Source organism: Lampetra fluviatilis, chromosome 28 (assembly GCF_964198595.1).
Source record: "Lampetra fluviatilis chromosome 28, kcLamFluv1.1, whole genome shotgun sequence".
Lineage (NCBI taxonomy): Eukaryota > Metazoa > Chordata > Hyperoartia > Petromyzontiformes > Petromyzontidae > Lampetra > Lampetra fluviatilis.
In genome coordinates this window covers 46,519-190,697 of record NC_136302.1, presented here as the reverse complement: position 1 = coordinate 190,697, position 144,179 = coordinate 46,519, and the positions used below count along the sequence as shown (strand labels likewise).

The 144,179-nt window shown below is 51.4% G+C and overlaps 1 protein-coding gene across 1 annotated transcript; it reads right to left on the bottom strand.

Annotated features, from left to right (window-relative positions):
* Positions 1-28,442: 28,442 nt before the first annotated feature.
* LOC144942834 (dual specificity tyrosine-phosphorylation-regulated kinase 4-like) lies at positions 28,443-97,265 on the bottom strand (the record flags this gene model as incomplete). The annotated part of the gene is made up of 12 exons (XM_078869838.1): positions 97,157-97,265; positions 96,698-96,752; positions 95,947-96,046; positions 86,420-86,577; positions 82,899-83,035; positions 68,192-68,338; positions 66,641-66,779; positions 48,750-48,831; positions 31,799-31,971; positions 30,788-30,848; positions 29,175-29,292; positions 28,443-28,680 (listed from the first exon to the last, which is right to left on the bottom strand). Coding segments are annotated over exons 2-12 (1,356 nt in total), but the record flags the coding sequence as incomplete, so codon positions are not given.
* Between the last annotated feature and the right edge of the window lie 46,914 nt (positions 97,266-144,179).

The window sequence follows — 144,179 nt, the reverse complement described above, 5'->3', positions numbered from 1 at the left end:
GGAGGTGTGCGACCTTTTGGGTACTAAGAAGGTGCGTACCTTCCCGTACCACCCACAGACGGACGGGATGGTGGAGCGACTCCACAGGACTTTGACTTCTATGCTGTGCCAGCAGGTGTGCGAGGCACATGTTGACTGGGACCTGCAGGTCCCGGGGGTCCTCGCCGCGTATAGAATGGCCCCCCATGCAGCAACGGGATTTTCCCCATTTTATCTGATGTATGGTCGGGAGGCCGACCCGCCCATGGAAACTCAGCTGGGTCTTTCCGCGCCACGAACGAATTCAAAATTGGCCGAACATATTAAATTTAACATTGCTAAGCTGACCGAGGCGCGGGAGGCCGCACGGCTTAATTCGAGGTCTCGCCAAATCGCCAACGAGCGCTTGCGTGCACGGAAGGTGTCCGTGCACGTCTGGAAACCGGGCGATAGGGCCTGGCTGCACTGCCCTCAGGCACCTTTGGCTACGTCGCCTAAATTGTTGAGGCCATGGCGGGGACCCGTGGAGGTCGTGCGGGTTGCACGCCCCCAGTGTGTTCAGATAAAATGGGGAAAGCGCCGTTGGTACGTCCACCCCTCCCGGCTGAAACCGTTCTCGCCTCCGTATGGCCTCCCTTTGTGTCATGAGGACCGAGCATGTGACGTGACCGACGACCCGAGGGGGGAAATGTCTCCACCTGATCCTCACATGTCTCCGCCTGATCCACTCCCAGGTGGCTCGGAACAGACAGCTGCCGACCACCGGCGGCCGGATCCCCGCGACACGGCCGGTCCTTCCAGGCCCAATCCGTGCCTCCCGGGGCTGCCGGAGCCACCAGATGGTCGTCAGCGTCCCGTCCCGTACGATGGACCGGCCAGGCGGACTCGCGCTAAGTCGCGCAACTTTTCCTGACCAACTGAATGAGGGGCCGATGCGGCCGGAGCGTCTCGTCACTGCGTTCCCCATCTGCTCGACTGCTCTATCACCCCGGTTGAGGAGCGAGCGGAGGGGGGGGATCGATAGTTACAGAGACACTGGACACATTTTTTTCTTGGAATTACTTTTATTGTGTTGTTCGTCGGTTTGTACATAGCTTGTTGTCTGGTGTTGTATGTTGTTGTTGACTTTTTGTTGTGTTGTTCGTCGGTTTGTACATAGGTTGTTGTCTGGTGTTGTGTCGTTGCATTGTTGTTGTTGTGTTACGGGGCACACTGGGGGGTGGGGATTTTGTTGTTGTTGTTTAGCAGTCGGGCCGGCTGCGAGCTATGTGGGAGGGGGTGATGTAGTGGTGATACGCGCTGGGGTAAGGATCGTGTGCCAGCGCGTAGTGATTGGCTGTGTGTGTTGGTGACGCGCGCTGACGGTGAAGGATCATGGGTCAGCGCGGGGTCATGGGTTTATGAGGCGGTGATTGGCTGGGTATCGGTGACGCGCGCTGACAGCGAGGGGATCGTGTGGCAGCGCGTGGGGATTGGTCAACTAAGGGGGTGCTAACGTCGCGGTCCGCATACGCTCTGTCTCCCGGGAGCGGAGGCTATATAAGGTGGTGCGCACAGGCGCACGGCGAGTTGGTGACCAGTGAAGACAGAAGACGGAGGAGGAAGAGATAAGGCCCTGAGGCACCTAGTCCCGCTGTCCTTGTGGGGACCGGGGGCCCTGTGTGACTCAGAGGCGGGACCTTGGGACCCGGGGCCGAACGTCCGTGTGAGGGCCGGCCCGCGGGACCCAGAGGTCGTGACCCACGCCCAAGCCGGGGTGGGTCTGTAGGCTCCACGGATGCTACGGGGCTGGAGTGCCCGTGAGCGTGCACCGTGAGCGAGTAGCGTGAGCGTGCAGCGTGAGCCGTAGTCACCACACGTGTCAAGTGGAGTGTGTAGTGTGAGAAATAGTAACCACGCGTGTCAAGTGGAATGTGCAGCGTGAGTTGTAGTGACCACACGTGTCAAGTGGAGTGTGTGGTGTGAGAAATAGTGACCACACGTGTTATTGTGGAAAGACAAGATTTAATAAAGTGTGCTACCCGTCAAGTGGTTTCCCGCCGTCATTCCGAATACTACACTTACTACAATGATGAGGGAATTCTTTTGTGCCGGGTGGTGGTGGGAATCAGGTTTCAGATAGGAATCTGTGTGGGTGGCTTTCCTGTAGACAGAGTGTCCCAACGAGGCTTCAGGCCTCTTCTCAAACAAAACCTCCAGGAATGGTAGCTTACAATCCTTCTCCACTTCCATGGTGAATTTGTTAGATGGGTGTATGGAATTAATGTGGTTGAGAAATTGGTTCAATGCTGGCAGGCCATGTGGCCAATTGACGAAAGTGTCATCTACACAAGGAAGGACGTAGGGTGGATGTCTGGATGGCATCTGTTTAAAATTTCTCCATGAAAACATTCACTATCACTGGTGATAATGGGGAACCCAAGGGGGTACCTTTATTTTGTTTGTATAAAGTACCATTCCAGGTGAAGTAAGTGTTGGTAAGGTAGTGCCTAACCAGAGTAGGAATATCAGGATTCAGTCCATGTTGGACTAAATCTTCAATTATTGCTAAGGTGTCAGGCACAGGAACCTTGATGAACAGAAACTACATCAAAACTGACAAGAAAATAATCTGGGGACAGCGAAATGCCCTTGATTAGAGAGACCAAGTGAGCTGAGTTACGTACTGCTGAGGTAGTCTTTCCAGTGAATGGAAGCAAGGTATCCGACAGAAAACGGTCCAGTTTGTAGGTAGGTGAGTTGAGTGTAAACGATAGGCCGGAGTGGAGTACCTTTATTGATTTTAGGAAGACCATAGAATCTGGGTGGTCTAGTAGCAGACGTTTTTAGGGAGAGCCGTTTGAATTGTTCGATTAGAGAAGTCGAACTGGTAATGATATTGTTGGTTTATGTCGCCAGGCTGTTCGTCGGATCTTTGTTGATTTTGGTATAACTTCCATCATTAAGAAGGTCCTGGATTTTTCTGTTGTACGTGGTTTTATCCATGATGACAGTAGCATTATGTTGTATTCTAGCCTTCTTCCATCATTGAGATATAATGAATGAAAACACACCAAGAAGCAGCAGGCTGCAAAACACCAGGTGTTGTTGAGTAATGAACTGAAGGAGGGCTAGGATGGCAGAATTTGCAACCTTGCTTCAAGGAAAGATAAGGCCTGATAAACGACACCTGTCACCCGTGCTGGGCAGAGACAGTGGGAGAGTCAGCCAGACAGAGTTAAGGCAAAAAGCCCAACCATCTATGACCTCCGCACATGGGCGAATAATGGGGCAGTGTCGACTCGAAGGCAATGGAAGGAAGCAGAGGCGCCTTTGTCTGGATCACGGCCACAGAAGGCCGGGGGGTCATCACTGATTGTGTGTTTAGGGATTTCGAGCTAATTGGAACACGTGCACACAGGGAGGAGAAATACGCCTTGTTGTCCTGCAGCTGAGGGAGCCAAGATAAACCCAGCTCAAGGTTGTGTACACAGGGGAGGGAGCTGATTAACAACCCTGCACGTCTGAACGTGAGGGGGCTTTTGTCCTGAAATTAATAACACTCCCAGAGCAGAAGGTTGGATGACCACAGTGAAGGGTGTTGTGCATCTCTCAAGGCTGCAGGCTCAGCTGAACAGCGAGGCTGCGGGGGTCACCAGAAGTTCGTGTTCGCCTAGTTAAGTCAAAAAGCTCAATTATTCTGTATTGCTATTAAAGTCACGTTAAAGTCGGAATTTAACAACAGGGTAGGCTAAAGTTGTTGATGTGAAATGTCATTTCCATACCTTAATACTTTATATACAACTCGACCCGAAGCATAACGGGATGAATCACCACCAGGTCGAATATAAAATACATAATAAAAGAGCGATGTTAAACCCAGGGTCGGAGAGAAAGGGAGATCCCGGCCGTCTTTGTATCCCCGCAGCGCGGGATATGAGTGTGTATACGCTCGGGGAAACACCTCCACTTGAGTCAAGCACCACGATGGGAAATGACAGACCTTAGGTTACATACAGAATCATAACTGTGAAATGGTAAGGGACAAATGTTAAAACTTTTTTAATCATTTCTTTGTGCGTCAGTGAGGGTCGGAGGGAGTGTGCCCCTCCCTCCAGGTGGTGCAACACGGACAAAGGTGCCTATGAGACGATTTGTAACGTCTGTGTTTTGGTTCATGAAGAAGGCCAAACAAGAGATAATATCGCACCCAGACAGAGAGACGACCTCGAGGCAATTTGTAACACTTGACTGTTTGCTCGTGGATTTTATGGAGGGAATATGACAACGGAATATACCGTGGGTGAGGCACACAAGGACATACGGACGTACGGACACACACATGAACACACCTACCTACGGACAGATCCTGACACAGTAAATCAAAAGAAAACCCCGCCTTGTGGGCAGGGTCTAAAGGGATTTTTCGGCATAAAAGAAAGGACTCTGAGCATTGGAAACCAGTTCGACCAGGAGGGTCAACTCATCAGCCGAGTTCGACCAACAGGGTCGGCTCAGGAGTTCGACCAGCGGGTCGGCTCAGGAGTTCGACCAGCGGGTCGGCTCAGGAGTTCGACCGGGAGGGTCGACTCAGGAGCGAGCTGCGACCAGCGGGTCGGCTCGGCTCATAACCAGCTCGACCGAGAGGGTCGACTCAGGAGCGAGCTGCGACCAACGGGTCGGCTCGACTCTTCAGCTCGTCTGGGACTCAGCCGAGTTCGATCGGCTCTCGGGGCTCGACTCAAGCGGCTCCCCATCTCCTCTGCAGGCGGGCAAGACCCGCTTGACAGCTCAACTCGGCCTGCGTGGGTCAACCTCTGCCGAGTCGGAGGTCTCTGCTGCCGCGAGAATCGCGGTTTGGCGACGAGGCTTCGTGCTCACCCTGGCGACGACCCAACACTGCACGCTGCGAGCGAGCTGTGGGCGCCACCTACCGACCGGGTTCCGAACTACGACAGCGTATCAACAGGCATCCAACCAATTCACCACGGCGACAGGGGAGCGACTGATACGTATGACGCGCACCGCCCCCTCACCACACGACCACCAGGCGTCTGTTTGACATAAAGAACCGACTCCGAACACTGACTATTCAAGACAACTCTTACCACTCAAAAACACTCGAGACCGAGTGATGGCCATCCGTCGTTTATAAGAGTATTCGTAATTTTTATCTTTAATATTTAGTGGGCTGTACTCTTAATCGCATAAATTCCCAACAGATCCATCAATACGAATTGATTCTTGGTACCTCCTTCCGCCGAGCCACGCTCACGTGGGGAGTGGTGGCCCACCAGATCCTTATCAGGTGATCTGGTCCCCAATTAGTAAACTTGATAAGATAACGATCTTCGGAAAAGGAGCACCGTCGCAGGCCCTTACTCCGAGCCATTCTGTTGTCAGATAACCTGCCGATGTATCTGTTGAGATTGGTGCCTTTAAGAATAATAACTGTTTTTGATTGTGTCCTTTTTTTATCGCCGTATAATCTTTCAAGTATCTTTCAGTCATAATCGCCGCGCGTACTCGCATCCTATCAATAAGGAGTATGGTACTGCGTGAACAATATTGAGTAATCATTCATTAACGTTAAGGTTTTTCTTAGCATAGTATTTGCATGTTTTAACGACTCTCTCTCACTAACAACCATCGCGTTATGCGGGATACATGTGCCGTTGTCAAAGTGAAATCAGACAATCATTGATGATACTGTATTGATGCCGTGTTGACGTTCCGGGATTGAGAGTTCGCATACTATATCATAGTTGAGGTTGAATCAGTAATAAATTGATTAATACAGAAGTGGTTGTGTGATTCTTTCCTGAAATCTATGCATAAGATTTGCTTCTGCGTTGAGATCTGAACTTGGTGACCTTAATAAACACACTAATACACTCAGTAAATGTTAAAGCGATAACGGGGTGAACCGGGGACCAAAAAAAAAATAAGCGAGAATGAGACGAACCTAGACAACGATGCCGAGTTAATCTAAGTTAATCTTGCATACTTACACCACACCTGCATAACTGCATACGATTAATTGCCTTATTCCGATCGATAACCCACCCTCGTCACCGAGGCGGGGTCTGGTTATCATAACGACTGGCATTATCATAATTACACCCACTCGCATAATTACTACGATTACCTCTCGAATTGGCATAATTAAATGTGCATAATTACATAAATTAACATATTTCCGGATAATTACACATTTGGCCAAATTTCATTTGATTATTATTATTTTCACTGAATATTCATAACCCACATATACAACATAATAATTTCACCCACGCACGCATACAACACATCAAAATTTTGATACCCAACATATACAACATAATGGGGGCGTCGCCCGGGATTTCTCGCAGACAGTTTATGCATGAATTCAGGAACGAATCACTGTTGTGTTAATCAAAGTGTTGTGAACTAACGTTGCCTTGTGATTGTAAACGGGCGTAAAACAAAACAAAACGCGCTCTGAAGGGAAATACCAGAGTAGCAGAGTATAACAAAGACAGCTGGGCTGAGATTATTTGCTCGAGTTGAACTGACGCATCCTGTGATACAATTGTTTATATGTGCTCTGAAGGGGAATTCTAGAGTAACTCACGCCGCACATGAGATGTTAGAATTAAGATACACTCTTAAGTCTATTAACCACACTACGTAATAGAGATGGCGCAGGATTCACACCATTCTGAGTTTGACACACCAACGCATAACACTGATACAGAGTGGACCTCTGAGGAGGAGATGGAATCTATGGAAAAACAATATCGGGAATTTGTGTTAAAACGTACTGGACGGACTGCTAGCCAGCAGACGGAGCAGAGAGATATATGAAAGGGGTGCCATACAGAAGATGTTAAGGCTCATAGAAGGAAACTACTTAAGGACGTGATGAAATGTGGCAAAGCCTAACGTGACGTAAAAATTGCAGAAATAGCGAGGGTAGACTCGTATCTCCTCGCACAGACAGACAGAGAAAGATTATGGAATGAGGAAAAATTTGAAAGGGAAAGACAAGAGAAACTGTCCTTAATGGAGCAGGTAAAGAGTCTGCACGCCCTCGTGAGAGAGAAAGAATCCGCACTAAATGCACCAGTGAAACACCCAGACGCTGATACACAGAACACATACGGGAGTAACAATTTACCACACTCCGAGCCACGTGGACGTAGCCCAGGGCCAGATCCCACAATGAGTATGGCTACTGTGCAAAGCAATTTTGATAAAGTAACACCCTCGCAAGTCGAGGAGAGAGAAGAGGAAATAATAATACAAACGGGAAAACATGAGGCCGACCACCCCAACGTTAGAGAGAGACAAATAATTAACCCTAAGTCATCAGGATACACTGTAATGATAGGGCGGAAAAGGGCGGAGCTGGTGCAAGACGGGAAACATGACATAAACAGCACACCAGGCAGACGTACGCTACGCAAGTATGACCGACATGATGCAGATGACAGAGACAGCTCACCAGAGAAACGCACCTCGCACAAACACGACCAACACGACACGGGTAACAGGAGCTCACCAGAGAGACGCACATCACACAAGCATGAGCCATGGGATAAGCAGAAATCACCGAGCCAAGTTGACCCACGTTACAGGTGCAAAAGGCACTACAAAAGTTATGTTAAGCAGAGCCACCGTGATGGTGACGGCTCATCTGACACTGACTCCTCTGACGATGACCAACACGACACGGGTAACAGAGAGAGCTCACCAGAGGAACACACCTCACGCAAACATGACCAACACGACACGGATAACAGACACAGCTCACCAGAGAGACGCACCTCACGTAAACATTATCAACGCGACATGGGTAACAGAGAGAGCTCACCAGAGGGACGCATGACCCGTAAAAATCACCCACGCAAAACCACCCGCACCACAGATGACAGAGACAGGAATCCCGATAACCATGAAGCACGAGACAAACATAAATACAACACCTCACCTAGCAGGCACCACACACGTAGTAGGCAGCATGAAGGTCAAGGACAAAAACACTCACCACATAGACACCGCTCAAGGAGACCACGCACACCAACCCACAAGCACGAATCACAAGACCCACGTAAGGAAAACAAGAGACACAAGCAACGGGACAGATACGAATCCTCGGACAGAGGGAGATCACGACACAGACACGGGAAACATGACAACAGTGATAGTAGAGACAAGGGTAGCTCAAGTGAGCACTCCTCAGGAACCGACACCACTGATGACGAACAACACACTTTTAACAGTAAGACACTAAAACTAATGGACAAAGCACTCGTGAGAATTCCCTATTTCGATCCACATAACAAGAACAGGGACATACACACTCACATAGCTACTGTAGAACAGGAGGCTAAGATCCGGGGTCTGGGTAAATCAGCAGAAAAGGCATGTTTATTATCAAGGAGCCTACATGAACCCGCCAGACCATGGGTAGCCTCCCTGCCAAATAGGGTGAAGAGTGACTTTAAACAATTGAGCCGAGCAGTAGTTAAGAGATTTGGGGAATACTCCACACTATCCGAAGGATTGAACGCGGCAAAGTTGATGACCCAGCGTGTAGACGAAGACCCACGAGATTATCTCCTACGCCTTAAGAAAGCATATTACGCAGGGGACGTGGACAATGCCCAGGGAGATAAGACAGTTTTAAAAGTGATGTTTTTTCAATCATTGAGACCTGAAATAGTGAGAATAGTAGGAATGATGTTGGACCCCGAGACTGCCTCCCTACGCCAGATTGAAAGCAAGGCCCACACGGCCTGGGTGAACGGACGGAAAACCACTAGCATAGCCAAAACCCACATCGTCACCAGAGATAAAGAATGCCTCGATCTGGAGGGAAGCGAATCTCCAAGGAATAATATTAGCGCCACACGGGGTGGACATGAATTCCCCCAGGAGAGGGCGCCTAACCCAATAGAATCAACACCCGTCCACAACACGCTGAATAACGTTCCACGTGGGGGGAGGAACGAGACCAGAGGAACCTGGCACCCACAGCCGCCACCACCATGGAATGCAGAAGAGGGCGGAGGCTGGAATTATGGAGGAGGAAAAGCGAGTGACGGGCCATACCTACCCCGCGGAGGCCGACGCCCACCAAACCAGTCACCATATCGTCCCCCACTGCCGCCTCCACTAACAATAGAGCATAGACCACCGTTAGCTAACAGGAATCGATATGCTCACCACATTAGGATGGAAAAAGAGCTCCTAGGGAGTATGAAGACTCCCATGCAAATAGCGAAGAGAAGAATACCAAATATACCCACACAGGAGGAGGACACACCCAGCGCAAAGGTAGCCCAAGTGAACGTAGGGAAGACAAGAAGCCCCGAAGCAATCACCGAAGTGGTACCAGAGGGAAAAGGGTACCATCTGGGGGAATTGATTCCCGTAGGACCAGTCGGACGAGTCCACGTGGAAGTAATACTGCAAGACACCCTGACCAGCCAGGGCCTTTGTGATACTGGAGCAGAAATATCCATGATATCCAGAGAATTATTTGACGAACTCCAGACTGCCCTCCAGAGGAAGAATGAAACCCTACAGATGATGCCAAGTAAACTTACCTACTCAGGATGTGAAGGGACCCACATGCGACCATTGGGCAAAGTTATGACGAAGTTGACGTTCAACAAAATCAACATGAACCATCCCCTATATGTCGTACGGAACCCCGGAAAAGAGCTGATCATTGGGATAGAACTACTGAATCGCCTGAAACCCATTATGAACCTTGAATCCCGACAAATTTGGGCACAGTCAATGCCGGAGCAACAAAGGGACTCAGAAGATGAAGACGTTATGAGAGACTCCACGGGAATCCAAGTGATAACACAAGAGCTCAACGACCTATCAACGACAATCAGGAACGAAGACGAGCTCCCAGCAGGAATTCGAATCACTCAGCTAATGACTAACAGACTGAGAGAAGACCGAAAGGAAGCCGACTTAGAGTCAGTATCACCAAATGACCGTCCCCTCATGGAGTATATACCGCCCCCTGGAGGCCAAACCGACGAACTGCAAACCAATGAAGGAGAACACAAGGGCAAGAGCGTATTACCCTCGGATGAAGCCAAGGCAACTCAACCGATAGTAACGCAAAAGGAACTTTCAACCGAGCTGCCCGAAACCCAAAAGGCCTTGGACCCAGACCCAGGACAAGGAGTCTCCATAATAGAAGAACAAATCGAACAACAAATTGAAGCAGCAGACGCCCTCGAGAACGACACTCAACGAAATGAGCTTCGTCAACTGCTCCACAAATACCACTTCCTGTTCTCAGAAGACCCCTATGATTGCGGCAAAACCGACCTACACGTGGTATCTATTCCCACACTGGAAGGAGCGCCAGCGGTATATGTGAAACAATACAAGATTCCACTGGCTGCCTACGAATCAATCCAAGAAACCTTGGAGAACCTACTCAAGAAGAATATAATTCGAGAATGCAACTCAACCTACAACTCACCGATTTGGCCTGTATTGAAACCCACAGGCAAGTGGCGACTCACCATCGACTATAGGCGACTCAACAAAACGGTTCCCCTATCTCGATGGCCAATGGCAGAGATCGATCAGAATCTCAACCAAATAAAAGGCGCAAAAATTCTCACCACCATGGATCTATCAAATGGCTTCTGGACCATGCCCGTGAAAGAAGCGGATCAATACAAGTTGGCATTTACATTCAATGGAATACAGTATACTTGGAACCGATGTCCATTTGGATACTCAAATTCACCTGCGGACTTTAACATATTCCTACACAAGGCAATGGACGACGCAAAAGAGCGAGGTACCATCGTCTATGTCGACGATATACTGGTCAAGGACTCCTCATGGGAAGAACACCTCGAGAGCCTCCAGCATACCCTCGAGCAGTTAAAGGAAGCAGGCGCAAAGATTTCAATACAAAAAGGACAGTGGGAACGCAAAAGGGTGGACTACCTCGGGCTCCAGGTCGGCACTGAGGGAATGTTACCCCAAACCAAAAGACTTGGAGCCCTCCTCGCACTCAAATCGCCCACCACAGTCACGACCCTTCGGAGCTTCTTAGGGATTTGCAACTACCTTCGACAGTTCGTGGACGACTACGCAGGAATCGTTCGACCCTTAGTCAAACTACTGCAAAAAGACGAACCATGGGAGTGGGGACAGGAACAGGAAGCCGCAGAAAAAGAATTAAAACGACAGATCACAGAGGCATCCTGCCTAGCATACCCAGAGAAAGGGAAAGAATACTACCTGGAGACCGCATACTCAGATCATAGTATCAGCTCGGTACTGTACCAGAGACAGGAAGCAGAGAAACGAGTTATTGCCTATGCCAGCAAAGCCCTCCGGGGAGTGGAGATGAAGTTCTCCGAGTGTGAGAAGGCGATATTTGGAAACATCTGGGCCATACAACATTTTCGGAACTTGTTGAACGGAGAGAAGATCATCCTGGAAACGAATCATGAATCCTTGGCATACCTCAACAGTAAGAAGATTCGAGAGGGCCGCGTAACCAGCAGCCGAATAGCCAGCTGGGCACTGACACTCCAAGGCCTACCAATCACAGTGAAATACGCAAAAAACAAGAAAAGTCCAATGGCCCAAGGTCTTGCCGATTTACATGATTGTACCTTTGACAGCGTAGAAGCAGAGGACGAAAAGATACCTCCGGAGGACAACAGGTACCTGCCCTTCAGGAAGGAGACATGTGCCGACCTACCAGTGGTATACATCGATGGATGCTCCCAGATGAGGGAGAACAAGCTTCACGCTGGGTCAGGAGTCATTTGGGAAACTGGCCCACTCACAGGGATTCAAGAGGGATTTCAGCTGGGACCAAAGTCAAACCAGTATGCAGAGTTGGTCGGGGTACACATCGCTGTCCAAATGGCATCCGATAATCAAATACGGACCATGGTGGTGTGCACTGATTCCAACTACGTACAGCACAGCTTCCTGCACCACCTACCCATATGGAAAAAAAACGAGATGAAGAACCATAGGAATAAACCAATTCACCATCGAGAACTATTCGAGGCCATAGATAAGATGGTTCAGAACAAGGATATGAAGATATTTTGGAAGAAAGTAAAAGGGCACTCCAAGATACCTGGTCAAGAGAAAACTGGGAACGACCAAGCAGATGCCATAGCAAAAGTGGGAAGCCTGGAAGGCACCCCGTGGAAGCTAGAAGACCAAACCGACAGAGACGGACAACAATAGTCGACGAACCAAGACATCGCCGTGATAAGACTGGTCACAAGAAGTGGGAAGAACCCGGCAGAAGCTGGAACCAGAGCCCAATTGAACAGTGCCCAGCCTTCCGAAGACCTGATCAGAATGCAACAAGAGGACGAAACACTAAAGACACTCGCCGATCATATCCAAGATCCAGCAGGAAAACCGATCACTACTGACAACTTGAATGACAACAAAGAGCTCGAGATCATGCATAGCCAAATCAAAAGGTTCTCAATGCGGAAAAGGCTACTGGTATACACAAACGAAAAAGACGGTCGACCTAGATGGGTAGTCCCCTCTCAATATCGGGAAATAATGTTACAACACGCCCACAATGAACCGTGCAGCGGCCACCGATGCGAGGTGAATACGGGACAGATGCTGCGACAGGTGGCCTACTGGCCAAAAATGGGGGAAGACATACACAAACATGTGTCCAACTGTCTCGTGTGTTGTAAGTACCAGCCAACGACCTCACAGCATAGGGCACCCCTACAGAGGAGGGGAACAGATTATCCTTGGTCCAACCTACAAATCGACTGGATAGGACCTGGCAACCGATCAACCAAAGGGAACAAGTACATGCTAACTGTGACCTGTGCATTCTCTAAATGGACAGAGTGTTTACCAGCACCCAACAACACCGCGGAAACGACCGCTATCCTACTGATCAACCAAATATTCAGTAGATGGGGCCTACCGTCAACGATCGATTCAGACAAAGGAAGCCACTTCACAGCCTAGGTTATCACAGAAGTGTGGAAGATGTTGGGAGTAAAAAGACAATTACATGTCGCATACCATCCACAATCCTCAGGACAGGTGGAAAGAGCCAACAGGACCATCGTGAGCCTCCTAAAGAAATATGTGTCTACCACGGGCCGCGACTGGGATACGAAACTACCCCTAGTCTTGATGGCCATGCGAGCCACACCCAACCGAGCTACAGGCAGGACACCCTTCGAGATCATGACAGGGAGGCTAATGACCCTCCCAGTACACCTGTTATATGTCCCAGCAGAGGACGAGACCCCAACGGCAATGATGCCAACTGAATACCTGACGGGACTCAATAGTCACCTACAGAGCACATTCGCTATGGTCAGGGACCAGTTGCAAGTAGAGGCTCAGGGGAGCAAAGCATACTATGACCAAAAAGCCAGCCACGCAAAATACCAGCTAGGAGACCAGGTGTGGTACCTCAATTACGAGAAAAGAAAACAAAAGTGCAGGAAATTCCTGCCTTCCTGGACAGGACCACACGAGGTTGTTGACAAAATGTCTCCAGTAGTATATCAGCAAAAAATCACAAAGACAGGAAGAGAGCAGCAATACAAGTGGGTGCACATCAACCAAATCAAACCGTACCCTGTGCTGGTGGAGCAAGATAAGGAATAAAGGTGGAAAAAGGGGGGGGGGACTAAACTAATGGGCATATCACACTACAATAATGTGTAACATGTTTTCCAGGAAATGGCAGCCCTCCTGCTCACGCTCCTGCTAACGTACCTTGCCAAGCTAGAAGGGAGCCAAGGCCTGATGATGCCACCCAAGAATAACCGTAGAAACTATCTTTTTAACGATATCTCCTATAACACGTAGTCAATAGAATAATTTCTCCCTCCCTTATCGTTTTACCTTCCTTTAGAATATTTTTTTTTTCCTCTCTCTTGTCACATATAACCATGTTAAGTTGTAACACGTACGCGCGCGTTGTAAGGAAATAGCAGCAAAACTTGAGGACAATCGATGGTTCATGATGGAAGAAGGGTATACATATTTTTTTAAAAATAACCCGTGGCCATTTGACCACTGGTCATTTTTAAAAGGGCGGAATGTTGTATTCTAGCCTTCTTCCATCATTGAGATATAATGAATGAAAACACACCAAGAAGCAGCAGGCTGCAAAACACCAGGTGTTGTTGAGTAATGAACTGAAGGAGGGCTAGGATGGCAGAATTTGCAACCTTGCTTCAAGGAAAGATAAGGCCTGATAAACGACACCTGTCACCCGTGCTGGGCAGAGACAGTGGGAGAGTCAGCCAGACAGAGTTAAGGCAAAAAGCCCAACCATCTATGACCTCCGCACATGGGCGAATAATGGGGCAGTGTCGACTCGAAGGCAATGGAATTTCGAGCTAATTGGAACACGTGCACACAGGGAGGAGAAATACGCCTTGTTGTCCTGCAGCTGAGGGAGCCAAGATAAACCCAGCTCAAGGTTGTGTACACAGGGGAGGGAGCTGATTAACAACCCTGCACGTCTGAACGTGAGGGGGCTTTTGTCCTGAAATTAATAACACTCCCAGAGCAGAAGGTTGGATGACCACAGTGAAGGGTGTTGTGCATCTCTCAAGGCTGCAGGCTCAGCTGAACAGCGAGGCTGCGGGGGTCACCAGAAGTTCGTGTTCGCCTAGTTAAGTCAAAAAGCTCAATTATTCTGTATTGCTATTAAAGTCACGTTAAAGTCGGAATTTAACAACAGGGTAGGCTAAAGTTGTTGATGTGAAATGTCATTTCCATACCTTAATACTTTATATACAACTCGACCCGAAGCATAACGGGATGAATCACCACCAGGTCGAATATAAAATACATAATAAAAGAGCGATGTTAAACCCAGGGTCGGAGAGAAAGGGAGATCCCGGCCGTCTTTGTATCCCCGCAGCGCGGGATATGAGTGTGTATACGCTCGGGGAAACACCTCCACTTGAGTCAAGCACCACGATGGGAAATGACAGACCTTAGGTTACATACAGAATCATAACTGTGAAATGGTAAGGGACAAATGTTAAAACTTTTTTAATCATTTCTTTGTGCGTCAGTGAGGGTCGGAGGGAGTGTGCCCCTCCCTCCAGGTGGTGCAACACGGACAAAGGTGCCTATGAGACGATTTGTAACGTCTGTGTTTTGGTTCATGAAGAAGGCCAAACAAGAGATAATATCGCACCCAGACAGAGAGACGACCTCGAGGCAATTTGTAACACTTGACTGTTTGCTCGTGGATTTTATGGAGGGAATATGACAACGGAATATACCGTGGGTGAGGCACACAAGGACATACGGACGTACGGACACACACATGAACACACCTACCTACGGACAGATCCTGACACAGTAAATCAAAAGAAAACCCCGCCTTGTGGGCAGGGTCTAAAGGGATTTTTCGGCATAAAAGAAAGGACTCTGAGCATTGGAAACCAGTTCGACCAGGAGGGTCAACTCATCAGCCGAGTTCGACCAACAGGGTCGGCTCAGGAGTTCGACCAGCGGGTCGGCTCAGGAGTTCGACCAGCGGGTCGGCTCAGGAGTTCGACCGGGAGGGTCGACTCAGGAGCGAGCTGCGACCAGCGGGTCGGCTCGGCTCATAACCAGCTCGACCGAGAGGGTCGACTCAGGAGCGAGCTGCGACCAACGGGTCGGCTCGACTCTTCAGCTCGTCTGGGACTCAGCCGAGTTCGATCGGCTCTCGGGGCTCGACTCAAGCGGCTCCCCATCTCCTCTGCAGGCGGGCAAGACCCGCTTGACAGCTCAACTCGGCCTGCGTGGGTCAACCTCTGCCGAGTCGGAGGTCTCTGCTGCCGCGAGAATCGCGGTTTGGCGACGAGGCTTCGTGCTCACCCTGGCGACGACCCAACACTGCACGCTGCGAGCGAGCTGTGGGCGCCACCTACCGACCGGGTTCCGAACTACGACAGCGTATCAACAGGCATCCAACCAATTCACCACGGCGACAGGGGAGCGACTGATACGTATGACGCGCACCGCCCCCTCACCACACGACCACCAGGCGTCTGTTTGACATAAAGAACCGACTCCGAACACTGACTATTCAAGACAACTCTTACCACTCAAAAACACTCGAGACCGAGTGATGGCCATCCGTCGTTTATAAGAGTATTCGTAATTTTTATCTTTAATATTTAGTGGGCTGTACTCTTAATCGCATAAATTCCCAACAGATCCATCAATACGAATTGATTCTTGGTACCTCCTTCCGCCGAGCCACGCTCACGTGGGGAGTGGTGGCCCACCAGATCCTTATCAGGTGATCTGGTCCCCAATTAGTAAACTTGATAAGATAACGATCTTCGGAAAAGGAGCACCGTCGCAGGCCCTTACTCCGAGCCATTCTGTTGTCAGATAACCTGCCGATGTATCTGTTGAGATTGGTGCCTTTAAGAATAATAACTGTTTTTGATTGTGTCCTTTTTTTTTATCGCCGTATAATCTTTCAAGTATCTTTCAGTCATAATCGCCGCGCGTACTCGCATCCTATCAATAAGGAGTACGGTACTGCGTGAACAATATTGAGTAATCATTCATTAACGTTAAGGTTTTTCTTAGCATAGTATTTGCATGTTTTAACGACTCTCTCTCACTAACAACCATCGCGTTATGCGGGATACATGTGCCGTTGTCAAAGTGAAATCAGACAATCATTGATGATACTGTATTGATGCCGTGTTGACGTTCCGGGATTGAGAGTTCGCATACTATATCATAGTTGAGGTTGAATTAGTAATAAATTGATAAATACAGAAGTGGTTGTGTGATTCTTTCCTGAAATCTATGCATAAGATCTGCTTCTGCGTTGAGATCTGAACTTGGTGACCTTAATAAACACACTAATACACTCAGTAAATGTTAAAGCGATAACGGGGTGAACCGGGGACCAAAAAAAAAATAAGCGAGAATGAGACGAACCTAGACAACGATGCCGAGTTAATCTAAGTTAATCTTGCATACTTACACCACACCTGCATAACTGCATACGATTAATTGCCTTATTCCGATCGATAACCCACCCTCGTCACCGAGGCGGGGTCTGGTTATCATAACGACTGGCATTATCATAATTACACCCACTCGCATAATTACTACGATTACCTCTCAAATTGGCATAATTAAATGTGCATAATTACATAAATTAACATATTTCCGGATAATTACACATTTGGCCAAATTTCATTTGATTATTATTATTTTCACTGAATATTCATAACCCACATATACAACATAATAATTTCACCCACGCACGCATACAACACATCAAAATTTTGATACCCAACATATACAACAATTACCCTTGTTGGCCGAGAGGATGACTAAGTCATCTCTCTTTTTAAATTTTGCGAGTTCAGAGTGCTCTGCTGTAGCTTTCGTATAATTTCCAGTTGTGATTGAGTTTGTGGCGGCCTATTGACGTTCGAAGATGGTGTACGCGACCATCTTTTTCCAGTATAAAGATGATGACAGAGAATAGTCTTTGGTTTAACATGTAGGCTTTCACGACCAATATCCTTAATATAGTTTTTTTTGGGGTTAATATTTACGCGATTTAACCCAAAACATCCTTTACCGAACAGCATCTGAAACCCGAGCCCTATTCTTGCCGGCAAGGCTATGGCCTGGCCATCATTCTGACAGGATGGTGAATGGCAGCACCAGAGTGCGTGCGGGGGAAGCGAAGTCGCCAGCAGTGACCCCAAACGTGAGTCACCGACTCCAGCCGCTGGCTTGTGGGCACCGCGGGGTGCCCACGTCTACAGCAAAGTTGCACTTTCTCTTTCTGGAGCCAAGGGCAGTGGTGAGTGTCTCCCCCCCCCACCCTGCCTGTGGCGTGTAACTTGCTGTGAGTCAACGAGACCTCTTTCTAGACGAAGTTTATTTTTGTCGGTCTGTTTTTTGAAACAAATTTTTTTTGCTTCCTGAGTGCGGCCGAGCGGGTTTCTCGGTGTACGAGCAGTGCATCGGCCTTGCCTAGTCTCGTCCCCGGCTTAGCGCGGGGTAACCAGCGCGGTCGGGAACAAGCTGCTCGAATATTAAAGCGGTAAACGAATACTCTTTGGTTTTTTCGGTAAAGTCACGTAGGTAAAAAATATAATGAATGAAAACAACTAAAATAAATCACGACGTTTCTGGCGCAACAAAAGCGTCCTTCAGGTGGGGAGAACGTAGCGAAAGCACAACCGCTTAAGTGTGTACAAGAGATGACTGACGAGGAATTATATAGTCGCGGGGGATGGAGGGAGGGGGGCATGGTGAGTGTGTGGGCGGGCTGTGGACTGGGAGCCAACGATGTGAGGAACGGGGAGGGCGCTGGGTGCCAAACGCATGGAGCTCAAACTGAAGCCTTGTGACGCAGGGGACGGAAGTAGATAAGAAAGCTAAGATTAAGCAGCCTTTGTTATGCTGCGGGGGATGGGGGGTATATTAGAAATGCGCAAGATGAAAAAACAACGTGGTAATGGTGATGGTAGTGTGTGAAGCTGGGGGTAACAGACTGGGAATATGGATATGATTATGAAAATAAATCTAAACTGCCTGTTTCGCAGTAAACTGAACGGCAGCTAAAGTTTAACTTGGTTAATTACATCCTTCCAATGATTGCTCAATTTGAATCCATCATCTCGGTTGAAGTTATGTCTATGTTTGTATATCTGGAAAATTTGAAAGGAAAGTATATTTATCATATGTGTGTATATATGTATATGTAGCATATGAGCACCTATTTCATAGACTGTAGTAGACTGCATCTTCAATACTGGTGTGTGACATAAATTGCTCTGGTCTGACGGTAGGCCTCGGCAAGGTAAGGTAATTTGCCCTTTTTACCGGGTAAAAGGGTAAAGGTAAAGGGTAAAGATGTCGACATGCCAAGGGGTAAGGTAAAGGGTAGGGTAAAGGTAGCCCGGAAGAATTACCCGGTAGGGTAAAGATAGCGCAAAGTATTACCCGGTAAATACGGTACCTTGTTTACCGCTAAAAGCTCCGTCGCGCAGTCCGTGGCCTACATTTAATGAGCAATATTAAAACAAACGTTATTAAAAACACGCTTTTATGAAATGTACGAGTAATGGCAGAACTGCACGACCCCAGGAAGTGGCCCCGAAGCTTGCCAGAACGTAAGGGACCGTGGTGATTTACAGCCAACGTTAGTTGAGCGTGGACAATTAGACCCAAACCGAAACATAACATATAACAAAGATTGTTTAAAAAGATATCGATTTTTTATGGTAGAATATAGTATTGTCATCAGTATTACCTAAGTATACCAAGTTTGCAGTCGATACCACATTAGGAAGTGGGTAAAATTTGAGTTTCAAGATTTGAGGATACAACAACAATAACGACAACAACGACAACCAGAGTGAGTTAAAAGAAAGCGTGTAAAATTGGAATAATCGAGAGTATTCTATATGATTAATGCGCTCTACCTAGCCTTTACCGTTATAAACCTTGTTCATGTGTAGTAGTTGCCTAGTAATTACCCTGTAATCGGGTAATTTGTATGGGGTAAGGGTAAAAGGTAGGGTAAAGGTAAGCTCGTTGCTTTTTACCTTTTACCTTACCTGCTAAAGCAGGGGTCCTCAAACTTTTTAAACAGGGGGCCAGTTCACTGTCCCTCAGACCGTTGGAGGGCCAGACTATAGTTAATAAAAAACTATGAACAAATTCCTATGCACACTGCATATATCTTATTTTGAAGTGAAGAAACAAAACGGGAACAAATACAATATTTAAAATGAAGAACAAGTAAAGTTAAATCAACAAACTTGCCAGTATTTCAATGGGAACTATGGGCCTGGTTTTGGCTAATGAGATGGTCAATGTCCGGTTCCATATTTGTCACTGCTAGTCGTAACAAGTGATGCAAGTGTGCATCCATTAGTCTAGATCTGGTTGGAGATTTCAAATGTTTCATTCTGGAAAAAGTCTGTTCACAGACATAAGTGTTGCCAAAGATGGTGGCCATTTTGAGTGCATGGTTCCTGAGATGAGGAAATGTCTCAGAGGGGAGAGATGCATAGAAATTATGAAGGCTGCTTGACTTGAATGCGTCTTTCAGAGAGTCACAATTCTGCAGTTCAGCCAGTTCCATTTGGTAAATTGTATCCACATTTTCAATGTCAATAGAAAATGGGTTACGGAAAAGCTGTATGTCCTGTTCATGGAGATGAAGCTCTTTAAATCTAAATTGGAACTCCTTTTGCAATTTTTCCAGTGAATCCACACATGTTTTGTTTGGGAATGCAACCAATGGTTTTTCCGCTAACAGATTTTGAGTTGTGGGGACATGGCAGAAGTTTTCCTCCTTCACTTGTTTGATGAGGAGGCCTAATTTTACTTCAAATGCTTTGACATGTGATTGCATATCACAGATGAGCTTCCCCTTTCCTTGAAGTTGCACATTGAAACTGTTGAGTAGCTCTGTTACATCTGTCAGAAAGGCAAGGTGCCATTTCCATTCTGCATCATTGAGCTCTGGTACTTCTTTGTTTTTTGAAAGTAGAAAAGCTGTAATCTGTGGAAGTAAGTCATAGAAACGTTTCAAAACTCTCCATCGACTCAGCCAACGGACTTCTGTGTGGTACAGAACATCTTCATAGTCAACATTTAGCTCAGACAGAAATTCCTGAAATTGTCTGTGGTTTAGTGCATGAGCTCTAATGAAGTTAACACAAGATACCACAATTTTCACAACAGAGTCCCACTTCAGTGATTTACTACACAGCGCTTGTTGGTGGATGAGGCAGTGTATGGCTATTGGATGAGGATGGTTATGTTTGTCCATCTCTTGGTTAATGCGAGCAATTACTCCTTTCTTAGACCCCACCATGCTAGGAGCACCATCAGTTGTCACACTGGCTAGTTTAGCCCAGTTCAGCTCCAAACCGTTCACAGTTTGGCAAACCTTTTCATAGATATCCTCTCCTGTAGTTGTTCCTTTGATGCTTTGCAGTGCAGCAAGCTCTTCTGTGACTTCGAAATAGTCATTCGTCCCACGAATAAAAATTAGAAGTTGTGCAGAATCACGAACATCATTGCTTTCGTCGAGTGCCAAGGAATAGGAAAGTTTTTTTGTGGAGTTTTGCAAATGCTGATGCAAATTGTCTCCCATTTCTTCAATCCTCCGTGTAATTGTAGGTCCTGAAAGACTCACTGTACTAAATAAATCGGCCTTCTCTGGACACATCTCTTTGGCAACAGAAAGAAGGCATTCTTTAACAAATTCTCCCTCCACGAATGGTCTGCCAGTGCACGCTATTAGCTTGGCAACTTGAAAACTTGCTCGCAGTGATGAAATATTTAGTTGCTTCTGCTTCACGAAAGTATGTTGCTGATTGTTAATGTATTTTTCAGTTTTAATATTTAATCTTTTCTCACTTCTCCGACCAAACAATCATATTTATCTTAATGTTGAGTTTCATAGTGTCGACGTAAATTGTATTCTTTGAACACAGACACCATATTCTGGCATATCAGACACACAGCTCTTTCCTTGTACTGCATGAAAAAGTAATCATAAGTCCACTGTTCTTTGAATATCCTACACTCCGAGTCAATTTTTCTCTTTCTTGACATCATTGTTTCCTAGGGAGTCAAAATTGCTATTAGTAAAATACCAATATATATATACAGCGCTACAAAAATATACCAGCAATAACTTTGCCCACACAGAGACATACAGACTGCACTGCCCATCAATGCAGTCTGATTGGGGAAACTCCGCTTTTACCCCAGGCTCACACTGGTGCGGGTGCCATTAAAAAGTTAATTACACCTGCAGTTTTGTTCACAGATCGCAGTGCGATCTGCGAACTCGCATTGGAATCTGATCGCATGGGGGAGAAGACCCATGCGATCCGATTCCACTGCAGGAAAAAAGAAGGCACATGTGCCTTTTTTCTTTCGAATCTAATGCAAGTTCAGCCATACAAGCATATGACTGAACTCGCACTGCTCAGAGATCGCAACAGTATGAACCGGGGCTTACACAACATACAACATATAACCTCATACAACTGAATAGCAATCAGAATATAAATGCACTTACTGTCATTTAAATTGGGTTTCCTACTCCTCGGCTGTCTGTCACTGACCAGCACGGGAAAACAGCAGGCAGCCCCTCCAGACATCAGAGATCACTCTGTTATTACCCCTCTATCATTTACTCAGCGGAATATCACTGGGAGTGGAGCCGAGGGGCAAGTGAGGGAGCTGAGGGAGGGAGAGCCAGTCAAGCGCAGCCAGGGGAGGGCTGGCAGCCTTAGGCCTGGGGGGCAAGTCCAGTCAATTGGCCCATTGAACCATTCACCAGTGCAGCCCAGAGGCGTAGCTAGGGGGGGGCAGGGGGGTACATATGTCCCCGGGCGCCAAGGTAAAGGGGCGCCAAAATGAGGCTTACAACTTTACATTATAACTTATTGCGGCGGGCGCGGCAGCCTGAAACTACTGCACAAATCTACACCTCAACCTAAAAGTTTATATATCCCGCCACACACAGCCTACATGTCATGTAATTACATTTTGGTACGCGGAAAATTTGAATACGGATGAGGATAAAAATGTTGGAAACTTTCTCGCGCTGATCAAACTCGTTGCTCAGTGTGACCCATTGTTAGCAAAACACGTATACCACGCAGGAGAAAATCCGGGATCAGTTTCTTATTTGTCACCGGAAATCCAGAATGAATGTATCCACATACTTGCGTCGACTGTAAAGAACCAATTGTTGAGTGATATCAGGAAAAACAAGTACTACGGTATCTAACTTGACAACTCCTGATCTAGGCCATCGGGAACAGCTTTCTCAGGTCGTAAGATTTGTGGATGTGGATTTTCAAACTAAAAAAGTAACTATCAAAGAATATTTTTTAGGTTATATCGAGATACATGCAAAAGATGCAGCAAGCCTAGAAAGAGTCATCGTCGAGAGACTGAAATCTGACAACATACCTCTAGCCGACTGTCGGGCACAATGTTATGACAATGCTGCTGTGATGACTGGGCATGTATCCGGCCTTCAACAACGAATATGTGACAAAAATCGCAGAGCATTGTTTGTCAACTGTGACAACCACAGCTTAAACTTAGCAGGAGTACACTCAGCTTAACAGGATCCACTTGTCGTCACATTTTTTGGAACAGTTGAAAGTATATATTTGTTTTTCTCTCGTTCAACAATTCGTTGGGAAGAGTTAAAACAAGCTGTGCCCATCACAGTAAAGCGGGAATCTGAAACACGCTGGAGTGCACGATCAGAAGCTGGTAAAGCTATCTATGAAGGACTGGATGAACTAGTAGGGCTGCTAGACAAACTATCGGAGGACGTAACTATGACGCCTGAAACCAGAAGTGATGCAGAACAGTTACAGGTGTAACTCACTACACAAGCATGCGTATTAAATTTTAACTTCATAGTTTTATTACATTTCTGGAATGTCATTCTTGGAAAAATTGATCGTGTTCAGAAGCACTTACAGGAACCTACTATGAATTTCAAGGAAGCAGCAACTGATCTTAAATCTTTGGAGCATGAATTTGTCAAGCTTCGTGATGATTTGAGCCAAGTTGCTGTAGAAAACGCCAAAACAAGATGCACAGCCTGGGGGATCGCTGTGGACAGAAGAATTAGGCGACGTCGGAAGATGCCAGGAGAACTGGCAAGAGATGCAGGACTTTCAGCAGAAGAAGAAATTGTGCGCGTTATGAAGTGTATTTTATCGACTTCAACAGGAGATGTCAACACGGTTTTTACGACTAAAAGACCTGAACACAAAATTTGGATTTCTGCTGGACGTCAAAACTCTTCTATCCGACACAGATATCGATGCAATTCGTCGAAATTGCACAGATTTTGGAAATTTCTATGACACCGACATCAATGGCCACAAACTTTTCACAGAAATTGGAGATTGCAAAATGCTGCTCAGTAACCAGAATGAAGTTCTACCAGAAACTCCTTTGGATCTTCTTGGTTTTATTGTGTTTTATGGAGACGACATATTTCTGAATTTGCGAATTTCACTGCAAATTTTATTAACAATAGCAGTTTCAATTGCAAGCTGTGAGCGGTCGTTCAGCAAATTGAAACTTATTTTGTCGTATTTGCGTGCTTCAATGGGACAAGATCGTCTCAGTGATCTTGCTCTTCTTAGCGTTGAAAGAGAAACATTGGAAAAAACAGATTTTGATTACGTGATTGACCAGTTTGCGACAGTGAAATCAAGAAAAATGTATCTTTTGTAGATCATGTCAACCAGTCTACGACAGTGACTGAGTGAGCCATGTAATATAATTTCTATAAATTTGCTCCTTTAAATACAATGTTTCATTAAAATTGTTATTCCTTATTCGATGTAATAGGAAAATGTGATTAAACGGGGGGGGGGGGGGGGGGGCGCCAATTTTATAGTTCGTCCCCGGGCGCAAAATATTCTAGCTACGCCTCTGCCAGTCCATGTCTGGCGGCCGCTCTTCAGTCGTCTTCCACAGCTGGTCCCCACGATAGTGAGTGTGGTAAGTGGGTGTGTGTGTGGGGTGAGTGAGTGTGTGTGTGGGGTGAGCGTGGGGTGAGTGTGTGTGTGTGGCTGGGTGGGTGGTGCGGTGCTGCTGCCCGTGGTCGTGGTGGTTGGCACCGACTCCACCACCACCACACCGCTACTCTGCCGTGGGCCGTCCACCACACAGCAGCAGGTGGAAGATCGAGGAGAGTGAGCGGAGCGCCCTGCCCATTTGGGCCAGGCCCCCTCGCTTCTTTTTCTTCTTCTCCTGCTGCTGTTGCACTTCCTCCTCTTCCATCTGCTCCTCCTCTTCTGTCTTCTCCTCCACTTGCATCTTCTCCTCTTCCTCAGTCTCATCCTCCTCCTCTTCCTCCGTCTCAGTCTGATCCTCTTCCTCCTCCTCAGTCTGATCCTCCTCCACCTCCTCCTCCTCCTCCTCCTCCACCTCCTCCTCCACCTCCTCCTCCACCTCCTCCTCCACCTCCTCCTCCACCTCCTTCTCCACCTCCTCCACCTTTTCCTTATCCTCCACCTTCACTGTCTCATCCTCCTCCAGTGATGATGATGATGGGGGCTTCTTCTCCGACTCAGCTCTGTGGAGAGAGAGGCAGCAGCACCACAGCGGCGCATCATCATCATCACGCTGCTACTATAACCAGAGGTCGCAGTCGGTCGCAGTCGGTCCCCACGGCCAGAAGTGGACCTGGCCATCACAAATTAAAGCAGCTCAACCAAGTGGCCGATATCATCATCATCATCGTCACGTGGGGATTCATAGCGGCAGCCAAAATACTCTAAATGCATACAGATGCATAGAGACCCGTACTCATAGAGACCCATAGATATCCAGAGACTTGTGTAGAACCACATAGACCTACAGAGACCCATACTCATAGAGACCCATACAGACCCACAGAGACCCATACTCAGAGACCCTGCACTGAGCATACAGAGGGCGTCTCACCGTGGATCAGTAGCTCCAAAGGCCTCGCTGGTGGTGGGGGTGGCCTCGATGGTGGTGGGGGTGGCCTCGTTGGTGGTGGTTGTGGCCTCGCTGGTGATGGGGGTGGCCTCGCTGGGGGTGGGGGTGGCCTCGCTGGTGGTGGCCTCGATGGTGATGGGGGTGGCCTCGCTGGTGGTGGGGGTGGCCTCGATGGTGGTGGGGGTGGCCTCGCTGGTGGTGGGGGTGGCTTCGCTGGTGGTGGGGGTGGCCTCGCTGGTGGTGGGGGTGGCCTCGATGGTGATGGGGGTAGCCTCGCTGGTGGTGGGGGTGGCCTCGCTGGTGGTGGGGGTGGCCTCAATGCTGATGGGGGTGGCCTCGCTGATGGTGGGGGTGGCCTCGCTGGTGATGGCCTCGATGGTGATGGTGATGGGGGCGGCCTCGATGGTGGTGGGGGTGGCCTCGCTGGTGGTGGGGGTGGCCTCGCTGGTGGTGGGGGTGGCCTCGATGGTGATGGGGGTGGCCTCGCTGGTGGTGGGGGTGGCCTCGATGGTGATGGGGGTGGCCTCGCTGGTGGTGGCCTCGATGGTGATGGGAGTGGCCTCGATGGTCGTGGGGATAGATACGATGGTGGTGGGGGTGGCCTCGATGGTGGTGGCATCGATGGTGGTTGGGGTGGCCTCGATGATGGTGGGGGTGGCCTGGATAGTGGTGGGGGTGGCCTCGATGGTGGTGGGGGTGGCCTCGATGATGGTGGGGGTGGCCTGGATAGTGGTGGGGGTGGCCTCGATGGTGGTGGGGGTGGCCTCGATGGTGATGGGGGTGGCCTCGCTGATGGTGGGGGTGGCCTCGCTGGTGGTGGCCTCGATGGTGATGGGAGTGGCCTCGATGGTCATGGGGATAGATACGATGGTGGTGGGGGTGGCCTCGATGGTGGTGGCCTCGCTGGTGGTGGGGGTGGCCTCGCTGGTGCTGGGGGTGGCCTCGCTGGTGGTGGGGGTGGCCTCGATGGTGATGGGGGTGGCCTCGCTGGTGGTGGGGGTGGCCTCGATGGTGATGGGGGTGGCCTCGCTGGTGGTGGCCTTGATGGTGATGGGAGTGGCGTCGATGGTCGTGGGGATAGATACGATGGTGGTGGGGGTGGCCTCGATGGTGGTGGCATCGATGGTGGTTGGGGTGGCCTCGATGATGGTGGGGGTGGCCTGGATAGTGGTGGGGGTGGCCTCGATGGTGGTGGGGGTGGCCTCGATGGTGATGGGGGTGGCCTCGCTGATGGTGGGGGTGGCCTCGCTGGTGGTGGCCTCGATGGTGATGGGAGTGGCCTCGATGGTCATGGGGATAGATACGATGGTGGTGGGGGTGGCCTCGATGGTGGTGGCCTCGCTGGTGGTGGGGGTGGCCTCAATAGTGATGGGGGTGGCCTCGCTGGTGGTGGGGGTGGCCTCGCTGGTGGTGGGGGTGGCCTCGCTGGTGGTGGGGGTGGCCTCGCTGGTGGTGGGGGTGGCCTCGCAGGTGGTGGGGGTGGCCTCGCTGGTGGTGGGGGTGGCCTCGCTGGTGGTGGGGGTGGCCTCGCCGGTGGTGGGGGTGGCCTCGCCGGTGGTGGGGGTGGCCTCGATGCTGATGGGGGTGGCCTCGCTGATGGTGGGGGTGGCCTCGCTGGTGGTGGGGAAAGACTCGATGGTGGTGGGGGTGGCCTCGATGGTGGTTGGGGTGGCCTCGATGGTGGTGGGGGTGGCCTGGATGGTGGTGGGAGTGGCCTGGATGGTGGTGGGGGTGGCCTGGATGGTGGTGGGGGTGGCCTCGCTGGTGGTGGGGGTGGCCTCGCTGGTGGTGGGGGTGGCCTCGCTGATGGTGGCCTCGATGGTGATGGGGGTGGCCTCGCTGGTGGTGGGGGTGACCTCGCTGGTGGTGGGGGTGGCCTCGCTGGTGGTGGTGGTGGGGGTGGCCTCGCTGGTGGTGGGGGTGGCCTCGCTGATGGTGGCCTCGATGGTGGTGGGGGTGGCCTCGCTGGTGGTGGGGGTGGCCTCGCTGGTGGTGGGGGTGGCCTCGCTGGTGGTGGGGGTGGCCTCGCTGATGGTGGCCTGGATGGTGGTGGGGGTGGCCTCGCTGGTGGTGGGGGTGGCCTCGCCGGTGGTGGCCTCGCCGATGGTGGGGGTGGCCTCGCCGGTGGTGGGGGTGGCCTCGATGCTGATGGGGGTGGCCTCGCTGATGGTGGGGGTGGCCTCGCTGGTGGTGGGGAAAGACTCGATGGTGGTGGGGGTGGCCTCGATGGTGGTTGGGGTGGCCTCGATGGTGGTGGGGGTGGCCTGGATGGTGGTGGGAGTGGCCTGGATGGTGGTGGGGGTGGCCTCGCTGGTGGTAGGGGTGGCCTCGCTGGTGGTGGGGGTGGCCTCGCTGGTGGTGGGGGTGGCCTCGCTGATGGTGGCCTCGATGGTGATGGGGGTGGCCTCGCTGGTGGTGGGGGTGACCTCGCTGGTGGTGGGGGTGGCCTCGCTGGTGGTGGGGGTGGCCTCGCTGGTGGTGGGGGTGGCCTCGCTGATGGTGGCCTCGATGGTGGTGGGGGTGGCCTCGCTGGTGGTGGGGGTGGCCTCGCTGGTGGTGGGGGTGGCCTCGCTGGTGGTGGGGGTGGCCTCGCTGATGGTGGCCTGGATGGTGGTGGGGGTGGCCTCGCTGGTGGTGGGGGTGGCCTCGATGCTGATGGGGGTGGCCTCGCTGATGGTGGGGGTGGCCTTGCTGGTGGTGGCCTCGATGGTGATGGGGTTGGCCTCGATGGTGGTGGGGGTGGTCTCGATGGTGGTTGGGGTGGCCTCGATGGTGGTGGGGGTGGCCTCGATGGTGGTGGGAGTGGCCTGGATGGTGGTGGGGGTGGCTTCCATGGTGGTTGGGGTGGCCTCGATGGTGGTTGGGGCGGCCTCGATGGTGGTGGGGGTGGCCTGGATGGTGGTCGGGGTGGCCTGGATGGTGGTGGAGGTGGCCTGGATGGTGGTGGGGGTGTCCTGGATGGTGGTGGGGGTGGCCTCGATGGTGGTGGGGGTGGCCTCAATGGTGGTGGGGGTGGCCTCGATGGTGGTGGGTATGGCCTCGATGGTGGTGGGGGTGGCCTCGATTGTGGTGGGGGTGGTCTGGATGGTGGTGGGGGTGGCCACGATGGTGGTGGGGGTGGCCTCGTTCTGGAGCCAGCTGTGACTCAGTGCCTGCTCCGGTGTCATGCGGAGTTCTGGATCCCACCTGGGGGGGCGGGGGGATGGTGAAAGGGGAGGTGAGGATTTGATGTTCCCATCTGTACATGTGTGTACGTGTGTGTGTGTGTGTAATGGAGAGCGGTGGTGCTATGAACCCGGCAGAAACCCGAGTTAGATTCCTGCTCACGGCCAACACCATTGACAGCGATTCTATTATTTGAAACGGTCCTGGGCCTCCCCTAGGTCGACTCAGCCTCAAATGAGCACCTGGTTTAGCGGTCTGTAAACATCGCCACTGGCGAGACAAAGGTGGCCGGGCGTGGTGGTACTGGCCACCCACCTCCTCTGTGTGTGCCACAGTGCCAGTAGCCTTCATAGGCGGTGCTGCTACTTGCTACTGATAACATCACTTGCCCCTACAGCCTGGTAGAGGCAACACGGGGATCTTTGTGTATAGGTGCTGCTACTCGCTACTACTAACAGCACTTGCCCCTACAGTCTGCTTGAGGCTACATGGGGGGTATTTGTCTAGGTTCTTACTGCAGGCAGCTGCTAATGAAGGCCACTAGCTGAGCTCCACATCCCCGCAGCACCAAATGCAGGGGGACACTTGCCGGGAGTCGTTTCCTGGCCGGGCAGTGAGGCTGGCCGGCCTCGTCTGTAGGACAGAGACAGAGAGAGATATACATACACACAGAGAGAGAAAGAGACAGAGAGATAAACAAAGATATAGAGAAAGAGCAAGAGAGACAGAGAGAGAGACACATACACACAGAGACAGAGAGATGGAAATAGAGACAGAGAGACGGAAAGAGAGACACACAGAGAGAGCCACGCACAGTGTCACCAACCACCACATCACCCACCCACCCACTCACCCACCCACATACCCACCCACATACCCACCAACTCACTCACCCACCTACCCACTCACCCACCCACATGCCCACCCACATACCCACCAACTCACTCACCCACCTACCCACTCACCCACCTACCCACCCACTCACCCCCCTACCCACCTACCCATCCACTCACCCACCCACCTATCCACCTACTCACCCACCTACCCACCCACCCACTCACCCACCTACCCACCCACTCACCAACCTACCCACCCACCCACACACTCACCCACCTACCCACCTACCCATCCACTCACCCACCTATCCACCGACCCTCTGACCCACATACCCACCTACCCACCCACTTACCCACCTACCCACCCACTCACCAACCTACCAACAACCTACCCACCCATGCACACACTTACCCACCTACCCATCTACCCATCTACCCACCCACGTGACGGTTCTTAATTGACCCACCCAGGTCGTTACTGAGTGGGCCCAAACCCCCAGCTCTTCCCTCTCCCTCCCCCCAGGCCCCCCCACCCCATTACCAGCACCATCGCCACCACCAACACCTCACCACCATTACCTCACCACCACCCCACCACCAGTACCACCACCTCACCACCACACCGCTACCCCTACAACACCACCACCTCACCACTACCACCTCTATGCCACCACCAAACCACGACCACCACCTCACCACCACCACACCACCACCACCTCACCACCACCCCGCTAGCCCTACACCACCACCACCTCACCACCACACCGCTAGCCCTACACCACCACCACCTCACCACCACTTCGCCACCACCATTGTCACCTCTACACCACCACTACCACCATACCACCACACTGCTACCCCTGCAACACCACCACATCACCACCACCACTACACCACCACCTCACCACCACCACTGCCACCTCTACACCACCACCAGGACCATCACAATACCACCATCGCCACCTCACCCCCACTACCTCTCCACCACCTCACCACCGCACCGCTACCCCTACAACACCACCTCACCACCACCACCACACTACCACCACACCATCACCACCTCACCACCACACCGCTACCCCTACAACACCACCACCTCACCACCACACCACCACCTCACCACCACCACACCACCACCACCATCGCCACCACCAACACCTCTCCACCACGACCTCACCACTACCTCACCACCACCACACCACCACCTCACCACTGCCATCTCTACACCACCACAACTACCACACCACCTCTACACCATCACAACACCACCATCACACCACCCTTCAACTCACCAAAGTAGGCCGCTCTTTTGCGAGCTTTCTCCACCATTTCTTTTGGAGGCATGCCCAGGATCTGTGCAACCGTTTCAAGACAGAGACACAGAGAGACACACGCATGTTACATGGATGTTACACGCGTGTTACACACGGGGACCTATAGAGAGATCCATAGAGATCCAGAGACTTATATAGAACCATTGGGACTCATAGAGACCCATACAGATTCACAGAGACCCATACAGAGACCTATACGGACACACAGAGACCCATACATAGACCCATAGAGGTCCAGAGACTCATATATAATCATTGGAATCCACAGAGACCCACACTAAAACTGAATTATTTTTATTTCACCAGGTAAGGTCCCACTGAGCTACGTTTTTCATCGGCCGTACGACGGAAGACCTGAACGTGACATTATCGTTGTTGCTCAGCGCATCTAGCATCATGGGTGAGTAGGTGGGTGGGGGGGTGAGTGGGTGGGTGGGTATGGGGGGGTGGGTGAATGGGTGCGTAGGTGGGTGGGTAAGTGAGTGGGTGGGTGAGTGGGTGGGTGAGTGGGTGGGTGAGTGGATGGGTGAGTGGGTGGGTAGGTGGGTGAGTGAGTGGGTGGGTAGGTCGGTGGGTGTGTAGGTGGGTGGGTGACTAGGTGGGTAGGTGGGTGGGTCAATGAGTAGGTGGGTGGGTGGGTGAGGGGGTGGGCGAGTGGGTGGGTAGGTGGATGAATGAGTGGGTGGGTAGGTAGGTGGGTGAGTGGGTGGTTACGTGGGTGTGTAGGTGGGTGGGTGGCTGGGTAAGTAGGTGGGTGAGTGGGAGGGTAAGTAGGTAGATGGGTGGGTGGGTGGGTAGGTGTGTGGGTGAGTGAGTGGATGGGTAGGTAGGTGGGTGGGTAGGTGAGTGGGAGGGTGGCTGGTTGGGTGACTGGCTGACAGGGTGGGGTGACTGAGTGACTAGCTGGGTGACTGGCTGGCTGTGGGCCAGGTCGTCGCTCGAGGCCCCCCAGGGAGGCTCTCCAGTCACCTCGATACAGCATGCCAGGTGGTCGTCGCGGCTGAACGAGAGGAAGAGGTCCCTGTCGGTGGCCAGCTTGGCTACGGTGCATCCCAGCGACCATGTGTCCACAGCACAGGTCGCCGGGTAGCCGAGAAGCACCTCAGGGGCCACGTATGCGAGGGTTGCTCCCACGTGTGAGGCTGTGCAGACGACAACAACAGCAGCGGTGATGATGATGATGAATGTAGACTGGGTACGTGTGTGTAGGTGGGTAAGTGTGTGTAGGTGGGTGGGTGGGTTGGGTGGCTGGGGCGGTGGCTGGGTGGGTGGGTGGATGGCTGGGTGGGTGGGTGGATGGTTGGGTGGGGGTGAGTGGGTGGGTGAGTGGGTGGGTAGATGGCTGGCTGGGTGGATGGGTGGGTGGATGGCTGGATGGGCAGGTCAGTGGGTGAGTGAGTGGGTGGCTGGATGGGTCGGTGGGTGGATGGGTGGGTGGGTGCATAGATGGATGGGTGGGTGGGTGTATGGCTGGGTGGAAGAGTGGGTGGATGCCTGGATGGGTGGGTGGATGGCTGGGTGAGTGGGTAGCTGGATGGCTGAGTGGGTGGATGGATGGATGGATGGGTAGGTGCGTGGGTGGATGGCTGGGTGGGTGGGTGGATGGATGGCTGGGTGGGTGGATGGATGGCTGGGTAGGTGGATGGATAGATGGATGGGTGAGTGGGTGTATGGGTGGATGGGTGTGTGGGTGGGTGGCTGGATGTGGGGGTCGGTGGGTGGATGGGTGGGTGGGTGGGTGGATGGATGGATGGATGGCTGGCTGGCTGGGTGGGTGGGTGAGTGGGTGGGTGAGTGGGTGGCTGGATGGCTGGGTGGGTGGGTGGATGGCTGGGTGGGTGGGTGGATGGCTGGGTGGGTGGATAGGTGGGTGGATGAATGGGTGGATGAGTGGGTGGGTGGGTGGATGGATGGATAGATGGATAGATGGATAGATGGATGGGTGGGTGGGTGAGTGGGTTGCTGGGTCAGTGGCTGGGTGGGTGGGTGGATGGGTGGGTGGGTGGTGGATGGATGGATGGGTGGGTGGATGGATGTATGGGTGGGTGGGTGGATGGATGGGTGGGTGGATGGATAGATGGGTGAGTGGGTGGGTGAGTGGGTGTGTGAGTGGATGGGTGTGTGGGTGGGTGGCTGGATGGGTGGGTGGATGGGTGGGTGGATGGGTGGGTGGATGGGTGGGTGGGTGGGTGGATGGGTGGGTGGATGGATGGGTGGATGGATGGATGGGTGGATGGATGGGTGGGTGGATGGGTGGATGCATGGATGGATAGATGGATGGATAGATGGATGGGTGAGTGGGTCAGTGGATGGGTAAGTGGCTGGGTCGGTGGATGGCTGGGTTGGTGGGTGCATGTGTAGTGGTGATACGCGCTGGGTGTATATGTCGTGTGCCAGCGCGTATGTACGGGTGTGTGTGTGGTGACGCGCGCTGACGGGGAGGAGCAGGCGTCAGTGCGCGGGTGGGGGTAGTGCTGCTGATTGGCTGTGTGCCGGTGACGCGCCCAGAGGGAGTGATCGGGTAGCAGCGCGGTGTGATTGGTCGGGGAGTGGAAACACGCGCTGAGCGGAACCGGATCGTAGGGATAGCGCGTGGGGATTGGGTAACTGAGGAGCGGTGCCGACGTTGAGGTCCGCATCCGCTCCGTCTCCCGGGAAGAAGGGGTATATAAGGTGATGCACAGAGGAGCAGGGGCAGAAGTGGAACCATCTAAGAATGAAGACGAAGGTGCAGAGATAGAGCCCGGAGAGGAGAGTAATGGAGAGTAATGGAGAGTAGAGGAGAGTAAGGTATAAGTGTGTAGCCAGCGAGAGAGAACGGTCTACACGAGCTGAGTAATGTATAGTGTGTAGCCAGCGAGAGAGAACGGTCTACACGAGCTGAGTAATGTATAGTGTGTAGCCAGCGAGAGAGAACGGTCTACACGAGCTGAGTAATGTATAGTGTGTAGCCAGCGAGAGAGAACGGTCTACACGAGCTGAGTAATGTATAGTGTGTAGCCAGCGAGAGAGAACGGTCTACACGAGCTGAGTAATGTATAGTGTGTAGCCAGCGAGAGAGAACGGTCTACACGAGCCGAGTATGCATACGGTGTAGCCAGAGAGAGAGGAAGGTCTACACGAGCCGAGTATGCATACGGTGTAGCCAGAGAGAGAGATGCAAGGTCTACACGAGGCGAGTGGAGAGTGTAGCAGAGGCGCAGAGTCTACACGAGGCGAGAGAGGAGTGTAGCCGAGGCGCGGAGTCTACACGAGGCACAGAGAGCCGGCAGCACAGAATCCAGAGTCAAGAGAAGCGCATTGTGAAGAAGAGAGGCCACGCGTTGTATTGTTACAAGTCAAGATTTAATAAAAGAAGTGTGTTCCCGTCAAGGAGTTTCCTGCCGTCATTTTCCAATACTTCATCTGGCGTCAGAAGTGAAACGGGCTTCCAAGTATGGAGACGAGGAAGACCCGTAGGACCCACGGGATTGACCGCGAGGAAGACCTGGACGACTCGGGGCCGCTGGTGGCGGGGGGTGAGGAAGAGGACTTGCCCACGCTGCAGGGTCCGTCGACGGCGCCGGCCGAGCGACCGGGGACAGACGCCGGGCTTCGTGAGGCGCACTCCCGACTGGCGGAGCTGCTGCTCGCCGCCGCGTCCATCTTGGCGGAGATCAGCTCGTCGGGAGGAGCGGGGACGGTGGGGGACATTTTACAAGGTCGCCCCGCAGATTCCCGCCAAAACGAATGGGGGATTCCCGCCATTGCGCCTGGGCCTACTTTTGGCGGGAACGGCGAGCGCCACGTGGTGGTGGGTTCCCAAGCGCGCGCATCGACGTCATCAGCGCGCGAGGGGGTCCGCCATCTTACGTCTGCTGCTGGAGCCGCCATCTTAGACACCGACGGACAGGCGGAGAGGAACCACGAGGCGGATGACTTCATTTTTCAGCAGCGCCTGCCCACGTTGTCAGCCTTCAAGGCGGAAGGCGGAGACTGGGGCCAATTTCAGCGAAGGTTTTTGGCGCATCAAGAGATGTCAGCGTGGTCCGATGCTACGGCGCTGCGGGCATTGCCCGCCATGCTGGACGACGATGCGCTCGCGGCCTTCAGGGCTGCACGGAAGTCGGACCGCTCCACGCTGAAGGATGCGCTGGGTTTGTTGGCCAGGGTCTACGGGCCTCCCTCTACGTGCCGCCATCAGTTCTACGCAAGACGGAAAGCGGCCACGGAGACCGCGCTGGCCTATCGCACGGCGTTGCTGGCTCTTGCTGATGCTGCGTTCCCTCGGATGGACGAGGAGGGCCAAGACGCGATGGTTTTGGAGCAGCTGCTCAAGTTGGCGCAGGACCTGGGGGTCCCTATCAACACAGCTGACGAGATTGATATTTCTTCTTTGAGAGTCGCCACGAGTATTCAAGCGCACGAGGCCCTACAACGGAAGCAAGGCGTTGGTTGCAACGCTGCTGTCGTCGCAGCCCCGGGTTTGGTGGTCGCCGAACCCCAAGTCGTCAGCCCACGAGAGGAGGCGTTCGCCACGGGACGACCAGGGGACTGGAGGCCGGGGGCCCGGTCGCCTCTGCGATCGGGCCGAAAGTCGGAGCAACCAAGATCTACTCCGACCCTCGTCACGTGCTATAACTGCGGCCTCCGGGGCCACGTGGCGTCCGGGTGCCGCGCTCCGCGGCAGCGCGCCATGGGAGCTCGGCTGGACGACGACCGAGAGCCCAAGTCATCTCTACAATCCCCGGCAAGTCGCGGCACCTCACACGCTCGGCCTGTTTATTCGGCACACATGGGACGCCGCGTTGCGGCGGAGGAGGGCCGGTTAAGGTTCGGGGATTCGGTTCGGCGAGGGGGGTTCGGCCGGGACCAGGGAGACATTGAATGGGCGGAATTGGGGCATAGAATTGTGGCTGCTTCGGCGGGTTCGTCCGTTGTTACGGGATCTATTGATGGGGTTGAGATTAGGGTGTTAGTGGACACGGGGGCATCGGCAACTATTATATCGGACCTCATTTATAATATTCTTCCGGTCCAATGTCGTCCGCTGCTTCCAGTGGATGTGCCATTTTACGCCGCTAATGGGGGATCGTTGGGCATTATCGGTCAGGTTAGGGCGTCCATTTGCATTGGAGATATCAAATTGTCGGGACCCGTTTTCGTTTCGTCTTCTTTGGCAGTTCCGTGTCTTTTGGGCACTGACTTTTTGGCTAAAATGCCCATTAAAATTCTTATCGATCAACGATGCATTGAACTGCCATCGGGTCGCCGGATTTCATTTTTGACGGGCCCTACTGACATTCGGACGGCGTGCGCTACGATACAAGCGGTGGCGACGCAGACAGTGCAAGTGCCCCCGGGTTCACAGATGTTGATTCCCCTCCGGTTGCGGAAACCATGGGTGAGGGAGGCTTCGGGACAGAGTATGCTTTTGGGTCCTTCTAACAAGGCTGTCGGGGGTCTTGATTTATCGGTGGCTCACACTTTGGTGCGGGCTGACAGGGATCCGTTTGTGATGGTTTTGAACGCGGGGTCGCGACCAGCTGTCATTCCGCAGGGCACCGTGCTGGCTCACGCGGCGCAGGTCCCTGGGGATGATGGGTTGGTTGCGCAGGTGGGCTCGAGCCCCGCGCGGAACGTTGAGCCAAGGGAAGACCTTGAGTGGGTCCATTCGTTATGTGCCGCCTCGGACGATTTGTCGGCGGCGCAGTTGGGTGCGCTGCGCGAGTTGCTCATTGAATTCTCTGATGTATTCAGTAAACATAAGTATGACATTGGGTGCACGGATTTGTTGCACCATCACATTGAAACGGGCGATGCGGCGCCGGTCAGGCTAAATCCCTTCCGACTGAGTCCCGTGGAGAAGGAACATGTTCAGTCGGCTGTTAACGATATGCTAGAAGCCGATATTATTTCGCCCTCCTCTAGCCCGTGGGGAGCGCCTATTGTGCTGGTTAAGAAGCAGGACGGGTCCCTGCGATTCTGCGTTGATTTCCGTCGCCTGAATAAGATCTCTGTGGCTGACGCGTATCCGCTCCCCAGGATGGATGAGTCCCTCGATGCATTGTCTGGTGCGCGATATTTTTCGACTCTTGATTTGTTATCGGGGTTTTGGCAGTTGCCGCTCGACGAAGAGTCGAAACCTAAGACAGCATTTCGGACTCCAGGGGGGCTGTTCCAGTTTAACCGGTTACCCATGGGACTTCACTCCTCTCCAGCGACGTTTCAGCGACTTATGGAGCTGGTTTTGTCGGGCTTGCAGTGGGATACATGCTTGATTTATATGGACGATGTCATTGTTTTCAGTAAAACATTTGAGGAACACCTCCGGCGATTGAGAGGGGTGTTCTTGCGAATGCGATCGGCTAAGTTGAAATTTAAACCGGCCAAATGTCACCTCCTTCGTAGGTCCGTTAGATACTTGGGTCACATTGTCGATTCTTCGGGGATCTCCACCGATCCCGCGAAGACGGATTGTGTCGGTTCGTGGCCGACACCTACGTCCGTTTCCGACGTGCGTAGTTTCATCGGGTTTGCTTCTTATTATCGGCGGTTCGTTGAGCACTTCGCCACTATTGCAAAACCCTTGCACGCTCTAACGGCGAAGGGAGTGAAGTTCAAATGGGGACCGGAGGAGGAGGCCGCGTTTCGCTCCCTCCGGGACGCCTTGGTGGGTGCCCCACCCTTGTGTTATCCCGATTTTGCCAGTCCCTTTTTGCTGGACACGGATGCTAGCAACACGGGCATTGGGGGGGTGCTATCCCAAGTCGTTGGGGGTGTCGAAAGAGTTGTCGCCTACGGTAGTAGGGTGTTGTCTCCGGCGGAGCAGCGCTACTGTGTCACCCGTCGCGAGCTGCTTGCCATTGTTTTTTTTGTGCAGCAGTTTAGGCCATATCTTTATGGTCGTCACTTTACAGTCCGAACGGACCACGCGGCGCTACAGTATTCATTGAGGGTCGCCCAGCCCTCGGGCCAGTTGTCGCGTTGGTTGGAAGTCCTCCAGGACTATCAGTTTACGACTACGTACCGTAAGGGGTTGCGACACACGAATGCCGATTGCTTGTCGCGGTTGTTGCCTTGTGATGAATGCGCGTGTTTGTCGGGATCGGCGCGCTGTAAACCGACGCTTGCGGGGGAGATGGGGGCACTGGCTGCGACAGCGGGCGCACCGATCGGGGATGATTCCACTGCCTCTCAGGGTCGGGACTCGCTGCTCTCGCTGTCGCTCAGCGAATGGGGCCGCCTCCAGATGGCGGACAGCTCGCTGCTAGCATTGCGCCGCAAGGTTGGGGGTCCCGAGGGGGACCAGGAGCGTACCGGCTCCTATGTACTTGAGCGGGGCGTGTTATTGAAATGGGACAGTTTGTCCCGGCGGAACGCACTCGTGGTGCCTTCCGCTGTGAGGGGGAGGGTTGTCTTGGCGGCACACGAACGCCTCTTGCACTTGGGAGTTAACAAGACGCTTGCCCTGCTTCAGCGTGACTATTACTGGCCGGGAATGGGAAGTGATGTGGTGCATATTCTGAAGGGGTGCGTTGAGTGCGCCAGGCGTAAACCACCGGCCGTGGCAGCTAATCCACCGCTGCAATCTATTCAGGTCTCGCGTACCAACGAGCTCGTTGCACTCGATATTTTGGGGCCCTTCCCAGTCACGCCGAGAGGGAATAAATATTTGTTAGTGGGGGTCGAATACTTTACCCGATGGCCTATGGCGTGGCCTCTCGCTAACCAGTCGGCAGCGGCTGTGACGGATGCCTTCGTCCAGGGCTATGTCCTGGACAAGGGGGCTCCCGAACGCCTGCTGACCGACCAAGGTAAAAATTTTTCGAGTAAATTGTTGCAAGAGGTGTGCGATCTGTTGGGTACCAAGAAGGTGCGTACCTCCCCGTACCACCCGCAGACTGACGGGATGGTGGAGAGACTCCACAAAACCTTGACTTCCATGCTGTGCCAGCAGGTGTGCGGGGCACATGTAGATTGGGACCTGCAGGTCCCGGGAGTCCTTGCCGCGTATAGAATGGCCCCCCATGCAGCTATGGGGTTTTCCCCATTCTATTTGATGTACGGTCGGGAAGCTGACCCGCCAATAGAAACGCAACTTGGCCTGTCCGCTCCACGAACTAATTCTAATTTGGCAGAACATATTAAGTTTAATATTCACAAGCTGACAGAGGCGAGGGAGGCCGCGCGGCTTAATTCGCGGGCTCGCCAAATTGCTAATGAACGGTTGCGGGCACGGAAGGTGTCCATGCACGAATGGAAACCAGGTGACAGGGCCTGGCTGCATTGCCCTCAGGCACCCTTGGCTACGTCGCCTAAATTGTTGAGACCGTGGAGGGGACCCGTGGAGGTCGTGCGCGTTGCACGGCCCCAGTGCGTTCAGATAAAGTGGGGAAAGCGCCGGTGGTACGTTCACCCCTCCCGACTGAAACCGTTCTCGCCTCCATATGGCCTCCCCTTGTGTCGTGATGGCCGGGCGTGTGACGTGACCGGCGACCCAGAGGGGGAAATGTCTCTGCCTGATCCACACGTATTTTCGCCTGATCTGCTCCCAGGTGTCTAGGAACTGACAGCTGCCGATCACCGGCGGCCGGATCTCCGCGGCGGGGCCGGCCCTTTCAGGCCCGTTCCGCGCCGTCTGGAGCAGCCGGAACCGCCGGACGGTCGTCAGTGTCCCGCCCCATACGATGGACCAGCCAGACGGACTCGCGCCAGGTCGTGCTACTTTGCATGACCTGCCTCGTGAGGAGTCGGGGCAGTTGGAGCGCCTCGTCAATGCGTGTAGTCGCAGGGACGTGGGGCGCGTTCGTTTCGAATTTGCTCGTATCGTGTTATTGTTGACTTTTCGGGTTCATTGTCAATCTGTACATAGTTATTCTTGTTGTTGTTGTTGTTGTGTTATGTTACGGGGCACACTCGGGAGGTTACGGGGTTTTTTTTTGTTGGTTGTCGTTTTATCGTCGCGGTTGGTTGTTGTTAGCAGCCGGGCCGGCTGCGAGCTATGTGGGAGGGGGTGATGTAGTGGTGATACGCGCTGGGTGTATATGTCGTGTGCCAGCGCGTATGTACGGGTGTGTGTGTGGTGACGCGCGCTGACGGGGAGGAGCAGGCGTCAGTGCGCGGGTGGGGGTAGTGCTGCTGATTGGCTGTGTGCCGGTGACGCGCCCAGAGGGAGTGATCGGGTAGCAGCGCGGTGTGATTGGTCGGGGAGTGGAAACACGCGCTGAGCGGAACCGGATCGTAGGGATAGCGCGTGGGGATTGGGTAACTGAGGAGCGGTGCCGACGTTGAGGTCCGCATCCGCTCCGTCTCCCGGGAAGAAGGGGTATATAAGGTGATGCACAGAGGAGCAGGGGCAGAAGTGGAACCATCTAAGAATGAAGACGAAGGTGCAGAGATAGAGCCCGGAGAGGAGAGTAATGGAGAGTAATGGAGAGTAGAGGAGAGTAAGGTATAAGTGTGTAGCCAGCGAGAGAGAACGGTCTACACGAGCTGAGTAATGTATAGTGTGTAGCCAGCGAGAGAGAACGGTCTACACGAGCTGAGTAATGTATAGTGTGTAGCCAGCGAGAGAGAACGGTCTACACGAGCTGAGTAATGTATAGTGTGTAGCCAGCGAGAGAGAACGGTCTACACGAGCTGAGTAATGTATAGTGTGTAGCCAGCGAGAGAGAACGGTCTACACGAGCTGAGTAATGTATAGTGTGTAGCCAGCGAGAGAGAACGGTCTACACGAGCCGAGTATGCATACGGTGTAGCCAGAGAGAGAGGAAGGTCTACACGAGCCGAGTATGCATACGGTGTAGCCAGAGAGAGAGATGCAAGGTCTACACGAGGCGAGTGGAGAGTGTAGCAGAGGCGCAGAGTCTACACGAGGCGAGAGAGGAGTGTAGCCGAGGCGCGGAGTCTACACGAGGCACAGAGAGCCGGCAGCACAGAATCCAGAGTCAAGAGAAGCGCATTGTGAAGAAGAGAGGCCACGCGTTGTATTGTTACAAGTCAAGATTTAATAAAAGAAGTGTGTTCCCGTCAAGGAGTTTCCTGCCGTCATTTTCCAATACTTCACATGTGTAGTGGTGGTGTTGACGCGCGCCGACTGTGACAGTGATGGATCACGGGGCGGCACAGGGTGCGGGGTTGGGCACGCGTTGTGGGCGTGGTATGGACGCGCGCGCCGGGAGTGACGGATGACGGGGCGGCGCGGCGTGGGTGGTGAGGCACGCTGAGATGTGGGAAAACAGGATCGTAGCGAGTGCCCAGTGATTGGTCAAATAGGATGGGTGCTCTCAGCGACGTCCGCAGGTGGGGTATAAAGGGGGACGTGCGAGAGCACTCGGGGTTGTTAACCAGTTGAAGATCGAAGACGGAGTTGAAGAGATAGTGCCCCGAGACCCCTAGTCCCGCTGTCCTTGTAGGGACCGGGGCCCTGTGTGGCTCGGAGGCGAGACTGTGGGACCCGTGGTTCGACGCCCACGTGGGTCGGGACTGGGGGACCCACAGTCGAGACGGACACCCCGGCAGGGTGTGTCCCGAGTAGCTCAGTGGGTGTTTGTCACCCGAGTAGCTCAGTGGGCGTTAGTCGCCAGAGTAGCTCAGTGGGCGTTAGTCGCCAGAGTAGCTCAGTGGGCGTTAGTCGCCAGAGTAGCTAAGTGGGCGTTAGTCGCCAGAGTAGCTAAGTGGGTGTTAGTCACCCGAGTAACCACGTGGGTGTTAGTCACCCGAGTAGCTAAGTGGGTTATAGTCACCCGGGTAACCAAGTGGGTGTTAGTCACCCGAGTAGCTAAGTGGGTGTTAGTCACCCGAGTAACCACGTGGGTGTTAGTCACCCGAGTAGCTAAGTGGGTGTTAGTCACCCGGGTAACCAAGTGGGTGTTAGTCACCCGAGTAACCAAGTGGGTGTTAGTCACCCGAGATACTACAGTGGGTGTTAGTCGCCTGTGAACCGAAGTTGGTGAAATAAAGAGTGTGCTACCCGTGAAGTCGTCTCCCGCCGAGTTACTACATTACAACTGGCGTCAGAAGTAAACCTGTCTTCAAGAAGAATGGATACTAGGAAGACTACCCGTACCCACGAGCGAGATCGGGAAGACGACGGCATACCGGAGACACCAACCTCGGGAGGAGAGGACGAGGAGTTGCCGCCGATGCAGCACTTCGCGGCGATGGCCGACGCTCAGCTCGCCTCCGACACCAGCCTACAGGACGCGCACTCCCGCCTGGCGGAGTTGCTGCTCGCCGCCGCTGCAGTTTTGGCGGAGATCTCCGTTCCAGCCGGCGGAGGGACGGCTGCGGGTTTGGAGGAGGCGGCGCGGCTCGAGGGTTCCCGCCAGAAGGCGCTTCGCGCCAAAAGTTTTGAGGTTGGCGCCGTTTTTGAGGCACCGCCATTGTTTGGCGGGAAACGGGGACACCACGTGGCCTGAGATCTCCACTCAGCGCGGCCCGCGTCATCGGCGCGCGCCGGAGCTCTCCAGGGTGCGACTGCTGACAGAGCCGACATTTTGTACAACCACAGTGGCGCGGGGGAAAATCGTTCCGACGACGACGACGACCGAGTCCTCCAGCAACGATTGCCCGCGCTGTCGGCGTTCAAGGCAGACGGAGGCGACTGGGGAGCCTTCCACCGAAGGTTCCTCGCACATCAAGAAATGTCGGGGTGGTCCGACACCACTGCCCTGCGCGCTCTGCCAGCGATGCTCGACGACGACGCGCTTGCAGCCTTCACATCGGCCCCAAGGTCGTCTCGCTCAACGCTACAGGCCGCGCTACACCTGATGGCTAGGGTGTTCGGCCCGCCCTCGACCTGCCGCCACCAATTCTACGATCGGCGGAAGGTGGCTGGGGAAACAACGCTCGCCTATCGCACGGCGCTGCTCGCCTTGGCGGACGCAGCTTTTCCCCGCATGGACAAGGAGGGGAAGGACGCCATGGTGACGGAGCAGCTGCTGGCGTTGGCCCACGAGTTGGGAGTCCCCATCAATGTGGCAGACGAAATGGATATCTGCTCCCTGGCGATCGCCACGAGTATTCACGCGTACGAGGTCCTCAAGCGCAAGCCGACGGTCGTCTGCAAATTGGCGGAGAACGCGGCACTGGCCGCCACGATCGCCGAGCCTCAGCCAGCTGCGGATCGGGAGCAGGCCTTCGCTGTATCGCGTCCGGGGGAGTGGAGAACGGGAGGTCGTTCACCCACACGTTCATCCCGCAAGCTGGAGCAACCGAAACCTACGACGTCCCTCGTCGTCTGCTACAACTGCGGCCTTCGGGGTCACGTCGCAGCCGGGTGCCGGGCCCCGCGTCTGCGCGCCACGGGACCACGTCGGGACGACGACCAGGCCCACAAGTCATCCCAACTAAACCCGGCTAGTCGCGGCACCTCACACGCCCGGTCCACATACGCGGCACGTTCGGGTCGCCGCTTGGCGGTGGGGGGTCAGCGGCTGGGTGCCGGGGGTTCACTTCGGCGGGGGGGGTCCGTACATGGCCCGCAAGCAGTCGAATGGTCCGAATTGGCCCACAGGATAGTGGCTGCGTCGGCCGGGTCGTCCGTGGTAACCGGGATTATTGACGGGGTTGAGGTCCGGGTGCTTGTGGACACGGGTGCGTCGGCCACTATCATTTCGGACCTTATTTATAACATTCTTCCCGTCCAAAGTCGACCCCTTCTGCCTGTGGACGTGCCATTTTATGCGGCGAATGGGGGATCCCTGGGGATCATCGGCCAGATTCGGGCGACTATTTGCATTGGTGACATCAAATTGGCGGGCCCTATTTTTGTATCATCATCGCTGGCCGTTCCTTGTTTGCTAGGTACGGACTTTTTGTCCAAAATGCCCATCAAAATTCTCATAGATCAGGCCTGCATTGAGCTTCCGTCGGGACGGCGGGTTGCGTTCTTGACAAGCCCTACCAAAATACGCACGGTTTGTGCGATGGTGCAGGCGCTGGCAACTCAGACTGTACGGGTGCCCCCGGGATCGCAAATGTTGGTACCCCTTCGGTTGAGGAAACCGCTCGGGGTGGGTGCGGGGGCACAGGGAGTACTGTTGGGGCCGTCTAACAGGGCCAAAAGGGGCCTCGACTTGGCGGTAGCTCAAACCATGGTGAGAGGGGACAGTGAGCCGTTCGTAATGGTCCTGAATACGGGGTCGCGGCCGGCCATAATTACGCAGGGAACGGTGCTGGCTCACGCCGCACCGCTACCCATTGAGGAACAGCTCGTTGCTCACGCCGATTTCAGTGTCGAGTCGCATCCTCCAAGTGATGAGGGGACAGAGTGGTTGGACTCGTTGTGTGCCGGGTCTGCTAACTTGTCCAAGGTGCAATTGGGAGCATTGAGGGGTTTGCTACTCGAGTTTGCTGATGTGTTCAGCAGACATAAGTACGATATCGGCTGCACAGACCTGTTGCGCCACCACATAGCTACGGGGGACGCGGCCCCTATTCGACAGAATCCCTTCCGGCTCAGGCCAGCCGAGAAGGAGCATGTGCAGTCGGCGGTTAATGATATGTTGGCGGCCGACATTATTTCGCCCTCTTCCAGTCCGTGGGGTGCTCCTATTGTCCTAGTTAAAAAACAGGACGGGTCTTTGCGGTTCTGTGTCGATTTCCGCCGTTTAAATAAAATCTCGATGGCGGATGCGTATCCGCTCCCCAGAATGGATGAGTCGCTGGATGCCTTGGCGGGAGCACAGTTTTTTTCCACACTCGATCTGCTTTCCGGATTTTGGCAATTGCCCCTCGATAACGAATCTAAACCTAAAACCGCTTTCTGGACACCTGGTGGCCTATTTGAATTCAACCGTTTGCCCATGGGCTTACATTCCGCTCCCGCCACGTTCCAGAGGCTCATGGAATTGGTTTTGTCGGGCCTCCAATGGGACACCTGTTTGATTTATCTCGACGATATCATCGTTTTCAGCCGGACTTTTGAGGAGCACCTCCAGCGACTGAGAGCGGTGTTCCTCAGGATGCGTTTCGCTAAGCTTAAATTTAAGCCGTCTAAATGTTTTCTGCTTCGGGAATCGGTCAGGTATTTGGGCCATATCGTGAGTCGTTCAGGGATCTCGACAGACCCTGCTAAGACGCACTGCGTCAGCTCATGGCCAACGCCACCCTCGGTCACGGAGGTTCGCAGCTTTATTGGATTCGCCTCCTATTACCGTCGTTTTGTCAAGCAGTTTGCCACCATAGCCAGGCCCCTGCACGCTTTGACGGCTAAGGGTGTGCGGTTTCACTGGGGGGCGGAAGAGGAGGCTGCGTTCTGCTCCCTTCGTGACGCCTTGGTGCAGGCTCCCCCCTTGTGTTACCCCGATTTCACACAACCGTTTTTGCTTGACACGGATGCCAGCAACACGGGTATCGGGGGAGTGCTCTCACAGGTGGTCGGGGGGGTCGAACGGGTGGTCGCCTACGGTAGTAGAGTTCTTTCCCCCGCCGAACAATGCTATTGCGTGACTCGCCGTGAATTGTTAGCGATTGTGTTTTTTACACAGCAATTCAGGCCGTATCTTTACGGCCGTCATTTTACGGTTCGTACGGACCATGCGGCTCTCCAATACGCTTTGCGGGTGGCGCAGCCATCGAGCCAATTGTCCCGATGGTTGGAGGTCCTTCAGGACTACCAATTCACGACGATTTACCGCAAGGGATTACGGCACTCAAATGCGGACGCCTTGTCGCGGTTGCCACCGCGCACGGACTGCGCATGTTTGCTGGGATCGGCGCGGTGTAAACCCCCGGTCGCCGACACCGCGGGAGTTGGCGCTCGCCGCCACTGACACCCCGGGTGTCGACGCTCCCACGGGGAGGGACTCGCTGTTATCGTTGCCCCTCATTGAGTGGGGCCGTCTCCAAATGTCCGACAGCTCCCTGCTTACGCTACGTCGGAAAGTTGACGCTCCCGAGTTAGGGGATGCGCGGGTCGGTTCCTGGGTGTGCAGACAGGGCCTCTTGATGAAGTGGGACAACATGTCCCGGCGTCACGTGCTTGTTGTGCCTTTTGCTATGCGGGGTAGGGTCGTTCTGGCTGCTCATGAACGACTCATGCATCTGGGTTTTCACAAAACGCTCGCCCTAATCCAGCGAGACTATTATTCGCCGGGGATGGGTAACGACGTGGCGAACATTCTTAAGGGATGCGTAGGGTGCGCCCGAAGAAAACCCCCACCATTGGCAGCTAATCCACCGCTGCAATCCATTCAAGTTTCGCGCACAAACGAATTGGTTGCGTTAGACATCTTGGGGCCCTTTCCTGCTACGCCGAGGGGAAATAGGTTCCTGCTGGTTGGCGTAGAGTACTTCACCCGATGGCCCATGGCATGGCCACTCGCCAACCAGTCGGCTGCAGCGGTTGCGGACGCCTTCGTCCAGGGTTATGTTTTGGACAAGGGCGCCCCCGAACGCTTGCTGACGGATCAAGGAAATAATTTTTCGAGCGTTTTGTTGCGCGAGGTGTGCGACCTGTTGGGTACAAAGAAAGTGCGGACTTCCCCGTACCATCCGCAGACTGACGGGATGGTTGAGCGTCTAAACAGGATGATTACGTCTATGCTGTGCCAACAGGTCTGCGACGATCAGGTTGATTGGGACTTACAGGTGCCGGGGGTACTCGCGGCCTATCGAATGGCCCCTCATGCGGCGACGGGGTTTTCCCCATTTTTTCTTATGTATGGGCGGGAGGCCGATCCGGCCATGGACGTCCAACTGGGGATTTCCCAGCCACGTGCAAAATCAAAATTGGCAGACCACATCAAATTTAATATCGCCAAATTGGCTGAAGCGCGGTAGGCGGCGAGATTGAATTCGCGGTCTCGGCAAATCGCGAACGAGAGATTGCATGGACGGAGGGTGCATACGCACGATTGGAAACCAGGCGATAAGGCCTGGCTGCATTGTCCACATGCACCGTTGGCTATGTCCCCCAAATTGTTGAGACCTTGGAGGGGACCGGTGGAAATTGTGCGGGTTGCACGACCCCAGAGTATACAGATTAAATGGGGAAAACGCCGTTGGTACGTGCACCCCTCCCGACTGAAGCCCTATGCGGCACCGTGTGACCCCGTTCTGTGCCGTAACGACCGGGCGTGTGATGTGACCGTCGACTCGGGGAGGGATGTGTCGCAGGCTGATCCTCACGTGTCTCCACCTGACCCTCCCCCAGGTGTCTCGGGCCTGACGGCTGCTGACCGTCGGGAACCGGAACCCCGCGGCACGCGCGGGTCCCCGATGCCTGGCCCGTGCCTTCCTGAACTGCCGGCACCGCCGGACGGTCAACCGCGTCTGGTGCCGTACGACGGACCGGCAAGGCGGACTCGGGCTAGGGCACAACACTTTTCATGAAGACATTTTTCAACACCGAGCTCGCCCGGTGTTCCCCCTCTGCCGGGGTCATGTCCCGTTCTAGGGACGCTCGGAAAGAATGGGACGCTGCACGAGTCGGGAGAAGAATTTTTTTTTTTTTTTTTTTCTGCATACACATTTGGTATTGTCACTCGCCGGATTGTATATATTGTTCTGTTGTTGTGTAGTGGCATTGGTTGATGGTTGCGGATCGCAGTGTTCGCGTTGTGTTGTGTTGTTACGTTGGTTGTTGTTCTTCTTGTTGTGTTACGGGGCACACTGGGGGGAGGGGGTGTTGTATATTTTTATAGCAGCCGGGTCGGCTGCGAGCTATGTGGTAGGGGGTGATGTAGTGGTGGTGTTGACGCGCGCCGACTGTGACAGTGATGGATCACGGGGCGGCACGGGGTGCGGGGTTGGGCACGCGTTGTGGGCGTGGTATGGACGCGCGCGCCGGGAGTGACGGATGACGGGGCGGCGCGGCGTGGGTGGTGAGGCACGCTGAGATGTGGGAAAACAGGATCGTAGCGAGTGCCCAGTGATTGGTCAAATAGGATGGGTGCTCTCAGCGACGTCCGCAGGTGGGGTATAAAGGGGGACGCGCGAGAGCACTCGGGGTTGTTAACCAGTTGAAGATCGAAGACGGAGTTGAAGAGATAGTGCCCCGAGACCCCTAGTCCCGCTGTCCTTGTAGGGACCGGGGCCCTGTGTGGCTCGGAGGCGAGACTGTGGGACCCGTGGTTCGACGCCCACGTGGGTCGGGACTGGGGGACCCACAGTCGAGACGGACACCCCGGCAGGGTGTGTCCCGAGTAGCTCAGTGGGTGTTTGTCACCCGAGTAGCTCAGTGGGCGTTAGTCGCCAGAGTAGCTCAGTGGGCGTTAGTCGCCAGAGTAGCTCAGTGGGCGTTAGTCGCCAGAGTAGCTAAGTGGGCGTTAGTCGCCAGAGTAGCTAAGTGGGTGTTAGTCACCCGAGTAACCACGTGGGTGTTAGTCACCCGAGTAGCTAAGTGGGTGTTAGTCACCCGGGTAACCAAGTGGGTGTTAGTCACCCGAGTAGCTAAGTGGGTGTTAGTCACCCGAGTAACCACGTGGGTGTTAGTCACCCGAGTAGCTAAGTGGGTGTTAGTCACCCGGGTAACCAAGTGGGTGTTAGTCACCCGAGTAACCAAGTGGGTGTTAGTCACCCGAGATACTACAGTGGGTGTTAGTCGCCTGTGAACCGAAGTTGGTGAAATAAAGAGTGTGCTACCCGTGAAGTCGTCTCCCGCCGAGTTACTACATTACACATGGATGGATAGATGGGTTGATGGGCAAATGGATGTGTAGGTGGGTGGATGGGTGGGTGGGTAAGCAGGTGGGTGGATGGGCCAGTGGGTGGGTGGATGGGTGGGTGGATTAGTGGGTGGATGTGCTGGGTGGATGGGTGGGTGGATGGGTGGGTGTGTGGGGGTATCAGTGGGTGGATGAGTAGGTGGGGGTATCAGTGGGTGGATGAGTAGGTGGGTGGGTGGGTGAGTGAGTGGGTGGGTGTGTGTGGGTGTCTCCACCAAACCACACCCACTCACACATGTTTGTGCGTGTGGGGGGTGTCCACTCACTTTTGCCGTTCACAAAGAAGCTTGAGGCGAAGTTCCTGACCCTGACGATGCCGTCCGCGATGTTCGTCAACAGAACGTTGCTCTGGACGGGGAGCGAGCGGCAGGGAGGGGATTCACACCCAGAATGGTCAAGACGGTGAGTGTCGTCTACGACCGAGCATCTGTGCAGAGAGACTGCCTCCGCTCACAGACGTTGGACTTACGAACGTTTCAGAGATATGTGCAAAAAAAACAGTGACATCTACATCTGCAGAACGTGAAGAACCTGTGGCATCTACATCAACAGAAAACGGAGAACCTGTGGCACCTCTAGAACGGGAAGAACCAGTGGCATCTACATCTACAGAACGTGAAGAACCAGTGGCATCTACATCTGCTGAACGTGAAGAACCAGTGGCATCTACATCTACAGGACGTGAAGACATAGTGGCATCTACATCTACAGAACGTGAAGAACCAGTGGCATCTACATCTACAGAACGTGACGGACCAGTGGCATCTACATCAACAGAACAGGAAAAACCTGTGGCACCTACAGAACGGGAAGAACCAGTGGCATCTACATCTACAAAACATGAAAAACCAGTGGCATCTACATCTACGGAACGTGAAAAACCAGTGGCATCTACATCTGCAGAATGTGAACAACCAGTGGCATCTACATCTACAGAACGTGATGGACCAGTGGCATCTACATCTACAGAACATGAAGAACCAGTGGCATCTACATCAACAGAACATGAAGAACCTATGGCACCTCCAGAACGTGAAGAACCAGTGGTATCTACATCAACAAAACAGGAAAAACCTGTGGCACCTACAGAACGGGAAGAACCAGTGGCATCTACATCTACAGAACATGAAAAACCAGTGGAATCGACATCTACGGAACGTGAAAAACCAGTGGCATCTACATCTGCAGAACGTGAACAACCAGTGGCATCTACATCTACAGAACGTGATGGACCAGTGGCATCTACATCTACAGAACATGAAGAACCAATGGCATCTACATCAACAGAACATGAAGAACCTATGGCACCTCCAGAACGTGAAGAACCAGTGGTATCTACATCAACAAAACAGGAAAAACCTGTGGCACCTACAGAACGGGAAGAACCAGTGGCATCTACATCTACAGAACATGAAAAACCAGTGGAATCGACATCAACAGAACGTGAAGAACCAGTGGCATCTACATCTACAGAATGTACATCTACAGAACGTGAAGAACCAGTGGCATCTACATCTACAGAACGTGACGGACCAGTGGCATCTACATCAACAGAACAGGAAAAAACCTGTGGCACCTACAGAACGGGAAGAACCAGTGGCATCTACATCTACAAAACATGAAAAACCAGTGGCATCTACATCTACAGAACATGAAAAACCAGTGGCATCTACATCTGCAGAACGTGAACAACCAGTGGCATCTACATCTACAGAACGTGGCGGACCAGTGGCATCTACATCTACAGAACATGAAGAACTAGTGGCATCTACATCAACAGAACATGAAGAACCTATGGCACCTCCAGAACGTGAAGAACCAGTGGTATCTACAGCAACAAAACAGGAAAAACCTGTGGCACCTACAGAACGGGAAGAACCAGTGGCATCTACATCTACAGAACATGAAAAACCAGTGGAATCGACATCAACAGAACGTGAAGAACCAGTGGCATCTACATCTACAGAACGTGAAGACATAGTGGCATCTACATCTACAGAACGTGAAGAACCAGTGGCATCTACATCTACAGAACGTGATGGACCAGTGGCATCTACATCAACAGAACAGGAAAAACCTATGGCACCTACAGAACGGGAAGAACCAGTGGCATCTACATCTACAAAACATGAAAAACCAGTGGCATCTACATCTGCAGAACGTGAAAAACCAGTGGCATCTACATCTGCAGAACGTGAACAACCAGTGGCATCTACATCTACAGAACGTGGCGGACCAGTGTCATCTACATCTACAGAACATGAAGAATCAGTGGCATCTTCATCAACAGAACATGAAGAACCTATGGCACCTCCAGAACGTGAAGAACCAGTGGTATCTACATCAACAAAACAGGAAAAACCTGTGGCACCTACAGTACGGGAAGAACCAGTGACATCTACATCTACAGAACGTGATGGACCAGTGGCATCTACATCAACAGAACAGGAAAAACCTGTGGCACCTACAGAACTGGAAGAACCAGTGGCATCTACATCTACAAAACATGAAAAACCAATGGCATCTACATCTACAGAACGTGAAAAACCAGTAGCATCTACATCTGCAGAACGTGAACAACCAGTGGCATCTACATCTACAGAACGTGACGGACCAGTGGCATCTACATCTACAGAACGTGAAGAACCAGTGGCATCTATATCTACAGAACGTGAAAAACCAGTGACATCTACATCTGCAGAACGTGAAGAACCTGTGGCATCTACATCAACAGAACAGGAAAAACCTGTGGCACCTACAGAACGGGAAGAACCAGTGGCATCTACATCTACAAAACATGAAAAACCAGTGGCATCTACATCTACAGAACGTGAAGAACCAGTGGTATCTACATCTGCAGAACATGAAGAATCAGTGGCATCTTCATCAACAGAACATGAAGAACCTATGGCACCTCCAGAACGTGAAGAACCAGTGGTATCTACATCAACAAAACAAGAAAAACCTGTGGCACCTACAGAACGGGAAGAACCAGTGACATCTACATCTACAGAATGTGACGGACCAGTGGCATCTACATCAACAGAACAGGAAAAACCTGTGGCACCTACAGAACGGGAAGAACCAGTGGCATCTACATCTACAAAACATGAAAAACCAGTGGCATCTACATCTACAGAACATGAAAAACCAGTGGCATCTACATCTGCAGAACGTGAACAACCAGTGGCATCTACATCTACAGAACGTGGCGGACCAGTGGCATCTACATCTACAGAACATGAAGAACTAGTGGCATCTACATCAACAGAACATGAAGAACCTATGGCACCTCCAGAACGTGAAGAACCAGTGGTATCTACAGCAACAAAACAGGAAAAACCTGTGGCACCTACAGAACGGGAAGAACCAGTGGCATCTACATCTACAGAACATGAAAAACCAGTGGAATCGACATCAACAGAACGTGAAGAACCAGTGGCATCTACATCTACAGAACGTGAAGACATAGTGGCATCTACATCTACAGAACGTGAAGAACCAGTGGCATCTACATCTACAGAACGTGATGGACCAGTGGCATCTACATCAACAGAACAGGAAAAACCTATGGCACCTACAGAACGGGAAGAACCAGTGGCATCTACATCTACAAAACATGAAAAACCAGTGGCATCTACATCTGCAGAACGTGAAAAACCAGTGGCATCTACATCTGCAGAACGTGAACAACCAGTGGCATCTACATCTACAGAACGTGGCGGACCAGTGTCATCTACATCTACAGAACATGAAGAATCAGTGGTATCTTCATCAACAGAACATGAAGAACCTATGGCACCTCCAGAACGTGAAGAACCAGTGGTATCTACATCAACAAAACAGGAAAAACCTGTGGCACCTACAGTACGGGAAGAACCAGTGACATCTACATCTACAGAACGTGATGGACCAGTGGCATCTACATCAACAGAACAGGAAAAACCTGTGGCACCTACAGAACTGGAAGAACCAGTGGCATCTACATCTACAAAACATGAAAAACCAATGGCATCTACATCTACAGAACGTGAAAAACCAGTAGCATCTACATCTGCAGAACGTGAACAACCAGTGGCATCTACATCTACAGAACGTGACGGACCAGTGGCATCTACATCTACAGAACGTGAAGAACCAGTGGCATCTATATCTACAGAACGTGAAAAACCAGTGACATCTACATCTGCAGAACGTGAAGAACCTGTGGCATCTACATCAACAGAACAGGAAAAACCTGTGGCACCTACAGAACGGGAAGAACCAGTGGCATCTACATCTACAAAACATGAAAAACCAGTGGCATCTACATCTACAGAACGTGAAGAACCAGTGGTATCTACATCTGCAGAACATGAAGAATCAGTGGCATCTTCATCAACAGAACATGAAGAACCTATGGCACCTCCAGAACGTGAAGAACCAGTGGTATCTACATCAACAAAACAAGAAAAACCTGTGGCACCTACAGAACGGGAAGAACCAGTGACATCTACATCTACAGAATGTGACGGACCAGTGGCATCTACATCAACAGAACAGGAAAAACCTGTGGCACCTACAGAACGGGAAGAACCAGTGGCATCTACATCTACAAAACATGAAAAACCAATGGCATCTACATCTACAGAACGTGAAAAACCAGTAGCATCTACATCTGCAGAACGTGAACAACCAGTGGCATCTACATCTACAGAACGTGACGGACCAGTGGCATCTACATCTACAGAACGTGAAGAACCAGTGGCATCTATATCTACAGAACGTGAAAAACCAGTGACATCTACATCTGCAGAACGTGAAGAACCAGTGGTATCTACATCAACAGAACAGGAAAAACCTGTGGCACCTACAGAATGGGAAGAACCAGTGGCATCTACATCTACAAAACATGAAAAACCAGTGGCATCTACATCTACAGAACGTGAAGAACCAGTGGTATCTACATCTGCAGAACATGAAGAACCAGTGACATCTACATCTGCAGAACATGAAGAATGAGTGGCATCTATATCTACAGAACATGAAGAACCAGTGGCATCTACATCTACAGAATGTGAAGAACCAGTGGCATCTACATCTGCAGAACGTGAAGGACCAGTGACATATACATCTGCAGAATGTGAAGAACCAGTGGAATCTACATCTGCAGAACGTGAAGAACCAGTGACATCTACATCTGCAGAATATGAAGAAGCAGTGGCATCTACATCTGCAGAACATGAAGAACCAGTGGCATCTACATCTGCAGAACACGAAGAACCAGTGGCATCTACATCTGCAGAACGTGAAGAACCTGTGGCATCTACATCTGCAGAAAATGTAGAACCATTTGCATCTACATCTGCAGAACATGAAGAACGAATGGCATCTACATCTACAGAACATGAAGAACCAGTGGCATCTACATCTACAGAACGTGACAGACCAGTGGCATCTACATCTACAGGACGTGAAGACATAGTGGCATCTACATCAACAGAACGTGAAGAACCAGTGGCATCTACATGTACAGAACGTGAAGAACCAGTGGCATCTATATCTACAGAACGTGAAAAACCAGTGACATCTACATCTGCAGAACGTGAAGAACCTGTGGCATCTACATCAACAGAACAGGAAAAACCTGTGGCACCTACAGAACGGGAAGAACCAGTGGCATCTACATCTACAAAACATGAAATACCAGTGGCATCTACATCTACAGAACGTGAAGAACCAGTGGTATCTACATCTGCAGAACATGAAGAATCAGTGGCATCTACATCTGCAGAACATGAAGAACAATTTGCATATACATCTGCAGAACATGAAGAATGAGTGGCATCTATATCTACAGAACATGAAGAACCAGTGACATATTCATCTGCAGAATGTGAAGAACCAGTGGCATCTACATCTACAGAACGTGAAGAACCAGTGGCATCTACAAAACGTGAAAAACCACTGGCATCTACATCTGCAGAACATGAAGAACCAGTGGCATCTACAGAACGTGAAGAACCAGTGGCCTCTACAGAACGTGAAGAACCATTGGCATCTACATCCAAAGAACATGAAAAACCAGTGGCATCTACATCTGTAGAATGTGAAGAACCAGTGGTGTCTACATCTACATAGCGTGAAGAACCAGTGGCATCTACATATACAGAACGTGAAGAAAGAGTGGCATCTACAAAACGTGAAGAACCAGTGGCATTTACATCTAAAGAAAGTGACGGACCAGTGGCATGTACATCTACAGAACGTGAAGAACCAGTGGCATCTACATGTACAGAACGTGAAGAATGAGTGGCATCTACAGAACGTGAAGGACCAGTGGCATCTACATCTAAAGAAAGTGACGGACCAGTGGCATCTACATCTACAGAACGTGAAGAACCAGTGGCATCTACATCTACAAAACGTGAAGAACCAGTGGCATCTACATCTACAAAACGTGAAGACCCAGTGGTATCTACATCTACAGAACATGAAGAACCAGTGACAGCAACATCCGCAGAACATGAAGAACCAGTGGCATCTACATTTGCAGAACGTGAAAAACCAGTGGAAACTACATCTGCAGAACATTAAGAACCAGTGGCATCTACATCTGCAGAACGTAACAAACCAGTGGTATCTATACTCTTTGTTTTTTTCGGTAAAGTCACGTAGGTGTAAAATAAAATAAATGAAATCACGACGTTTCCATTGCAACACAAGCAATCATCATCAGCTGGGAAAACCACTGCAAGAAAATGTTTTGCTGAAGTGGGAGAGAGAGTTGCTGTAGTAAGAGGTTTTACTGGTAGGAACGAAGTGGACCAGCCTACAACAGATTATATCGTCCGTCCGTCCGTCCGTGTAGCAACATCGCCCCCTACTGCAAACACTTGGCATGACCCTACAAAAACCTTTAGACTCAGTGACGCTTTCCTTGCTAAACAAGTGTAACATCTAACCTATAAACGTCACTTTTTGTCTGTCCGTCTGTCCGTCTGTCCGTCTGTCCGTCTGTCCGTCTGTCCGTCTGTCCGTCTGTCCGTCTGTCCCTCTGCGTACGCTCGCTTTGGAGGGATTTGGCGCTCGGGCCGTGGGGTTTAGGAAGAACAAATTTTGCAGGTGGGCACACCCCCGGCCCCGTGGTGAACGTAGGCATTTACGATTTTTCGTCCGTCGCCTTTAAATCGGTCCGATTATCGATTTCGTGCGATTTCGCGTTATATATTTATTTCCTATTATTTATTTATTTACTATTGTTGACCGGCGCGGACCACGGCGGTTGCCCCTGACAACGGCCAGCGACGCCTTCGCTGCGGGGTGGACGCCATTTTTAATTCCCGTTACAAATATGCACACGCATTAACACGCGACGCTGAGGTAAATACATCAAAGTTTCACGTCCTCTTCACTCCCCCCCACTCCAGTGTGCGCAATTACTATTATAGGGTCTGCAGATAATAAAAATATAGCGATTAGACACTATTATTCTAGCGCGGGGGGGGGGGGGGGGAGGCGACCCCAATACCCAGCCTCGGCCGGCTGGGCAATCTCGGCGAGGCCGGAGGCTCTGCACGGTACTAGGCCTCGTCACCCCACACGTGTCAGGTGAGCACTTTGCGCTATAAACTCGATATACCCAGCGTTGCCCGGGTGAAAAATACATTTAAAAACTTCTTAAAAATATAAAACATAACATACCAATGAAAATACAACTGTGTAATTACTTTTAAACCCGACGCGCCAGGAATCGATTCTCTGAATCGCACAAAGGAATCGATGGTTGTTGATTCATTTAGAATCGCCGTTCCCGTTTAAAATAAGTTGATTATAGAGTCGATATAAACTGCTACGAATGGAAAATATCCGGCGTTGACCGGGGCAAATTTATTCTTAAAAACTGAAAACTTTCAAACATAACATACCAATGCAAATAAAACTCTGTAATTAAAAATGTAGCCCAAGCGCGAAAAGAAGCGAATCTTTGCAATCGTTGCGAAGGAATCAAGGGTTGTAGATTACTTTAGAATCGCACTATTCTCTTTTTAACAAACTGCGTGTCGCAGACACACACATTCACACATTTTGCTTTTACATTTAACATACAAAACGTCAGCATGTACTGCTGTCATCATAGGCAAAAATATATACACCCTCACCACTCTCCCTCACTCACCCTCACCACTCACCACTTACTATCACTCACCACTCACACTCACCACTCACCATCACTCACCCTCACCACTCACCCTCACCACTCACTCACCCTCACTACTCACCCTCACCACCACTACTCACCCTCACCACTCTCCCTCACCACTCTCTCACCACTCACCCTCACCACTCACCCTTCTCCCTCAACACTCACGCTCACCCTCACCAATCATCCTCGCCCTCACCACCACCACTCATCCTCACCACTCACCCTCGCCACCACCACACGCCCTCAACACTCACCCTCACCTCTCACTCACCCTCACCTCTCACTCACCCTCACCACTCACCACTCACCTCTCACCACTCACCCTCACCACTCACCCTCACCACTCACCCTCACCACTCACCCTCACCACTCACCCTCACCACTCACCTCTCACCACTCACCTCTCACCACTCACCACTCACCCTCACCACTCACTTTCACCACTCACCCTCACCACTCACCCTCACCACTCATGCTCACCCCTCTCCCTCACCACTCACGCTCACCACTCACCCTCACCACTCTTCCTCACCACTCTTCCTCACCACTCACGCTCACCACTCACCCTCACCACTCACTAATCACCCTCACCACTCACCCTCATCACTCACTACTCACCCTCACCACCACTACTCACCCTCACCACTCTCCCTCACCACTCACCCTCACCATTCACCCCTTTCCCTTACCACTCACGCTCACCACTCACCATCACCAACCATCCTCACCCTTACCACCACCACTCTCCCTCACCACTCTCCCTCACCACTCACCCTCACCTTAACCACTCACCCTCTCCACTCACCCTCAGCACTCACAACTCACCCTCACCTTCACCACTCACCCTCACCACTCACCACTCTCACAACTCACCCTCACCACTCACCCTCACCATTCACCACTCACCCTCACTACTCACCCTGACCACTCACCCTCACCACTCACCATACACCCTCACCACTCACCGCTCTCCCTCACCACTCACCCTCACCGCTCACCACTCACCCTCACCACTCACCATCACTGTGGTGGTGGTACCTGCTATCATGACAGTAGTACAAGCTGACGTTTTGTATGTGTAATGTCAACATCTAAATTAGTGAATGTGTGTGTCTGTAAGAAATGTTAAGCATACTTGGCGACACGTAAGCAAGTTTTTTTAAAACGGGAATAGGGTGAGTGCTGGTGGTGAGGGTGAGTGGTTAGGGTGAGTGGTGAAGGTGAGGGTGAGTGGTGATTGGTGATTGGTGAGGGTGTGATTGATGAGGATGAGTGGTGAGTGGTCAGGGTGAGGGTGAGTGGTGAGCGATGAGGTGAGTGAGGGTGAGTGGTGAGTGGGCAGGGTGAGTAGTGAGGGTGAGTGGTGAGCGTAAGTGGTGAGCGTGACTGGTGAGTGGTGAGGGTGAGTGGTGAGGGAGAGTGGTGAGGGAGAGTGGTGAGGGTGAGTGGTGAGGGTGAATGGTGAAGGTGAGTAGTGAGTGGTGAGGGTGAGTGGTAAGTGGTGAGGGTCAGTGGTGATTGTTGAGGGTGTGATTGGTGAGGATGAGTGGTGAGTAGTGAGGGTGAGTGGTGAGGGTGAGTGGTGAGGGTGAGTGGCAGTTGTGAGTGGTGATTAGTGAGGGGTGAGGGTGAGCGTGAGTGGTGAGTGGTGAGGGTGAGCAGTGAGGGTGAGTGGTGATTGGTGAGGGTGTGATTGGTGAGGATGAGTGGTGAGGGTGAGTGTGAGTGGTGAGCGGTGAGGGTGAGTGGTTGTTGTGAGGGTGAGTGGTGATGGTGAATGGTGAGGGTGAGTGGCAGTTGTGAGTGGTGATAGGTGAGCGGTGAGGGGTGAGTGGTGAGTGGTGAGCGTGAGTGGTGAGGGTGAGTGGTGAAGGTGAGTGGTGAGGGTGAGTGCTGAGTGGTGAGGGTGAGAGAGTGGTTAGTTTTAAGGGTGAGTGTTGAGGGTGAGTGGTGAGGTTGAGTGGTAAGGGTTAGTGGAGAGTGGTGAGTGGTGATTGGTCAGGATGAATGGTGAGTAGTGAGGGTGAGGTTGAGTGGTGAAGTTGAGTGGTGAGGGTGAGTGGTGAGGGTGAGTGGTGGTTGTGACGGTGAGTGGTGAGTCGTGAGGGTGAGTGGTGAGGCTGAATGGTGAGCGTGAATGGTGAGAGTGAGTGGTGAGTGGTGAGGGTGAGGGGTGAGTGGTGAGGGTGAGTGGTGACGAAGAGTGGTGAGGTTGAGTGGTGAGTAGTAAAGGTGAGTGGTGATGGTGAGGGTTAGTGGTGAGGGTGAGTGGTGAGTGGTCAGTGGTGAGGGGTCAGGGTTAGTGGTGAGGGTGAGTGGTGAGGGGTGAGGGTGAGTGGTGAGTGGTGACGGTGAGTGGTGAGGGAGAGTGGTGAGGGTGAGTGGTGAGGTTGAGTGGTGAGGTTAAGTGGTGAGGGTGTGTGGTGAGGGTGAGTGGGGAGGGTGAGTGCTGAGGGTGTGGTCAGAGTGAGTGGTGAGGTTGAGTGGTGAGGGTGAGTGGTTAGGATTTGTGATGATGGTGAGTGGTGAGGGTGAGTGTTGATGTTGAGGGTGAGTGGTGAGGGTGTGTGGTGAATAGTAAGGGTGAGTGGTGAGAGTGAGTGGTGAGGGTAAGGGTGAGTGGTCAGTGGTGAGGTTGAGTGGTGAGTAGGAAGGGTGAGTGGTGAGGGTGAGTGGTGGGTGGTGAGGGTGAGTGGTGAGGTTGAGTGGTGAGTAGGAAGGGTGAGTGGGGAGGGTGAGTGGTCAGGGGTGAGGGTTAGTGGTGAGGTTGAGTGGTGAGTAGGAAGGGTGAGTGGGGAGGGTGAGTGGTCAGTGGTGAGGGGTCAGGGTTAGTGGTGAGGGTGAGTGGTGGTGGTGAGGGTGAGTGGTGAGGGTGAGTGGTGAGGGTGAGTGGTGAGCGTGAGTGGTGAGGGTGAGTGGTGATGGTGAGTGGTGATGGTGAGTAGTGAGGGTGAGTGGTGATGGTGAGGGGTGAGTGGTGAGGGTGAGTGGTGACGAAGAGTGGTGACGTTGAGTGGTGAGTTGTAAGGGTGAGTGGTGAGTGGTGAGGGTTAGTGGTGAGGGTAAGTGGTTAGGGTTTATGGTGATGGTGAGTGGTGAGGATGAGTGGTGAGGGTGAGTGGTGAGGGTGAGTGGTGAATGGTGAGTGGTGAGGGTAAGTGGTGATGGTGAGTAGTGAGGGTGAGTGGTTAGGGGTGAGTGGTGGGGATGAGTGGTGAGGGTGAGTGGTGAGGGTCAGTGGTGAAAGTGAGTGGTGAAGGTGAGTAGTAAGTAGTGAGGATGAGTGGTGAGTGGTGAGGGTTATTAGTGAGTAGTGAGGGTGAGTGGTGAGGGTGAGGGTGATTAGTGAGTAGTGAGGGTGAGTGGTGGTGAGGGTGAGTGGTGAGTGGTGAGAGGTGAGTGGTGAGAGGTGAGTGGTGAGGGTGAGAAGTGAGTGGTGAGAGGTGAGTGGTGAGGTTGAGTGGTGAGGGTTAGTGGAGAGTGGTGAGTGGTGATTGGTCAGTGGTGATTAGTCAGGATGAATGGTGAGTAGTGAGGGTGAGGTTGAGTGGTGAGGTTGAGTGGTGAGGGTGAGTGGTGAGGGTGAGTGGTGAGGGTGAGTGGTGGTTGTGACGGTGAGTGGTGAGGGTGAGTGGTGAGGCTGAATGGTGAGGGTGAATGGTGAGAGTGAGTGGTGAATGGTGAGGGAGAGTGGTGAGGGTGAGTGGTGATGGTGAGGGGTGAGTGGTGAGGGTGAGTGGTGAGGGGTGAGTGGTGAGGGGTGAGTGGTGAGGGTGAGTGATGACGAAGAGTGGTGAGGTTGAGTGGTGAGTAGTAAGGGTGAGTGGTGATGGTGAGGATTAGTGGTGAGGGTGAGTGGTGAGTGGTCAGTGGTGAGGGGTCAGGGTTAGTGGTGAGGGTGAGTGGTGATGGTGAGGGGTGAGTGGTGAGGGTGAGTGGTGAGTGGTGACGGTGAGTGGTGAGGGAGTGTGGTGAGGGTGAGTGGTGAGGTTGAGTGGTGAGGTTAAGTGGTGAGGGTGTGTGGTGAGGGTGAGTGGGGAAGGTGAGTGCTGAGGGTGTGGTGAGAGTGAGTGGTGAGGGTGAGTGGTTAGGATTTGTGATGATGGTGAGTGGTGAGGGTGAGTGTTGATGTTGAGGATGAGTGGTGAGGGTGTGTGGTGAATAGTAAGGGTGAGTGGTGAGAGTGAGTGGTGAGGGTAAGGGTGAGTGGTGAGTGGTCAGTGGTGAGGTTGAGTGGTGAGTAGGAAGGGTGAGTGGTGAGGGTGAGTGGTGGGTGGTGAGGGTGAGTGGTGAGGTTGAGTGGTGAGTAGGAAGGGTGAGTGGGGAGGGTGAGTGGTCAGGGGTGAGGGTTAGTGGTGAGGTTGAGTGGTGAGTAGGAAGGGTGAGTGGGGAGGGTGAGTGGTCAGTGGTGAGGGGTCAGGGTTAGTGGTGAGGGTGAGTGGTGAGGGTGAGTGGTGAGGGTGAGTGGTGAGGGTGAGTGGTGAGCGTGAGTGGTGAGGGTTAGTGGTGAGGGTGAGTGGTTAGGGTTTATGGTGATGGTGAGTGGTGAGGATGAGTGGTGAGGGTGAGTGGTGAGGGTGAGTGGTGAATGGTGAGTGGTGAATGGTGAGTGGTGAATGGTGAGTGGTGAGGGTAAGTGGTGATGGTGAGTAGTGAGGGTGAGTGGTTAGGGGTGAGTGGTGGGGATGAGTGGTGAGGGTGAGTGGTGAGGGTCAGTGGTGAAGGTGAGTGGTGAAGGTGAGTAGTAAGTAGTGAGGATGAGTGGTGAGTGGTGAGGGTGATTAGTGAGTAGTGAGGGTGAGTGGTGAGGGTGAGGGTGATTAGTGAGTAGTGAGGGTGAGTGGAGAGGGAGAGAGTGAGTGGTGAGCGTGAGTGGTGAGGGTGAGTGGTGGTGGTGAGGGTGAGTGGTAAGCGTGAGTGGTGAGGGAGAGGGTGAGTGGTGGTGAGTGGTGAGTGGTGAGGCTGAATGGTCAGGGTGAATGGTGAGAGTGAGTGGTGAGTGGTGAGGCTGAATGGTCAGGGTGAATGGTGAGGGTGAGTAGTGAGTGGGAGTGGTGAGGATGAGTGGTGAGGGTGAGTTGTGAGTGGTGAGTGGTGAAAGGTATTGTCAAAGCCCACCGGGCTTTGACAATACCTTAGTATCTGTGTATATATGTAAGGTTATTTTTAAAAAATTTCACCCGGGCAACGCCGGGTACTTCTGCTAGTTCCCTTATAATTCCCTCAGATAGCTTTTAATTAAGACATTTAAATTAACGAGGCTTTCCTGGCTAAACAAGTGTAACATTCCCTTATAATTCCCTGAGATAGCTTTTAATTAAAACTTTTAAATTAAAATTTAACTCACAGCACCCTAAAGCCTACAGCTAGGCCTAAAGCCTCGAACTATGCCTCAAACTCTCCCTTCGTATCGTACCCCCGCGTGTGTGCAAGGGAGTTAATGTTTAACAATGTTACATTCCCTGATGTTTTTAAATAGAAACATTTAAATTTAAAGCTTTTAGATAAATAATTAAAACATTTAAATTAAAAATTAACTCACAGCGGCCTAACGCCTACAGCTAGGCCTGAAGCCTAGAACTAGGCCTAACACTCTCCCTTCGTATCGTCCGATTCGGTGTAGCAACATCGCCCCCTACTGCAAACACTTGGCAGGACCCTACAAAAACCTTTAGACTCAGTGGGGCTTTCCTGGCTAAACAAGTGTAATAATACATTATGTTTATATTCTTTGGTTATTCGTTCCTACCAGCCCACCCCGCAGGGTCCTGTTCCAAGCAAGAAAGGGGGAGGAGCAAGGGAGGAGAGGGAGGTGTGGGCATGTGGGGTAGGGGGAGGGGAAGCACTGCGTGGACGCCAGGAAAGGGACGCGAGGCAGGGGGGGGGGAAGTGGGCGGGGCTGGGAGTGGGAGGCCGAGAGAGCTGGGGATGCGGAGGGGAAGAAAACAGAGTCGTAGTATTAATCTTAATTTTGGAGCTTTCGTGACTGCAGGAATTATTCTTTGGTTCTTTCGGTAAAGTCACGTATAAAGATAAAATAATAAATTAAATAATAGCATAATACGACGTTTCGATTGCAACACAAGCAATCATCATCAGGTATAAAAGAAATAGCAACAAAAATCTAACCAGAAAACTATAGACAGACATATAAGCAGACAGATATCACAAAGATACACAGAGAGAGAACACGTATCGGCACAAAGAGGGAGGTCGTCTCTATGACGAGGCCTTAAATATAGAGAGGGGGCGGGGGCGGAGAGAGGGAGGGGGCAGAGAAAAAATTAGAATGTCAATGAGTGGACAACGACGTGGTAGCAATCTTTGAAATACGTAATCTACCAGGCTATGTGTTAATTGTGTGTTGACCGACTCTCTGTGTTGCATTACATTACATTTCGATATTTTGCTAGGTTATTTAATTTTAGTGTGTCTTTCTCTTAATTTTAAGCTTATCTTTTTTCTCTCTCTCCGGTTGTTTGTTTTCTCTCTCTGCCTGTGTCCTCTCTTTGGAATTTTCACACTTAAATTCTAACTTAGCAATCTTTGAAATACGTAATCAACCAGGCTATGCGTTAATTGTGTGTTGATCGACTCTCTGTGTTGCATTACATTACATTTCGATATTTTGCTGGGTTATTTAATTTTAGTGTGTCTTTCTCCTAATTTTCAGGCTTGCGTACCGTACCACGTCGTTGTCCACTCATTGACATGCTCATTTTTTCTCTGCCCCCTCCCTCTCTCCGCCCCCGCCCCCTCTCTATATTTAAGGCCTCGTCATAGAGACGACCTCTCTCTTTGTGCCGATACGTGTTCTCTCTCTCTGTGTATCTTTGTGATATCTGTCTGCTTATATGTCTTTCTATAGTTTTCTGGTTAGATTTTTGTTTCTATTTCTTTTATACCTGATGATGATTGCTTGTGTTGCAATCGAAACGTTGTATTATGCTATTATTTAATTTATTAATTTATTTTTATACGTGACTTTACCGAAAGAACCAAAGAAGAGTAGTAGTACCCGGCAGATATGATAGACGACAACCACTACAGAGCAGTTAGGGTTTTACGTAGTTAATAATATCCTTCCAATGATTGCTCAATTTGTATCCATCTTCTCGGTTGAAGTTATGTCTATGTTTATATATCTGGATGGCTTCATGAACAAACCTTTGATAGTAGCCCGAAGGTTTGTATAGTACCTTGGTCTCGGAAAAAAACAATATCACAAGAGCCCACAGCGTTATAACAGTGGTCAGCTACGGCAGAGATATTAGTTCTGCCGTGTTTCAGATCTGCCTTGTGTTCGCGAACACGGTCCGAGATGTGTCGTTTCGTTTCCCCAATGTAACAGCCATACACCCATCCATCTAATTCACCATGGAAGTGGAGAAGGATGTTAAGCTACCATTTCTGGGTGTTTTGTTTGAGAAGAGGCCTGACGGCTCGTTGGGACAGTCTACAGGAAAGCCACCCACACAGATTCGTATCTGAAACCTGATTCCCACCCCCACCTGGCACAGACTAATTCCCTCGTCAAAACACTACACTATAGGGCCCACTGCATTTCTGACCAACACCACATAGCCAGTGAACTGGAACACGGACACCAGGCCCTCAAGATGAATGGGTACTCGGACCACATTATTCGAAAAGCTGTTTCTCCAACCATGGAGAAACAACCCCCTGAGATGCCAATCAAAACCATCAAGTTACCATACATAGCAGGTGTTACCAAAAAGATTTCCAAAATCTTAAACAAACACAAGATCCAGGTCCGATTCAATACAGTACACAAAATTTGTTATCTAATCCCATCTGTGAAGGATGTCATTGCTGACATGCAATATCCTGGAGTCTACAAATTAAGTTGCACCTGTGGTGGGTGTTACATTGGGGAAACGAAACGACATATCTCGGACCGTGTTCGCGAACACAATGCAGATCTGAAACCCGGCAGAACCAATACCTCTGCCGTAGCTGACCATTGTTATAACGCTGTGGGCTCACATAATATTGTTTTTTTCAGAGACCAAGGTACTCTGCAAACCTTCGGGCTACTATCAAAGGTTTGTTCATGAAGCCATCCAGATATATAAACATAGACATAACTTCAACCGAGAAGATGGATACAAATTGAGCAATTATTGGAAGGATGTTATTAACCAGGTAAAACCATAACTGCTTTGTAGTGGTTATCGTCTATCATATCTGTCGGGCACTACTACTCTATTTTGTTCCCCTCCGCGTCCCCAGCTCTCACGGCCTCCCACTCCCAGCCCCGCCCACTTCCCTCCCCCCCAGCCTCGCATCCCTCTCCTGGTGTCCACGCAGAGCTTCCCCTCCCCCTACCCCAAACCCCCACCCCTCCCTCTCCCCCCTTGCTCCTCCCCCAATCTTGCCTGTGTAGTAGGTTCAAAGAGACTTGGATGACGTAGTCGGAGGCTCACTTATTCATTAACCGTTCCACTCTATACAGGCCAAGGTATACAACACTCGAAGGGGTATCGGCCCCTTCACCCGTCTAACAGGGAGATCCCACAATCTATCCCGGCTAGCCTACTCCCAGGTCCTCCACTACAGAGCTAGGGAAGGCTAGCTGACCCAGCTCTGGCCAAGCTGGGATTACGGCACCCTGAGTCCCCAGACCGACTCTTACAAGAACATCGGCTCTGGGCTCTCGGAGCCACGCCACTGGCTTGCTCTGGTTGGTCCTTAGAAGGACGGCGATCTAGGGGAGTCCCAGGGCCTATCTAGCCAGTCTTCCTTCTTCACTGGTTTAAGCTAAACACTGAACCCCAAGCCCACCGGCTCACCGCCTTATATAGCAACTCCCCCACCGAGGGGTGGGGCCGTGGGGGATCACAGTGCCGTTTCAGCCCCCCAGGCTAAACGATGCGGACGTGGATGTAAGCATCCTTCCGCGTGCGGGCATAACCACCCCTGGTGTGTTTGTTCGCCCTCCCGTAACACCTCTACACCTGTATAACCTCTTACCATGGCAACTCTCTCTCCCACTTTAGCAAAAAAAATTATTGCTGTAGTTTTCCCACCTGATGATTGATTGTGTTGCAATCGAAACGTCATGATTTAATTGATTTTATTTTATATCTACGTGACTTTACCAAAAGAACTAAAGAGTATGGATCCCTGCAGTCACAAAACTTCAAATCTAGATCAGTGGGTGGTATCTACATCTACAGAACGTGAAAAACCAGTGACATCTACATCTGCAGAACGTGAAGAACCATCTCACATTGACATGCTAATCTCTAATCTCGAGCAAAACAATGGCTTCTTCAGCACCGTAACCGTGGGGTTACATTAACAGATTGACATGCTAATCTCTAGCAATGCAATGGCCGAGGTTTACCTAGCTCTGCGATCTTACATTTATTTGCAAATTCCATCTCTAGCCCCACCCACTTACCCTTGGGTAGTACCCATCTCAAACCTTTATAACCTATGGCTGCAATAGCTCTCTCGCTATATTTCTTCCTGCTTCACAGGTCCGCCGGCTGTATTTTTTCATCTGAAGACGATTGCTTGTGTTGCGATCGAAGCGTCGTGATTTTTTAATATTTGATTTTTTCTATCTACGTGACTTTACCGAAAGACCCAAATAGTATGAAAAACCAGTGGCATTTACATCTGCAGAACATGAAGAACCAGTGACATCTACATCTGCAGAACTTGAATAATCAGTGGCATTTACATTGGCAGAACATTAAGAACCAGTGGAATCTACATCTGCAGAACGTGAAGAACCAGTGGCATTTAAATCTGCAAGAGCGAGCATCAGCGCCCCAGCGTGTACTCACCCACACACACAGACACCCACATACACACACTCACACACAGACACCCACACACAGACACCCACACACAGACACCCACACACATAGACACCCATACACACAGACACCCATACACCCATACACACAGACACCCATACACAGCGTACACTCCACTCACGGGCTTGATGTCCCCGTGTACGATGCCCCGGGACTTGGTGTGGGCCAAGAAGTGGAGGATGGACCTAGTGTACGACCTCACCGCGTCCTCGTAACTTTGCCACAGCGTCATCTCTCTGAGCACGCAATGGAGTTTCGCCCTGCCATGCGGAGAGACAGCGACCACGTCAGTGACGTCAGCGACGACGTCAGCGACGACATCAGTGACAGCATCGGTTAGCGTCCTGCGCTGCAAAACTGGTGAACCGGGCTCGATTCCCGCTCATGGCCAACACCCAGTGATGATTATCTGAACCGGTCCTGGGCCTACCCTAGGTCGACTCAGCCTCAAATGAGTACCTGGTGCGATGTGTAAACATCGCCACTGCGGAGACAAAGGCGGCCGCGCGTGGTGTTGACCACCCACCTCCTCGTGTGCCGTTCCGGCCTTTATAGGTGCTCGCTAACAGCACTTGCCGCTACAGTCTGTTAAGGCTATATGGGGGATCTTTGATCTTTGTGTGCGTATGTTGAAATTCATTCACACCGTACGTAGCCAAGCGTGCTAATGTGTGGGTCTCTATGGGTGTCTGTGTGGGTGTCTCTGTGGGTCTCTATGGGTCTCTGTGGGTCTGGGTGTCTGTGTGTCTCTGTGTGTGTGCATATGTTGAACTTCTGTCGCACCATATGTAGCCAACCGTGCTAATGTGTGGGTCTCTATTGGTGTCTGGGTAGGTGTCTATGTGGGTCTCTATGGGTCTCTGTGGGTCTGGGTGTCTGTGTGTCTCTGTGTGTGTGCATATGTTGAACTTCTGTCGCACCATATGTAGCCAACCGTGCTAATGTGTGGGTCTCTATTGGTGTCTGGGTGGGTGTCTATGTGGGTCTCAATGGGTCTCTGTGTCTAGTTGTCTGTGGATCTCTGTGTGTAAACGTATGCAGAACTTATTTTGCACCATACGTAGCCAACCGTACTAATGTATGGGTCTCTATGGGTGTCTCTGTGGTTTTATGGGTCTCTGTTAGTGTCTGTGGGTCTCTGGGTCTGGGTGTCTGTGGGTCTCTATGTTCGAATTTTGAACTTCTTTTGCACCATTTGTAGCTAACTGTGCTAATGTATGGGTATGGGTGTCTATGGGTCTGTATGGGTGGTGGTGGTGTTGTGGTGGTGGTGGTGGTGTTGTGGTGGTGGTGTTTGGTGGTGGGTGGTGGTGGATGGGGGGTGGGTGTGGATGTGGTGATGGTGGGTGGTTAGGTGGGTAGTGTGGTGGGTGGGTGGTGGAGGGTGAGTGGGTTGATGGGTGAGTGGTGGTGGTGAGTGAGTCAGTGAGTGGTGGTGAGTGGCGGTGAGTGGTGGTGAGTGAGTGGGTGAGTGGTGGTGAGTGGTGGCGAGTGAGTGGGTGAGTGGTGGTGAGTGAGTGAGTGGGTGGAGGTGGTGATGGTGAGTAAGTCGGTGGTGGTGAATGAGTGGGTGATGATGAGTGAGTGAATTAGTGAGTGGGAGAGTGAGTGAGTGTTGGTGGCGAGTGAATGAGTGAGTGAGTGGTAGTAGCGGTACTGGTGGTGTGCGTACTTCAATAGCTCCATGACAAGGCAATTGTGTCCTCGAAAGTAGAAAGTCTCGAGGACCCTGGCTACGTTATAGTCCACGTTGCTACGGTCGCTCTGGAGCTCCATGGACATCTGCAGCTCCGTTCTCTGGTGCTTTTCTTCCCTGGAGCTGCGAGCGAGTGAGCGAGTGCACAGAACGAGAGAGAGACAGAGACAGATAGAGAGAAAGAGCGACAGAGAAAGAGACAGAGACATAAAGAAACAGAGATCAAGACAGAGAGACAGAGAAAGACACAGGGAGAGAGAGAGAGACAGACAGAGAGTTTAGACTTTAATATACAAATGGCCACAATTATGCGGGCAGTGGGTCTGTGTGTGAAACACTGAGCAGTAGTAGTGGGTCTGTGTGCGTAACACTGAATAGTAGTAGTGGGTATGTGTGTGTAACACTGAGTAGTAGTAGTGGGTCTGTGTGTGTAACACTGAGTAGTAGTAGTGGGTTTGTGTGTGTAACACTGAGTAGTAATAGTGGGTCTGTGTGTGTAACACTGAGTAGTAGTAGTGGGTATGTGTGTGTAACACTGAGTAGTAGTAGTGGGTCTGTGTGTGTAACACTGAGTAGTAGTAGTGGGTTTGTGTGTGTAACACTGAGTAGTAATAGTGGGTCTGTGTGTGTAACACTGAGTAGTAGTAGTAGTGGGTCTGTGTGTGTAACACTGCGTAGTAGAAGTAGTGGGTCTGTGTGTGTAACACTGCGTAGTAGAAGTAGTGGGTCTGTGTGTGTAACACTGAGTAGTAGTAATGGGCCTGTGTGTGAAACACTGAGCAGTAGTCGTGGGTCTGTGTGTGAAACACTGAGTAGTAGTAGTGGGTCTGTGTGTGTAACACTGAGTAGTAGTAGTGGGTCTGTGTGTGTAACACTGCGTAGTAGAAGTAGTGGGTCTGTGTGTGAAACACTGAGTAGTAGTAGTGGGTCTGTGTGTGTAACACTGAGTAGTAGTAGTGGGTCTGTGTGTGTAACACTGAGTAGTAGTAGTGGGTCTGTGTGTGTAACACTGAGTAGTAGTAGTGGGTCTGTGTATGTAACACTGCGTAGTAGTAGTGGGTCTGAGTGTGTAACACTGAGCAGTAGTAGTGGGTCTGTGTGTGTAACACTGAGGAGTAGTAGTGGGTCTGTGTGTGTAACACTGAGGAGTAGTAGTGGGTCTGTGTGTGTAACACTGAGTAGTAGTAGTGGGTCTGAGTGTGTAACACTGAGTAGTAGTAGTGGGTCTGTGTGTGTAACACTGAGGAGTAGTAGTGGGTCTGTGTGTGTAACACTGAGTAGTAGTCATGGGTCTGTGTGTGCAACACTGAGTAGTAGTAGTAGTGGGTCTGTGTGTGTAACACTGAGAAGTAGTAGTGGGTCTGTGTGTGTAACACTGAGTAGTAGTCATGGGTCTGTGTGTGTAACACTGAGTAGTAGTAGTGGGTCTGTGTGTGTAACACTGAGTAGTAGTCATGGGTCTGTGTGTGCAACACTGAGTAGTAGTAGAAGTGGGTCTGAGTGTGCAACACTGAGTAGTAGTAGAAGTGGGTCTGAGTGTGTAACACTGAGTAGTAGTAGTGGGTCTGTGTGTGTAACACTGAGTAGTAGTAGTGGGTATGTGTGTGTAACACTGCGTAGTAGTGGGTCTGTGTGTGCAACACTGAGTAGTAGTAGTAGTGGGTCTGTGTGTGTAACACTGAGGAGTAGTAGTGGGTCTGTGTGTGTAACAATGAGTAGTAGTAGTGGGTCTGTGTGTGTAACACTGAGTAGAAGTAGTGGGTCTGTGTGTGTAACACTGAGTAGTAGTAGTGGGTCTGTGTATGTAACACTGAGTAGTAGTGGGTCTGTGTGTGTAACACTGAGTAGTAGTAGTGGGTCTGTGTGTGTAACACTGAATAGTAGTAGTGGGTATGTGTGTGTAACACTGAGTAGTAGTAGTGGGTCTGTGTGTGTAACACTGAGTAGTAGTAGTGGGTTTGTGTGTGTAACACTGAATAGTAATAGTGGGTCTATGTGTGTAACACTGAGTAGTAGTAGTGGGTATGTGTGTGTAACACTGAGTAGTAGTAGTGGGTCTGTGTGTGTAACACTGAGTAGTAGTAGTGGGTTTGTGTGTGTAACACTGAGTAGTAATAGTGGGTCTGTGTGTGTAACACTGAGTAGTAGTAGTAGTGGGTCTGTGTGTGTAACACTGCGTAGTAGAAGTAGTGGGTCTGTGTGTGTAACACTGCGTAGTAGAAGTAGTGGGTCTGTGTGTGTAACACTGAGCAGTAGTAATGGGCCGGTGTGTGAAACACTGAGCAGTAGTCGTGGGTCTGTGTGTGAAACACTGAGTAGTAGTAGTGGGTCTGTGTGTGTAACACTGAGTAGTAGTAGTAGTAGTGGGTCTGTGTGTGTAACACTGCGTAGTAGAAGTAGTGGGTCTGTGTGTGAAACACTGAGTAGTAGTAGTGGGTCTGTGTGTGTAACACTGAGTAGTAGTAGTGGGTCTGTGTGTGTAACACTGAGTAGTAGTAGTGGGTCTGTGTGTGTAACACTGAGTAGTAGTAGTGGGTCTGTGTATGTAACACTGCGTAGTAGTAGTGGGTCTGAGTGTGTAACACTGAGCAGTAGTAGTGGGTCTGAGTGTGTAACAGAGTAGTAGTAGTGGGTCTGTGTGTGTAACACTGAGGAGTAGTAGTGGGTCTGTGTGTGTAACACTGAGTAGTAGTCATGGGTCTGTGTGTGCAACACTGAGTAGTAGTAGTGGGTCTGTGTGTGTAACACTGAGGAGTAGTAGTGGGTCTGTGTGTGTAACACTGAGTAGTAGTCATGGGTCTGTGTGTGCAACACTGAGTAATAGTAGTAGTGGGTCTGTGTGTGTAACACTGAGGAGTAGTAGTGGGTCTGTGTGTGTAACACTGAGTAGTAGTCATGGGTCTGTGTGTGCAACACTGAGTAGTAGTAGAAGTGGGTCTGAGTGTGCAACACTGAGTAGTAGTAGAAGTGGGTCTGAGTGTGTAACACTGAGTAGTAGTAGTGGGTCTGTGTATGTAACACTGAGTAGTAGTGGGTCTGTGTGTGTAACACTGAGTAGTAGTAGTGGGTCTGTGTGTGTAACACTGAATAGTAGTAGTGGGTATGTGTGTGTAACACTGAGTAGTAGTAGTGGGTCTGTGTGTGTAACACTGAGTAGTAGTAGTGGGTTTGTGTGTGTAACACTGAGTAGTAATAGTGGGTCTGTGTGTGTAACACTGAGTAGTAGTAGTGGGTATGTGTGTGTAACACTGAGTAGTAGTAGTGGGTCTGTGTGTGTAACACTGAGTAGTAGTAGTGGGTTTGTGTGTGTAACACTGAGTAGTAATAGTGGGTCTGTGTGTGTAACACTGAGTAGTAGTAGTAGTGGGTCTGTGTGTGTAACACTGCGTAGTAGAAGTAGTGGGTCTGTGTGTGTAACACTGCGTAGTAGAAGTAGTGGGTCTGTGTGTGTAACACTGAGTAGTAGTAATGGGCCTGTGTGTGAAACACTGAGCAGTAGTCGTGGGTCTGTGTGTGAAACACTGAGTAGTAGTAGTGGGTCTGTGTGTGTAACACTGAGTAGTAGTAGTAGTGGGTCTGTGTGTGTAACACTGCGTAGTAGAAGTAGTGGGTCTGTGTGTGAAACACTGAGTAGTAGTAGTGGGTCTGTGTGTGTAACACTGAGTAGTAGTAGTGGGTCTGTGTGTGTAACACTGAGTAGTAGTAGTGGGTCTGTGTATGTAACACTGCGTAGTAGTAGTGGGTCTGAGTGTGTAACACTGAGCAGTAGTAGTGGGTCTGTGTGTGTAACACTGAGGAGTAGTAGTGGGTCTGTGTGTGTAACACTGAGGAGTAGTAGTGGGTCTGTGTGTGTAACACTGAGTAGTAGTAGTGGGTCTGAGTGTGTAACACTGAGTAGTAGTAGTGGGTCTGTGTGTGTAACACTGAGGGGTAGTAGTGGGTCTGTGTGTGTAACACTGAGTAGTAGTCATGGGTCTGTGTGTGCAACACTGAGTAGTAGTAGTAGTGGGTCTGTGTGTGTAACACTGAGGAGTAGTAGTGGGTCTGTGTGTGTAACACTGAGTAGTAGTCATGGGTCTGTGTGTGTAACACTGAGTAGTAGTAGTGGGTCTGTGTGTGTAACACTGAGTAGTAGTCATGGGTCTGTGTGTGCAACACTGAGTAGTAGTAGAAGTGGGTCTGAGTGTGTAACACTGAGTAGTAGTAGTGGGTCTGTGTGTGTAACACTGAGTAGTAGTAGTGGGTATGTGTGTGTAACACTGCGTAGTAGTGGGTCTGTGTGTGCAACACTGAGTAGTAGTAGTAGTGGGTCTGTGTGTGTAACACTGAGGAGTAGTAGTGGGTCTGTGTGTGTAACACTGAGTAGTAGTAGTGGGTCTGTGTGTGTAACACTGAGTAGTAGTAGTGGGTCTGTGTGTGTAACACTGAGTAGTAGTAGTGGGTCTGTGTATGTAACACTGAGTAGTAGTGGGTCTGTGTGTGTAACACTGAGTAGTAGTAGTGGGTCTGTGTGTGTAACACTGAGTAGTAGTAGTGGGTCTGTGTGTGTAACACTGAGTAGTAGTGGGTCTGTGTGTGTAACACTGCGTAGAAGTAGTAGTAGTGGGTCTGTGTGTGTAACACTGAGTAGTAGTAATGGGTAGTAGTAGTAGTGGGTTTGTGTGTAGTAGTAGTGGGTCTGTGTGTGTAACACTGCGTAGTAGTGGGTCTGTGTGTGTAACACTGAGTAGTAGTAGTGGGTCTGTGTGTGTAACACTGAGGAGTAGTAGTGGGTCTGTGTGTGTAACACTGAGGAGTAGTAGTGGGTCTGTGTGTGAAACACTGAGCAGTAAAAGTGGGTCTGTGTGTGTAACACTGAGCAGTAGTAGAGGGTCTGTGTGTAACACTGAGTCATAGTGGGTCTGTGTGTGTGACACTGAGTAGTAGTAGTTGGTCTGTGTGTGAAATACTGAGTAGTAGTCGTGGATCTGTGTGTGTAACACTGAGTAGTAGTAGTGGGTCTGTGTGTGTAACGCTGAGTAGTAGTAGTGGGTCTGTGTGTGTAACGCTGAGTAGTAGTAGTGGGTCTGTGTGTGTAACACTGAGAAGTAGTAGTAGTGGTAGATTTGAAGCTTTCGTGACTGCAAGGATTCAGATTCTTAGGTTTTTTCGGTAGAGTCACGTAGGTAAAACATTTTTAAATGATACAGCTGTCGGGCTGTGACAGTTCCACCTGAAGATGGAAGCTTGTGTTGCCTCCGAAATGTCATGATTTTTATTTTTATTTAACTTTTATTAATTTTAATTTTTTACCTACGTGACTTTACCGAAAAAACCTAAGAATAGTAGTAGTGGGTCTGTGTGTGTAACACTGAGGAGTAGTAGTGGGTATGTGTGTGTAACACTGAGTAGTAGTAGTGGGTCTGTGTGTGTAACACTGAGTAGTAGTAGTGGGTCTGTGTGTGTAACACTGAGTAGTAGTAGTGGGTCTGTGTGTGTAACACTGAGTAGTAGTAGTGGGTCTGTGTGTGTGACACTGAGTAGTAGTAGTGGGTCTGTGTGTAACACTGAGTCATAGTGGGTCTGTGTGTGTAACACTGAGTAGTAGTAGTGGGTCTGTGTGTGAAATACTGAGTAGTAGTCGTGGATCTGTGTGTGTAACACTGAGTAGTAGTAGTGGGACTGTGTGTGTAACACTGAGTAGTAGTAGTGGGTCTGTGTGTGTAACACTGCGTAGTAGTAGTGGGTCTGTGTGTGTAACACTCAGTAGTAGTAGTGGGTATGTGTGTGTAACACTGAGGAGTAGTAATGGGTCTGTGTGTGAAACACTGAGCAGTAGTAGTGGGTCTGTGTGTGTAACACTGAGCAGTAGTTGTGGGTCTGTGTGTGTAACACTGAGTAGTAGTAGTGGGACTGTGTGTGTAACACTGAGTAGTAGTAGTGGGTCTGTGTGTGTAACACTGAGTAGTAGTCGTGGATCTGTGTGTAACACTGAGTAGTAGTAGTGGGACTGTGTGTGTAACACTGAGTAGTAGTAGTGGGACTGTGTGTGTAACACTGAGTAGTAGTAGTGGGTCTGTGTGCGTAATACTGAGAAGTAGTAGTGGGTCTGTGTGTGTAACACTGAGTAGTAGTAGTGGGTCTGTGTGTGTAACGCTGAGTAGTAGTAGTGGGTATGTGTGTGTACCACTGAGTAGTAGTAGTGGGTATGTGTGTGTAACACTGAGTTGTAGTAGTGGGTCTGTGTGTGTAACACTGAGTAGTAATAGTGGGTCTCTGTGTGTAACACTGAGTAGTAGTAGTGGGTCTGTGTGTGTAACACTGAGTAGTAATAGTGGGTCTGTGTGTGTAACACTGAGTAGTAGTAGTGGGTCTGTGTGTGTAACGCTAAGTAGTAGTAGTGGGTCTGTGTGTGTGAAATACTGAGTAGTAGTAGTGGGTCTGTGTGTAACACTGAGTCATAGTGGATCTGTGTGTGTGACACTGAGTAGTAGTAGTGGGTCTGTGTGTGAAATACTAAGTAGTAGTCGTGGATCTGTGTGAGTAACACTGAGTAGTAGTAGTGGGTCTGTGTGTGTAACGCTGAGTAGTAGTAGTGGGTCTGTGTGTGAAATACTGAGCAGTAGTAGTGGGTCTGTGTGTATAACATTGCGTAGTAGTGGGTCTGTGTGTGTAACACTGAGTAGTAGTAGTGGGTATGTGTGTGTAACACTGAGTAGTAGTAGTGGGTCTAGGTGTGTAACACTGAGTAGTAGTAGTGGGTATGTGTGTGTAACACTGAGTAGTAGTAGTGGGTCTGTGTGTGTAACACTGAGTAGTAGTAGTGGGTCTGTGTGTGTAACACTGAGTAGTAGTAGTGGGTCTGTGTGTGTAACACTGAGTAGTAATAGTGGGTCTGTGTGTGTAACACTGAGTAGTAGTAGTAGTAGTGGGTCTGTGTGTGTAACACTGCGTAGTAGTAGTAGTGGGTCTGTCTGTGTAACACTGAGTAGTAGTAGTGGGTTTGTGTGTGTAACACTGAGTAGTAGTAATGGGTCTGTGTGTGTAACACTGAGTAGTAGTAGTGGGTCTGTGTGTGTAACACTGAGTAGTAGTATTGGGTCTGTGTGTGTAACGCTGAGTAGTAGTAGTGGGTCTGTGTGTGAAATACTGAGCAGTAGTAGTGGGTCTGTGTGTATAACATTGCGTAGTAGTGGGTCTGTGTGTGTAACACTGAGTAGTAGTAGTGGGTATGTGTGTGTAACACTGAGTAGTAGTAGTGGGTCTGTGTGTGTAACACTGAGTAGTAGTAGTGGGTCTGTGTGTGTAACACTGAGGAGTAGTAATGGGTCTGTGTGTGAAACACTGAGCAGTAGTAGTGGGTCTGTGTGTGTAACACTGAGCAGTAGTTGTGGGTCTGTGCGTGTAACGCTAAGTAGTAGTAGTGGGTCTGTGTGTGTGAAATACTGAGTAGTAGTAGTGGGTCTGTGTGTAACACTGAGTCATAGTGGATCTGTGTGTGTGACACTGAGTAGTAGTAGTGGGTCTGTGTGTGAAATACTGAGTAGTAGTCGTGGATCTGTGTGAGTAACACTGAGTAGTAGTAGTGGGTCTGTGTGTGTAACGCTGAGTAGTAGTAGTGGGTCTGTGTGTGAAATACTGAGCAGTAGTAGTGGGTCTGTGTGTATAACATTGCGTAGTAGTGGGTCTGTGTGTGTAACACTGAGTAGTAGTAGTGGGTATGTGTGTGTAACACTGAGTAGTAGTAGTGGGTCTGTGTGTGTAACACTGAGTAGTAGTAGTGGGTATGTGTGTGTAACACTGAGTAGTAGTAGTGGGTCTGTGTGTGTAACACTGAGTAGTAGTAGTGGGTCGGTGTGTGTAACACTGAGTAGTAGTAGTGGGTCTGTGTGTGTAACACTGAGTAGTAATAGTGGGTCTGTGTGTGTAACACTGAGTAGTAGTAGTAGTAGTGGGTCTGTGTGTGTAACACTGCGTAGTAGTAGTAGTGGGTCTGTCTGTGTAACACTGAGTAGTAGTAGTGGGTTTGTGTGTGTAACACTGAGTAGTAGTAATGGGTCTGTGTGTGTAACACTGAGTAGTAGTAGTGGGTCTGTGTGTGTAACACTGAGTAGTAGTATTGGGTCTGTGTGTGTAACGCTGAGTAGTAGTAGTGGGTCTCTGTGTGAAATACTGAGCAGTAGTAGTGGGTCTGTGTGTATAACATTGCGTAGTAGTGGGTCTGTGTGTGTGACACTGAGTAGTAGTAGTTGGTCTGTGTGTGAAATACTGAGTAGTAGTCGTGGATCTGTGTGTGTAACACTGAGTAGTAGTAGTGGGTCTGTGTGTGTAACGCTGAGTAGTAGAAGTGGGTCTGTGTGTGTAACACTGAGTAGTAGTAGTGGGTCTGTGTGTGTAACACTGAGTAGTAGTAGTGGGTATGTGTGTGTAACACTGAGTAGTAGTAGTGGGTCTGTGTGTGTAACACTGAGTAGTAATAGTGGGTCTGTGTGTGTAACACTGAGTAGTAGTAGTAGTAGTGGGTCTGTGTGTGTAACACTGCGTAGTAGTAGTAGTGGGTCTGTGTGTGTAACACTGAGTAGTAGTAGTGGGTCTGTGTGTGTAACACTGAGTAGTAGTAATGGGTCTGTGTGTGTAACACTGAGTAGTAGTAGTGGGTCTGTGTGTGTAACACTGAGTAGTAGTATTGGGTCTGTGTGTGTAACGCTGAGTAGTAGTAGTGGGTCTGTGTGTGAAATACTGAGCAGTAGTAGTGGGTCTGTGTGTATAACATTGCGTAGTAGTGGGTCTGTGTGTGTAACACTGAGTAGTAGTAGTGGGTATGTGTGTGTAACACTGAGTAGTAGTAGTGGGTCTGTGTGTGTAACACTGAGTAGTAGTAGTGGGTATGGGTGTGTAACACTGAGTAGTAGTAGTGGGTCTGTGTGTGTAACACTGAGTAGTAGTAGTGGGTCTGTGTGTGTAACACTGAGTAGTAGTAGTGGGTCTGTGTGTGTAACACTGAGGAGTAGTAGTGGGTCTGTGTGTGTAACACTGAATAGTAGTAGTGGGTATGTGTGTGTAACACTGAGTAGTAGTAGTGGGTCTGTGTGTAACACTGAGTCATAGTGGGTCTGTGTGTGTGACACTGAGTAGTAGTAGTTGGTCTGTGTGTGAAATACTGAGTAGTAGTCGTGGATCTGTGTGTGTAACACTGAGTAGTAGTAGTGGGTCTGTGTGTGTAACGCTGAGTAGTAGAAGTGGGTCTGTGTGTGTAACACTGAGTAGTAGTAGTGGGTCTGTGTGTGTAACACTGAGTAGTAGTAGTGGGTATGTGTGTGTAACACTGAGTAGTAGTAGTGGGTCTGTGTGTGTAACACTGAGTAGTAATAGTGGGTCTGTGTGTGTAACACTGAGTAGTAGTAGTAGTAGTGGGTCTGTGTGTGTAACACTGCGTAGTAGTAGTAGTGGGTCTGTGTGTGTAACACTGAGTAGTAGTAGTGGGTCTGTGTGTGTAACACTGAGTAGTAGTAATGGGTCTGTGTGTGTAACACTGAGTAGTAGTAGTGGGTCTGTGTGTGTAACACTGAGTAGTAGTATTGGGTCTGTGTGTGTAACGCTGAGTAGTAGTAGTGGGTCTGTGTGTGAAATACTGAGCAGTAGTAGTGGGTCTGTGTGTATAACATTGCGTAGTAGTGGGTCTGTGTGTGTAACACTGAGTAGTAGTAGTGGGTCTGTGTGTGTAACGCTGAGTAGTAGAAGTGGGTCTGTGTGTGTAACACTGAGTAGTAGTAGTGGGTCTGTGTGTGTAACACTGAGTAGTAGTAGTGGGTATGTGTGTGTAACACTGAGTAGTAGTAGTGGGTCTGTGTGTGTAACACTGAGTAGTAATAGTGGGTCTGTGTGTGTAACACTGAGTAGTAGTAGTAGTAGTGGGTCTGTGTGTGTAACACTGCGTAGTAGTAGTAGTGGGTCTGTGTGTGTAACACTGAGTAGTAGTAGTGGGTCTGTGTGTGTAACACTGAGTAGTAGTAATGGGTCTGTGTGTGTAACACTGAGTAGTAGTAGTGGGTCTGTGTGTGTAACACTGAGTAGTAGTATTGGGTCTGTGTGTGTAACGCTGAGTAGTAGTAGTGGGTCTGTGTGTGAAATACTGAGCAGTAGTAGTGGGTCTGTGTGTATAACATTGCGTAGTAGTGGGTCTGTGTGTGTAACACTGAGTAGTAGTAGTGGGTATGTGTGTGTAACACTGAGTAGTAGTAGTGGGTCTGTGTGTGTAACACTGAGTAGTAGTAGTGGGTATGGGTGTGTAACACTGAGTAGTAGTAGTGGGTCTGTGTGTGTAACACTGAGTAGTAGTAGTGGGTCTGTGTGTGTAACACTGAGTAGTAGTAGTGGGTCTGTGTGTGTAACACTGAGTAGTAATAGTGGGTCTGTGTGTGTAACACTGAGTAGTAGTAGTGGGTCTGTGTGTGTAACGCTGAGTAGTAGTAGTGGGTCTGTGTGTGTAACACTGAGTAGTAGTAGTGGGTCTGTGTGTGTAACACTGAGTAGTAGTAGTGGGTCTGTGTGTGTAACATTGTGTAGTAGTGGGTCTGTGTGTGTAACACTGAGTAGTAGTAGTGGGTATGTGTGTGTAACACTGAGTAGTAGTAGTGGGTCTGTGTGTGTAACACTGAGTAGTAGTAGTGGGTCTGTGTGTGTGACACTGAGTAGTAGTAGTGGGTCTGTGTGTAACACTGAGTAGTAGTAGTGGGTCTGTGTGTTGAATACTGAGTAGTAGTCGTGGATCTGTGTGTGTAACACTGAGTAGTAGTAGTGGGTCTGTGTGTAACACTGAGTCATAGTGGGTCTGTGTGTGTAACACTGAGTAGTAGTAGTGGGTCTGTGTGTGAAATACTGAATAGTAGTCGTGGATCTGTGTGTGTAACACTGAGTAGTAGTAGTGGGTCTGTGTGTGTAACACTGAGTAGTAGTAGTGGGTCTGTGTGTGTAACACTGAGTAGTAGTAGTAGTGGTAGATTTGAAGCTTTCGTGACTGCAAGGATTAATATTTTTAGGTTTTTTCGGTAAAGTCACGCAGGTAAAAAATTAAAATTAAATGATATAGCTGTCGGGCTGTGACGGTTCCACCTGAAGACGGAAGCTTGTGTTGCCTCCGAAACGTCATGATTTTTATTTTTATTTAACTTTTATTAATTTTAATTTTTTACCTACCTGACTTTACCGAAAAAAACCTAAGAATAGTAGTAGTGGGTCTGTGTGTGTAATACTGAGTAGTATTAGTGGGTCTGTGTGTGTAACACTGAGTAGTAGTAGTGGGTTTGTGTGTGTAACACTGAGTAGTAGTAGTGGGTCTGTGTGTGTAACACTGAGTAGTAGTAGTGGGTCTGTGTGTGTAACACTGAGTAGTAGTAGTGGGTCTGTGTGTAACACTGAGTAGTAGTAGTGGGTCTGTGTGTGAAATACTGAGCAGTAGTAGTGGGTCTGTGTGTGTAACACTGAGTAGTAGTAGTGGGTCTGTGTGTGTGACACTGAGTAGTAGTAGTGGGTCTGTGTGTAACACTGAGTGATAGTGGGTCTGTGTGTGTAACACTGAGTAGTAGTAGTGGGTCTGTGTGTGTAACGCTGAGTAGTAGTAGTGGGTCTGTGTATGTGAAATACTGAGTAGTAGTAGTGGGTCTGTGTGTGTAACACTTAGTAGTAGTAGTGGGTCTGTGTGTGTGACACTGAGTAGTAGTAGTGGGTCTGTGTGTGAAATACTGAGTAGTAGTCGTGGATCTGTGTGTGTAACACTGAGTAGTAGTAGTGGGTCTGTGTGTGTAACGCTGAGTAGTAGTAGTGGGTCTGTGTGTGAAATACTGAGCAGTAGTAGTGGGTCTGTGTGTATAACATTGCGTAGTAGTGGGTCTGTGTGTGTAACACTGAGTAGTAGTAGTGGGTATGTGTGTGTAACACTGAGCAGTAGTAGTGGGTCTGTGTGTGTAACACTGAGCAGTAGTAGTGGGTCTGTGTGTGTAACACTGAGTAGTAGTAGTGGGTCTGTGTGTGTAACACTGAGTAGTAGTAGTGGGTATGTGTGTGTAACACTGCGTAGTAGTAGTAGTGGGTCTGTGTGTGTAACACTGCGTAGCAGTAGTAGTGGGTCTGTGTGTGTAACACTGAGTAGTAGTAATGGGTCTGTGTGTGTAACACTGAGTAGTAGTAGTGGGTCTGTGTGTGTAACACTGAGCAGTAGAAGTGGGTCTGTGTGTGTAACACTGAGTAGTAGTAGTGGGTCTGTGTGTGTAACACTGAGTAGTAGTAGTGGGTCTGTGTGTGTAACACTGAGCAGTAGAAGTGGGTCTGTGTGTGTAACACTGAGTAGTAGTAGTGGGTCTGTGTGTGTAACACTGAGTAGTAGTAGTGGGTCTGTGTGTGTAACACTGAGTAGTAGTAGTGGGACTGTGTGTGTAACACTGAGTAGTAGTAGTGGGTCTGTGTGCGTAATACTGAGAAGTAGTAGTGGGTCTGTGTGTGTAACACTGAGTAGTAGTAGTGGGTATGTGTGTGTAACACTGAGTATTAGTAGTGGGTCTGTGTGTGTGAAATACTGAGTAGTAGTAGTGGGTCTGTGTGTGTAACACTGAGTAGTAGTAGTGGGTCTGTGTGTGTAACACTGAGTAGTAGTAGTGGGTCTGTGTGCGTAATACTGAGTAGTAGTAGTGGGTCTGTGTGTGTAACACTGAGTAGTAATAGTGGGTCTGTGTGTGTGACACTGAGTAGTAGTAGTGGGTCTGTGTGTGAAATACTGAGTAGTAGTCGTGGATCTGTGTGTGTAACACTGAGTAGTAGTAGTGGGTCTGTGTGTGTAACGCTGAGTAGTAGTAGTGGGTCTGTGTGTGTAACACTGAGTAGTAGTAGTAGTGGTAGATTTGAAGCTTTCGTGACTGCAAGGATTCAGATTCTTAGGTTTTTTCGGTAAAGTCACGTAGGTAAAAACAAAATTAAATGATACAGCTGTCGGGCTGTGACAGTTCCACCTGAAGACGGAAGCTTGTGTTGCCTCCGAAATGTCATGATTTTTATTTTTATTTTCATTTAACTTTTATTAATTTCAATTTTTTGCCTACGTGACTTTACCGAAAAAACCTAAGAATAGTAGTAGTGGGTCTGTGTGTGTAACACTGAGTAGTAGTAGTGGGTCTGTGTGTGTAACACTGAGTAGTAGTAGTGGGTCTGTGTGTGTAACACTGAGTAGTAGTAGTGGGTCCGTGTGTGTAACACTGAGTAGTAGTAGTGGGTCTGTGTGTGTGACACTGAGTAGTAGTAGTGGGTCTGTGTGTAACACTGAGTCATAGTGGGTCTGTGTGTGTAACACTGAGTAGTAGTAGTGGGTCTGTGTGTGAAATACTGAGTAGTAGTCGTGGATCTGTGTGTGTAACACTGAGTAGTAGTAGTGGGACTGTGTGTGTAACACTGAGTAGTAGTAGTGGGTCTGTGTGTGTAACACTGCGTAGTAGTAGTGGGTCTGTGTGTGTAACACTCAGTAGTAGTAGTGGGTATGTGTGTGTAACACTGAGTAGTAGTAGTGGATATGTGTGTGTAACACTGAGTAGTAGTAGTGGGTCTGTGTGTGTAACACTGAGTAGTAGTAGTGGGTCTTTGTGTGTAACACTGAGTAGTAATAGTGGGTCTGTGTGTGTAACACTGAGTAGTAGTAGTGGGTCTGTGTGTGTAACGCTGAGTATTAGTAGTGGGTCTGTGTGTGAAATACTGAGCAGTAGTAGTGGGTCTGTGTGTGTAACACTGAGTAGTAGTAGTGGGTCTGTGTGTGTGACACTGAGTAGTAGTAGTGGGTCTGTGTGTAACACTGAGTCATAGTGGGTCTGTGTGTGTAACACTGAGTAGTAGTAGTGGGTATGTGTGTGAAATACTGAGTAGTAGTCGTGGATCTGTGTGTGTAACACTGAGTAGTAGTAGTGGGTATGTGTGTGTTACACTGAGTAGTAGTAGTGGGTCTGCGTGTGTAACACTGAGTAGTAGTAGTGGGTCTGTGTGTGTAACACTGAGTAGTAGTAGTGGGTCTGTGTGTGTGACACTGAGTAGTAGTAGTGGGTCTGTGTGTAACACTGAGTCATAGTGGGTCTGTGTGTGTAACACTGAGTAGTAGTAGTGGGTCTGTGTGTGTGACACTGAGTAGTAGTAGTGGGTCTGTGTGTAACACTGAGTCATAGTGGGTCTGTGTGTGTAAAACTGAGTAGTAGTAGTGGATCTGTGTGTATAACACTGAGTAGTCGTCGTGGGTCTGTCGCGACCAATAGTATCCACAATAGAGGTGAGTTTGGGTTGGATGATGTAAATATAAATGTTGTGTTGTTAAACCCGCCACCTGACACACGCCCAATTGGTTGAGGTGGTTTGTCACCTAAACAAAAAATGCTTGGCCAGCTCGCTACTTGCTCAGCACTTAACTGATTGTTGTGTTGGAAAATGTCAAAGTCAATTGTCAGTGTTGTGGTGGGGTTAGTCTCCAACACACAACCAGTGGTGGCGGTGAGGGTGGTGGGGAGGTGGAGGTGGTGGTGGGGAGGTGGTGGAGAGTCAAGTAAAGGATGTTCAGTCATTGTTTGTTGTTGTGGTTCACAGCCAGCAGCAGTCCCATAGTGTGTGTTTGTTTATTGTTCTTGTTGTTGGTGGTGTTATTGTTGTTGTTGACTACACTGCTGCGCCAGGGCCCACTCACGTGGAGGGTGAGGCGAGGATCTTGAGAGCCACCATCGTCCGAGTCTTGTGGTCCAGACACCTTACCACCACGCTCTGCCCACCCTGCCCAATCTTCCTGTCCAGCTGGAAGCGGTAATAGAAGTGCTCGTTCTGGACCTGCAGGGGTCACGGGGAGGTCACGGGAGGTCAGGGTGGGGGTCACGGGGAGGTCACACGTAGCCAACAGTGCTAATCTGTGGATCACTGTGAGTGTCTGTGGGTGTCTCTATGTGTCTGGGTGTCTCTGTATGTGTGTATGTTCAACTTATTTCGCACCGTACGTAGCCAATCTGTGGTGCTTTATGGGTATCAGTGTCTCTGTGTGGGCAACTGTGGGTCTCTGTGCATCTCTGTGGGTCTGGGTCTCTGTGGGTCTTTGTGGGTGTCTCTGTGGGTCTCTATGGGTATGAGTGTGGGTATGAGTGTGGGTATGAGTGTGTTATTTATTATTATTATATTTTTATTTTTCACCTACGTGACTTTACCGAAAGAACTAAAGAGTATGGATTCTTGCAGTCACGAAAATTTCAAATCTAGAATGAGTGTGGTTGTGTCTGTGTGTGTCTGAGTGCCTCTGTGTGCCTCTGTGTCTGTGTGTGTGTCTGTGTGAGTGTGTTGGCTGACTTCAATGTCTGGAGTGATTGGAAGGCATGGGCCAGATCAGCTCAATAACAACGGTAGGAGGCTAATAGATTTGTGTGCAGCCCATGGGCTTGTAATTACCAACACGCTGTTCTGGCATCGGCGCATCAACACAACATCATGGATGCATGCCGGATCCAAGCAAGAACATCTGCTGGACTACATATTGACGGACCAGTGGATGCGAGCCCATGTCCTTGACACCAGGACCTAACGTGGAGCTGATCTGCCCTCTGACCATCGACTTGTTATCTGTAAGATGCGCCTGCCATTCTTCCACTCCGGTGGTGGGTGTACACCCAGGACCCCATTCCAACCTAAGGTGGCCTGGTCTCAGCTAGCTGATGGAAGTTGCAAGCGAGAATTACATCATCGCTTGTGGCTGGGGTTGCCATCGTCCCCCACTCCTCCTGATGTCGAGGGTAAATGGGCGAGGTATAGGACTGTGACTCATGCAGCTGCAATGGCTGCTTTGGGTACGCGGTCCAGACCTCCCCAGAGACCCTGGCTGACAGAGGAGGTGTTCCGGATGGTTGAGAAAAAGCGATAGGCCCACTCTAATCGTCTAAAGCATTCCACGTCAGAGAATGAGGAGGCTTACCGCAGCCTTCGCTCGGAGGTTCGGAGAGCCGTGAGGCGCTGCAAGGATGGGTGGTGTCGCGGGTTGCTGAGGAAATAGAGTCAGCCTCAATGGCCCGCGATCACAAATCCCTATTTAACTCCCATCAAAAAAGTAACCTGCAGTGCCACACCTATTACCATCATTAGGGGAAAGAATGGTGATCCAATCTGTGACCCCCAGGAACAGGTTTGCAGATTTGCTGAGCATTACCGTGAGGTCCTGGGGGAGAGGGAATCCCTCAGTCTGGAAAACATCATGGGACAAAGTGGGGATGGCCCTGCTGAGGCTGCGGTGCCTCAAATATTGAAGGAGGAAGTCACCCCCTGTGAGTGGCTGGCTGAGGTGTCATCCGTTGAGGAAGTACTGAAGGCGATCCAGAGTCTGAGATCAGGAAAGGCACCGGGCAGAGATGATCTCCCAAGCGAAATGCTGAGGGAGGGTGGCGTTTATGCGCAGACTGCCCTACATGACATCATCACAACAGTCTGGGCCACTGGATGGGTTCCGCAGGATTGGAAGGATGCCCTGGTGGTCCCCCTCTTCAAGAAGGGGGACTACAGGGGCATCTCAATCCTAAGTGTGCCGGGAAAGTTCCTGGCAAGGATTATTCAACATCACCTTGCTAGGCACGCTGAGGAGAGGCTTGCAGAGCCCCATTGCGGTTTCAGGAAAGGGCAGTCCTGCACAGATGCCATATTTTCTGTCCCTCTGCTACAGCAGAGGTGTAGGGAATTCCAACAAGACTTACATCTCTGCTTTATTGACCTGGTCAAGGCCTATGATACCATCAGTAGGCCTGGGCTCTGGGTTGTTCTTCGTTATTTCGGAGTCCCTGACCCTCTGCTCACGCTCATTAAGGACCTTCATGATGGTGAGCATGCCTGGGTAAAACTACGTGGCCGGGAGTCAGAGCCATTCCCTGTACACCTTGGGTGCGACAGGGATGTCCTCTGGCTCCAACATTATTTAACATCTATTTCGACCACGTAGTTCGTAAAGCCTTCAGTAGCTGTACTGGAGGAATTTCCATCTGGTACAGATACAATGGGAGGCTCATCGATGCCCGGATGTGGTCAAGGGATGGCTCCCTATTGGTCAACCACGTTATGTATGCCGACGACCTGGTAATTGCGGCTCACTCAGAGGAGGAGTTGGAGGTGCTGCTGCTGAAACTGGAGTGTGCCACTAAGAGGTGGGGTCTTACCATCAGCCCCACCAAAACGAAGCACCTGCCTGGATATTTTGTAACATCGGGCACTCCACCCCCACAACTCCCAATCGGTGATAGGGCAGTTGTGGAAAGAGTGGAGAGTTTCCCATACCTGGGCAGTGTGCTCATGACCGACTCCGGTTTAACAGTAGAGGTCTCACTCCGAATCAGTCGAGCGGCATTATCTTTTTATCGGTTGCTTAACGCTGTGTGGAAACTACCTGGTCTATCGCTCTGTACGAAGCTTCAGGTTTTCTCGGCCACAGTCATTCCCTCCCTTCTCTACGCTTGCGAAACGTAGACCCCCCTAATGGAACATCTCTGCCGGTTAGAAACATTTAGGCTGGCCTACCTACAATCAATCCTGGGTTTAACCAGGCTGCATTGTGTGAGGAGCTCACAATTCCTCGAAAGATCTGGACAAAGTCCCATCGGTGAGCTTCTCCGGCAGGCAAGGCTGCGTTGGCTGGGCCATGTAGCCCGCATGCCCAATCACCGCATGCCCAAACAGCTTTTGTTTGGCCGGATCGAGGGGGCTAAACGGGCGCGGCACGGGCTAGAAAAGAGATGGAGTGATGTGGTACAGGAGGACGTGGAACTGAGTGGACTTGCCAATGACTGGTACCAGCGGTGTCAAGATCGGGCTCTGTGGAGGAGGCTCGTGGAGGAGGCTCGTGAAGGATGCTACTGGGCAGTTGGACGCAGTTGCCCTCTAACAACAACAGAGGGCGGAGGAGCGACGCTCACAACAACGAGCGGAGCGCCGGGTGGCTAAAGCACAGCAAGTTGGCACAGTAGGGGGCACAGGTGGTACATCAATCAGTCGTCTCAGTCAGTCAACCCGTGGCACCTGGGTCTGTCCCGTGACCTCCTGCCAGCGGGCGTTCGACACTTCACGTGGCCTCAAGGTGCACATGGCCTGGCACAAGCGTCGTGGTGACATCATCGCCACTTAGTGGCGAATGGCGGTTGTTGTTGTTGTCTGTGTCTGTATCTTTGTGTGTGTGTGTCTGTGTGTGAGTCTCACAAGGATGTAGTTGTTGTCGTCGTAATCAAATTCTCCGTTCTTCACTCCCCCTCGTGAGCTTCCTTCCCCATCCAGAGTAAAGAACCAAACTTCCTGCATGGCGGCCAGCTCCAGCTTCTGGCGCTCAGTCAGGTGAGGCTTGAAGAGACTAAGGATCGCTGCACACGTGACAACAACTTAAACTTTAAACTAATTTTGTTTACGCACACACCAGGTTAAGCCCCCCACCGAAGTGGCTGGTATAATCATCGTAATCATCATCGTCGTCGTCGTCATCATCATTATCGTCGTCATCGTCATCATTGTCATCATCATTGTCAATATTGTCATCATTGTCATCATCGTCGTCATGATCATCGTTGTCATCATCATTGTTGTCATTATCGTCATCATCGTCATCATCGTCGTCATCGTCGTCGTCGTCGTCGTCATCATCATTGTCATCATCATTATCATCGTCATCAACGTCATCGTCGTCGTCATCATCATCACCATCATCATCGTCATCATCATCATCATCATCGTCATCATCATCGTCGTCGTCAGCCTCATCGTCGTCGTCATCATCGTCATCCCCATGTGGCAACCATATGCTCTAAGTGCACATTGATACAGACTCGTAGAGACTCAGAGAACCACAAAGATCCTCAGAGACCCACTGAGACCCATATTCATATAAAACCATATAGACCCACAGAGACTGATACTCAGAGACCCACGGAGCGGTACAGGGTGCATGTACGGATAATGAACTTCGTTCGCACTGCACGTAGCTAGTTCTTTGTGGGGTGTTTCTGTGTGTTTATGGGTCTCTTAGGGTGTATCTATGTGTCTTTGGGGTCTCCTTGGGTATCTCTGTGTGTCTATGGGTCTCTATGGGTGTCTCTGTATCTATGGGTATATCTGTGGGTCTCGATGTGTCTATAGGTGTCTCTGTGGGTCTAAGGGTCTCTATGGGTGTCTCTGTGGGTGTCTGGGTGTCTGTGGGTCTCTGTATATATGGGTGTCTCTGTGGGTCTCTGTGGTGGTCACTGCATGGATTTGTTCCCCTTCACATTTTGAGGGATCACCATCGCCACGCTTTATTCAAAGTGTTTTTTCGCTTTAAAGCTTTCGTGACTGCAGGGATTCATATTCTTGGTTCTTTCGGTTAAGTCACGTAGAAGGGAAATAATAAAATAATGAAAATAAAACATAATATAATTTAATTCTCACGAAGTTTCGGCCACGAAGCAAGCAGCCGTCCTCAGGTGAAGAACAGAGCTGTTGGAAAGACAGCATCCTAATGAACACTGCTAAGCTTGGCAGCGTATTTTAAGTTGGGTGGGAGGAGGAGAGCGCCTTGACAAAGGAATTTACATATCAACAGAGTAATATAGCATATTGATGACAAATGCAGATATGGGGTTAGTCACCTCTTGTGGAATGTGTAGGCAGTGGGGGGTCTCAAAGTCATATTATGCTTGTGTATTATGTAGGATTAGCAGTAATAAAGGGGAGGGAAATTTTAATAATAAATAACTGCAACAGCCAAAACCACCGCGTATCAAGCTAGTGCATTATGTGGAAAACAAAAAAGGAGTTTCTAAAGAACTGCAAATACCCTACTACCATACAATACACCGATGTGAAAAAACTAAATATAAACTACATCAATATAATCAATGTACTCAATATACTCTCCAATAAGCTGAGCTATCAACATTAAGTAACTGGGTATACACTACACTATATAATGACTACCATATAGTAAACTGATAAAAAAAACTAAAATATAAACTACATCAATATAATCAATAAACTCAATATACTCTCCAATAAGCTGAGCTACTAACAATAAGTAATTATACATTACACTTCTATGTAGAAAAAAGTGGCGGTTTTTTCCTTAACGTTAGCACCACGGAAAGCAGCGAGCGTTGTTCAGACGGACGAGTCCATCTATGCTCGGAACGGAGGAGGGGGGAGAGAGAGAGAAACAACCACGGTGTTGTGCTACTCTGTCCTGTGCTGCGTTACAACTATACTATAAACTAGACTACTATACAGTGGCGGCTCCTGCAAAATCTCTCAGGGGGGGCAAATGTCTGGATGATTGATAAGGATGAGGTCCACCCATGCAATGGATAAATTAACAGCTTAAGCATGTAAAGGAAACTTCACTTCTTTAATATTAATGAAAAATAAAATGACTTACAATACATCGTGTTTGTTTCTATACTCACTATTAATATACAATCCACTCAAGTTTCTTTTATTAAAGATTCCACTAGGTGGCGACAAATTATATTGTTGGATGAAACGTGCTTACGTATGATGACGTAAGCACGTTAGGGCGAGCCCTCCCGGAAGCCATAGAGAATGCATTGCAGCGCCCCCGTTCGAAAAAAAACATCTTTGAATGTAAGTCTATGGGGCCACTCGGGGCGATTCTCAGCCGGAGTGAAATCGCCCAAAAAGAGGCGGTACTCCACAGAACGTGACATGACGCTGATTGGACTATATCCAGAGGCACAGTGACGGCTAGCGTGACTCTGTGGTTGAATGACATTGGTGGTGCGTCGCCCAATCGCCCTAATGAAGAAACCGCCCCTGCTACTATACATTACAATATTATACCTTCCAATCTAAACTACACTGTATAATATCGTATACGCAGCCCAATATACGCTCTAACATTATGCATTATATTGATATGCCTCCAACTAAACTTTTTTCTACATCACACGACTATACACCGGACTATACACTGCCATAGACAAACCCCAACATTGAATTATACACTGCGTTACTATACACTACCCTATAACTTAGACTATACATTGTAATATTACACTATGTATTATTCTACAAACCCTACTGTATACCACACTGCTGTCTATTCACGATACATTACGATACTATATATTACCTTATACAGTGAGGGAAAAAGTATTTGATCCCCTGCTGATTTTGTACGTTTGCCCACTGACAAAGATATGATCAGTCTATAATTTTAATGGTAGGTTTATTTGAACAGTGAGAGACAGAATAACAACAAAATCCAGAAAAACGCATGTCAAAAATGTTATAAATTGATTTGCATTTTAATGAGGGAAATAAGTATTTGACCCCCTCTCAATCAGAAAGATTTCTGGCTGCCAGGTGTCTTTTATACAGGTAACGAGCTGAGATCAGGAGCACAATCTTAAAGGGAGTGCTCCTAATCTCAGCTTGTTACCTGTATAAAAGACACCTGTTCACAGAAGCAATCAATCAATCAGATTCCAAACTCTCCACCATGGCCAAGACCAAAGAGCTCTCCAAGGATGTCAGGGACAAGATTGTAGACCTACACAAAGCGCCCACAAGGTTCCCTTGCTCAAGAAAGCACATATACATGCCCGTCTGAAGTTTGCCAATGAACATCTGAATGATTCAGAGGACAACTGGGTGAAAGTGTTGTGGTCAGATGAGACCAAAATGGAGCTCTTTGGCATCAACTCAACTCACCGTGTTTGGAGGAGGAAGAATGCTGCCTATGACCCCAAGAACACCATCCCCACCGTCAAACATGGAGGTGGAAACATTATGCTTTGGGGGTGTTTTTCTGCGAAGGGGACAGGACAACTTCACCGCATCAAAGGGACAATGGACGGGGCCATGTACTCAAAGACAATGTAAATAAGTATAACCCGTAAAAACAAAGTTTTTCACTATAAATCCTTTATATGCGTGGCAGCGAACTTAATATAAAGGATTTAAAAATATATTCGCCTGTGGAGGACGCGGGGATCGATCCCGCGACCTTTGGCATGGGAAGCGAGGGCGCTACCAACTGCGCTACTCCGCCACGGCCTGTGGAGGGGTTACGCTCTGGGCTCTTACACTCTGACGTTCAGCCAAAGCCATGAATGCGTTCTATTTGAATATATGTAAAATACATTTTTTTTGCCTAAAAAGTGTAAAATTTTGGGAAATTTTTTTTCACGAACAATAATTGTCTGGCACAACGAGTCTGTGTGGAAAATGTCAGCTCGATTGGATCACGGGAAGTGGGTTAAAAAACGACCGAAACATTTGCACGGTCCTAAGCAAGCAAGCAAGCACGCAAGCAAGCAAGCACGCGAACTTAATATAAAGGATTTAAAAAGGTGTCAGTTTTGTTGCCAGATAGAAGGGTAAAAAGCCAATTATCATATTTTTACTGGCAAATGAGGCTCCAATGGTGTAAATGCTTACCCCGAGCTCTCATACTCTGATGGTGCATTGTCTTTGAGTTGTGCGCCTTTTGGCGTCATCTGGTCCAAACCATGTGAGACTAGGCTCTAAGGAAAGCTGTCTCGGGTGTGGACCAATCAACTTCAAGGACAGTACACATTATCAGAGTTATGTTTTTTGTTTGCATTATGACTGCAGGTATTGTGGTCTATGTAAACATGACTCCTTGTAAAAAAGGTGTCAGTTTTGTTGCCAGATAGAAGTGTAAAAAAACAATTATCATATTTTTACTGGCAAATGAGGTTCCAATGGTGTAAATGCTTACCCCGAGCTCTCATACTCTGATGGTGCATTGTCTTTGAGTTGTGCGCCTTTTGGCGTCATCTGGTCCAACCCATGTGAGACTAGGCTCTAAGGAAAGCTGTCTCGGGTGTGGACCAATCAACTTCAAGGACAGTGCACATTATTAAAGTTATGTTTTTTGTTTGCATTATGACTGCAGGTATTGTGGTCTATATAAACATGACTCCTTGTAAAAAAGGTGTCAGTTTTGTTGCCAGATAGAAGGGTAAAAAACCAATTATCATATTTTTACTGGCAAATGAGGTTCCAATGGTGTAAATGCTTACCCCGAGCTCTCATACTCTGATGGTGCATTGTCTTTTAGTTGTGCGCCTTTTGGCGTCATCTGGTCCAACCCATGTGAGACTAGGCTCTAAGGAAAGCTGTCTCGGGTGTGGACCAATCAACTTCAAGGACAGTACACATTATCAGAGTTATGTTTTTTGTTTGCATTATGACTGCAGGTATTGTAGTCTATGTAAACATGACTCCTTGTAAAAAAGGTGTCAGTTTTGTTGCCAGATAGAAGGGTAAAAAAACAATTATCATATTTTTACTGGCAAATGAGGTTCCAATGGTGTAAATGCTTACCCCGAGCTCTCATACTCTGATAGTGCATTGTCTTTGAGTTGTGCGCCTTTTGGCGCCATCTGGTCCAACCCATGTGAGACTAGGCTCTAAGGAAAGCTGTCTCGGGTGTGGACCAATCAACTTCAAGGACAGTGTACATTATCAGAGTTATGTTTTTTGTTTGCATTATGACTGCAGGTATTGTGGTCTATGTAAACATGACTCCTTGTAAAAAAGGTGTCAGTTTTGTTGCCAGATAGAAGGGTAAAAAAACAATTATCATATTTTTACTGGCAAATGAGGTTCCAATGGTGTAAATGCTTACCCCGAGCTCTCATACTCTGATGGTGCATTGTCTTTGAGTTGTGCGCCTTTTGGCGTCATCTGGTCCAACCCATGTGAGACTAGGCTCTAAGGAAAGCTGTCTCGGGTGTGGACCAATCAACTTCAAGGACAGTGCACATTATCAGAGTTATGTTTTTTGTTTGCATTATGACTGCAGGTATTGTGGTCTATGTAAACATGACTCCTTGTAAAAAAGGTGTCAGTTTTGTTGCCAGATAGAAGGGTAAAAAACCAATTATCATATTTTTACTGGCAAATGAGTTTCCAATGGTGTAAATACTGACCCCGAGCTCTCATACTCTGATGGTGCATTGTCTTTGAGTTGTGCGCCTTTTGGCGTCATCTGGTCCAACCCATGTGAGACTAGGCTCTAAGGAAAGCTGTCTCGGGTGTGGACCAATCAACTTCCAGGACAGTATACATTATCAGAGTTATGTTTTTTGTTTGCATTATGACTGCAGGTATTGTGGTCTATGTAAACATGACTCCTTGTAAAAAAGGTGTCAGTTTTGTTGCCAGATAGAAGGGTAAAAAACCAATTATCATAATTTTACTGGCAAATGAGGTTCCAATGGTGCAAACAGTTCTCGTTGAAACCTTCTGCGGCCAGGCTACCAAGATTATATGGCTTACCAAAGATACATAAAGAAGATACACCCCTTCGTCCCATCGTCTCTATCAACTCCCCAACTACGAACTGGCTCGTATTTTATTTCGATTTAAAGCTTTCGTGACTGCAGGGATTCATCTTCTTGGTTCATAACAAAATAATTTTGAGAATTATTTTGTTATGTTTTATTTGTATTATTTTATTACTTCCCTTCTACGTGACTTTACCAAAAGAACCAAGAAGATGGCTCGTATTTTGTCTGAAATCCTGCGGCCTTTCACTGGAAAAAACACCTCTGCGGTACTAAACTCTACTCACCTGGCATCGACAATCAATGGTATTTACCTGTCCCCAGACAACCTGCTTGTCAGTTTTTATGTGGTTTCCTTATTCACCAAAGTTCCTGTACCTGACACCATCGCAATCATTGAAGACTTGGTTCATCAAGGACTGAAAACTGAGGTACCCCCCCCCCTGGTGAGACACTGCTTAACCAATACATAACTCACCTGGAATGGAACTTTCTACAAACAAACTGAGGGCACCCCAATGGGCCCCCCCTATCTTCGGTAGTAGCCAACGTTTTCATTGAGAAATTTGAGACTGACACCATCCAGATTGTCACTCTACGCCCAACCTTATGGAAGAGGTACGTGGGTGACACTTGTGTCATCTGGCCACATGGCCGGCCTGCTCTAGACCAATTCCTTGACCACATCAATTCCATACACCCAGCCATCAGATTCACCATGTAAGTCGAAAAAGATGGCAAGCTACCCTTTTTGGATGTCCTCATAAAAAAGAGACCTGATGGTTCAATAAGCCACTCTGTCTACAGGAAAGCTACCCATACGGATGCTTACCTAAAACCGGATTCCCACCACCATCCATCCCAGAAGAATTCCCTCATCAAGACTCTACACCATAGAGCCCAATGCATCTCCGACCAGGAACAGATTGCCAGTGAACTCAAGCACGTACACCAAGCTCTCAAGGCGAATGGTTACTTCGACTACACAATCCGCAAAGCCATCACTCCAACTATGAAGAAGGACCATCTTGATGAGCCATTCAAAACCATCACCTTACCCTACATTGCGGGGGTCACAAAAAAGATCTCCAAAATTCTGAATAAACACAAGATCCCGGTCCGATTCACCACAGTACATAAAATCCGTGATCTGGTCCCGTCTGTAAAATATGTGATTCCAGACATACCCTGGTGTCTACAAACTAAGTTGCCTCTGTCATAGCAGTTACATTGGGGAAACCAAACGACATGTCTCGGACCGCATTTGTGAACACAAAGCAGATCTGAAACACGGTAGGACCAACACCTCAGCCGTGGCAGACCATTGTTATAATTCAGTGGGCTCATATGACATTGACTTCTCCAAGATGGAGGTTCTCTTCAAGTCATCCGGCTACCATGAGAGATTCGTTCATGAGGCCATCCACATATACAAACACAGAGACAATTTCAACCGAGAAGATGGATTCTGGCTCAGCAATCATTGGAAGGATGTGATGAACCATTTCGGGTCTTGATTGATTGTGTTCACGTTTACGGTGACTTTCAGACCGCATTCAATTCGCTGGCATTGACTATATAGCTTTTGTATTCTCTTCACGGATCGGAGTCTTTGCTCCGCTGCAAGTTTCCTGCTACCACTCTCCCACTTACATATTTCTTTGCCTCCTCTTAGTACCTTTCACGCGACGGTCAATGGTATGGTGTATAGTAGATTGTATATTAATAAATAGTACAATAGTGTAATGTTTAATAGAATGTATAAGGTAATATATAGTATCGTAATGTATCGTGAATAGACAGCAGTGTGGTATACAGTAGGGTTTGTAGAATAATACATAGTGTAATATTACAATGTATAGTCTAAGTTATAGGGTAGTGTATAGTAACGCAGTGTATAATTCAATGTTGGGGTTTGTCTATGGCAGTGTATAGTACGGTGTATAGTCGTGTGATGTAGAAAAAAGTTTAGTTGGAGGCATATCAATATAATGCATAATGTTAGAGCGTATATTGGGCTGCGTATACGATATTACACAGTGTAGTTTAGATTGGAAGGTATAATATTGTAATGTATAGAAGTCTAGTTTATAGCATTGTTGTAACGCAGCACAGGACAGAGTAGCACAACACCGTGGTTGTTTCTCTCTCTCCCCCCTCCTCCGTTCCGAGCATAGATGGACTCGTCCGTCTGAACAACGCTCTCTGCTTTCCATGGTGCTAACGTTAAGGAAAAAACGCTACTTTTTTCGACATATAAGTGTAATGTATAATGACTTATTGTTAGTAGCTCAGCTTATTGGAGAGTATATTGAGCTTATTGATTATATTGATGTAGTTTATATTTTAGTTTTTTATCAGTTTACTATATGGTAATCTTTTAGTGTAGTATATACCCAGTTACTTAATGTTAATAGCTCAGCTTATTGGAGAGTATATTGAGTACATTGATTATATTGATGTAGTTTATATTTAGTTTTTTCACATCGGTTTATTGTATGGTAGTAGGGTATTTGCAGTTCTTTAGAAACTCCTTTTTTGTTTTCCACGTAATGCACTAGCTTGATACGCGGTGGTTTGGGCTGTTGCAGTTATTTATTATTAAAATTTCCCTCCCCTTTATTACTGCTCATCCTACATAATACACAAGCATTAATATGACTTTGAGACCCCCCACCGCCTACACATTCCACAAGGAGTGACTAACCCCATATCGGCATTTGTCATCTATATGCTAAATTCCTCCGTTGATATGTAAACTCCTTTGTCAAGGCGCTCTCCTCCTCCCACCCAGCTTAAAATACGCTGCCAAGCTTAGCAGTGTTCATCTTCTTGGTTCTTTCGGTAAAATCACGTAGAAGGAAAATAATAAAATAATAAAAATTAAACATAATAAAATAATTCTCACAACGTTTCGGCCACAACACAAGCAGCCGTTTTCAGACTCTGTCTACTTGACAGACCTGTTCTCCACCTGAAGACGGCTGCTTGCGTTGTGGCCGAAACGTCGTGAGAATAATTTTGTTTTCTTTTTATTATTTTATTATTTTCCTTCTATGTGACTTTACCGAAAGAACCAAGAAGATGAATCCCTGCAGTCATGAAAGCTTTAAATCGAAACTTTGCAGTGTTCATTAGGACGCTGTCTTTCCAACAGCTCTGTTCTTCACCTGAGGATGGCTGCTTGCTTTGTGGCCGAAACTTCGTGAGAATTTAATTTGATTAATGTTTAATTTTCATTATTTTATTATTTCCATTCTACGTGACTTTACCGAAAGAACCAAGAATATGTTTTTCGCTGCTGCTGTGCATTTCCAAGCGATTACAATGATGATGATTTGATATCAGGCCACTTGGTTGAGCTGCTGCTATTTGAGCTGCTATCATTTTTAGACTTTGATGATGTTCCTGCTCCTCTCTCTCTCTCACCTTTGGGTGATTTGCTGCGGATTAATCCGGTCCCGGAGGTGAACGCACTCCACGTGGTGATAGACGGAGGCTGCCTCCCACTCGCTCCAGCTCGACTCGTCTACACACATACATATACACACACATACACACACACGTACAAACACATACACACATACAAAGACAAAGATCCCCCGTATAGCCTGTAACAGACTGTTGGGGCAAGTGCTGTTAGCGAGCACCTATGAAGGCCAGCACGGCACACTAGGGGGTGGGTGGGCAGCACCTTTATCTCTACAGTGGCGATGTTTACACACCACACCAGGTACTCATTTGAGGCTGAGTCGACCTAGGGGAGGCCCAGGACCGGTTCAAATAATCGTCACTGGTGTTGGCCGTGAGCGGGAATCGAACCCGGGTCGCCAGGTTCGTGGCAGAGTGCGCAAACGGCTACACTACCGCTCCCCACATACACACATACACACACATAGACAAAGGTGCAGTAGACTCGTCAACACACACACAAAGACAACGGTCCCCTTGAGGCTGTAACAAAAATGTGTTCATAGGTGTGGGTGTTTGTAAGTGTGGGTGTTCATAAGTGTGGGTAGTGTTCGTAATTGTGGGTGTTCGTAGGTGTGGGTAGTGTTCGTAAGTGTGGGTGGTGTTCGTTAGTGTTGGTGTTCGTAAGTGTGGGTGGTGTTTGTAGGTGTGGGTGGTGTTTGTAAGTCCTGGTGTGGTTCATATGTTGAGTGAAGGGGGTCACGTATACCATGGCGCTAATTCTGAGAGTAGCGTTGTTGTGCTCCGTAAATCTCTCAGCGTCTCTGCGTGGAGAGTGGAGAGGGGGACGAAGGAGAGAGTCAGTGGAGGGCGATGTCACCGCTATCACAAGTGGACTCACATCGTCAACACGGACTCACACATTCACCACAAACTCACATCCTCACCACCAGCCCACATCCTCACTACGGACCCACATTCTCACTACGGACCCACACACTCACTATGAACCCACATCCTCATCACGAACTTGTAACCTCACCACGAACCCGCATCCTCACTACGGACTCACACCCTCACCAAGAATCCACAACACAGACCCACACACTCACCACGAACCCGCAACACGGATCCACACACTCACCACGAACCCACAACACGGACCCACACACTCACCACGAACCCGCAACACGGACCCACATACTCACCACGAACCCACACAGCTCACCTCGTAAAGATTTTCGATTGGATGGCTTCGGCAGAAGCCGTTCGAAAGTTGATAATGAGGATGATGAAGATGAAGCAGCTTGAAGATTCAGAAGCAGGCGTCTCCTTCACACCCACTCAAATTCTGAAGTGACGTCACAGGTGACGTAATAGCGTAAATGACGTGACCACGCCCCCTATAGCCACGCCCCGTCGAGTGACGTCATACAACGCGACTACGCCCAACCGACAGCTCCTCCCCTGGGCATCCACCCACCACCCCCGCTTCTACTTCCGGGTCGGGGCGATTGGAGGCAGTGGCGGGAAAATCTGAACCCTATTTGGCCTTCCTCTAGGTCGACGCAGCCTGAAGGTACCTACACGGGACTCTGTGTGTGGTGAGTCTGTGGGTCTCTCTGTGTGGTGTGTTTGTGGGTCTCTGTGTGGTGAGTCTGTGTGTGGTAAGTCTGTGTGGCGAGTCTGTGGGTCTCTGAGAGTCTCTGTGTGAGAGTCTGGGCCTGGTGCAAGAAACAAGACTGAAACCTGCCAATGTCCCCCTCTGCTCACGTGGCATGGCACCGCAGCAACTCCCCACCCGTGTGGGCCCGTGCAGTTGCACCGCCTGCACACGCGGTAGGAGACGGTCCACTGGTGGTGTGCCGCGTGCTCGTAGTTTTAGTGGACTGTATTGTCCTTGCCCGGACAGGAAATCAAAGGTAATTGTTTATAGCACGGCCTCCATGCGCGCGCGTTTTGTGTTTTAGTGTCCTTGCTCCGCACATCGGATTAGCACCGTTGGCTACGTACGGTGCGAAAGAAGTTCAAGTTTCTACATCCGTTAAAGGAGTCGATGATGTAAAATGTAAAATTAAAGTCTCGCGTAAGGCAGTGTGGCGATTACAGAAAGACACGCCTTTAGCTCGTGCATTTACAGTCGTCTCATGGAGACGCCACATGAAGATGCGTGAAGGGAATTTAATTTCTGACGGGGAGAAACAGCGGCAAATCGAATATTAACCATTCTTGGGAGCCTCCCTTAGGTCAGCTCGACCTTAAATGAGTGCTCGGTTCATTGCGAGTGTAGATATGGGAGACAAAGACGGATGTGTTGCTGCTTACACGACCACTAACAGCACGCTGCTGGCCTTCATAGAGGCTCACTCACTACGCTTGATGTTCAGAGCTAAAAGTAGCGAATTGAGTCCCCGAAAGAAGATCTGAGCAGGCCATAAAATAAGCGGACAATAAACTCAGAATAGTTTTTTACACTTATCGTCAAATCCTGCTATTGTATCATTTCAAGCAGCATTGGTTCAACACAAGCAGGTAAGAATTGTTTCAATACCACCGGGTAAATTAGTTGCTAGATGTACTATTAATGTATGAAGTTTATAGTTCAAATGTTTTAATCTAATGTCCGCGATTTTGAATTATCCGCGGCTGTCCTCCCCGTCATTAGCACGGATAATCGATAATCTACTGTACTTTATTAGCTGACGTCCAAAGAAAATCCTAAATGAATGAAAATCAGGTCTACGATTATCATTCAATCGTAGACCTGATTGAATGAAAATAAGGTCTATCGTCATAAGTACAACCCCTTAATCTGTGATGATGACGAGGAGTCGTCGCTTTCAAATGGGAAAAGTCGACGCTGTCTTTGCGCGTCAGGTGCTGCCTTAGCACTTGTTCTGATCCCATGCCTTGGTTGGGATTTTAAATTTGTCTGTTTCCCAGTGGAGCCTGGGACGTTACACAGCCGCCCCTACCTGCTGGTGTGCGGACACGCGTCTTGTGTGGAGCATGCCTGCAGGACAAAGGCACACGCGCGGGCTGCGAGTTTGTGTGCCCGACCTGCAAGGTACAGCTACGACAACCGTATGGCCACGTTGTGTGCACACGCGCGTACGAGTGTATTTGTAGTGACATGGGAGGGGAGGGGCTGCTGGGGGGCTCTGGGACCTTGGGCGGCCCAGGCGCTTGGGCCCCTTGGCGCCGGGCGCTGGGTTCCCAGGCGGCCCAGACGCTTAAGCCCCTTGGCGCCAGGCGTTGGGTTCCCAGGCGGCCCAGGCGCTTAAGCCCCTTGGCGCCACCAACGGGGGGGGGGGGGGGGCTGTGTGTGCTCTGTGGGATATCTGGGGGCGCACACGGCCCCACCCCTCGTTGGGGACTAGGCATAAAAGGGGAGCTCCCTGGATGATCAGGGCCAGTTGTAGCTCAAGACCCAAGACCAGCCATCTGAGGACCCTGGGACGCTGTGAGGGCCAGTGGTGGGACTCTGGAACTCCCGGCTCTACGTCCTTGTGAGGGCGAGTTCTAGAGCGTAGCCAGAGTAGTGTATCTAGGCTGTGTACCTAGGCTGTGTACCTAGGCTGTTACAGAGTATCAGGACTGTTGGAGTGTTGGATTGTAATAAAGAAGTTACCTCTACAAGTGTCTCCGGAACCCGTAACATTTGGAGTCAGAAGTGGCCATGGAGACAAGAAGTAAGCCACGTACCTTCAGTCCTGACGGCGATGTCGAGGAGCAAGCAGCGATGGGGCGGCCAACGCCGGCCGACAACGACGCCGCACCGCCGGCCGACAGCGACGCCGCACCGCCGGCCGACAGCGACGCTGCATTGCCGGCCGACAGCGACGCCGCACCGCCGACCGACGGCAACGCTGCACCGCCGGCCGACGGCGACGCCGCACCGCCGGCTGAGCAGCTGTCTGCTCCGCCGACCGTCCCCTCTCCAGCGTCGGGAGCAGGGATGTAGGAGGCGCAGCTTCGCCTCGCAGAGCTGCTCTGCGCCACCGCCTCCCTCCTGGGCGAGATGCGGCGCTCACAGGCGATGGCGGGAGGGAGAGAAGAGGCGCAGCGCTCGCCCGAGCATGCCGCCGCCGCCGCCACAAACATGGTGGACGCCACCGGCATTCTCGCCACAAATGTGGGGGATACTTCCGGGTGTGTCGTCACTTCCGCCGGGGGAGCAATGACCGCTGGGAGCAACGTCACTTCCGGGCCCAGCGTGGTCCAACCAAACAACGCCGCGTCATCAGCGCTGCGACCTTCACCGCTGGACGACAGCTGGCTTCAACCTAGCATACCGCGTCATCAGCGCTGCGACCGGACAGTGAGAGCGCCATTCTTACTGTAACCGGGGCCGGGACATCGACCGACACGCTGGTCGTTGCCTTTGCTCTGGCCAAAGGTTGGAGGTCGGGAGACCAGGCCCCTGACACTTCGTCCATTTACGCGCTCCGGATTAATGATTTTTGTTGACATTTTCTTCGTTGTCGTCGGAGAGTCGTGATTGTTGTTGGGTAAACTGTGTGGAGCTTCGCTCGTGAGTGTTGTCAATATGTGTGCGAAACTTTGCTTAGTGATTGTTAACAATGTATAGTTTGTATGCAGCTTTGTTCGTGATTGTTAATGTATAGCTTGTGCTGTCATTGTTAACGATGTATAGACTGTATGGGGCATTTATCTTGAGATGGTGACATGCTGCCAGGGATTTGGAATTGTCGTGCTGGCTCTCAAATATCTTGTGGTGCAGATCCTGACCAGGATGGCCCAGTGGGTGTTGCGTGTCTAACACGAGAGTTGTGGTCCCGTCATGCTATGGCTGACGGCTTGACCTGACAGCCCGGAGATTGAAACACTCCGTGGCATGTCTAGCCTAGTGGGCTGTGCGCTCACATGGCTGACGGCTTGACCTGACGGCCCGGAGGTTGAGACCCTCCGTGGTGCGTCTGGAGCTGTAGGCTCGCCCTGACGGCCCGGAGATTGAAACACTCCGAGGCGCGTTGAAACAGTAGGCTGGAGATTCGTAGTGTTCAGGTGTAGTTGTCCCGTTACGTTGGGACTGTATCCCTCAGTTGTTAGGGTGCATGTTGTGCAGAGAGTGAACGATGGGTCGTCTCAGCTCGGTCGGTAAAGCTATATGCTGCGATGCGAGTCTTGGAGAGAGACTGGGTCTCAGCTCGGTCGGTACAGCTATATGCTGCGATGCGAGTCTTGGAGAGAGACTGGGTTGAAGTCCCCCCCGATATGGCCGACGCGTGCTACTGGTTGTGATGCCTCGTCGGAAAGGGGGTGGGGTGGTAACACGGAAATTCCCCCCCCCCCCGATATGGCCGACGTGCGCGGTTTTAGAATGGAGACGCCACGTCGGAAAGGCGGTGGGGTGGTAACATGGAAATTCCCCCATCCGATATGGCCGACGCGTGCTACTGGTTGTGACGCCGCGTCGGAAAGGCGGTGGGGTGGTAACATGGAAATTCCCCCCCGATATGGCCGACGTGCACGGTTTTAGGATGGAGACGCCACGTTGGAAAGGCGGGGCGTGCTAACGGTTGACATGTAATGTCGGTGGTGGTCCTCATTGAGGGCTGCTGGCACGCAAGTGTAGTGGTGGTATTGACGTGCGCCGACTGTGACAGTGATGGATCACGGGACGGCGCGGGGTGCGGGGTTGGGCACGCGTTGTGGGCGTGGTGTGGACGCGCGCGCCGGGAGTGACAGATGACGGGGCGGCGCGGCGTGGGTGGTGAGGCACGATGAGATGTGGGAAAACAGGATCGTAGCCAGCGCCCAGCGATTGGTCGAATAAGTGGGTGCTCGCAGCGACGTCCGCAGGTGGGGTATAAAGGGGGACGCGCGAGAGCACTCGGGGAGAGTTACCCAGTTGAAGACCCGAAGACGGAGCTGAAGACCTAGTGCCCCGAGACCCCTAGTCCCGCCGTCCTTGTGGGGACCGGGGCCCTGTGTGGCTCGGAGGCGAGGCTGTGGGACCCGGGGTCCGACGCCCCCGTGGGTCGGGCTGGGGACCCACAGTCGAGACGGATACCCCGGGCAGGGAGTGTCCCGAGTAGCTCAGTGGCGTTAGTCGCCGAGTAGCTAAGTGGATGTTGGTCATCCGAGTAGCTCAGTGGCGTTAGTCGCCGAGTAGCTAAGTGGGTGTTTGTCACCCGAGATACTAAGTGGATGTTGGTCATCCGAGTAGCTCAGTGGGCGTTAGTCGCCAAGTAGCTAAGTGGGTGTTTGTCACCCGAGATACTAAGTGGGTGTCTGTCAGCCGAGATACTAAGTGGGTGTTTGTCACCCGAGATACAAAGTAGGTGTTAGTCACCTGTGAACGAGTTTGATAAAATAAAGAGTGTGTTACCCGTGAAGTCGTCTCCCGCCGAGTTACTACATTACAACTGGCGTCAGAAGTAAACCTGTCTTCAAGAAGTATGGACACGAGGAAGACTACCCGTACCCACGAGCGAGGTCGGGACGACGACGGCGTACCGGGGACACCAACCTCGGGAGTAGAGGACGAGGAGTTGCCGCCGATGCAGCACTTCGCGGTGATGGCCGACGCTCCGCTTGCCTCCGACACCAGCCTCCAGGACGCGCACTCCCGGTTGGCGGAGTTGCTACTCGCCGCCGCCGCTGTCTTGGCCGACATCTCCGTTCCGGCGAGCGGAAAAACGGCTGCGGGGTTGGTGGAGGAAGCGACGTTGGAGGATTCCCGCCAAAAGTCTGGAAGTTGCCGCCGTTTTTGGGGGGCCGCCACCGATTGGCGGGAAAGACGGACGCCACGTGGCCGGACACCTCCGCGCAGCGCAGCCCACGTCATCAGCGCGCGCCGGAGCTCTCCATTTTGCGCCTGACAACCGAGCCGACATTTTACACAACTACAGCGGAGCGCGGGAAAATCTCTCCGACGTCGACGACGATCGGGTCCTCCAGCAAAGATTGCCCGCGCTGTCGGCGTTCAAGGCGGATGGGGGCGACTGGGGAGCCTTCCAACGAAGGTTCCTCGCTCATCAGGAGATGTCGGGGTGGTCCGATACCACTGCCCTGCGTGCGTTGCCAGCGATGCTTGACGACGACGCGCTTGCAGCCTTCACATCTGCTGCAAGGTCGTCCCGCTCTACGCTCCAGGCCGCACTACACCTGATGGCGAAGGTGTTCGGGCCGCCCTCCACGTGTCGCCACCAGTTCTACGATCGGCGGAAGGTGGCTGGAGAAACGACGCTCGCCTATCGCACGGCACTACTCGCCTTGGCGGACGCAGCTTTTCCCCGCATGGATAAGGAGGGGAAGGACGCCATGGTGACGGAGCAGCTGCTGGTGTTGGCCCACGAGTTGGGGGTCCCCATCAACGTGGCGGACGAGATGGATATCTGCTCCCTGGCGATCGCCACGAGCATTCACGCGTACGAGGTCCTCAAACGCAGGCCGGGGGTCGTCTGCAATTTGGCGGGGAACGCGGTACTGGCAGCCACGATCGCCGAACCTCAGCCAGCTGCGGATCAGGAGCAGGCCTTCGCTGCATCGCGTCCGGGGGAGTGGAGAACGGGAGGTCGTTCGCCCACACGTTCACCCCGCAAGCTGGAGCAACCGAAACCAACGACGTCCGTCGTCTGCTACAACTGCGGCCTTCGGGGTCACGTCGCAGCCGGGTGCCGGGCCCCGCGTCAGCGCGCCACAGGACCACGTCGGGACGACGACCAGGGCCACAAGTCATCCCAACAAAACCCGGCAAGTCGCGGCACCTCACACGTTCGGTCCACAAACACGGCACATTCGGGTCGCCGCTTGGCGGTGGGGGGTTCGCGGCTGGGTGCCGGGGTTCATTTCGGCGAGGGGGGTCCGTACGCGGCCCGCAAGCAGTCGAGTGGTCCGAATTGGCCCACAGGATCGTGGCTGCGTCGGCCGGGTCGTCCGTGGTAACGGGGTTCATTGACGGGGTTGAGGTCCGGGTGCTTGTTGACACGGGTGCGTCGGCCACCATCATCTCGGACCTTATTTATAACATTCTTCCCGTCCAAAGTAGACCCCTTCTGCCAGTAGACGTGCCATTTAATGCGGCGAATGGGGGATCCCTGGGGATCATCGGCCAGATTCGGGCGACTATTTGCATTGGTGACATCATATTGGCGGGCCCTATTTTTGTATCATCATCGCTGGCCGTTCCCTGTTTGCTAGGTACGGACTTTTTGTCCAAAATGCCCATCAAAATTCTTATAGATCAGGCCTGCATAGAGCTTCCGTCAGGTCGGCGGGTTGCGTTCTTGACGAGCCCTACCAAAATGCGCACGGTTTGTGCGACGGTGCAGGCGCTGGCAACTCAGACTGTAAGGGTGCCCCCGGGATCGAAAATGTTGGTACCCCGTCGGTTGAGGAAGCCACTCGAGGTGGGCGCGGTGGCACAGGGGGTGCCGTTGGGGCCGTCTAACAGGGCCAGAAGGGGCCTCGACTTAGCGGTTGCTCAAACCATGGTGAGAGGGGACAGTGAGCCGTTCGTAAGGGTCCTGAATACGGGGTCGCGGCCGCCCGAAATTGCGCAGGGAACGGTGCTGGCTCACGCCGCGCCGCTACCCGTTGAGGAACGGCTCGTGTCTCAAGCGGATTTCACTGTCGAGTCGCATCCTCCAAGTGATGAGGGGACAGAGTGGTTGGACTCGTTGTGTGCCGGTTCTGCTAACTTGTCCAAAGTGCAATTGGGAGTCGACGCTCCCACGGGGAGGGATTCGCTGTTGTCATTGCCCCTCATTGAGTGGGGCCGTCTCCAAATGTCCGACAGCTCCCTACTTACGCTACGTCGAAAAGTTGGCGCTCCCGAGGTAGGGGATGCGCGGGTCGGTTCCTGGGTGTGCAGACAGGGCCTTTTGATGAAGTGGGACAACATGTCCCGGGGTCACGTGCTCGTTGTGCCTGTTGCTATGCGGGGTAAGGTCGTTCTGGCAGCTCATGAACGGCTCATGCATCTGGGTTTTCACAAAACGCTCGCCCTAATCCAGCGAGACTATTATTGGCCAGGGATGGGTAACGACGTGGCGAACATTCTTAAGGGATGCGTAGGGTGCGCCGAAAGAAAACCGCCACCATTGGCAGCTAATCCACCGCTGCAATCCATTCAAGTTTCGCGCACAAACGAATTGGTTGCGTTGGACATCTTGGGGCCCTTTCCTGCTACACCGAGGGGAAATAGGTTCCTGCTGGTTGGCGTAGAATACTTCACCCGATGGCCCATGGCATGGCCACTCGCCAACCAGTCGGCTGCAGCGGTGGCGGACGCCTTCGTCCAGGGTTATGTTTTGGACAAGGGCGCCCCCGAACGCTTGCTGACGGATCAAGGAAATAATTTTTCGAGCGGTTTGTTGCGCGAGGTGTGCGACCTGTTGGGTACAAAGAAAGTGCGTACTTCCCCCTACCACCCGCAGACTGACGGGATGGTTGAGCGTCTGAACAGGACGATTACGTCTATGTTGTGCCAACAGGTCTGCGACGATCAGGTTGATTGGGACTTACAGGTGCCGGGGGTACTCGCGGCCTATCGAATGGCCCCTCATGCGGCGACGGGGTTTTCCCCATTTTTTCTTATGTATGGGCGGGAGGCCGATCCGGCCATGGACGTCCAACTGGGGATTTCCCAGCCACGTGCAAAATCTAAATTGGCAGACCACATCAAATTTAATATCGCCAAATTGACTGAAGCACGGGAGGCGGCGAGGTTGAATTCGCGGTCGGAGCAAATTGCGAACGAGAGATTGCATGAGCGGAGGGTGCATACGCATGATTGGAAACCAGGCGATAAGGCCTGGCTGCATTGTCCACATGCACCGTTGGCTACGTCCCCCAAGTTGTTGAGACCTTGGAGGGGACCGGTGGAAATTGTGCGGGTTGCACGACCCCAGAGTATACAGATTAAATGGGAAAAACGCCGTTGGTACGTGCACCCCTCCCGACTGAAGCCCTATACGGCACCGTGTGACCCCGTTCTGTGCCGTAACGACCGGGCGTGTGATGTGACCGTCGACTCGGGGAGGGAGGTGTCGCAGGCTGCTCCTCACGTGTTTCCACCTGACCCACCCCCAGGTGCCTCGGGCTTGACGGCTGCTGACCGTCGGGAGCCTGAACCCCGGGGCACGCACGGGTCCTCGATGCCTGGCCGATGTCTTCCTGAACCGCCAGCACCACCGGACGTTCAACCGCGTCTGGTGCCGTACGACGGACCGGCAAGGCGGACTCGGGCTAGGGCTCAACAATTTTCATGAAGACGTTTTTTCTCTACACCGAGCTCGCCCGGTGTTCCCCTCTGCCGGGGTAATGTCCCGTTGTAGGGACGCTCGGAAAGAAGGGGACACTGCACGAGTCGAAAGAAAAAAAAAAAAAAAAATTTCCATTTATTTTCCTTTCTGCATACACATTGCTATTGTCACTCGCCGGTTTGTATATATTGTTCTATTGTCGGGGTGGCATTGGTTGATGGTTGCGGATGGTAGTGTTCGCGTCGTGTTGTGTTGTTACGTTAGTTGTTGTTCTTGTTGTTGTGTTGTGTTACGGGGCACACAGGGCGGTTTGTATATTTTTATAGCAGCCGGGTCGGCTGCGAGCTATGTGGTAGGGGGTGATGTAGTGGTGGTATTGACGTGCGCCGACTGTGACAGTGATGGATCACGGGACGGCGCGGGGTGCGGGGTTGGGCACGCGTTGTGGGCGTGGTGTGGACGCGCGCGCCGGGAGTGACAGATGACGGGGCGGCGCGGCGTGGGTGGTGAGGCACGATGAGATGTGGGAAAACAGGATCGTAGCCAGCGCCCAGCGATTGGTCGAATAAGTGGGTGCTCGCAGCGACGTCCGCAGGTGGGGTATAAAGGGGGACGCGCGAGAGCACTCGGGGAGAGTTACCCAGTTGAAGACCCGAAGACGGAGCTGAAGACCTAGTGCCCCAAGACCCCTAGTCCCGCCGTCCTTGTGGGGACCGGGGCCCTGTGTGGCTCGGAGGCGAGGCTGTGGGACCCGGGGTCCGACGCCCCCGTGGGTCGGGCTGGGGACCCACAGTCGAGACGGATACCCCGGGCAGGGAGTGTCCCGAGTAGCTCAGTGGCGTTAGTCGCCGAGTAGCTAAGTGGATGTTGGTCATCCGAGTAGCTCAGTGGCGTTAGTCGCCGAGTAGCTAAGTGGGTGTTTGTCACCCGAGATACTAAGTGGATGTTGGTCATCCGAGTAGCTCAGTGGGCGTTAGTCGCCAAGTAGCTAAGTGGGTGTTTGTCACCCGAGATACTAAGTGGGTGTCTGTCACCCGAGATACTAAGTGGGTGTTTGTCACCCGAGATACAAAGTAGGTGTTAGTCACCTGTGAACGAGTTTGATAAAATAAAGAGTGTGTTACCCGTGAAGTCGTCTCCCGCCGAGTTACTACATTACACAAGCACGGGATGCCTTGGAGATGCGGTTCGCGCGTGCGGCCACCATTTCTGGGCAGGAGCAGGCAGATTTATTTTGTTTGTGTCATGTCAATTTTATATATATATTTAAAAATGTAGATACTGGGGCAGCCCTGAAGTGCGACTTCTTTGCCCAGTACATGGGTCGGCCCTGAAGTACGACTTCTCGACCCGGGACGTAGACAGACGTCCGGATAAGTGTGTGTAGAGGGGTGCTAGACATGTTGGTCTTCGCCTTCTCACCACCTGACGGATGGGAGGGTGGCAGGGTGGTGTGGATCCCTGCCATCCATGCGGTGGTTGTGTGATTTCGGTTCGATTACCGGTGTTGGTTGTGCATCCAACGCGTCGGAATCTGTATATTTGTTGTTGTTAATTCCCCGTTTTCTATGCGGATCCCGAGGAGGGCTAGGTGTGCTGCGGGTCGTTTGTTCACGTGTCATTGTTTCACCTTTTTTGTTGATTGACGCTTGTATATAGTGTTTGGTTGTACAGGTTGGTTAGGGTATTTATGGTTGCTTTCTTGTTCTCTTTTCTTTTCCTGTTGAGGCTCACGTATTTTTTTCTCTCCCTTTCGTTAATTTAAACTTTCTAATTATTGACAGCCGGGACGGCTGGAGGCTACATAGAGGAGGGTAATGTAGTGACATGGGAGGGGAGGGGCTGCTGGGGGGCTCTGGGACCCTGGGCGGCCCAGGCGCTTGGGCCCCTTGGCGCCGGGTGCTGGGTTCCCAGGCGGCCCAGACGCTTAAGCCCCTTGGCGCCAGGCGTTGGGTTCCCAGGTGGCCCAGGCACTTAAGCCCCTTGGCGCCACCAATGGGGGGGGGGCTGTTTGTGCTCTGTGGGATATCTGGGGGCGCACACGGCCCCACCCCTTGTTGGGGACTAGGCATAAAAGGGGAGCTCCCTGGACGATCAGGGCCAGTTGTAGCTCAAGACCCAAGACCAGCCATCTGAGAACCCTGGGACGCTGTGAGGGCCAGTGGTGGGACTCTGGAACTCCCGGCTCTACGTCCTTGTGAGGGCGAGTTCTAGAGCATAGCCAGAGTAGTGTATCTAGGCTGTGTACCTAGGCTGTGTACCTAGGCTGTTACAGAGTATCAGGACTGTTGGAGTGTTGGATTGTAAACAGGACCCTGCGGGGTGGGCTGGTAGGAATAATACTAATACCGGTAGAGGGATATCGACCGCACACACACGCAACAACAACAACCGCCATTCGCCACTAAGTGGCGGTGACGTCACCACGACGCTTGTGCCAGGCCATGTGCACCTTGAGGCCACGTGAAGTGTCGAACGCCCGCTGGCAGGAGGTCACAGGGCAGACCCAGGTGCCACGGGTCGACTGACCGAGATGGCCGAGATGACTGGCTGATGCACCTCCTGTGCCCGCTACTGTACCAACTTGCTGTGTTTTAGTCACCTGGCGCTCCGCTCGTTGTTGTGCGCGTCGCTCCTCCGCCCTCCGTTGTTGTTGGAGGGCGACTGCCTCCAACTGCCCAGTAGCGTCCTTGACGAGCCTCCTCCACAGAGGCCGATCTTGACACCGCTGGTACCAGTCATCGGCAAGTCCACTCAGCTCCACGTCCTCCTGTACCACATCACTCCATTGCTTCTCTAGCCCATACCGCACCCGTTTAGCCCCCTTGATCCGGCCGAACAAAAGCTGTTTAGACATGCGGTGGCTGGGCATGTGGGCTACATGACCCTGTTGTGTCTATACCCTTTTTTTTAATTAAGAACAATTCAAAAAAAATATATAATCATTTTTTTTAATCTATATATATATACCTTTTTTTTTTTATTAATTAATGAAAACAACTCACTTCTCCTCACAAGAACACCAGGAATCCATGAAACATGGAGGGCGGTTAAAATGTTGAGAGTTCGGTCACAAAGAGGTCATGGACATCCAGATGGACAAAAGATGTATGGACTAGCCTCCCAAGACATCTGGAGATGTACAGATAAGGGCAGAATAAATAACGGTTGAAACTTCACGTTTTCTTAACGTTTTCCTTACCGAAAAGTAGAAACTTAACAAAGATAATTAACCAACAAACAATAATATTTTTTTCTATTATTATATGTTTCCTACCTACACGACCTTCCAAAAAAAATAAAAACTAAAGAGTACGAATTCCAGAAAGCTTAAGTGGAAACATAATTACGCTTAACCTCAGGACATTAAAATATAACTCAGAATAAACACCAATCTCTGGAGAACTAAACTTGGCGAAGCCAAAATAATAATGTGACGAGAATCATTACGAATATTCATTAAACATAGACGAATGATTACCACGATACTAAGACCGAAGGAACTCATAAAATATAATTCAAGAATAAATGTAACACACAGGACCACATAAATGTATTACAAACATCTCCTCAGCCACCTTTGTCTTCCAGCGGGGTCTGACGGGCAAGGAGGGAGCAAAAGGTCACAAGGGGGGGGGTGTCTGCTTCTTCTCACTCTGTCTTGTTTGTTTTCTCTCGCAAGAGACGCGGAGAGAGGGGAGTCACGTTTTGAGTTAGGCACGGGCGCACACCGCGAAAGGACAGTCTGGGTTGAGTCGGTCCGAGTCGCGCTCAGCGGTGCGACGGGGCACGCAAGGGAGCTGTGGCAGTCGTGCCTCGAGAAGAGATGGGACGACGAGACATCGTTAAAGTGGAAGCCTGAGAGCAGTCTGGGAGTCCGAGTCGAGCTCAGCGTTGCGACGGGGCACGCAAGGGAGCTGTGGCAGTCGTGCCTCGAGAAGAGATGGGACGACGAGACTTCGTTAAAGTGACAGTCTGAGAGCAGTCTGTCCGAGGCGCTCGGTCTCGCAACTCGGCTTGCGACGCAGTGTTGCGACGGGGGCTCGCAAGAGAGCTGGGGCGGTTGTGCCTCGAGAAGTGATGGAACGAGGAGGAGTCGTTCGAGTCGCAGAAGTCTGAGTTCAACCTGAGTTGGGGCTGGGTTTCAGCCGTGCTCCGGCTGGCGGAGCGTCGTGAGGAAACGAAACACCGATGCCGATAGCAGGTGTCACTTCTCGCAGAACGAAGTTAAGTGCGAGTGAAGCTGGCAGCTTCACGAACAAGGGAAGCACGGAGCAGAGAGAGTGACGAGTGACGACAAGCAATCAACCTGTAAAAGGGCGGAGATCGCCAAGCGTCGACCAAGCGAGCAAAAGCAGAGAGCGCGAAGCAGTGGAGAAAGCCTGGTCAAACGGCTGGGAGGGAGAGGACAGCGCCATCGAATGCGCCGTGTGCCTGAGGGCACACCGACCAACGACCAGTGCGAACACACCAGACGTCCAGAGCGACGGCGAGCATCGTGCCGACTCAACAATCAATCGAGCAGTGGAGAAGCCGGGGGCTGCCACCAAGAAAGCGCGAGCGACACCCAGCGCCACCGTGCGCCACCGTGCGCCACTGTGCGCCACCGTGCGCCACTGTGCGCCAACGAGCGACACGAGCGACCGAGCATCTTCAAGGACAGCATCGTGCCAACTCGTCATCGAGCAGTGGAGAGAGAGAGAGAGAGCGCACAAGCCGAGCGACACGCTGAGCGAGGGAGCAGCAGGCGCTCGCTGCGGCCACGCCCAAGCCAGAGAGAACCTCTCTGGCCGCTGTTTGTATAATCCCTCCCCTACCCCACAAGCTAACGACACAACTCCCGGCTCTAAAAAAAATTTAAAATTAATTTTACAAGGGGACAACGCACACACAACACGCACACGAATAAGACTTTCAAAAGTTATCTTTGTGTTTCAAAAAGGGTTGCCATTTCGAGGTGGTGTGTTCAATATCAACTGATCGTGCAAAGCAGTGCTGCCGTCGAGTTACATGTGTAATGCGGGCGTAAGCGACCTTCCGGATGTGACGTCACGGGGGGTGGAGTCATGTGACGTGGGTGGAAGGTTCGGGTCCTTAAGCGGGTAAACCGGAAGGGGAAGTCAGTCGGGGTGTGAGCGGAAAAGAGAGAGGCCACGCGGGCGAGTGAGAAGAGGGGGGCACCGACGGCCATCGGGAGCCAACCCCGAAGAGAGGCGGAAGCTACGGAGTGGTGTGCAGCTGCGGAGAAGACAGCCAGAAGAGCTGCGTGTTAGAGGCAGCGGTGTGGCTGCCAGCTGAGGCGGGAGAGAAGAGAGAGAGACAGCACGAAGCTGTCAGAGCTGCAGAGAGGACGAAAGAGAGAGGAGTTGCAGCGAGTACAGCCAAGGGGGGCTGTGCGAGAGTAACAGCAGCGGGGCTGCTGTTGTGGATCGGGCCGACATTGGAGTCAGCACCGTGGAGAAGCTACAGAGTAGAGACAGCCGTGTGGGAGTACAGCACGAACCGAATAAAGGACACTGAGCCAGACATCGTGGTCCAGTCGTTTATTACACTGGTGTCGGAAGTGCAACGGCATGTCTAAACAAGTGAGGAAGAAAGTTAATCCGGCGCCTGCATCGGCTTCTTCGTCCGACGACGACGAACTCCCTCCAACCACGGATCCTGTTGGGGTGGTGGAGGAGAGCCCGGCTGAGGCGACCACGGGAACGGGAGTGGAGGATGTTGGCGGGGTGGCGGGTCCGTCGACATCATCAGACGTGGATCAACGATGGCAAGCGATGGCGGTACAACTGGAGGCACTTAAGGACGTCCTGGCGCATCTATGCCATCTCGTCGCGCCAGGGACGATGGAGGACGCAGTTGGTGCTCCGCGGGCCGCCACGTTGCCTGTCCTGCCGCCGCCATTGCCCACGCGGTAAGAGGCCGCCATTTTGCGCGCTCCGCGGCGCCAAACCGCCATCTTGGCCACGCCGCGGGCCAACGCCATTTTGAATTTGCCACCACAACCACCACCATTGGAAGACGGCGGGAAGAGGAGTCGGAGTAGCCACCTTACCACGGTTAAAGAATTTTCCGTCGGTGGGGACTGGAGCGCGTTCGCCTGCCGCTTCTTGGCGGCGGTACGCACAGCAAGATGGACCGATGCGGAGGCTTTGGAGGTGCTGCCGACTCTCCTGGACGACGAATCTGTCCGATTCTTCCGTTCCATAACGACCGATAAGAAGGCAACTTTACGTGGTGTTTTTCAAGAAATGGCCGATGCTTATGAGCCACCAGATGATGCGCATCGGCGATTCGCTCAACGACAACGAGCACCAGAGGAGTCGCCCGTGGCGTTCAGGGGTGCGGTGCTGGAGCTGGCCATGGCAGCTTATCCTGAGACGCCACAGGACCTGCTCGAGCCTCTCATATTAGGGAAAATGTTGGAGCTGTCTCGGGATCTAGGGATCCCCATGCCTGTGTGTGGGCATGAGAAGCTAACTTCCCGGACGGCTGCTAAGTGTCTCGATGCGCAATTCAACCTCCGTCGCTGGAAACAAGTGACGGCGTGGACGGGGGGGCCCGTCAAAGAAGGGGATGCGCTGGGGTGGAACCCTGCGCAGGCTGTCTATGTTCCGGATGACCGGGGCCCTCAACAGCTGACGGCCGCCTCCGCTCCATGGACGGGACGCGGCGGGCCAAGACCGCGCGCGGCGCTACCAGAACGGGGCCGTCAGGAGGCAAGGCCTGCGCTTCGGCGCAACGAGGCCGATTGTTTCCGCTGCGGGCGTAGGGGCCACTACGCCAGAGACTGCTGGGCCCGCTTCCCGGCTCCGCCGCAGCAGGAGGCCTCGGCACCGGACAAGTCGGCTAAAGATCCTCAGAAACAGGCATGTCGGCACGCACCAGACACTCGGCAAGGCTTTACACCTCACCCATCACCGTCGTTGCGCCATCCTAACGTTGTGGTTAAAGCATGCCCTTCGACGGGGCCTTGTCGCTCGGTCACGCAGTGGCGCAAGTTGGCACGGAGAGTCGTCGCGGCCGCTACGGGCTCGTCCACTGTACCGGGGTCTATACAAGGGGTGGACGTACGCATTTTGGTCGACTCCGGCGCGTCGGCGACTATTATTACGGATGTCATTTTCCATCTGTTGGGCATCCCGCCGGGGGCTGTGCGTCCGGTTTATGGGTCGTGCGTCGCTGCGAACGGGGGTAGCATGGGTATCGTGGGTCAGGTGGATGCTAAGATATCCTTGGGGATGTGTCGGCCTCGGGCGTTGTGTTGATATCGAGATCTTTGGCGGTTCCTTGTTTGTTAGGCACCGATTTTTTGGCTAAGATGCCCATTTTGATCAAAATCAATGAGAATTGTATTGAACTGCCGGGGGGCCGTCAAATCTCGTTTCTGCCGTCGCCCTGGGGGCGACCTGCTTCGGCCGTACAAGTGCAGGCGCTGTCCGTCGCATCTGTGGACATCCCACCTGGTACACAGATGCTTATACCCTTGCGGTATCGGAAGCCCCTGCCTGATCGGCTAGGAGCAGTAGGGGTCTTGTTGTCACCGTCCGCCACGATAACAACCGGGTTGGCGTTAGTGGGGGCACAGACCATCGTCCGGCCGGATCAATTACCGTTTTTACAGGTGCTTAATGCGGGGGGGGAAAACGTCCGTGTCCCGGCCGGTACGGTTGTGGCACATGCCACTACGGCGTTTGCGACCCATGATTGTCCGCATAGCCGGGGAGTTGTTGCTGGGGTTTCCGAGCCAAGGAGTTCGGATGATCGTTGGGTTGCTGATTTATGTGACGGAAATTCTTCCCTGTCCATGGAGCAACGTGGTGCGCTGCGTAAATTGTTGTTGACATTCCGATGTGTTCAGCTCCGATGATTTGGATTTGGGCCGCACATCGTTGCTTTACCATCACATTGAGACGGGCGATGCTGCCCCTATTCGATTAAATTCGCATCGGATGAGTCCTGCGGAGCGAGAACACGTACGGGGGGCAGTGGAAGACATGTTGGCTGCGGACATTATATCGCCATCTAACAGCCCATGGGGCGCTCCGGTCGTCTTGGTTAAGAAGAAGGATGGCAAATTGCGATTTTGTGTTGATTTCCGCAAATTGAATAAGATATCGGTGGCAGATGCGTACCCCCTGCCGCGTATGGATGACTCCCTCGACGCATTGTCGGGGGCTAGGTTCTTTTCCACACTGGACCTTTCTTCGGGATTTTGGCAGCTTCCCCTTGACGAGTCCTCACGGGAGAAAACCGCATTCCATACGCCGCAGGGGTTATTTCAATTCAACTGTCTCCCGATGGGATTGAATGCGGCCCCTGCTACATTTCAAAGATTGATGGAGCTCGTTTTGTCGGGGTTGCAGTGGGAGACGTGTCTTATATATTTGGATGATATTATTGTCTTCAGCCGCACATTTGATGAACATTTGACGCGGCTGGAGACAGTGTTCACGAGGATGCGTTCTGCCAAATTGAAATTCAAACCAAAGAAATGTCACCTACTGCAACGGTCCGTCCACTATTTGGGGCACATTGTGAGTGCTGAGGGGGTGTCCACGGATCCGGAAAAGACGGCGTGCGTCCGGGATTGGCCGACTCCGGCCACCGTGGGGGATGTTCGCCGGTTTTTGGGATTTGCCTCGTATTACCGAAGATTTGTGCCGGGTTTTGCGACAATTGCGAGGCCCTTGCATCTCCTTACAGGTAAAGGACGGAAGTTTGGTTGGGGACAGCCGGAGGAGGCGGCCTTTCGGAGTCTGCGTGATCTATTGGCCACGGCCCCAACATTGGATTATCCCGATTTCGATCACCCATTCATTCTTGATACGGACGCGAGTGACACGGGTATTGGGGCGGTATTATCACAGTCTAAAGGGGGTGTAGAGTGCGTCGTGGCGTATGGTAGCCGAGTCTTGTCTCCTGCGGAAACCCGCTACTGTGTCACTCGCAGAGAACTATTGGCGGTTGTTTTTTTCCTACGGCAATTTCGACCATACCTCTACGGTCGTTCTTTTATTGTGCGTACGGATCATGCGGCCTTGCAATATGCCCTTAAAATTGACCAGCCATCCGGACAGTTGGCACGTTGGTTGGACACGCTACAGGAATTTTCCTTCCAAATTCAACATCGGAAGGGAGTGCGCCATGCGAACGCTGACGCACTTTCCAGATTACCGCGGCGCGCCCCTTGTAAATGTGAGTCGGGGACGCATAGGTGTTCGCCGATTCCAAACCCCCCTCAGCCGCTTACGTTGGCCGTCGAGAAGTCGGATACTCCGATGGAACCGGGACCGGCTGACGGGGTTTTGAATCTGCCGCGGTCTGTCTGGATCCGGGAACAGTTGATGGATGAGTCGTTGGTGTCCTTGCGGAAGCGGTCTGCTAGGGACAAGGGGAGTCCGTGTGCGGCTGTAGGGCCGCAAACCGCTCTCCGAGATGGTCTGCTTATGTGGCGGGAGGGGTTCCAGGAACGTTGGCGCCTGGTGGTACCAACGTCCTTGCGATTCGAGTTGATTAGAACTCTCCATTGTGACACTCTCTTACATTTAGGGGTGCAGAAGACCTTGTTGACGTTGCAACGTCATTATTTTTGCACGGCATGGCGACAGATGTCGTAGGGCACGTGCGCGCGTGCCCTGCGTGTGCACGACGTAAGCCGCCGAAACATCCATACGTGCCGCCTCTCCAGTCGATTCAGGTCTCTCGAGTCAATGAATTAGTGGCACTGGACATATTGGGACCTTTTCCACCATCGGCGAGGGGAAATAAATATTTGCTGGTAGGGGTTGAGTACCTCTCCCGTTGGCCGATGGCCTGGCCGTTGCCCGATCAGTCGGCCGCGGCCATTACCGACGCCTTTTTGTTTGGGTATATTATGGACAAGGGGGCGCCTGAGAGACTCCTCACGGACCAGGGCAGGAATTTCTCTTCTAAATTATTGGCGGAAGTGTGCGCGGGCCTTGGGACTAAGAAAGTACGGACATCCCCATACCATCCGCAGACGGATGGTATGGTTGAACGGCTGAACAGGACATTGTCTGCCATGCTTTGCCATACTGTGAGCGAACAACAATCAGATTGGGATCTGCACATCCCCGGAGTGCTTTCGGCGTACAGGATGACGCCTCATGCGGCTACAGGGTATTCGCCGTTTTACCTTATGTATGGTCGGGAAAACGTGCCGCCGGTGGATGTGCAATTGGGAACTGGGGTGAAGGGACCTCGTAAACCACTTCCTGAATACATTCAGGACACGGTTCGCCGAGTCACGGAGGTGCGGGAGAATGCCCGCGTGGCTACGGCCAAAGCCCAGGCCCGGAACGAGCGATATGCGCGACGGTCCGAGGGGGAGTGCCCTTGGAAGGTTGGGGACCTAGCCTGGCTTCATTGTCCACAGGTACGTCCGGGAACCTCGCTGAAATTGCACAAACCCTGGCATGGTCCCGTACGCCTCATTGCGGTTCCCAACCCACAGCACGCGTCCAGATTGGGTCTCGTCGCTGGGTTGTGCATACGTCGCGCTTGAAACCATATGTTGCTCCCTTACATGATGCGTCATCCCCCAATGTTGCCTTGCCGGGGTCTGTTGCTGCTGACTCTCCCCTGCCTGCGTCCATTGATCTTGCTAGAGCGCCTGTCGTACCTGTTCCAGACAGGCCGGCCGTGACATTGCGGGGGACGAGGGGCCCTGCTCGGAGGGCGCCTGCCAGGTCTGCGGGACCTTCGAGCCCTGCAGCCCTTCCGACCCAGCTGCGGGCACGGTCACAGGACAAGCCCAAGACTAACTCTTTAGGGACACGGGACGTCGGTGGACTTCCAGCTGCGACAGGGGGATTACCCCCTGTCATTCCTCGACTTTCATCGCGTTCCCGTTCTGCGAGTGGGCCGCCGACCGTCCGGGACGGGCCGGCGACCCGCACACGTTCCAAATCGCTTACGTTTCGTTGATTGTTGCTGTGTTGTTATCTTTTTCTTACAGTTGTATTTATTGCATGCTTTTTGTACGTTCGTTGATGTTAATTGCGTTGTTGTTGTTGTTCTTGCTGTTACATTGTATGCTTAGTGTCCTTTAGGGGGGGAAGCTCGGTTCGCCGCATTACGATTTGCTATTGGTCAGCCGAGGTCGGCTGGGATTTTTCTACGGGGGAGGGTGGTGTAATGCGGGCGTAAGCGACCTTCCGGATGTGACGTCACGGGGGGTGGAGTCATGTGACGTGGGTGGAAGGTTCGGGTCCTTAAGCGGGTAAACCGGAAGGGGAAGTCAGTCGGGGTGTGAGCGGAAAAGAGAGAGGCCACGCGGGCGAGTGAGAAGAGGGGGGCACCGACGGCCATCGGGAGCCAACCCCGAAGAGAGGCGGAAGCTACGGAGTGGTGTGCAGCTGCGGAGAAGACAGCCAGAAGAGCTGCGTGTTAGAGGCAGCGGTGTGGCTGCCAGCTGAGGCGGGAGAGAAGAGAGAGAGAGACAGCACGAAGCTGTCAGAGCTGCAGAGAGGACGAAAGAGAGAGGAGTTGCAGCGAGTACAGCCAAGGGGGGCTGTGCGAGAGTAACAGCAGCGGGGCTGCTGTTGTGGATCGGGCCGACATTGGAGTCAGCACCGTGGAGAAGCTACAGAGTAGAGACAGCCGTGTGGGAGTACAGCACGAACCGAATAAAGGACACTGAGCCAGACATCGTGGTCCAGTCGTTTATTACACATGAATAAGAAATGTTTTAGTCATTCAGTTTCGTTAACTGCATAATTTCGCCAATGAATAAAAAAAAAAATGTTTAGTCATTCATATTAGGTAATTGCATAACCTCGTAATTGCATAAGAATTTTAGTTATTCATATTAATCGAATGCATAGTATCGCAATGCATAAGAGTTTGGTTATTCATGAATTATTGACGCATGTTTGACCTGCATGATAGAATGTCACATGCTTGTTAGAATAAAATTGCTTAACACCAACTGTTCGAGTGCTTCTTTCCAAGTCCATGCAAAACTGTCTTATTCATAAGAGCTGTATCCTGTGATGAGATCTGAACTGGTGACCTTAAATATCATAACACACTAGGATAATCGGTAAACGTTTAATCGATGATAATCGTGTTATCCTGATTGACAACTCTGGATAAACGAAGCTGAGCCTAATTATCACAACTGCACACATTAACATCATCGCAAGCATCCGCATACATTACTACGATTATCTCAGCGATTATCATAATTTATGCATATAATTACACGCATCATCATAATTTATGCATATTAATACACACATTAACATAATTAATGCGATTTGCGCATTTTTCGGAAAATTATTAATTTTTATTATTTTTATCAAAATTTCATAACCCGACACATACAACATAATGGGTGGCGTCGTCCGGGATCTCTCACAGACAGTGTTTTGCATGTGTAATAAAAGACTTGACCACGATCTCTGGCTCAGTGTCCTTTATTCGGTCCGTACTGCGTTCCCACACGGCTGTCTCTCTTATTCTCTCTGTGCTGGTTCCGATGTCACTCCAGTCCACATCAGCAGCCCCGCTGCTGTTCTTGTCGCTCTTGCAGCCCCACAGCAGCTCCGCTGCTGTACTCTCACACAGCTCCTTTCTGTGCTGGTTCCTGCTGCAGCTCTGACAGCCTCGTGCTGTCTCGCCTTCTCGTTGCTCCTGCGACTCTTGGCAGCCACCTCGCTGCCCCTCACACACAGCCTTACTGCCTACCTCTGTCTGCAGCTTTACACCTCCCAGTAGCTCCCTACTGTTCCCAGGGTTGGCTCCCGCTTCTGACGGTGCCCCCTCGGCTCGTACGCCCGCGTGGCCCCACACCTTTCCATTCACACCCCGACTGACTTCTCCTTCCGGTTTACGCGCTTAAGGACCCCCTACCTTTCACCCACGTCACCTGGCTCCGCCTCCTCGTGACGTCACATCCGGAAGGTCGCTTTCGCCCGCATTACACCACCCTCCCCCATAGAAAAAACCCAGCCGACCTCGGCTGAACAACACCAAAGCGTAATGCGGTGAACCGACCTTCCCCCTTAAAGGACACTAAGCATGCAATATAACAACAAGAACAACACACAAGTAACATCGACGAACGTACGAAAGCATGCGATAAATACGACGGCAAGAACAAGAACAATAACAACATACAATCAACGAAACGTAAGCGATTTGGAACGAGTGCGGGTCGCCGGCCCGTCCCGGACGGTCGGCGGCCCACTTGTAGAACGGGGACGCGAAGGAACACGAGAAATGACAGGGGGTAATTCCCCTGCTGCGATTGGAAGTCCACCGACATCTCGTGTCCCTGACGAATCAGTCTTGGTCGTATTCCGCGAATGCGCCTGCAGCGGGGTCGGAAGGGTCGCCGGGCTTGAAGGTACCGCAGCCCTGGCAGGCGCCCTCCGAACAGGCCCACTCCTCCCCCGCGGTGTCACGGTCGGCCTGTCTGGAACAGGTACGACAGGCGCTCCAGCAAGATCAATGGACGCAGGCGGGGAAGAGTCAGAGTCAGCAGCAACAGACCCCGGCAAGGCAACATTGGGAGATGACGCATCACGTAGGGGAGCAACATATGGTTTCAACCGCGACGTATGAACAAACCAACGGCGAGAACCAAACTGAACGCGCGCCGACTGTGGATTGGGAACCTCAATGAGGCGCACAGGACCATGCCAAGGTTTGTGCAATTTAGGAGAGGTCCCCGGCCGCACCTGCGGGCAATGGAGCCAGGCCAGGTCTCCCACCTTCCAGGGGCACTCTCCCTCAGACCGCCGAGCATACCGCTCGTTCCGGGCCTGGGCTTTGGCCGTAGCCACGCGGGCGTTTTCCCGCGCCTCCGTAACCCGGCGAACCGTGTCCTGAATGTATTCAGGGAGTGGTTTACGAGGTCCCTTCACCCCAGTGCCCAATTGCACATCCACCGGAGGCACGTTTTCCCGACCATACATAAGGTAAAACGGCGAATACCCTGTAGCCGCATGGGGCGTCATCCTGTACGCCGAAAGCACTCCGGGGATGTGCAGATCCCAATCCGATTGCTGTTCACTCACAGTATGGCAAAGCATGGCAGACAATGTCCTGTTCAGCCGCTCAACCATACCATCCGTCTGCGGATGGTATGGAGATGTCCGTATCTTCTTAGTCCCAAGGCCTGCGCACACTTCAGCCAATAATTTAGAAGAGAAATTTCGGCCCTGGTCCGTGAGGAGTCTCTCCGGCGCCCCCTTGTCCATAATGTACCCAAACAAAAAGGCGTCGGTGATGGCAGCGGCCGACTGATCGGGCAACGGCCAGGCCATCGGCCAACGGGAGAGATACTCAACCCCTACCAGCAAATATTTATTTCCCCTCGCCGATGGTGGGAAGGGTCCCAATATGTCCAGTGCCACCAATTCATTGACTCGAGACACCTGAATCGACTGGAGAGGCGGCACGTAAGGATGTTTAGGCGGCTTACGCCGGGCGCATTCAGGGCACGCGCACGTGCCCTACGACATCTGTCGCCATGCCGTGCCAAAAATAATGACGTTGTAACGTCAACAAGGTCTTCTGCACCCCTAAATGCAATAGTGTGTCACAATGGAGAGTTCTAATCAACTCAAATCGCAAGGACGTTGGTACCACCACACGCCAGCTTTCCTGGAACCTTTCCTGCCACATAAGCAGACCATCTCGGAGAGCGGTTCGCGGCCCCACAGCCGAATTCGGACTCCCATTGTCCCTCATAGACCGCTTCCGCATGGACAACAACGACTCGTCCATCATCTGTTCCCGAATCCAGACAGACCGCGGCAGATTCAAAACCCCATCAGTCGGTCCCGGTTCCATCGGAGTATCCGACTTCCCGACGGCCAACGTAAGCGGCTGAGGGGGGTTCAGAATCGGCGAACACCTATGCGTCCCCGACGCACATTTACAAGGGGCGCGCCCTGGTAATCTAGAAAGTGCGTCAGCGTTCGCATGGCGCACTCCCTTCCGATGTTGAATTTGGAAGGAAAATTCCTGCAGCGTGTCCAACCAACGTGCCCACTGTCCCGATGGCTGGTCCATTTTAAGTGCATATTGCAAGGCCGCATGATCCGTACGCACAATAAAAGAACGACCGTAAAGGTACGGTCGAAATTGCCGTAGGAAAAAAACAACCGCCAAAAGTTCTCTACGAGTGACACAGTAGCGTGTTTCCGCAGGCGACAAGACTCGGCTACCATACGCCACGACGCGCTCTACGCCCCCTTTAGACTGTGATAATACCGCCCCAATACCTGTGTCACTCGCGTCCGTATCAAGAATGAAAGGGCGATCAAAATCGGGATAATCCAATGTCGGGGCCGTAGCCAATAGATCACGCAGACTCCGAAAGGCCCCCTCTTCCGGCTCTCCCCAAACAAATTTCCGTGCTTTACCCGTAAGGAGATGCAAGGGCCTCGCAATCGTCGCAAACCCCGGCACAAATCTTCGGTAATACGAGGCAAATCCCAAAAACCGCCGAACATCCCCTACAGAGGCCGGAGTCGGCCAATCCCGGACACACGCCGTCTTTTCCGGGTCCGTGGACACCCCCTCTGCACTCACAATGTGCCCCAAATAACGGACGGACCGTTGCAGTAGGTGGCATTTCTTTGGTTTGAATTTCAAATTGGCAGAGCGCATCCTCGTGAACACTGTCTCCAGCCGCGTTAAATGTTCCCCAAATGTGCGGCTGAACACAATAATATCGTCCAAATATATAAGACACGTCTCCCACTGCAACCCCGTCAAAACGAGCTCCATCAATCTTTGAAATGTAGCAGGGGCCGCATTCAATCCCATCGGGAGGCAGTTGAATTGAAATAACCCCTGCGGCGTACGGAATGCGGTTTTCTCCCGTGAGGACTCGTCAAGGGGAAGCTGCCAAAATCCCGAAGAGAGGTCCAGTGTGGAAAAGAACTTAGCCCCCGACAATGCGTCAAGGGAGTCGTCCATACGCGGCAGGGGGTACGCATCTGCCACCGATATCTTATTCAATTTCCGGAAATCGACACAAAATCGCAAGTTGCCATCCTTTTTCTTAACCAAGACCACAGGAGCGCCCCATGGGCTGTTCGATGGCGATATAATGTCCGCAGCCAACATGTCTTCCACCGCCCCCCGAACGTGTTCTCGCTCCGCTGGACTCATCCGATGCGAATTTAACCGAATAGGGGCAGCGTCGCCCGTCTCAATGTGATGGGAAAGCAACGATGTGCGTCCCAAATCCAAATCGTCGGAGCTGAACACATCCGAATACATCAGCAACAATTTACGCAGCGCATCACGTTGCCCCACGGACAGGGAAGAATTTTCGTCACATAAGGTAGCGATCCAACGATTATCCGAACCCCTTGGCTCGGAAACACCAGCGACCACTCCCCGGCGATGCGGACAATCGTGCGTCGCAAACGCCGTAGTGGCATGTGCCACAACCGTACCGGCCGGAACACGGATGTTTTCCACCCCCGCATTAAGCACCTGTAAAACCAGTAATTGATCCGGCCGGACGATGGTCTGTGCCCCAACTAACGCCAATCCCGTTGTTATCGTGGCGGATGGTGACAACAAGACCCCTTGTGCTCCTAGCCGATTGGGCAGGGGCTTCCGATACCGCAAGGGTATAAGCATCTGTGAACCAGGTGGGATGTCCACAGATGCGACGGACAGCGCCTGCACCTGTACGGCCGAAGCAGGTCGCCCCCAGGGCGACGGCAGAAACGAGATTCGACGGCCCCCCGGCAATTCAATACAATTCTCATTGATTTTAATCAAAATGGGCATCTTAGCCAAAAAATCCGTGCCTAGTAAGCAAGGAACCGCCAAAGATCTCGATATTAACACAACGCCCGAAGCCGACACATCCCCTATAGATATCTTAGCATCCACCTGGCCCACGATACCCATACTACCCCCGTTCGCAGCGACGCAAGACCCATAAACCGGACGCACAGCCCCCGGCGGAATGCCCAACAGATGGAAAATGACATCCGATATAATAGTCGCAGACGCTCCCGAGTCGACCAAAATGCGCACGTCCACACCTTGTATGGACCCCGGTACAGTGGACGAACCCGTAGCGGCCGCGACAACTCTCTGTGCCAATTTGCGCCACTGCGTAACTGAATGACAAGGCCCCGTCGATGGCCTTTCTTTAACAACAACAGGATCGCGCAACAAAGGTGGTGGGTGAGGTGTAAAGCCTTGCCGAGTGTCTGGTGCGTGCCGACATGCCTGTTTCGGAGGTTCCTTGGTCAGCTTGTCCGGTGTTGTGGGCTCCTGCTGCGGCGGACCCGGGAAGCGGGCCCAGCAATCTTTGGCGTAATGGCCCCTACGGCCGCAGCGGAAGCAATCGGCCTCGTTGCGCCGAAGCGCAGGTCTTGCATCCCGGCGGCCCCGTCCCGATGGCGTAGCGCGCGGCCCCGGCCATGGAGAGGAGGCAGCCGTCAGCTCCTGTGGACCCCGCTCATCCGGCACATAGATCGCCCTTGTGGGGTCCCACCCCATCGCGCCTCCTTCCTTGACGGGCCCACCCGTCCATGCCGCCACTTGCTTCCAGCGACGGAGATTAAACTGCGCATCCAGACACTTTGCTGCCGCCCGGGACGTGAGCTTCTCATGCCCACACACAGGCATGGGGATCCCCAGATCCCGAGACAGCTCCAGCATTTTCCCCAATATGAGAGGCTCGAGCAGATCCTGTGGCGTGTCAGGATATGCTGCCATGGCCAGCTCCAACACCGCACCCCTGAACGCCACGGGCGATTCTTCGGGTGCTCGTTGTCGTTGAGCGAATCGCCGATGCGCGTCGTCAGGTGGCTCATAGGCGTCGGCCATTTCCTCAAAAACTCCACATAAAGTCTTCTTCTTATCGGCCGTTATGGAACGGAAAAATCGAACAGATTCGTCGTCCAGTAGAGTCGGCAACACTTCCAAGGCCTCCGCATCGGTCCATCTTGCTGAACGAACCGCCGCCAAAAATCGGCAGGCGAAAGCGCTCCAATCGCCCCCGATAGAGAATTCCTTAACTGTAGTAAGGTGGCGACTCCGACTCCTCTTTACGCCGTCTTCCAATGATGGTTGTTCTGGAGGCAAATTCAAAATGGCGTCGGCCCGCGGCGTGGCCAAGATGGCGGTTTGGCGCCGCGGAGCGCGCAAGATGGCGTCTTCTTGCCGCGTGGCCAATGGCGGCGGCAGGGCAGGCAACGTGGCGGCCCGTGGAGCACCTTCTCGTTCCATCGTCGTCCTTGGCGTAACGAGGTGACATAGATGCGCCAGGACGTCCTTGAGTGTCTTCAGTTGTTCTGCCACCTGTTGCCATCTTTGGTCAGCGTCCGATGTTGTTGACGGACCCGCCATCGCGCCGACATCTTCCACGCCCGTCCCCGTGCTCGCCTCAGCAGGGCTCTCCTCCACCACCCCAGCAGAATCCGTGGTCGGAGGGAATTCGTCGTCGTCGGACGAAGAAGCCGATGCTGGCGCCGGGGGAATTTTCTTCCTTACTTGCTTAGACATGCCGTTTCACTTCTGACACCAGTGTAATAAAAGACTTGACCACGATCTCTGGCTCAGTGTCCTTTATTCGGTCCGTACTGCGTTCCCACACGGCTGTCTCTCTTATTCTCTCTGTGCTGGTTCCGATGTCACTCCAGTCCACATCAGCAGCCCCGCTGCTGTTCTTGTCGCTCTTGCAGCCCCACAGCAGCTCCGCTGCTGTACTCTCACACAGCTCCTTTCTGTGCTGGTTCCTGCTGCAGCTCTGACAGCCTCGTGCTGTCTCGCCTTCTCGTTGCTCCTGCGACTCTTGGCAGCCACCTCGCTGCCCCTCACACACAGCCTTACTGCCTACCTCTGTCTGCAGCTTTACACCTCCCAGTAGCTCCCTACTGTTCCCAGGGTTGGCTCCCGCTTCTGACGGTGCCCCCTCGGCTCGTACGCCCGCGTGGCCCCACACCTTTCCATTCACACCCCGACTGACTTCTCCTTCCGGTTTACGCGCTTAAGGACCCCCTACCTTTCACCCACGTCACCTGGCTCCGCCTCCTCGTGACGTCACATCCGGAAGGTCGCTTTCGCCCGCATTACACATGGATGATGGAATGAACCACTACGTGTTAACCAGAATATCAAACATTGCATGGTGATTGTAAACGGGCGTAAAACAAAAACAAAAAAACGCCCTCCAAGGTCAAAACCCAGAATAACAAGTTGAAACAGAGACAGTTGAATTAAGATAATATCGTATCAAAACGATTGCATCCTGTGATAAATGGTGTTAGAGGTACGCACACTGAATCGGAAAATAACAGAATAACTCGAGTCAAACTGACTACCCTCTGTGAGATAATTGTTTTATATGCACTCTAAAAAGGAAATGTCAAAGTAACTCTTGCCATACCTAAGATGCTAGGATTAAGAATAATTTTTGAATGGGTTACGGGATACTGCGAGCTCGTATTAAAACGTACCGACCAATCTGTTATAAAGCAGTACAGTCAGAGAGACATATGGGAAGGGAGCTGTATCGATAACACGAACACACCTCGAGGGAAACTAAGTGACTGGATAAAATGTAACAAAGGCGAACACGATGCAAAAACTGCAGAGAAGGCAGGACAGGACTCATGCCTTCTCACACAGGCATACAGACAGGGATTGTGGAATGAGGAAAAATTTGGAAAGGAAACGGGAGAGAAATCGTCTCTAATAAACGAGGAAAAATGTCCTCACACCATCGTAAGGGAGGAGAAATCAGGGCTCGCGACACCAGCGAAACTCACAGACGTTGATCCATAGAATAAATATGGAAGTAACATTAAATCACACTCTTGGGTACGTGGACAGAGTCCAGGGACTGATCGCAAAAAAATTATGGATATCGAACAAAAAATCATTGACAAAGGGAAACCCTCACAATTCGAGAGAAGGGATGGAGAGATACATATGCAAACAAGAGCATGTGAGACTGACAACTTCACAGCTAGAGCGAGGCAAAATGTTAAAGTAAAGTCGACAGGACATCCTTCCCTAAGGGCAGAGGCAAAAACTGAAGGGAAATGGCAACACGAGCGACACAGCACTGAGCGATCACACAAAAAATGCACGCCACTTAAACACAAGCGACACAGCACAGACCAAAGTGACAGATTGCCTGATGATAACTTGTTTTATGATGACGCTGACGGCAATCAACTTTCGGAATACCTATTCACCAGTAAAACCCTTAAATTGATGGACAAGGCTCTAGTCAGAATTCCCGATTTTGACCCCCACAATAAGTCCATGGATATACATACACATATCGCGACAGTGGAAGAGGAGGCAATGATTAGAGGGCTGATGAGACGGGATGAAAAAGCGAGTTTGTTGAAACGAAGCTTACACAAAGATTCTATCCCATGGGTAAAGTCACTACCACACAAGGTTAGAAATGATTTTAAACAACTGAGCCTGGCAGTGATTCGGAAGTTTGGAGAATATTCGACACTCACTGAGGGGTTTTATGCTGTAAAATCGATGACCCAGGGCATGGACCAAGATCCACGTGACTACCTCGTACAATTTAAAAGAGCGTATTACGCAGGCGATGTGAATCAATACCACGAAGGAGATAAAATGTTCAAAATTATGTTTTTTGAATCCTTGAGCCCAGAGATTACAGAAAGGGTGAGAATGGTTGTGAATCCAGAAACCGCATCCTTACGCCGCATAGAGAGCAAGGCGTACATGGCATGGTTATACAGAGCTAAGAATCATAATTCGGATCCAGAACACAGGGAGAGGGATAAAGAACCCAGCCTCTCAGAGAGGAATAAAAATCACCGAGCAGTCCCACAATGCAGGACGGAGCAAAAACGCACGCACACATGGCAAAATAACCCAGAGAGAGGTTGGCACGAGTATGAGAGCGGCACAAAGCCGAACATTCAGAGGAATCGCAGGAGGGGGAGGTTCAGAACAGAACCATACCAACACCCCATGCCACGACACACACGAGGCCAAAGTTGCACACTAAGATGGCGAGATAACCATCCAGCGGGAAGGTACACAGACTGCGGAGGTATGGATGCGAACATGCAGGAGAATCGTAGGAGGGAGAGGTTCAGAGCAGAACCATATCAACACCCCATCCCACGACACACGCAAGGTTCAAATTACGCACAGAGATGGCAAGATAACCACCTAGCGGGAAGGTGTTACACAGACCGCGGAGGTATGGATGCGAACATTCAGGAGAATCGCAGGATGGGAGGTCAAACACAATCGATCCAATTCCGACCAATTCCTCCACCGGCTATACCAGGAGGGAATAGAGGAATAACACAGAATGCGGTCCAAAGACATGATGAACTACCCACAGTGAGCGCGAGCGAGCGGCCAACACGCGCCCCACCCGCCGAGGTGTTAAACCCTGAGCTCAATGGGAAATACAAACAGGCTGCAAGTGACAGGGCGGGCAAAAACGTGGACAGTGCTCCCGTAAATGACGTGCGGATCGAATACAAGGACAGGGTTGCATTGAAGCGTGATCGGACAGTACAAAAACAGACAGCAGGGACACGCCCTGAGGAGCGCAGGCGTGAGCCTTTGAATGGAAAATATCCAAATGAAACAAAAATTAATGTGGATCGGAGTGCTAAAATGGAGACGAATGTTCATGACATATCGGGAATGGTGTTGGAATCTAACACACTCGTAAAACCAAAGAGGGCAACATTACGAGGTACGGAATTAAATCGACACGCTGACTCGGCAAATGTGCATGTAATCGCAGAGAGAGCGAATGCCAGTGATGACGGAGTACAGAAGTTGGTTGTGTGCGCGAATTCTGATTATGTGCAGCACAATTTTACACCACACACTCCCACGACGCGAGAGAGTGAGAGGGGAAATTACAAAAACGAACCGGAAAACCGTGATCGAATGATCAAAGTGATAAGTGGTAAACCAGACACTCGGAACTTGGTAAAAAGATTGCAAGGATGTAACAGGAGGAAAATAACGCAAAAATGCGTTCGAAACCGCTACCTAGCGTTTCCCAGGATTTAACAAAAACAAAAAAATTAATATCCGTCGGAGTTATGATGTATGAGAACCATGTAACTGGTGATATCGATGTTAAAGTTTTGTTGTATTTTCCTTGCTTATTTCAAATGTAACCTTGTTAAGATTGTGATACATATGCGCGCGCTTTGGAAGGAATGCGTTATGGATTAGTACCGATGTTTAGCGTTGTGTTTTATTTCTTTTGATTATTTCAAATGTAACCATGTTACGATTGTGATACATATGCGCGTGTCGTAAGAAATAACCGCCGAGAGTGAGGGCGGCTTATAGATTCATAACACAAAAAAAGGGCATTTACTTGGTTTGAAAATTCGCCAGTGGCCAAATCGACCCCTGATAATTTTCAAACGGGCGGATTGTTGTGTCTATACCCTTTTTTTTAATTAAGAACAATTCAAAAAATATATATAATAATTTTTTTTAATCTATATATATATATACCTTTTTTTTTATTAATTAATGAAAACAACTCACTTCTCCTCACAAGAACACCAGGAATCCATGAAACATGGAGGGCGGTTAAAATGTTGAGAGTTCGGTCACAAAGAGGTCATGGACATCCAGATGGACAAAAGATGTATGGACTAGCCTCCCAAGACATCTGGAGATGTACAGATAAGGGCAGAATAAATAACGGTTGAAACTTCGCGTTTTCTTAACGTTTTCCTTACCGAAAAGTAGAAACTTAACAAAGATAATTAACCAACAAACAATAATATTTTTTTCTATTATTATATGTTTCCTACCTACACGACCTTCCAAAAAAAATAAAAATAAAAACTAAAGAGTACGAATTCCAGAAAGCTTAAGTGGAAACATAATTACGCTTAACCTCAGGACATTAAAATATAACTCAGAATAAACACCAATCTCTGGAGAACTAAACTTGGCGAAGCCAAAATAATAATGTGACGAGAATCATTACGAATATTCATTAAACATAGACGAATGATTAACACGATACTAAGACCGAAGGAACTCATAAAATATAATTCAAGAATAAATGTAACACACAGGACCACATAAATGTATTACAAACATCTCCTCAGCCACCTTTGTCTTCCAGCGGGGTCTGACGGGCAAGGAGGGAGCAAAAGGTCACAAGGGGGGGGGGGGTGTCTGCTTCTTCTCACTCTGTCTTGTTTGTTTTCTCTCGCAAGAGACGCGGAGAGAGGGGAGTCACGTTTTGAGTTAGGCACGGGCGCACACCGCGAAAGGACAGTCTGGGTTGAGTCGGTCCGAGTCGCGCTGAGCGGTGCGACGGGGCACGCAAGGGAGCTGTGGCAGTCGTGCCTCGAGAAGAGATGGGACGACGAGACATCGTTAAAGTGGCAGCCTGAGAGCAGTCTGGGAGTCCGAGTCGAGCTCAGCGTTGCGACGGGGCACGCAAGGGAGCTGTGGCAGTCGTGCCTCGAGAAGAGATGGGACGACGAGACTTCGTTAAAGTGACAGTCTGAGAGCAGTCTGTCCGAGGCGCTCGGTCTCGCAACTCGGCTTGCGACGCAGCGTTGCGACGGGGGCTCGCAAGAGAGCTGGAGCGGTTGTGCCTCGAGAAGTGATGGAACGAGGAGGAGTCGTTCGAGTCGCAGAAGTCTGAGTTCAACCTGAGTTGGGGCTGGGTTTCAGCCGTGCTCCGGCTGGCGGAGCGTCGTGAGGAAACGAAACACCGATGCCGATAGCAGGTGTCGCTTCTCACAGAACGAAGTTAAGTGCGAGTGAAGCTGGCAGCTTCACGAACAAGGGAAGCACGGAGCAGAGAGAGTGACGAGTGACGACAAGCAATCAACCTATAAAAGGGCGGAGATCGCCAAGCGTCGACCAAGCGAGCAAAAGCAGAGAGCGCGAAGCAGTGGAGAAAGCCTGGTCAAACGGCTGGGAGGGAGAGGACAGCGCCATCGAATGCGCCGTGTGCCTGAGGGCACACCGACCAACGACCAGTGCGAACACCCCAGACGTCCAGAGCGACGGCGAGCATCGTGCCGACTCAACAATCAATCGAGCAGTGGAGAAGCCGGGGGCTGCCACCAAGAAAGCGCGAGCGACACCCAGCGCCACCGTGCGCCACTGTGCGCCACCGTGCGCCACTGTGCGCCAACGAGCGACACGAGCGACCGAGCATCTTCAAGGACAGCATCGTGCCAACTCGTCATCGAGCAGTGGAGAGAGAGAGAGAGAGCGCACAAGCCGAGCGACACGCTGAGCGAGGGAGCAGCAGGCGCTCGCTGCGGCCACGCCCAAGCCAGAGAGAACCTCTCTGGCCGCTGCTTGTATAATCCCTCCCCTACCCCACAAGCTAACGACACAACTCCCGGCTCTAAAAAAATTTTAAAATTTATTTTACAAGGGGACAACGCACACACAACACGCACACGAATAAGACTTTCAAAAGTTATCTTTGTGTTTCAAAAAGGGTTGCCATTTCGAGGTGGTGTGTTCAATATCAACTGATCGTGCAAAGCAGTGCTGCCGTCGAGTTACATGAATAAGAAATGTTTTAGTCATTCATTTTCGTTAACTGCATAATTTCGCCAATGAATAAAAAAAAAATGTTTAGTCATTCATATTAGGTAATTGCATAACCTCGTAATTGCATAAGAATTTTAGTTATTCATATTAATCGAATGCATAGTATCGCAATGCATAAGAGTTTGGTTATTCATGAATTATTGACGCATGTTTGACCTGCATGATAGAATGTCACATGCTTGTTAGAATAAAATTGCTTAACACCATCTGTTCGAGTGCTTCTTTCCAAGTCCATGCAAAACTGTCTTATTCATAAGAGCTGTATCCTGTGATGAGATCTGAACTGGTGACCTTAAATATCATAACACACACTAGGATAATCGGTAAACGTTTAATCGATGATAATCGTGTTATCCTGATTGACAACTCTGGATAAACGAAGCTGAGCCTAATTATCACAACTGCACACATTAACATCATCGCAAGCATCCGCATAAATTACTACGATTATCTCAGCGATTATCATAATTTATGCATATAATTACACGCATCATCATAATTTATGCATATTAATACACACATTAACATAATTAATGCGATTTGCACATTTTTCGGAAAATTATTAATTTTTATTATTTTCATCAAAATTTCATAACCCGACACATACAACACCCAGCCAACGCAGCCTTGCTTGTCGGAGGAGCTCACCGATGGGACTTTGCCCAGATCTTTCAAGGATTTGTGAGTTCCTCACACAATCCAGCCTGGTTAAACCCAGGATGGATCGTAGGCAGGCCAGCCTAAATGTTTCCAACCGGCGAAGATGCTCCATTAGGGGGGTCCACGTTTCGCAAGCGTAGAGAAGGGACGGAATGACTGTGGCCGAGAAGACTTGAAGCTTCGTGCGGAGCGACAGACCAGGTAGCTTCCACACAGCGTTACGCAACCGATGAAAAAAATTGGAGCCGGTCATAAGCACACTGCCCAGGTATGGGAAACTCTCCACTCGAACATGCACACATGGACTAACACACACACAGCGACTGATACGCACACTAACACACACACAGCGACTGATACGCACACAAATGGACTGATACGCACACTTGGACTGTGACACACAAACACTTAGACGTACAGACACACACATTGGGCGTTGTTCGTTCTAAAAATACAGACACACACATGGACTTAAACACACGTATTGACCTACATGCACACACATATCGACTCAAACACGCACACATCTACTCACACACACACACACATGGACGTGCACAGCAATCCCCGATGGCACAGCTATCAGCATCGCAGTACAACGTATGAGTAAATAGCGTGACGTGAGCAATCGAAATAGAAATGCATAGAAGAAATGAGTTCAAATGAGTGTAAATTTAAGAGCAGCAGTGCGCACAGGTAAGTAGAGAAGCAGGCTACAGTCTAGATTATAGATTGCTAGTACGCCGACTCAATGACATAAGCATTGCTACAATCGACATAAAAAGCTTGCAATACGGGCAGCAGCTGAAAAATCAGAATACAGTGGACATGAAATGTTGGCAGTACACTTAGTGAGGTAAAGAAGCGGGCAACAAATTATAGACTGGCATACACTCATAATGGGCAGTGCACTGATGTTAATTAATCAGCAGGCAGCAGGCCACATCGCAGACTGGCAGTACACCGTCGCAGCGTAAGAAAAACACAGGTAAAAAAGAAGAAATTTAGGAACCTAATCATGAAATATTCGTTTTCTGCACACAAACATAATTATTGTAACATCTGTCAACTTGTTTCATAATAGTAAACAATGAACCTGAGTTGTTATCTGCACACAAACATAATTATTGTAACATCTGTCAACTTGTTTCATAATGGTAAACAATGCAGCTGAGTTATCTGCACACAAACATAATTATTGTAACATCTGTCAACTTCTTTCATAATAGTGTAGAGAGTAAAATAGGGATGTGACGTCAGGTGTGCCTTTCAGTGCGATGACGTCACGTCTCCTAGGGTACTTAAGGGATACCCCGTGATGTAAGCGGGGTCACTGTGGGAACGGGTAAAGTAAGCAGGGTGAAGAGGGAACCAAGGGTAGAGAGAGGGATCGAATAGGGAGTCTGGGGAGAAGCCGGTGGTAGCCGTAGAGGTGCTTCTCTCTCCGGTCGGTGGAGTCGGCAGAGTCTACGATCCGACACGAGAGAGAGAAACCGGAGCTAGCCGGCAGGGACCCGGACTCAGAGTAGGACCCCTAGCCCCTGGGAGTTGTGTACCCTGTGTATTATTGATAAGCTTTAATAAACCCTGGAGAAAGCCCTTAACTTACCTCCGTCTCCGAGTACGTCCGTCGGGACTTCTCTACAATAGTAAACAATGAACCTGAGTTATTATCTGCACACTAACATTATAGTAATATTTGCCAACTGATTAGTTTAATAATAGTGTAGTGAGTTCAAGGAGACGTAGACGACAGTCGGAGGCACACTTATTTATTCAACCAAAGGGCAGAACACAATACTTGAAGGGGTAACGGCCCCTTCACCCGTCTAACAGGGAGACACCCTTAGCGCTAGCCCGGCTAGTCTGCTCCCAGGTCCTCCACTAGAGAGCTAGGGGAGGCTAACTGATCCAGCTCTGGCCAAGCTAGGATCTCGGCACCCTTAGCCAACCAGACCGGCTCTTACAAGAGCATCGGCTCTAGGCTCTCAGGGCCACGCCGCTGGCTTGCCCTGGTCGGTCCTTAAAAGGACAGCGAGCCAGGGGAGTCCCAGGGCCTATCCTGCTGGTCTTCATTCTTCGCTGGTTAAGCTGTAATACTAGACCCCGAGCCCACCGGCTCCCCGCCTTATATAGCAACTCCCCCCTGAGGGGTGGGGCCGTGGGGGATCACAGCGCCGTTACAGCCCCCCAGGGCTAACCATTGCGGACGTGGATGTAGGCACCCTTACGCGTGCGGGCGCAAACATCACTTGTGTGTTTGTTTGCCCTCGCGTAACACCCCTACATCACCCCCCCCCCCCTCCTGTCCGGCTGCAACAAAATTCAACAATAAAAGATGAAACCCCCCAAAACCGTGTGTGCCTCGCATTAATAACAGCAACAACAATAACAACAGCAAGAACAACAACACCGAAAAAAAACCGACGTACCCCCAATAAATACCCCACCCCATAAAGAAACTAACATATATACAATACAAGTCTTCCCACCCCGAATGGATTTCTCCCGTGACCGCAGCAAGGGCCACACAAGAGGCCGGCCTCATAAAAGTCGGCGCGTTTTGGCACGCATTCTTGCAGCGGGACCGTCACAAGGGGCAACCCCGGTCGGCCCAGCGGTGCGTGTCAACAGTTCGGGTGCGAGAGCGTCTGGCTTCAGACGAGTGACGAGCGATCCCCGACCCCCCCGGGAGGGGTTGGCAGTTGCGAGCGCGTCAGTCCCGGTGCACCTGGAAGTGGAAGAGTCAATGGTAAATCAGGCGCATGCAGCGAAGTCAGACTCCGGGAGTCAGTGGACACCTCACATGTTCGGCCATGTGTGTGTGGAGTAGGAACATGGGGCGCAACGAACGGTTTCAACCGCGAGGGGTGCACGAACCAACGACGCTTCCCCCACTGAATACGGACACATTGTGGCCGCAAGACCTACACCACTTCCACGGGCCCCCTCCATGGCAGCAACAGTTTCGACGAGGTTGCCAGCGGAACTTGGGGACAATGCAACCACGCTTTGTCGCCCGGCTTCCACCGGTGCACATGTACCCGGCCCAGCTTGAGCATTTCATTCGCCTTTTGGCGGAGGTCTGAATTTTGGATGGCCGCCTCCCGCACCTCTGCCAATTTAGAGATGTTGAACTTGACATGGTCGGCCAATTTGGATTTAGCATGCGGCGCAGCTGGGTCGCGACAGGCGGTTCAGCCTCACTACCATACATTAAGAAGAAGGGCGAAAATCCGGTCGCCGCATGAGGAGCCATCCTGTAGGCTGCCAAAACCCCCGGGATATGAAGGTCCCAATCGGTCTGGGATTCAGATACCTCGTGAGACAGCATGGACGTGATAGTCCAATGTAGACGCTCCACCATCCCATCAGTTTGCGGGTGATATGCGGAGGTACGAATCTTTTTCGTACCCAGGAGCTCGCACACCTCGTGGAGAAGTTTACCGGATAAATTTTTCCCTTGGTCGGTCAGCAGCCGCTCCGGAGTACCCTTGTCGAGGACGTAGCCCTAGACAAAGGCCTCAGCGATGGCTGCTGCCGACTGGTTGACGAGGGGCCAGGCCATAGGCCATCGCGTAAAATATTCAACGCCAATCAATAAACTCACAAAGACAATATACTTGTGTAATAAAATATGTTTGTCACACACTGCTGGTCTCCGTTGCTCTTTTATTTAGCTTCTTTCTCGCACCCCCCTGGTCCTGACAGCGGACCAGCATCTCCTCGCGCACGCCCCGCACGCGCTCCCTCGTCAGCTCTTCCGCTCCCCCACTCCGCACACCGCTGGCCGACGGTGTGCCAAAGCTCCTCCAGCCACGTGGCTGATGGCGCGGATCCCCTCCGGCCACCCAACGTGGTTCAGCTTCTTCACTCTAGCAACTGACCCGGAGCCCTTCTGGGCTCTCACCTATATCCCCTTCACCACGTGATCCTGACTCCTCCCCTTCCGGATCGTCAGATCCAGCCTTCCCATAGCGCCCTGCTGGCTCCACCCCCATTCACCTCGCTTCTGATTGGACCCGAGGTGAACGGCGGGCTCTCCCATATGCCCCCCATACTGGGCTCTGCCCCCCAATACCCCAGGCCATATGATTGGGCCAGAGCCCAGCAGCGAACCCCGTTTACGCTCGCATTACATGAAACCCCCCCCCCGATGTAAAAGACCAGCCGTCCTGGCTGAACCAGGATAAAATAATGCGAGCCACGGCAACACATTAATGAATCACAACCGACACAAGGGAGAGCACAATAACGACGAACACAATCAACGAAAGGGAAGGGATCTGGAACGAGTGCGGGTCGCCGGCCTGTCCTTCACGAGAAGCGGCGCCCTCGGAGATCGCAGTCCCGACAGGGTTTGAGGAGCGGCGGAAACGGAATCATCTGCCGCTGGTGGAGGCCTGTCCTTCCTCGACGGCGTTGGAGGGGCAGCGGGAGCAGGTGCCCCCGTCGCCGTGGTAGGCCCACCCGGTGCAGAAATCCTTTTATCCGGCCGGATCACCGCTGGCCCGTCTACAGGAGGCATGACAGGCGCGCTCGCAGGTTGAACAGGCAAGGGCAGTGGCGCGTCAGACGCGACAGACACCAGCAAGGCAACGTTAGGAGATGACGCATCGACACGCTGGACAACGTAGGGTTTCAATCGGGACGTGTGAACTTACCAACGTCGCGACCCGACCCGAACGCGTGCGGACTGTGGGCTAGGGACCTCAATCAGCACCACCGGCCCTTGCCAGGGTTTGTGCAACTTAGGGGAGGTCCCCACCGGCACCTGTGGGCAGTGGAGCCAGGCCATGTCCCCCACTCGCCAAGGGGACCCACGATGAGAGCGCCGGGCGCACCGTTCGTTCCTGGCCTGGGTCTTGGCCGTAGCCAATCGGGCCGCGTCCCGCGCCTCCGCCACGCGCCGAACGGATTCGCGAATATACTCGGGGAGGGGTTTAACAGGACCCTTCGCCCGCGTGTCAAGTTGCACCTCCACAGGCGGCACATTCTCGCGACCGTACATCAAAAAGAAAGGTGAATACCCCGCCGACGCATGTGGTGCCATCCGGTAAGCGGAGAGCACTCTCGGGATATGCAAAATCCCAATCGGCCTGCTTCTCGCTAACCGTATGGCAGAGCATGGCCGACAGGGTCCGGTTCAACCGTTCAACCATCCCATCAGTTTGTGGATGGTAGGGTGAGGTCCGAACTTTCTTAGTTCCCAGTGCGTCGCACACATCCCGCAATAGGTGTGAAGAAAAACTTCGCCCTTGGTCCGTAAGCAGCCTTTCCGACGCCCTTTTGTCCATGACGTACCCGAACAGGAATGCCTCCGTGATAGACGACGCCGACTGGTCGGGCAAAGGCCAAGCCATTGGCCATCGTGAAAGATATTCGACCCCAACCAGCAAAAATTTGTTCCCCCGAGCGGACGGGGGAAAGGGGCCCAGAATGTCCAACGCCACCAATTCGTTTACCTGCGTTACTTTAATCGACTGCACCGGGGGAACATACGGTTGTTTGGGCGGCTTCTGCCGGGCCCAGTCGGAGCACGCCCGAATGTGCCCGACGACGTCAGTTGTCATGCCGTGCCAAAAATAATGACGTTGCAACGTCAACAAGGTTTTCTGCACCCCGAGATGTAACAACTTCTCGGCGTGCAGAATCCGAATCAACTCGTATCGCAACGACGACGGCACAACAAGACGCCAGCGACCCTGCAAGCCCTCTCTCCACATCAACAACCCGTCACGGAGAGCTGCACCCGGCATCCCATCAGATGACGGATAACCCCTTCGACTTCGCAGCCTGACTCCGCAAGGCCCCAAGCAAGTCATCGAGAAATTGTTCACGAACCCACACGGAACGCGGCAAATTCAAAACCCCGTCAGCCGGTTCCGGACACGTGGAAGCCACGGGCATCTCCACAGGGGACACGACAGGCCGCGGGGGCTGTGGCACCCACGTGCACTTTTTTCGAGCCAGAGGCAACACGCGCAGGTGGACCCCTGTGGCAGTCGGGAGAGCGCGTCCGCATTAGCGTGACGCGAGCCCTTACGGTATTGAACATCAAACGAGAACTCTTGCAAAGTTTCCAACCATCGTGCCAGCTGGCCAGATGGCTAGTCAACTTTCAGGGAGTATTGCAAGGCCGCATGGTCCGTGTGCACAATGAATTTCCGGCCATACAAATACGGGCGGTATTGTCGGACAAAATGCACAATAGCTAACAATTCCCGCCGGGTGACGCAATAGCGGGTCTCCGCCGGAGAGAGAACGCGGCTCCCGTAAACCACAACGCGCTCGACGCCACCTTTACGCTGCGATAGGACGGCGCCAATACCCGTGTCACTAGCGTCGGTATCCAAAATAAAAGGCAGAGCAAAATCAGCGTAATCCAGCGTCGGCGCTGACGCCAAGTGATCGCGTAGGCCGTGAAACGCGCCTCCTCCGCCGGCCCCCATCTGAACCTCTGGTTCTTTGCCGTAAGGAGGTGCAGCGGCCTAGCGATCGTAGCAAAATTTGGAACAAATCACCGTGGCTTGAGTCGGCCAGTCCCGAACGCACGCCGTTTTGTCTGGGTCCGTGGCCACACCATCAGGGCTAACAATGTGACCCAAATAGCGCACGGAGTGCTGCAAAAGGTGACACTTCTTGGGCTTAAATTTCAAATTGGCGGAACGTACCCTAGCAAAAACAACATCCAATCTCTGAAGATGCTCCTCAAACGTGCGGCTGAAAACAATAACGTTGTCCAAATATATCAGGCACGTGTCTCACTGCAGGCCGGTCAACACGAGTTCCATCAACCTCTGGAACGTAGCGGGGGCGGCGTTCAAACCCATGGGGAGACTATTAAACTGAAACAGGCCCTGCGGCGTACGGAAAGCCGTCTTTTCCCTCGACGATTCGTCCAGGGGGAGCTGCAAGAACCCCAAAGAGAGGTCAAGAGTCGAAAACAATTCGCCCCAGACAAGGCATCGAGGGAATCATCCATACGCGGCAGGGGGTAAGCGTCTGCAACCGACACTTTGTTTAACCTCCGAAAATCAACACAAAATTGCAGGCTATCATCCAGGACCACCGGAGCGCCCCCATGGGTTGTTGGACGGAGAGATAATGTCGGCGGCCAGCATATCATCTACTGCGCCGCGGACATGATCCCTCTCCGCTGGGCTCAACCAATGCGGATTCATCCGAATAGGACTAGCATCCCCGGTATCAATGTGATGGGAGAGCAGCGAGGTGCGTCCCAGATCGAAATCATCTTTGCTAAAGACGTCGGAATATTTGGACAGCAGCGCGCGATCCATCGATCGTCCTGCGACGTAGAGGCCGAAACCCCCGCCACGAGACCCTGGCGATCTGGATCATCATGGGCCGTGAAAGCGGACGTGGCATGGGCCAGGACCGTACCGGCCGGCACCACAACATTGTCCGCGCCTCCGTTTAACACTTGCAAAAACAGAGGCTGACCCAGCCGAACAATCGTCCGGGCTGCGACCAGCGCCAGGCCGCCCGTAACAGCGTTGGACGGCGACAACAACACACCCTGCTGCCCCCTCAACCCCAGGCACGGTCTTCCGATAGCGCAGCGGAATGAGCATCTGCGAGCCCGGCGGAATGTCGACCAAAACGTTGGACAGCGCCTGCACCTGGGGGTCCGGGGTGGACCGGCCCCACGGCGATGGCAAAAAGAAAATCTTACGGCCCGCCGGTAACTCAATGCAACTCAGATCGACCCTTTTCTGAATCGGCATCTTCGCCAGGAAATCGGTTCCCAATAAGCAAGGCACATCGAGGGACCTGGAGATCAACACCGTCCCCGAAGCCGACACATCCTTAACGGAAATGCGTACTTCCACCTGACCCACGATGCCCATACTCCCCCTGTTAGCAGCAACACACAAATCGAAAACCGGACGTACCCATGACGGCGGAATGGATAGGAGATGGAATATAACGTCCGAGATGATAGTGGCGGATGTGCCTGAATCGACTAAAATCCGCACGTCAATCCCTTGTATAGAGCCCGGCACGGTCGAAGACCCAGTGGCGGCTGCAACGACCCTGTGAGCCAGTTTCGCCACTGTGTCATCGTCTGACGCGGATCCCTTAGAGTCCCCCCATTAGAACAGGCCCCCGGAACGTACTCCGACAACGATGAATGAGGTGACAGGCCTTGGCGGGTGTCTGATGCGTGCCGACTTGCCTGACACGGGTCACCGTCCGATGTCGATGGCGCGTCCTTGGTCGGGGACTCCGGGCGAAGAGGTGGACGAGGGCGACTCCGGCAGTCATGCGCGAAATGTCCGAGAGGTCCGCAGCGGTAACACGGCAAGTCGGCCCACCGCCCGGCTCCCCCGGCGTCCCGGCGATCCACCGACGAGGGCCCCGAGTGCGACACCGCTCCCCCCCGTGGAACCCACTGGGCCGCCGCCGCAGTGAGATCGCCAGGCCCCGCCTCGTCCGGGACGAATACGGCCTTCGATGGTGTCCAACCCACGGCCTTCTCCGTGGTCGGACCCCCCATCCAGGTGGCCATCTGCACCCAACGGCGCAAGTTAAACTGCGCGTCGAGGCACTTGGCAGCCAACCAGGAGGTCAGCTGCTCGTGGCCGCACACGGGCAGTGGAATGCCCAGGTCCTTGGACAGTTCCAACATTATCCCCAGTATCAAGGGCTCCAACAAGTCGGGCTCGGTCTCGGGATACGCGGCCATGGCCAGCGCAACCACAGCGCCACGGAAGGCCACAGGTGATTCCTCCGGTGCCCGTTGTCTTTGGACAAATCGACGGTGTGCGTCGTCCGGAGGCTCGTATGCTTCCACCATCTCGTCGAAAGCCCCTTTCAGCATCGCCTTCTTCGCGGCCGTGATGGAGCGGAAAAATTTTAAGGACTTGTTATCGAGGAGCGTTGGCAGAACTTCCAAGGCCTCCGCATCCGTCCACTTGGCGGAGTGGACAGCCGATTCAAAGCGCCAAGCGAATGCGCTCCAATCCCCGCCGACGGGAAATTCTTTAATAGTCGTCAGTCGGTGGCTGCGAGTCACCCGAAGCGGGCGCCCCACGTGGCGGTGACAAGATGGCAGCTTCCCGCCAGTCAGTCATGGCCGCGCCCAAGATGGCGGCGTCTTTCCGCGTGTCGGGGAAGGCGGGAAGCCTCGCAGAGGTCGCAATGGCGGATGTCTCGGCCCCACCCGAAGTTTCTCCCCGGAGAGGCCTGACCCGTGGCTGTCCCGGCATCGTCGCTGGTGCGACCAGGGTGACCAAGTTCATCAAAACGGCCCGCAGCGAATCAATTTGCTCCGCCACGAGCCACCAGCCGTCCTCGCCACCCGAAGACGTAGATGGCCCGGCTCCCGCGACGACATCTTGTACCCCTGTCGTGTCGCTCGCCGCCGACCCGCCCGCGCCCTCAGGGTTCGGGACCGCCACCGCTGGAGGGGAAGGTCCTCCTCGTCCTCTGAAGAAGGCGTAGGTAGATTTTTCTTCTTGAGATGTTTTGACATTTCGAAGCACTTCTGACCCCAATGTAATAAAAGACTTCGTCACACACTGCTGGTCTCCGTTGCTCTTTTATTTAGCTTCTTTCTCGCACCCCGCTGGTCCTGACAGCAGACCAGCGTCTCCTCGTGCGCGCCCCGAACGCGCTCCCTCGTCGGCTCTTCCGCTACCCCACTTTGCACACCGCTGGCCGACGGTGTGCCGAAGCTCCTCCAGCCACGTGGCTGATGGCGCGGATCCCCTCCGGCCACCCAACGTGGTTCAGCTTCTTCACTCCAGCAACTGACCCGGAGCCCTTTCGGGCTCCCACCTATATCCCCTTCACCATGTGATCCTGACTCCTCCCCTTCCGGATTGTCAGATCCGGCCTTCCCATAGCGCCCTGCTGGCTCCACCCCCTGCTGGCTCCACCCCCACTCACCTCGCTTCCGATTGGACCCGAGGTGAACGGCGGGCCCTCCCATATACCCCGGGCCGTATGATTGGGCCAGAGCCCAGCGGCGAACCCAGTTTACACTTGCACAATGACCTATATGATCATACAGAGATCCAAAGACACACACAGAGACACGTACTCGCACAGATACCCATAGACACCCATAGACATACTGTACACAGAGACCCATAAACTCACACAGAAAAATATACTTTCACAAAAAAACATTGCATAACACAGAGACACATACACACACACAGACCTATGGACTCACACAGGGACAATGTACTTACAAAAAGACCCATAGAATCGCATAGAGACAGATTGACTCGCACAGAAACCCAAAGACTCACGCAGAAACAATATACTTGCACAAAGACCCATGGACACACAGAGACCCAAAGACACACACAGAGACAATAGACTCACAAAAGGACAATATACTTGCACAAAGACCGATAGACTCACACAGAAACCCATAGACTCACACAGAGACCCATAGACTAACACAGAGACCCATAGACTCACAGAGACCCAAAGACTCACACAGGGACAATATACTTGCTCAAAGACCCATAGACACACAGACCCAAAGACACACACAGACAATAGACTCACACAGGGACAATATACTTGCACGAATACCCATAGACACAGATACACAGAGACCCAATGACACACATAGATTTAAAAATCTCACAGAGACCCATAGACTCGAACAGAGACTAATACACTCACACAGAGACCCATAGACTCAAACAAATACCCATATACATACACAGAGACCCATAGACTCACACAGGGACAATTTACTTGCACGTCCCATAAAATCACACAGACACATTCACTCACAGAGACCCATAGACACTCACACAGACAATTCACTTGCACTTTTGCTAATATACTGCCACCACCTCCTCTTGGTTGCCCGTCTCATCAACATATATTCCATCCTTAAATTTCTATTAGGCTAGGGAATTATACGTGAGGTAAGCCATGTTTTAGACAGACAGAAGATATCTGGATAAAGATGATTGAATTAAATCTTGAGTTGCTCAAATTTTGCTTTCTGGCCTCTAATATTGATGTGAGCAATGCCAAGACCCTGTCGGTATTTGAAATCTATTAAGTTACATGGTGAGTGATGGGGATGGTGTGTCACTAATGCGACCAGGATTGGTTTCAACTCCCAACATAATTAAGAATGTAAACATTTAATGTTTTAGAATGTATTTCTACTAAAGTGCCGTCCTAAATGGCGTTTTTCGGCATGTAGAGAGGCAATGTTTGTGATTTATATTTAAGCTTCATGTAACAGGAGGTTACGTATGAAACGAATATCATGAATTGTAGAATATTGTAGACTGCAAGAACAAAATGAACATAATATAGGAGATGCATTGTTTGAGAAAGTACATGGGTTTTTTGTGTCTGATGAATGAGGTCACATTGTCAGAGAGTTTGCTGGGTTGGCTGACAATGGGGTAAAAAGACAGCTGATTTACTGGGTGGGAGACAAGCAGCAGTCTGCTCTACCGATTCTAAATAGCCCAGTAGCAGCACATACAGCAGCCAGGGGAGGACCTCTTTCGAGTGGGAGCTCATCCCAGGGTCTTGACCGCGATCTGACAGCTGAGCTCTTGTGGGTTGAAGATGCGCATGAGGTCCCCAAGGTGGTGGAGCGGCACGCCGCCCATGCAGTTGCTGCTGGAGAAGGGGACGCGCACCTTGGCCGCCAGCTGCTCGGCCTCACCGCGCGTGCGGCGCAACAGCGCCTCCATGCTGAAGCCATTGTTGAGCAGCAGTGACACAAGCAGCCGGGCCGTGAGCCCCATGTTGAACACTCCCCACATTGGGCAGCCTGGCTCCCTCGCTCGCTCTCTCCCAGCTCCTCATCCTGGTCCCAAGCTTGAGTCTCGCCAGGGGGCACGCAGCTGCCACGGGTCCCAGCTCGCCGCCCTCCCCTCCAGGATGTCGTTGCAGTGGTGCGACAGGCTGTGCCATGCGGGTGCGAGGTCCGACAGTGGTGACTCGTGGGGGTGGTCCAACCCATTGCACCTCCTCCACCGATCCCCCGCAAGATCGGGTGCAGGATGCCCACCTCCCCCACAGGCGGTGCAGGAAGACGTACTTCTCCGAGTAGTTCAGTGCTAATACATCTCAGCCTGGTTGCCATCCGGTGGTGCTGCTGACTGGTGGTGATGGTGATGACTGGGGGTGATTGGTAGTGAAGGTGACTGGTGGTGATAGTGACTTCGTGGTGACTGATGGTTAATATTGATGGTGGTGGCTGATGGTTGTGCTAGCGGTAGTATAGAGGTTAACACGCTGTACTACAAATGTATCGATCCGAATTCGATTTATGCTCACGGCCAACAACAGTGACGATTATCTGAACTGTTCCTGGGCCTCCCCGACGTCGACTCAGTCTCCAATGAGTACGTGGTGTGGTGTGTAAACATTTCCACTGGGGAGAAAAATGCGGTCAAGGCGTGTTGCTTGCCACCAAACGTCGTGTACCGTGCCGGCATTAATAGGTGATCACGAACAGCACTTGCCTCAACAGTCTGTTAGTTAAGTATATACGGGGTATCTTTTTTCTTTATATGATTGTAATGCGGGCGAAAGCGACCTTCCGGATGTGACGTCACGAGGAGGCGGAGCCAGGTGACGTGGGTGAAAGGTTGGGGTCCTTAAACGGGTAAACCGGAAAGAGAAGGCAGTCGGGGTGTGAATGGAAAGGTGTGGGGCCACGCGGGCGTACGAGCCGAGGGGGCACCGTCGAAGCGGGAGCCGACCCCGGGAACAGTAGGGAGCTACTGGGAGGTG